This window comes from Capricornis sumatraensis, chromosome 1 (genome assembly GCF_032405125.1).
Source record: "Capricornis sumatraensis isolate serow.1 chromosome 1, serow.2, whole genome shotgun sequence".
NCBI classification, from domain to species: Eukaryota; Metazoa; Chordata; class Mammalia; order Artiodactyla; family Bovidae; genus Capricornis; species Capricornis sumatraensis.
The window spans coordinates 76,722,548-76,866,726 of NC_091069.1; the positions used below are offsets into that span (position 1 = coordinate 76,722,548).

Consider the following 144,179-nt stretch of genomic DNA (forward strand, 5'->3'; position numbering starts at 1 on the left):
TCTCCTTCCTTTCACCAGCATCATCCACGGGAATGCTTTTTGTTGTTAGCCAGGAACATCTGAGTCTTCTCAAACAAGATTTTTCTTTGTTGGTGGGGATTTTTTTTCTCAACCTTTTTTCCCCTTGTAGAGAGCCTGAGGGGTGCAGAGCACCCCCTCCAGCTGCCCCTCCCCTGCAGCAGGGCTCTGCTAGCTGCACTGGTGGGCACCAGGGCCTGCAGCCCTGGGAACCAAAGCAGCCACCCTGCAAAGTGACAGAGAACATGACTCCAGAGCCCGTGATGTGTTTGGGATACATCCCATTCTGAGCCCTGTTGGTCTCTCTGATACTCAGGTGAATGTGTTTTTTGTCCACACACACAGTCTGTATTGGAAGTAGAGGCAAACCGGAGGGAGAGAGCTGGTGGATGGAAGAAGCAGTTTTGGGATTCAAGTTTTGGTCTGGATAATCCTCAAGCTGAAGGACAGTTTCTCCTAGACTCACCCTCTGCCTCACAGGGAGTCATCCACCTGGAGGAAGGCCCAATGCCCAGTCTTCACTGAAGAGATGAAGGTCTCGGACTATGAAGGAACAATCCTCTATCCTCTGTGGGCCCATTTTCCCATCTAAAAAGATGACGATCCAAGGATAAATACCAGAGTCTAGCAGACACAGTGTGACCCACCAATATATATACAGCTTCTGACAGGAAGTCTTAGAAAAGCACCAGGACACCTCACACCCTCTGCCTGAGAGGCATCAAAAGCCGTGAAATCTCCCTTCTTGGAAATGAAGGAAGCATATGCGCCTGGAGCTCTCAAAACAACACACACAGCATTAAGAGTCCTGCTTGAATGTCAGCCTCCCCTCGCCCCTTCCAGTTCACGGCAGGAAGGAAAAGACATTCAGATCTGAGCGACTCTCTAGCTACTTTGGGATCATTTCTTTTTTGGGTGGTGAGGGGTCATTTCTAATTTGGATCTGAATTGACTTTTACACACAGACCCTAATCTGGGGGTGAAGCCAGTGAGGAGCGGGCCTGGACAGAAGTCAATCTTGCCAATTCCTGAAGGGTAGGCTTCCAGAGAGCCAACACTTCCAGGATGCACTGTGACATCAGTTAGGCTGGCTCCATGAGCCACCCTTCCCAACCCCACCACCCTTCCTCCATCTGAGCGACAGCTGCAGTCACACTGAAGGGACCACATGTTCAGAAAGGTACACATGTTTTCAGGGCAGAGTACTCTAACAGGACCTAGAAATAAGTTTCAGGTCTGTCCCTTTAAAAGAAGGAAAGATTAAAAGGCATCCAATTAGAGATGTCACCTAGGCAACGGGAAATAACTTGGGGATCTGAGCCATCCAGAGGGAAAGCAGACATCCCCGTGACAGAGATACCTAGACCACGAGGACTTAACAACAGGCCAAACAGCAGCCTACCCAGAAAGGTGAGCCCCAGGAACAGCACAGAAGAGTTAAGACACAGTCATCAAGGCTGCTTGAGCTAGGCAGGCTAGAAGAAGCGTCCAGCAATCCTCTGACCACAAACAGGACCGCACAGAATCCCATCCCCACAAGAGGGAACAGGATCTGCCTCCAGAGAAGAAAAGCTCGCCACCTTCCTTGGCAGTCTTCTCTGTCACCGCTGCTCCCTAACGTCTCTTCTGGGTTGCTCATGCTACAGCCTTAGCTGTTTTCACTTCTTTTTCTGTGCTTTGGCTTTGAAAGGAGGCAGCTGCAGACAGCTTGAGCATGCTTCTGAGGGAATTGAAAGCATCATTCAAGGGAGCCAGGAAAGGGACCTTTCCTCCTCAGCAACCTCCCAGGGAAACAGCGGTCCTCTAGTGCACAGTGGCAGATCAGGGCTTAGTGGTTTGCACGTACTTTTGCTCATGTTCCCTTAGGCTACTCCCCACTTCTCACTAAACATCGTCTTTCACCTCAGGCCAAAGGGCTCAGTGCCCCAGACGTCAGGGGCTGCTTCCCTTGGAAAAGCCAAACTCGCAAGGTCAGTGGGATTGTCAGAGCCTAGACCCAGAGCTAAAGGACTTGTTTGACATCCTGCTTGAGGGCGAGCATCGAGAACTAGACCTGCCTGACAAACTGGGATGGGGTCCTCCTGTCATTTCAGGGTTATAGACATTATTAGGGACCCCTTATTTGGTGCAGGTTTCTGAACCCCCGGCTAAGAAAGTGCTCCCCTCTCTTAGATGCTGTGGCCGCTCCCACCACCGGGGGGTCTGCGGTCTGACCCACACCTGGTAGCTCACAGTGCCCTCAGGCTCCAAGAGTTGCTTCCTAACCTGAGGCCCACACTCACTCCTCTGGTGCTGGGGCTGCGAGCCTCTGGTAAAGACAGCATGGGCTCTGAGAAGCCCTTGTCACCCAGCTGTGGCCAGGCAGAGGCCAGAATACTAGACAGGAGCCCGGCCTTCCCAGAGCTGAGCATGCAAGGGCATGCCTTGGTGCCGTGTTCACTGAGAAGATCAAGTAGTCTGGCCGGCCCTTGTGTTCTCTGTCTGAAGCTAGTGCTTCTGTCTGGGTCTGGCGGAGGAGGCAGAAGGCTCAGGCAGCCTCAGGCCCTCAGCTTGTGGAAAATGCCAGGCAATCCTGGGCTTTTGCCAGGAGTGTCACATATTGCAGCCTCATGCACACACACGCGCGCACACACACACGTGTCAGCTTTATAAAGAGCTACAAGCCCCTTTCCCCAAGGAGGGGAAAAAATCCCAGTCTGGGTTACTTTAAGAAGGAGGATTTTTGCATTTTTAGCTCCCTGGAAATCTGCAAGGGCCTGGAAAATTCCTCCCTGTCTTGGGGGAGTTTCCTGAACACTTTGCACAAATCTGTGTTTTACACAGAAGCCAGCGACCAAACCCAAGCCAAACCCTGGAAAACAGCTGCTGAATGTACTCAGGCTCCTCCATCCCTCAGACAGGCCTCCCAGCAGAGCCCTGCTTCCTGCGTGCCCCCTCCCAGGTGGGTGAGGAGCAGCCTGGCACAGCCGGAGCCATGGGCCAGACGGCTCCATCTTACTGTAACTTTTTACATTTTTCACAAACAAAAAGCACAATTGCACGTGCTCACTGTCTGGAAAGCACATTCAGACAGACTGCTTGAGGCACTTCCGAGTCCAGAAGAGGCACTGGCTGGGGCTCATTTCTTTGTTGGAACAGTTGTTAGAAAATGTGCTGCCTGGTGCTGCCAAAGCCTCCCTACTCTGTGGGGAGGGGCAGAGGAGGAGAGGGCTGCTGACAGCACTCCTGACCCCGAAGACAGGGCCATCAGCATGGACTCTGGCCCCTGGAGCAGCTCTGACACCTCCAGGCACCGTGCCCACCCAGCCAGTCTCCACACTGAAGTGGTGAGATTTCTGCACCAACCTGACCCAAGACCCTCCCCTTCCCCTTGCTGTCAGCCTCCTCCCCTTCCACCCCAACCCCGTCCCCCCTTCCACCCTCTCTTCCCTAGGGAAGCTCCCCCGTTGCTTTACAGATCATTTTTTATGCTCCCTGTTCTCTTAGGAGGGACTTAGAGCATGAGGGGCCAGTCTGCAGGATTTCTTAAACAATACATTTATTTTTTCGAGCAGCACTCCAAGAGAGGGTTTGAAGGGTGTTGAAATTAACGATGAATAAAATGCAGCCTGCCACCCCTTTGCGCTGTTTGCTTTCTGTCTGTCAGAGCCGACTGCCTCTCCACCTCCCTGATCACACCTCCTCTCAGGGGGCCCCAAGAGACCTGGCTCTGAGGACTGGGCCTGGGTGGCAGTGTCCTGGGGGAGTCACTCTGGAAAACAACAGTGACATTCATGTGAGCTAAGGGCACCAACAGACATCCTAGGCAGCTTGGCCAGATGGGCCAAGGCAGAACCTGATAGCCAGGCCCGGAAAGAAAGTAGGGGTGTGGAGGAACCAGCACTGGGGAAACAGTCCCAACTGTGCCCAAGGTTTCCAGTTCTGGCTGTGCACTAGGCTTTCCAAAGGGAGCTTTGAAAGATACTAATACCCCAGCCCCATGCCCCAATTCTGAGTTCAGTGGTTGCAGGAGGGAAGCAGGCAGGCCTTGGGATTTTTTGGCAGCTGCCCAGGTGATTCTGAAGGGCAACCAACGTCTTAAACCTTAAACCTTGTCTAAACAAAGTGCTCCCATTGTGGTGTGGTGGAAAGGCCACCCATTCAGAAGCTAGGAAGATTGGATTCTCATTCTGCATCTGGCAGTCAGCTTTCCCAGATCATCAGTCTCCCCATCTGCAAAATGGGATAATGATCTCACCCCTCCCCACACCTCCTAGGAGGCTTGGAACGCTGAACAGTGTAAATGCTCCACATATGCAATATCACTGTTACAGAAGCACTTCATGATAAGAGACCAGGGAGCTCCTATGGCTTCTGCAGCAGGCCCTCTGCGGTGCCAGCTGGGAGAGAAAGTGCGTTAGTTGCTCAGTCATGTCCGACCTTTTGCAACCCCGTGGAGTGTAGCCCGCCAGGCTCCTCCATCCTTGGGATTCTCCAGGCAAGAATACTGGAGTGAAGTCTTCAACCAAATGATTTCTTCTGCCCATGATGCCTTTGCAAACCTCTCCTTTTGACCCTTCTTTAATCACCATCTCCAATTCCACGGAGGCTTCCTCTCTCCTCCTCAGCCTCCTCCCCAGGTTATCTTTATCCTTCAGTTTGCTCTAGAGATGAGAAGTAGTTGATAGGTCACTCAACTACAGGCCCTGGCCGCCTCAATCTACAAAATCACTCCCTGGCTCCCCCAAACCCCAAAGTTCCCGTATAGCTGCAATGATACACAGTGTACTATTTTCCATTCTGGTTTGTTTTAATGCTATTAAATTGATTTCCTGATCTGCCTAGGAATCATACCCAACTTTGCAAAACTATAGCCTGTGGTGTATCTGGAAAGAGGCCTTCCCATTCCCCTGCTTCCAGCGGAGACCTACCAGCTAGCTGTTGCAGTGGAGGAGCCTGCCCTACGGTCACCCATCAGCCTTCCTCTGTCTTTGGGTCTCTTTCCCCAGCTGTAATAATCAGCTCAGGTGGGTGTTTCAGCTGCATGAAGTGGTCCTTACCTTCCTTTCAAGCTCTAAGGCCTAAGATTCCTATGACATTTGATCAATAGATCTCCACCCAGCCATCCTGGATGGATTGCCAACAATTCCCTTCTATGGTCAGTTACCTTTCTGTTTTCCTGATGAAAAGTGAGAGGCATTCAGTCATGTCAGACTCCTTGCGACCCCATGGACTATACAGTCCATGGAATTCTCCAGGCCAGAATACTGGAGTGGGTAGCTGTTCCCCCCTCTAGGGGATCTTCCCAACCCAGGGATCAAACCCAGATCTCCCACAATGCAAGTGGATTCTTTATCAGCTGAGCTACCAGGGAAGACTGATGAGAAGATAAGAAAATACCATATTTGCCAAGCCAGGCTCTTGGACAAGGGATTTATGTGTTTATCTCAATCTCCTACCAACCCGGCGAGTTTGGTACTTTCCCTGTTTTGGTCCCAGATTGGAGGGGATAGGTCATTGGTTTAGTTTGGGGCCAGCAACCTCTTGCCATGCTAGGGCCTGGAGAGACGGGCTGAGAGACAGCACAGCCCTTACTCCAGGCTTGTGGGAGGCCGACAGCAGAGCGCACCTGGCAGCTCTGCAGGATGAGCATTCCATGTCCGCGGGCCGTCTGGGCTGCCGGAGAGGCAGCCAGCCCACCAGGCAGTCAGGGGAGCCTCCCAGAGGCAGGCTGTCCAAGCTGAGTGCAAGAGGGGCCCAATGAGCTGGCTGCTGAGGGGTAGAGGTGTCCCAGGCAGAAGGACCCATGTGTAGGAAGACAGGGAAGGGACCTGTGTGCAGTCCCCTGGGCCTAGAGCCGGCACAGAGCTTTCTTGATTGTAACAAGTGGAGTTTTGGCAAAGAAAAGTACATTTGTTTCTCTTTCCAATTCCACTTTGAGAGAAACGTTCACAGAAGAGATGTTGGTGGAATCACTAAAGAAAGGTGTAACCATAAGACAAGGAATGCCTGGTGTGAGAGCTCACTTCTGCCTCTCTGGTTTCTGTCTCTCTGGCCTGTGGTGAACAGACCTCCCCTCCTTCCTATGGTTCCTTTTAATTGTCAGCAAAATGAGGGGCTGGCTTTCAGCCTGCAACTCCGAGGTTCAGGAGGAGAAATATCAAAGTGCCACAGGGATTCCTATCAAGAACCATCCTTAGCAAACCTCAGCTGTTTCCCCGACCCAGCTTGGACAGTTTGTCCCAGTTCTTCTTTGTCCATGGACTGGGCTGAGTGGGACCAGCCATCTGGATGCAGGAAAGAAGGAACTGTGCCCCACTGAGGATGGGCTGGCTTCCTGCTGAAAGCTGCAGGCTCAACACACCCCTAACCCTGTGAGAACCTCCATGAGTTCCGGGTCATCCTGTTGGTCTGTCCTCTTCTTTACAGCTGTGATGTCCAATGCAGTAGCCACCAGCCACACACAACTCTTTAATTGTAAATGAATTTAAATTAAATGGAATGAAAACTTCAGCTCTGCAGCTGCACACTCACTTGCAGGCAGAAAACAGCAGAAGCATGGGCTCTACCTCCAATCTGCCTCTCAAATCTGTGCAAGTGCATCTAACATACATTTTCCAGACTGGTAGCTGCAGGAGAGTCGGGGATGTGCCGTTTTCAGCCTTCTAGCCTCTGCAGTACAGGACAAGGTGGGTGGGTTAGATGCAAGGGCCTATCAGCCAGTGATCAAGCCCTTCCTCAGCCATGCGGAGGGTCTGCAAATTTCCAGCCATCCCGTTTTATTTCTAACAAATGCTCAGTCTCCTGTGTTGACTGAATGTTTATGTGACAGGGTCTCTGCCAGCCCAGCTTCTATTAAGCAAACACCCCAACATTCACAGGAGTCTCTCAATATGTCTCCCTCTTCCATGTTCCAACTTCCCCAGATTCTCTCCTGAGCATCCAGAGCTTGGGGCAAGAGGGTGGTGAGAGGGAGATTTCTCCTGGCTAGAGAGCCAGGGAGCATCTCTGTTCCAGAAATTTGGAAGGTCTGCCCCTCCCCAGTCCCTCTAGCCTCACCCCATTCTCCCTAACAAAGAATTTACCTTTTCACTGGTCAAAGAATCAAAATTGGGCTTCCCTGGTGGCTCAGTGATAAAGAATCCACCTGCCAATGCAGGAGACACGAGTTTGATCCCTGGTCTGGGAAGATCCCACATGCCACAGAGCAACTAAGCCTGTGCACCGCCACTACTGAGCCTGTGCTCTAGAAACCAGGAGCCACAACTGCTGAGCCCATGTGCTGCGATTACTGTAGCCCACATGCGCTGGAGCCCATGCTCTGCAACAGGAGAAGTCACTACAAGGAGAAGCCTGTGCACCACAACTAAAGAAGAGCCCCTGCTCACCGCGACAGAGAAGCCTGTGCAGCGACAAAGACCTACCCAGCACCATCAAAAACCAACCAATCAACAAAATGCTAGCCCATATCCCATACGGTTTTTGCAAGAATAAAAAAGAGACACAGCTTGGAAACAGCACAACTGTTAAGTATAAAATCTCTTTACTCCCCACGTCTCCGTCATCAATCCCCACCCCCATCTGCCCCAGTGGCCACGTCAGGGCCCAGCCCCACCAGTGCTTACCTGCTGCTCCCAGAGAATGAAGTGACCAGCACCCCACCTGAGACATTCAAGAAAACCTGCAACCCCCAGGCAAATTAGCAGCTGCCTCTGGGTTGAGATTTCAGGCATCTCTTCTCCAGTTTCACCAATGGTGCCACTTGAAGAAAAAACAATACTTCCCCCCACTCCCAGTTTCCTGATGCTGAAAGTTGGCAAGATCACGTGCTGTAGGATCTTTGAAACAAACATGAGGCTCAGGCCCAGGCACCTTTTGTCAGGGGTCCCCCAGAACAACCCTTAGGATCAATGACTTACTAGAAGAACTCAGAGAACTCAAACAAGCTCCTGTACTCACAGTTGTGGGTTAGTAAAGTGAAAGAATACAGATTACAATCAGCAAAGGACTAAGACTCTGCTCCCAATGCAAGGGACTCCAATTTGATCACTGGTCAGGGAACTAGATCCCATGCGCTGCAACTAAGACCCAGTGCAGCCAAATACATAAATAAATCAGTAAAGGACAAAAGCACATAGAACAGAGTCCAGGAAAAACCACGTACAAGCACCCAGGCATCCTTTCCCAGCAGAATCACAGAAACAGCACTTAACTCTCCCAGTAACAACATGTGACAACATGTAATGTATTGCCAACAAGGGCAACTCCCTCAAGCTTTGGTGTCCAGGGTTTTCATGGGGGTCAGTCACGCAGGCAGGGAGCACCCACAGATGGACCTCAGCTACTCAGTCTTCAGTCTCTCCAGAGAGCAAACCAACACAGCACTGCTCAGGGCCCAGGTGATCACTTTAACCACACTATTAGGTTAAACTATGCAGCATAGCTCAAGCTCCCAGGTGAACAAAGACACTGCTATCCAGCAGATCTTCCCAAGGCTCAGAGGTTATCTCCCAGGAGCAGCTCAAGGGCCAAGCCTTTGGAAAGTGCAGGTGTGAGCACCCCAGCCTGCTGAGTCCCCCCTTCACTGCACACACCTGCACCCAGGCCCCATTTTCTTCCCTGGAAAGCAGCCTCTCCTGCCTGGGTCATTCCAGCAGAGGCCAGTGGCCAAAAGGGAAAGGGGAGCTTGGGAAGGCTTCTCTGGTGGCTCAGTGGTAAAGAATCCACCTGCCAATGCAGGGGACACAGATTCCAATCCTGATGGAAGATCCCATACGCCACAGAGCAATGAAGCCTGTGTGCCACAACTACTGAGCCTGTCCTCAGAGCCCAGCAGCTGCAACTACTGAGGCCCATGCGCCCTAGGACCCGTGCTCGACGAGCAGCCCCTGCTCACCCCAACTAGAGAAAAACCTGTGCAGCAACAAGGACACAGCACAGCCAGAAATAAAATACCAAATAAACAGAACAGAAGTACAGCTGGGCTTGGCTTCATGCCCCCTCCCAGGAGAATCAGCTCCAGATCCCAGCCCCACAGACCCTCTCTTCCTCTATCAAGGCCCTAAGGGGACTGATGTGTTCTCTTTGGTGGCCGACCAGGCTTCTGGGAGGACAGGCCCACAACCAAGGTGAAGTAGGCTTCTGAGCCAAAACACAATCATGCTGGGCTGTCACCACCGATCAGTCTCCAGAACCAAATCCAGTCTGGGCTCCCAAACCCCTCTGCCCACTTGCTCCCTGCTGGCTCAACTCCTCTGAGCTCTGCTCCTCTGACACCAGCGAGCCCTGGCCTGGGGCTGTTCCCAGGCAGCCCTCAGCTCCTGCACCATTCACTCAACACCTGCTACTTTTACACCGTGGGATAAATACTGGGAAGGGGGTGGTCTGCTGCCTGGGGGAAGGCAGGGCTGGAGGACATGGGAGGGAAGGAACAAGCTAGGCAGGGTCAGGGGGCCCAGGCACCCCCTTTTCAGCAAACAGCATTCCAGGACATGCCTGTCAAGGCCACACCTATCCTCAGGCTCCTCTCAAACCAAGGAGGAACACAGTCTTCTGAGGCTGATGCAATATGACACCCAGGCCTTTGGGTGGGAGGGGGCAGCTCTTCCCTCAGCCCCTACTGCAGACCCTCAGTCAAGCCCGGGGCCTATTCCACTTTAAGCCACATCCTCATGCTTTCTGAGTCAATGCTCTGAGTAAACAACATCACAAAAGTCAGCTTTTGGTGTTTACTTGGTAATGGGTTGACTTTCGAGTGTGGTGACATTTTCTATTCAGACTGACCTAGATGAGGTTCCCATTAAGTGAATTCCTTAACCTCTCTTAGCATCAGTTTCAACATCTTGAAACAGAAAAACAAACCTACCTTACTGCATTGGTGTGAAATACTATAAAGTGCCAAACACAGTATTTAGCACAGCTACTCAGTTCCCTTACCACCCTTTATCAATCCACAAAACTTACTTTTCCTATTTCAACCTGTAACAGGCCATCCATCCAACCACTTATCCACTGATGCAGCCATCCACTGCTCCACCCATCTACCTATCCATCTACCCATCCAACTATTCATCTACTCATCCACCCACCCATCATCTACCCATCCACGAATCTATGTAACATCATTTTTTGAACACCTTCTAAGTACAAGCCACTGTGAGTTGTCCACTGATGTCGATACAGTAATATGCAATCTAGAAGCAAAAATTAAACATTATGACCAAGATATAAATAACTTGGCAGAAAGTGAAAAGTGTCTTCAGGGAAGGACAGAGAAAGTGTTGGGAGATTAAACACTCCCAGACCTCTTTTCAAGCTCCCATAGAAGGCAATTGCCAGGGTTACGCCTGATTTGATAAAACATTTCGCTTTCTCTAATGACTGGAGACGACCAGAACTTTTTCCTCCTGCACAAGGAAGATGCCTCAGATTCTCATTATCCTAACCTGGCTCTGGCTTTGTCTCAGCTTTCATTTTACTGTGTTCAGCTCTCAGTTGCTCCACTGAGGACAATGTACAGAGTCCAAATCCCTTCCAAGTTTTTAATTGGACTGTCCATGAGGGATTTTGAAACCAACAAAATAGGCTAAATGAGGAGATGATGGATACATTAAAGACAGCTGCCTCGGGCCAGGCATTCCCTACACAGCAGTCTGCCCGAGAGTCCATTAAGTGAGGGCTTTGCAGCATCAGCAGCCAGCCTCCACCTCCCTAAAACCCTCTCCCCACCTGAGTTCTGTCCAGACTTAAGTCAACCCCTGAAGAATTAGGGGAAAAGTATCTCCCTACGAAAGTGCCAGATAAACAGTATGGGGCCATATTTCTCAGCTGATGAAAAGAGGAAAATCTTACAAATTTTGTTGCTGCAGTGAGAAACAAGGACCCGTCAACGTGATGAATGAAACACCCCATAATCTCTGCAGGCCACTACCCACCAGAAGTTTGACTGGAAAATTCCTGCAAAGGGGGCTTCCCTGGTGGTCCAATGGTTAAGACTCCTTGCTCCCAAGGCAGGGGGCCTGGGTTTGTTCCCTGCTCAGGGAACTAGATGCCCACACGCAGCAACTAAGAGTCTGAATGCTGAAAGGAAGATGGAGGATCCTGAGGGCCACAAAGACCCAGCGCAGCCAAATAAATACACAAAGCTCTTTTTTAAATTCCTGCAAAGACACTGCTGAGCGAATGCTCCCAACGCGGACAGTGGGGCTGTTTGGTGTTGCAGATTTGAAGACAGAAGGCCCAGCTCTGTCACTCACCAGTCCTGCGAGTTTGAGCAAGGCCCTCCAACTCTCTGAATCTGTATTTACTAGCAGGTAAGTCGGGAGAGCATGGGCCTCACCAACCTCTGTCGGCCAGCTTGCTGGTGACGGTGCAGTCCTCTCCATGAGCTGGCTCACGGGGGAGGAGGCGTGGTGACAACCATCACTTGTGAGGTCAGTGGCTGGGACAACTAACGTCCCTTCCCCAAGCCTCCACTTTTGTGTCTGTGTAGGTTACACGTTTGCTGCAAGTTAAACGAGATGACGTGTGCAGAGTGCGGGGCTCACGCCAGGTGCTCACTGGCCTTTGTTCCCTTCCCTCCCCCCACCCTCATCTTTGCGGGCCACACTCAGCAGAGTCCCTGCGACCTAGGACAGGAGGCACAGGGCGCCCCAGACACCCAAGCTGAGGTCAACAGAGTGCTGTTTAGTGTCTTCTCTTAAGCTGACCTCCACTTGGAAACCAAGCCAGGCTCGGTGGCTTCTTGGTCCTTGAAAATGATTTTCTGAAACCTTTCCTCCTTTCATGCTCCGTGCAGCATCATTTACCAGACTTGAGAATTATTTTTCCCAACTCTGGCCATCCTGAGTTCAGGGATTTCAGTTCTGTCTCAGCACACAGATCCCCTCCTCCTCAGAGGCCAAGGCTCACTCATGGGGCTCTGAGGGTACCAGGCACCTCTCTGAGCAGATAAAAGGCCAGACCAGGGTGACTGGTGAAGACTGCAATGTTGCCCCTTCAGCCACAGGCTGGCCGCCCCCGTGCAACGTGCAGTCGCCACCTTGCTGCTCGTTTCTTCCGCTTTCTCCTCCTCTCCCTCCCTCCCCACTCTGCGGACGTTATAGCAGCAGCTGACTCTTACTGAGGGCTTGCTAGGAGCCAGAGGCTGTGCCATGTCTTTTTAAAAATTGGAATATAGTTGTGTTACAATGTTGTGTTAGTTTCTACTGTATAGCAAAGTGAATCAGTTGTGTGTACATATATTCCTCCCCCTTTTGGGGATTTCTTTCCTATTTAGGTCACCAGAGCATTGAGTCCAGTTCCCTGAGCTATACAGTCTGTTCTCTCTAGTTATCTATTATATACTTAGTATCAATAGTGCATATAAATCAATCCCAATCTCCCAGTTCACTCCTGCCGCCCTTTCCCCCTTGGCATCCATACACTGGTTCTCTCTATTTCTGCTTTGTAAATAAGATTGTCTATACTAATTTTATCAGATTCCATGTATGAGTTAATATATTTTTCTCTTTCTGACTTACTTCACTCTGTATGACGGTCTCCCGAGCCATGCGTCTTTTGGTCACACAAGTCTCTGTAAAGATGTGGACACATGCCACTTTCCTCAGCCCAGCATCCCTTCCTCACTTCCTTGCATCAGGGTACTGCCCCTCATTTCCTCTAGAAAACCCCTCCTCCATGCTGCATGGTTCTGGGGGGCTGCCCTGGTAGACTTTGCCTCAATCAAAGTGAGTGGAATCCTTCCTGGGACTTTACCTGGGGACCTGAAAGAGAGAGATGTTTCTCTGGACTGAGAGATGCAAGGAGATGACCCTGTTACTATTTGTTGGTGGCAGAGTCCTCCTGTCATATGAAGGAACCTGAGGATGAGATCAACACCCAAGCAGGCAGGGAGGAGGGAGGGAGGGAGGGTGGCCAGCCGGCACTGCTCCAGCTTCCAGCAGCTCCAACCTCAGATGACTCTTATTGTATAAGCTGGTATAGGTCGACTTTCTCTTATCTGAAAGCAAAAAAGTTCTGATTAGTAGTAGATACAGGTACATTAGCTAAACTCTCTTATTATTATCCTCAATTTTCAGATATGGAAGGTGAGGTTAAGATTCTGAGGTCCAGGGGCAGAGCAAACATGTTTGCATATTTCATTCTAAATGAGTGCCCAGTGCTGCCATGCGCTGGATACTGTGCAAATACAACAGTGGGGAAACGACTGCTCTCTCAGAAATTACAGCCTGGGAAAGAGGTGCAGTCATGTTACTGATCTAACCCCACTTTATTCAAATCCACACATGTAATGCCGTATTTATGTTCTTCAGGATGCTGCAAAACATCTCACATCAGAGTTGCCTTAAATAGTGGATGCCTGAATAATTCACAGAAGCACGAGTCTCCTATGTCTCTTTTGAGGCCCATTAGGAGTTGGTTGTCACGGGTTTTCATTTTGGCTCAGAACGAAATCTGTGCGTGAATCATCCAGGGACCCTTTGGTCACAAGCAACAGAAACTGCGAAGTAACTTAGCCAAAGGGAATTGGTTGGATTGGTGATGCAGAGCCCAGGGGTGAAGCTGGCCTCCAGGGAGAAGGGAGGCCAGGGACTCTAACAATCTGGTCAGCCTGGTTTTGCATCTTTCCCCCACCACCCTCTGAGCTCTCCTGTTGACTCAAATTTTCCAGCTACTGCTGGGCTCCATGTGATGATGGCTGGGTGGCAAGGGAAGATGAAAGGAGGGGAGAGGCATGTCCGTAAACAGTTCCAGGTGAGCAACACCCCAGTGTAAAATCTTGGAGGGAGAGCTGCTCATCTGTGGGAAGCGTGGCTCATTTGCTCACCGCTCTGGCCAGGACAGTGGGCCCTATGACCTGCAGCCCCTTCAGAACTGCATGGAGGGGCTTTGCCAAGAAAGATGCGGAGGGGATGGTCAACACGTATCAGGCATCATCTCACCACTGAAGTGGACCGGAGTTTGCAAAATGCTCACTGGAGGGCATCCAGTCCAGCCTCCTCCAGCACCTGGGGATGGGGACACACAGGTGGCTTATTAACATGCCCATTCCTGGCAATTCCACTCCTTACTGCCCATGCGGCCTTAATTTTCTCAGGTGCTTGAACTTAACTGAGCTGTCTAAAGATTCTCGCAGTCCTGATTATCTAAGGACAGTCCCAGCTATGTGAAATGAATTTCTCTTGGCAAAGCGACCCTTCCCACAGCCTAAGCCTCCACCTGTGCAGAAGTTGGTGAAGTAGCTGAAGCGGGGGCTGGCCACAGGCAGGGAAAGGGTCAAGGACAGGAGGAGGCCAGCCCTTGGGAAGCCAAGATCAGGAAACAGCGGAGCTTCACAATCTTCAAAGATCAAGAAGCTTGTGGGTAAGGAAGAACTGACATCAGACTGCTGAGAGTGGTGAAGGTGCTCCAGGAACTTGGCCCTTAGTCTTCCTGGACTATGGGGAGAACATGAGGCCAGGGTGGCAGGGATCTGGAAGTTCCAGGAAGGTACCACAGAGGGTGACAGAGCTCCAGGTATAGAAGCAGCAACTCAGCTGCAGGCCGAGGCTGGGCCTTTTCTTACTTGGCTGTTGTGCTGCCCGGGCCCAGGTGGGATGTATCAATACGAGAGCATCTTCAACCTAGTAGGAGTCCCCAGGTCTCCTAGGGGATGGCACCCTCTCTGAACTGTCACCTGTGACCTCTGGTGACCGCAGAATCTAGGCCGGAGTCACCCTGGGACTAGCTCCAGGGGAGATTATGAGGCCTCCACGTCCCTCACTAGGTAGACAGAATTGCTCACCAACCCGAGACTCGGAAAAAGGGTCTCCATTAAACCCTGTGAAGCCAGCTAAGAATAAATGAGTTGAGGATTCATTTGGAGGAAACAAGAGATATCTGTGGATTGATTTCAAGTGATCTGAAAGACAATGTCATTAACAGAGCCACAAAATCTACCGTGGGAAGTCCGAAGAAAGCAGAAATGGCCTCAAAACACCCTCAGAGGTGACCCTGGGGCCGCTGTCAGGCAAGACGGCTGGAAGAAAGGGGTCTGGCCCATGACTGCAGGTCCTGACCTGGCCTTGTTGCCCCTGGAACCTGTCCGCCAGTGACTGTCCTTCAAGCATGATTGCTTCCCCAGAGGGAAGAAGATGGCATTTCCAGCACTGTCCTTCAGAAAGAGGGCACAACTCCTAGAAAATTGAAACTATCTTTTTCTCCAGCTCACTTTTCTGGCTTGTCAGTTCATACTCCAAGGGAAAAACTGGGAGAGAGGAGAGAAAAGGATTATCTTAGTAAGTATTACAGTCTCTGAAAAGTCTGCAAACAAGGTACAAGTACAGTAATTACCCTTAGATCTGGTGCTCAAAAATCAGTTCAGGTTCATTATTTCCAATGAGTTAGTCAATCCCAAGAGGAGGGGAGGAGAGAAAAAATTTCTGAATACATAAAAATTTATCATCCATTTCCATTGTACTTACTGACCCAGTGCAAGGTGGCTGTCTGAAAATGTCTGAATGAGAAGCTCTATGTCAGAGGTGCCCGACAGTCAGGAGGCTCACCCTCCAGGCCAACTCTGCCACCAACCAGCCATGAGGTCAGTGCCCCCCGCCTCCTGTGGAGGATCATCTTGTTCCATCCGTGCCAATGTTCAAGTGCTCCCCTGGCCTTCACAATGACACAGAGAGAAGCAACCACACTGGGCCCCATTACAGTCCCTGCTCCATGGGTCAGTGACCCGTCTCCAGGGAGATCACAGTCTGCGCACAAGTCTTTCCTAAGAGGCTACGCCTGCTGTGCTGAGAACTGTGGGCAAGACAGACGAGGTCCTGAGTTTTTAGCTTAGTTGGATTCAAGTGGAAACAGGATTACAGAACAGAGTGGAGTCCAAAGAAGCTATTACTCAGGAAAGAGAAAGAACAGAAGCCAAGATATGCTTTGAGAAGAAATAAATCAAATAATAATAGGAGTGGGTTGCCATGCCCTCCTCCAGAGGATCTTCCTGACCCAGGGATCAAACTTGGGTCTCTTGCATCTCTTGCATTGGGAGGCGGGTTCTTTACCACTAACACCACCTGGGAAGCCCAGTAGTAGTATTAAATTAACATTTAGACAAGGTGGGGCTTTGAAGACGGTGGACAGAGGAAATATCATCATCCCAAAGCACCAAATTAAAAATCCCTTGCCATTCCCAAAACACACTTTTCAAGATGAGTTTGGTCCAAGCGCCCTTATGAGGTAGGGAGGACAGCCAAAAGACTCCATTTCCTGGCCTCAGTATGGACACATGACTCAATCTAGCCAAGAAGATGTAAGTGGAAGCAATCTGTAGAACAATCCAGGATTCCTTAAAGGAAGGAAGAGCATCCTTACACAGTCCTCCTTCCTGCTGACTGAAACGTGGGTGCATTGGCTGGAGCCCCAGCAGTCACCTTGGGCCATGAGGGGGTCTTGGCAAGAGAATTCGAGCACAGTGGAGAGACAAACTCGCTGAATCACGGTCCCTGATGCTTGTGGAGCCAACTTACCTAGTCTTCCTCCCTCCAGACTTCCTTTACATGAAAGAAAAATTTATATCCTAATCCACTCATGTTTGATGACCTTTGACAAGCCTCTTGTCTTCCCTACACCCCAGCTTCCTTGTCTCTAAAATGGAATAGTATTTACCTAATACTTTGTTGAGAGTAAACAGAGTAAACTAAGCCAGACACATAGCTATTATTACATCTTACTCAAGCTATTATTTTTTAACAGCTTTGAGAAAAAAACATACATACTACATACTTTGCCTAAAGTATACAATTCAGCATATTTATAGTGTTTTTATTATCACCATGATCTCATCTTAGAACACTTTTATCATCCCCCAAAGAAACCTTGTACCCATAATCAGTCACTGCCCATTTTCCCCTCTGCCTCCCCGGCCCTAGGTATGTTTTTTTTTCAATAGTAAACTCTCTTTAGTCACAATTTTAAGAGTGCTTGAAGATATTTTAGAATATTAGATAGTCCTTGATGTAAGATAAGACAGATTTCCCTGTCAACCTTACATTATAAAGCAATTTACTTAGGGCAAAAGTATGAGATTGTGTTTCCTGGGTTTTTCTTAAGTCAACGTACGAATTGAATAATATCATAATTTAAATATCCTCTTAGGCAGTTTTCTTCTTCTGTGTTCATTTTCAATTTAATATTGATTTTCTTATTGAAGCAATAAATATAGTTTAAAAAAAATCAAATCATGAGGTTTATAACATCATGAGGTTTGTAATAAAAAATGATAGTCCCTCCCCTCATTGCTGCCCTGGTCACTTTCAGCTCTCCTGGAATCCTCCAGCATTTATCTCCATGTTTTTAAACATGCTTATTCTGCTATTTCTTTATTTTCCAATTTTAGACATTATCTTACAGAAAGAGTGGTAGATTTATTCTCTTTAACACCCTTCATTCCAAACATAGGTTTTTTTTTTTTTTTAACTATTTTTCCTTAAATCACTTTTGGTATTTAACTTATTATAACTAAATGAGGTAAATTCACAGTTAAGGTAGGCAGTGTACTATCATGATAGTTTTGATATTTCTGGAGTTAATAATCCCACCCCTTTTCTTCCCAATTGTTTTCCTATCATTAACATTAGCTATTATTAATTCACCCCCACACTCCCATCATTGCACTCAAACACGACAGGTCCATTTCTTCCTTGCATCCATCCTTCTGGGGATTCCTGTCCTTGATCTGGTTGCTGTCTGGGTTTACTTCCATCCTGGAAGTTAGTTCAGTCATAGTGAATTCTGAAGGAAACAGCCTGCTTTCTCTCCTTAGCCCCACTGTCCATAAAACCTAGACTTTAACTCACAGAGCTCAGAGGCTTGGAAGCGCCACTTTGGCCTGACTACCTTGCCTTTCCCTTCTCAGATGACCTGACATCCTCACCCCACTCTCTCTGCTTGCAATTAATTGGGCCTTTTCTCTCCATGTCTGATTCGAGTTAAAGGACCACTAAGAAGGTTCAGGGAAAAGCATTATCAATGAATATTTCCAAGCCTCAACAAACTTGTATGCTAAGATCACAGCTAATATAAAATAAAGCAGAAAAGCGCTCTGTTGCTGATTAGAGAATGAGCTAGATTACTGACATGGCCCTCTGAGGAGAAAGGAGGGCAGGTACCACCTCAGGGTGGCTCTCTGGATGCTGGCTTAAACCAAGTGCAACCAAGGCTTATACCCTTTTACAGCACCTATGACACAAACTACTCATGTAATCAGGAAACATCAGTGGCCACCCAGAGTGCACCAACTGGCAGCCCTAGGACCACATCAGGCCTGCACACACATTTTCACGGCCTGTAGGGTTTTAAACTTCTCAATGTTTTTAGGTTGGGGCATTCTGTATTCTGCACCTGCCTGGCCCTGAAGGTATGGCCTTTGACACCTGTAACAACCCAACCCCATTAAATTACTGAAGAGGGGAAACCCACAGAGGGGCAGTTTCTAGTCACACAGCTCAGTGGCAAATAGGGGCTAATCCAGCACAAGCAAGCTTTCTGATGCGTCCCTTGTTCCTCAGTTTAATTCACCCAGATCCTGACCTGTGAAGGTCAGCCCTTCACCCACTTACCAACCCTTCACCCACTAAGCACGAATTCAGAGCACAGCAATGGAGCAAACTTTCAGGGTCATTCCCCACAAGCTGGATAAAACACTCCTGGCTCAACACAACATATACAACCTCCAAGTCAAGTGATCAAAATATCTGAGTGCACCAGATTGGTGTCCTGCTCCAAACCTGCTGACATTAATTCCATCTCCTCATTTTGCAAGCTTCTGGCTGTCTTTCTCATTTAAACCTAATCCTGTGTCCAAACAGGGTTCAATGCAACCCCTTGGCTGGATGTTGGCATTTGGTGACTGGTGAACTTGTGAAAGAATGCAGTTGCTGAACTGCTGTTTCCTTTGGGTGATCAAGCCCCAGAGAGCAGCCCAGTAATTTGCCATGAGCCAGACAGGCAGCAGTGCACTGGTGGATGCCGCTTGCTGTGTCCACATCACCGAGAGCAAAGCCTTCTGTAGGAGAACCAGCTTCCACAAGAGAACTAGAAATAGTACTTCCTAACATCTATACCACATCTCCTATTTTCCTTAACTCCTGCTACACTGCCTACATCACTCATTCTGACACCAAATATTTTCAGTTCAGTTCAATTGCTCAGTCGTGTCCAACTCTGCAACCCCATGGACTGCAGCACACCAGGCTTCCCTGTCCATCACCAACTTGAGGAGGACCAACTTGCTCGAACTCATGTCCATTGAGTCGGTGATGCCATCCAACCATCTCATCCTCTGTTGTCCCCTTCTCCTCCTGCCTTCAATCTTTCCCAGCATCAGAATCTTTTCCAGTGAGTCAGTTCTTCACATTAGGTGGCCCAAGTATTGGAGCTTTATCTTCAGCATCAGTCCTTCCAATGAATATTCAGGGTTGATTTCCTTTACGATTGACTGGTTTGATCTTGCAGCCCAAGGGACTCTCAAGAGTCTTCTCCAACACTACAGTTCAAAAGCATCACTTCTTTGGTGCTCAATTTTCTTAATGATCCAACTCTCACATGACTAGTAGAAAAACCATAGCTTTGACTAGACAGACCTTTGTCTGTGATGTCTCTGCTTTTTAATATGCTGTCTAGGTTGGTCATAGCTTTCCTTCCAAGGGGTAAGCAAGCGTCTTTTGATTTCATGGCTAGTCACCATCTGCAGTGATTTTAGAGCCCAAGAAAATAAAGTCTGTCACTATTTCCATTTTTTTCTCCATGAAGTGATGGGATTGGATGCCATGATCTTCATTTTTTGAATTTTGAATGTTGTTTTAAGCCAGCTTTTTCAGTCTCTTCTTTCACTTTCATCAAGAAGCTCTTTAGTTCCTCTTCACTTTCTGCCATAAGGGTGGTGTCATCTGCATATCTGAGGTTATCGATATTCCTCCCAGAAATCTTGATTCCAGCTTGTGCTTCATCCAGCCTGGCATTTTGCAAGCTGTATTCTGCATATAAGTTAAATAAGCAAGGTGACAATATATAGCCTTGACATATTCCTTTTCCTATTTGGAAGCAGTCCGTTGTTAAATTTATCACATGTGCACATCTCAGATTCCTAACACTATTTTAAGCCTTTAAAGGGAAAGAAAAACAGTACAGATTTTAGAGACACGCTCTTGGGGTTCAGATCCCAGTACTGCCACTGACTGTGTGGCTGAGGCAAGTCACTGAACCTGTGAGCCTCAGTGTTCTCACCTGTGAAAGCAGGTAATAGAAGCACCCACCTTTCAGTACTGCTAAAAAGGATGTCTTTTGAGGTACCCAGCACCATACTTTGCCTTCTTCAGATATCCACAAAGTATTTAACATTGCCCAATCATTCATCGATGGAAAGCCCTAGTGGCTCAGTGGTAAAGAATCTGCCTACAATGCAGAAAACTAAGGTTCGATCCCTGGGTTGGGAAGATCGCTGTAGCAGGAAATGGCAACCCACTCCAGTATTCTTACCGGGAAATCCCAAGGACAGAGGAGCCTGGCAGGTCACAGTTCATGGGGTCGCAAAAAGTCTGACACGACTTAGCGACTAAACAACATCAATCATTCACCTGTTTTGTAATATTAAGGATTCAATGTGAAACTCATTTTCATGGTGGATTTAGCCGAGTCAGACCATGTTTAGCAATAAAACATCACATTAGAATTGATAATAAAGTCCTGATCATTATGTGAAGAAAAAATTAATAAACCATGTCTTGCTAGATGGGCAGTGCACCATAAAATTTCAGATCAGTGGCTGAACTGAAAGTACTTAATTGTCTTAGATTTAACTAAATTTTGTTTGGTTTTAAACTATCTCCTTTCAAGATTATTCATAAAATTAAACTAATAATTATAACAGTTAAGTGTCAACAAAATTCTAGGAAATAAATGCAATAGTAATAGTGTGATAACACAGATGTTAATCCTTTGAGTTGGTTTCACTTACTGGTTGATTTTAAACACTGAAAAATTCACTGCCATTGTTCTTTTGTTAGAATAAAAAATTGTCCAGACAGAATTATCCTTCTTTCTAAATTTAACACTTTTAGGGAGTTTATCATTTCTCTTTACCTCTTTGAAGTAAAGCAAGGCAGCAGCAGTCTGGCCTTCTATTTACCAAGTCTAGAAATAGGATTGTGATGGTCCAGTGAAAGCCGCCTAACACCTTGTAGTGTTCATGCCACTGCTGAGTTGCCCACAAAGCTGGATCAAAGATGTGCGTGGGCACTTCTATTTGGGCAAACCACACGCTGAAGCAAAAATATGCTAACATACATTGAATTTGGATCATGTTCTGAATGTTGTCTGTCACATGACACACTGTTGCTTCCAGGACAGTGGGGAAACTGCTGTGTCAAAGGCAACACAAGGGCTCCCCATTTTCCTCCTCAAACAACAGGAGGCATTGTTACCTATAATGAGGTGCTCTGCTAAGGACTATTTCCTGTGGATACCCTGGCTCTCTACCACAATGCTCACAGATACCTGAACACTGGCCAAATAGGTAAATTCTAGAGCAGAATATAAGAGCAACCAGCAGCTCTACCAAGGGAAGGGGAGTGGGGAATGAACACATGAGGCAGAAAACTGTTTTAGGGACATCCCTGGTGGTCCAGTGGCTAAGACTCTGCACACAATGCACAAGACTGGGATTCCATCCCTGGTTAGGGAACTAGATCTTGCATGTTGCAATTAAAGATCCCACGTGCTGCAACCAAGACCAGGTGCAGCCAAAGAAATATGTGCAGTATTCTGGGTGCTTTCACCCACCTTCCCTGGCTACACCCTACTCCCTTATCCCAAACACACTGACCCTAGGAAGGTAATAATAGAAATTTTCTTTGTATATGAAAACTCTCTTTACTCATTTGTTCTTTCCCATAAGCTGATTAACATTAATTTATTTCAGACCAGGCACTGGTTTTCCTCTGACTATTCTGCACACCATCTTAATCAACAGAATATACCAAGCTTAAAGAGCCACTCAGTACTGAATCAGCAGCTCATACCATATGTTGTGGGTAAAAACATACTTCCCAAAAAAGCTAAATGCAGAAAGACCAAGGATAGAATATATATTTAATACTCATGAAGTCTAACAGGATGTGCTTAGTATGTGGAACACTGAGATTTTACAGGGAAAAAGTTAGTCTTTAAATATATCCTAAAACATCTTTCTTCTGTTCTGTTACAGTTTTTGCCCTCAAAAGAGTATTTTAAGGGAAAAAATCTAATTACAAAAACAACTGCATCTTGGATGGATTCTTAGTGCTAACTTTTTTAAAATGTAAAAAAGCCATGTATTTTCTCAGAAATGTGGTGATGTAGCCAACAGATTTCATGGTAACAGTATGGCTGAGTCCTAAATCTTGGGTAATATTTACAGGTTCAGCTTTATTCTGGCATTATCCAAGTTCACATTTGAGTGAAGAAAGAAAACCAAACCACACTGCAATTAGCATTTTAAAATGCAACTGTCTTTTCTCAGGTCAGAAATTAGTTTATCTTTTGTTTTACATCTACCATTCCAAAAGGAAGGAGACTGGCTGCTTCATTAGCATATTCATGTAATAAGCACAGCTTAAGTCTGAAACATCTTAAACTACAGGTCTATTATGAGCTTCTTCATTTTTCAAAAACATCTTAGAACTAAAACATTAAGTCTCTTTTAGAAAAATGAAAGCACCCTGATTTATCAGAGCTTGAGAGACTACGTTTTCTTAGAATCAACACCTCACCCCTCACCCCATTTCCTGTAGCCCTAACAACTAAAACCATAGGCTGATTTCCATTTTATACATGCTTTTTTGTGCACCAATCTAAAAACACCTGATCACAGCTAACCAAGGGATGAAATGTTTCACTGGAATTTAAAAACTGCCTTTTGAATTGTATCAAAAAGTCCTCCACTTATAAGTAGCCACAATATTTTGTAGACCAATAAAAATGTACACATCTAAAGTTCTTCTTTGTTAAGTCTGCCTTCTCTCCAAGCATTTGATAGCCATAAAGGAAAAACTGATGTCATTCACTCCAAATTATCAATGATGATGAGTAACAGCATGGTAAATTAAGATTAACATTTTAAAGGACTTATTGGTATTAAATTTTCATGTGTTCTCTCATATCAAACATAAAGTGCTTAAAACATAATTGCATAGCTTGGCAATAATCATAAAGTAAGCACCTGCATAGCCACCACTCAGGTCAAAAAACAGAACACTATAGCGCCTCAGAAGTCCTCTAGAAGTCCCTTCCCATCAGCATCCCCAACCACTCTCCTGACTTACACAGTCACATCCTTGCTCTTCTTCAGTCTCACCCCCTTAAGTGCACCATTAAACGGTATTCTATCTATCAACAGTTTTCAACTTCGTATGATTGGGAGAAAACCTGTATTACTTGTTATCTGTCATCTCTTTTGTGTACTGTTTTAAAGATTCCCTTTATTTTATTTTGTGTAGCTGTAGTTTGTTTCCACAGCTGGGTTATTTCCAGTTTGGGTCTATCACAAACATTCTTGTCTACGTATCACTGCACAATATGTACAAGCATCTCTTGTACACAGTATGCACCGAGGAACAGAACTGCTGGGTCACATGCAAATTTTCCACTTCACTAGATAATTATTCTCACTAGCGGTGTTGTGCCACACCCTTATTGATGGTTGGTATTGTTCACATTTTAAAGGATTATCAGTCTGGTGAGGAGAATGGAGTTGGGAGGGTGTAACCTGGAATAGTTTTCATCTTCATTTTTCTGACTAGTGATTGAAGATTTTTTTCGTGTATATGGATCATTTAGATTTCCTCTTGGGTAAAGTGCAAGAACTCTTAAAATGAGTGTTACTGGAGAAAAGGGTTGGTGGGAATGTAAACTGGTGCAGCCATTATGGAAAACAGTATGGATGTTCCTTGAAAAACTAAAAATAGATTTGCCATATGATCCAGCAATCCCACTCCTGGGCATATATCCAGAGAATACTGTAACTCGAAAACTTACATGTACCCAAATGTTCACTGAAGCACTATTTATAAGAACCAAGACATGGAGGCAACCTGCATCCACCAACAGATAAATAAATAAAGAAAATGTGATACATATATATACAGTGGAATATTATTCAGCCATAAAAAGAACGAAATAATGCCATTTGCAGCAACATGGATGGACCTAGAGATTATCATATTAAGTGAAGTCAAAGATAAATACCATGTATTTACATTTACATGTAAAATCTAAAATATAATACAAATAAACCTATTTATAAAACAGAAACAGACTCACAGACAGAAAACATGGTTATCAAAGGAGAAAGGGACGAGGGAGTGAAAATTACAAGCTACTATATGTAAAATTGACAAGATCCTACTGTATGTAACAGGGAAGTAAATTAAATACCCTGTAATAAGTCATAATGGAAAAGAATATGAAACAGAACCCATATATATGTATAATGAATCACTATGCTTACACTAGGAACAAACACAACACAGTAAATCAACTACACTTCAATACAAAATTTTAAACTTAAAAAAGGTTTTATTGAGATATAATTGACATCATACAATGCACCCATTTAAAGTATATGATTCAATAGTTTTTAGACATATTTACAGATATATGCAACCATCACCATTTAGAACATTTTCATCTCCAAAAGAAACCCCATATCTTTAAGCTGTCACCTCCCTAGCCATCCAGTCCCAGCCCCTCAGTTCTATGCTGCTGCTGCTGCTAAGTCGCATCAGTTGTGTCTGACTCTGTGCAACCCTGTAGACGGAAGCCCGCCTGGCCCCTCTGTCCCTGGGATTCTCCAGGCAATACTGGAGTGGGTTGCCATTGCCTTCTCCACCAGTTCTATACTAATCTATATTAATACCTGTTTCTATAGCTTTCCCTATTCCAGACTTTCACATGGACTGAATCACTTATTAAGTAGCCTCTTGAGACTGGCTTCTTCACTACTGTTTCCAAGGCGCATCCTAGCTTTAGCATGTTATCAGTCCTTCACTCCTTTTATTGTCAATTAATAGTCTACTGTATGGATACCCTATATTTTGTATATCCATCCATTAATCCACTGATGGACACTTGCGTACTTTCTACTTTTTAGCTATTATAAATAACTCTGCTATAAGCATTTGTGTACAAGTTTTTGTGCAGACATGTCTTAGATATATACCTAGAAATGGAAATCCTGGATCATCTGGTAACGCTTGTTTAACTGTTAGAGGAAAAACTGTTTTCCCAAAGTGACTACACCATTTTACCCTTTCACAGCAGTGCAGGAGAGTTCCAATCTCCCCACATCCTCAACACTGTTTATCTGGCTTGATTTTAGCTATCCTAGTGGTAGCTCACTGTGGTTTTAGTGTGTACTTCCCTGATAACATTTTGCATCTTTTCATGTGCTTATTGGCTATTTGCATATCTTCCTTGGAAAATTATCTATTCAGACCTTTGCCTTTTAACTGGGCTGTCTTTTTGTTAATGGGCGGTACTGAGTTGTGTCTGTTTAGTGATTTTTATAGTTCTTTATATATTCTGGATACATATTCTTTGATATTTTATGTGGTACCAATATGTTCTCCATTATGGATCTACAGCTGACCCTTGAACAACACTGATTTGAACTGTGTGGGTCTGTTTATACTTGGGTTTTTTTCAATACGTACTGCAATACCATATGATACACAGTTGGCTGAACCTATGGAGGGACTGTAAAGTCTTATGTGGATTTTTAATTGCACGGGAGGTGGGGAGAGGCAGTCACTGTCCCTAACCGCCCCCACTGTTCAATAGTCACCCGTAGTCTTTTCACTTTGTGATATCTTTTAATGAAAATAATTTCCCAATTTCAATATAGCTAAGTGTGTCAAACTTAAGATGGTATTTGACTTAAGAAATCCTTTCCAAAGCCATTTTCATATTTCCCAAATAGTCATAAAAATATTTCCCTATATCATTTTCAATAGAACTACAACATAAAAAACTTGGTAGTGTTGCTATATACATTTAGGTAGAAAATTCACTGGAGTTGATTTTTATATATGATATGGACTACAGATCCAATTTCATTTTGTTCCTATATGAATACCCTATCATCTTATCATCTTTTATTAAAAAGGCTGTCTGTCCTTCTCGCATTCAGCAGGACCAGCCATTAGACTCTTATTAACCTCTCCATTAAATCAGGGTTCAATCTGAAAGATTTTTAAAATCCAGGTTTCTAAGTCTTATCACAGACCGGGGGTGGGAGAATGCCAGATGGGATGGAGGATCACACCAGGACCTGGATTTCTAAGTTTCTCAGCTAATGTGCAAGCAGCTAACCTGGCTCCTACCAACAGATGGACACTGCAGAACCACTGGAAATGAGTTCCGTGAGTTCCTTCCAGCTTTAAGATCCCTCACTTTCTTACAAGTCTCCAGGCTACTTGTTTCTTACCATTCAGGAATATGGAAAAATGTGTAAAAGTCTTATTGCAAAGAAATACAACACATATCAAATTCTAAAAACTAACACATGATTTTATTTATGATATTCAACATTTTGCCTACTATTGCCGATGTCTATTTACGTATTCCTCAGTTACAACTTTCATTTTTCAAAATAAAGATTTTTGAAAATATACTCAGGGAGCACAAAGTATACTAAATATTTTACTAATGTGATACCCCACGGGCATCAATTGCCAACAGTATGGAAAAGGGGTTAATATAAAACAGTACAAAAGCGTTACAAACAATAGGTTATCAATATTATCTTCAATCCATTAGCAGAATTTACTCACGCAGTTACCTTTATTCGGGAAATGATTTCATTTACAAAACTATTATTCTTTGCGATCACCTCAGCTTTTAGCTGTTTTAACTTTCTTGTGATGCTTTCTTCTGACATTTCAGTAAAGGGCACTTGCTTTACCTTGGACAGAAATTCTTGAATAATTTTTTCACCTTGCTGAAAAATACATGTGAACATTTCATTAGTCTTTTAAAAATGACTTTTCTAAGTCACATTAAATAGTAATGACTTGTTTCATTACAATTTCAATCTAAACATACCACCCAATATTTAAACATTCTCTAAAGTGCACACCATTTAGAATTTATAGCAAAGCCCTCAGTTGACTGTATTTCATAGCAAGTCATTAAAAGGATATTTATAACTGTATTTTCAGCTGCTAATGAAAAAGGGACTGAATATTTTAGTAGTTTCCAAATCCCTCAGGTTTTGTAACTGATACATAACTTAGCCTTCTGGGGAAAAAAGAACTCAAGGTTTGCAAATACTGTGAGGCATAAACAGTCACTGAAAATTTAGTAATCATATACATACACATGGGATGTTTCTTCTTTATTTTACTGCCTGCTTATTGCCATTCTAAAGAACATGGTTGTTACTTGCTGTGTGAACCATGGGCAAATTCCTTAACACATATTCCTCATCCATAAAATAGGGACAATAATATTATGAACAATACAGGGCTGCTGTGAGAATTAGAGTTAGTATGTGCACAGTGCTAAGAACAGTGCCTGGCAAAAGGTATAATGTTTATCACTACATATGAAACAGAACTAAAGTCCGCTACCAGGGAGCCAGTTGGCCATACATACCTTATTAAAAGTTAAAGGTAGATAACCCAAATGAGAAGATAAAGAAGAACTACATCTCTGTTAAATAACAAGTGCCTTTCCCCCCAATAAATCTAGACTGAGTAACATTGATAATTCTGTGTTATATGTCTCCCTTAAGAATTTTTAAAAAATTCATTATAAGTAACGTTATCAAAAGTATATGATTTCTGTTCTAATTGGAACCAGTTACATAAAGGAGTCTACCTAATCCTGGATCATGGATAGCTGTGCTGCTGATACTAAGACCATTTCACATCCAGAATGGCAATCTTCCCTAGGTAAAACTATTAACAAGTTCTAATACATTTCTCCTGCTTGTACAGACACAACAGATAACATCTTCAAAAACCATACACATCATCTATTATTGTAACATCTATCCAAACAAGAACAAAAATTTCACTGGGTAAAAAAGCTAACAATGTGCCGAGAAGTTGTCACAATGCATTATCACAGTAAATGCTGCCAGAAGTAAATTAAAATTCTTTTATTTTTGTTATTATGGAAAACTATTAATAATAATCCTTTAATTTTTTAAAAATACACCAGGCAAATTAATGCTTATACCTTTCTGTGTGAACACCTCAATTTCACCCACCACTCAGAAGGTCCAACTTAAGATCCACTTCTCCCACAAGAACTGAAAAGCCTGCCCACAGAGAGCTTTCCTACGTAAACACCTGTCACGTTCTCTATGACATGTTCACTATTACTACATCCCCAACTAAACAACTGGAGGGCAGGAACTGTGTTTATATTTATCATCTTAACTAATAAGTATTTGAATAAATATGTAATTTAACTGGACTTGATCTATTTGTTTATAGGTAATCAAAGATGTGTGTGGACTTTTATAACTCCTCTGAATTACATATTTTAAACCTACAGTAATATTCCTATCCTCCTACTTTTGAAATCTGGTACTTGAAATGATATCTTTTGATTGTGCAGATGTGTGTAGTGGTGAAACCAAAATGATACAGACGGATTCTTTGCCATGCAAAGAAATGTTAGTAGAAACCAATAATGAAAAAAAAAAAGAAAGAAACCAATAATGAATGATCAATAATTAAATAGAATCATACAGAGGAAAAAATAACTACAAGAACAATCGGACAAACCTCTCTTTCCAGATAGCACCTCTTTGCTGCTGGTTCCATTTCATCACATTCCTGTGGTTTCCCAATATTCTGAAACTCCTCCAACTCCAGGGCTTTCTGTTTGGCACACTCTATTACATGCCGGGGGAAATTAGCAAGCTCAGCAACATGAATCCCAAAACTTTGATCACAGACACCTATAAGAAATTTGGGGAGTAGGAAGAGAGGGCAATGTATATAAATAGAATTTATTTTTCTCACTCTGTCATCAGGAAACTTAACGTTGCATTTTTCAAATGCATTAGCCAAATGTTTCAGAGTAACTTAAAGGAATTTTAATTAAGCCTCCAATGAAAAGTGATTATGACTTGGCAATACAGCCCTATATTTTATCCTTGACAAATGTAGTAGGAAAAATTATAAAAACAGAGAAAAGGCTTGATAGATAATCCTCAAAGGTCTAGACAAATAACTGAATCTGAAGAAAGATTAATCAACATAATATCTCTGAAGTTTTCTTATTTTGAAAGGGAGGAACTAAAGTACTATAAAAAAAAGAGATAAATATAAAGTGTCTCTAATTAGGAGCAATATTTAATTCAAAATGTACTTCATATGACAATGAAATTTTTGACCCAAATGTAGACTAGTAAGTTTACTGACTAGGCATGTTATCTTCACCCCTGTGGGTAGAAAATAAACTGACTTAAGATATTTCTTCCAAACATTTAGTATCAACAATGCTCACAGCGTTATCATAGAGCTCCCATTTTTGCCTCAACTGTAAATTTTCTTTTGGCCTAGTAGACATCCCAAGCATTCTGGAGCTGGATATTTTATACAACTTAGAGAAACAAAAATAAAATAGAAGCAAGTGTTTGACAAACATCCACAGTGAAGGCCAAACCTGTTCCTATCTTCACCTGATCTTTTTCAATATTTTGAACCCATTTCTTTATCACACAAAACACTTTTTAAAACCCAAACCTCAACTTCATGCTATATGCCAAGTCTAACCAAGGGTATCTATATTCTCTATCAACAATAATGATGCAAATAGTAACTCAAAAGGATACAAACATAAGCAAAACAGAATTTAAAATAGTACCTCATTTATGTGCAACCAACAGATAACAGAAAAAACATGTTCATGGGAAATAAAAAAGCCATCTAAAAAAGCTATTCTGATGTGTAATGAAATGTTAAAGCAATAAAACCTTTACAGTATGTCAATCTCATCAATGCGGTCATCTGATTAGCTGCCAGACCCACTAACAACAAACTTTTCCGAAAGGTTGAAATACCAACAAATAAGTCGTAACTACCAACAGTTTCAAGATCTCTGGAAACCCCAACTTTAAGCTGTTTATATAAAAAGGAGTAGGAAATGGCAACCCACTCCAGCATTCTTGCCTGGGAAATCCCATGGAGAGAGGAGCCTGTCGGGCTACAGGCCATGGGGTTGTAAAAGTTGGACACAGCTTAGTGATTAAGCCACCACCACAGCTAATTTGACAAGAAAACATGGTGACCTGAGAGGCAGTATAAAATCCATGATGATGTTCAGAGTGTAGATCATGCTTTTGGTGACTGTTTTAAAATGAATGGTTCTATTATGAGACATAGAAATGTAAATAACATACCCATGTCCCTGTCCCTACACTGTAAAGAGGTAAACATTTTACAGATAAAACATCAATAATTCATCCTACTGTAGAATAAGGCAATTACTGATGATTCCAAGGGTAGGAACACTGAATTTACAGCACACCAGTGGAATGTGCTCACCTTTCTTCACCTGATAAAGCATAGTTAAAGTCTCTTCAGTAGTTAGTGCTGTGACATGCAGATTATTAACAGTAGGTATTTGATTGGCCAAGGCTGTAAGTTCATGAAAATGGGTTGCAAACATGCAAAAAGCACCGATCTTCGTTGCAATGTACTCTGATATAGCCCACGCTAATCCAAATCCATCATAGGTAGAGGTTCCTCTTCCCAATTCATCTATGATTATTAAGGAATCTTTGGTTGCAGACCTGAAACACATAATTACATGAAAATTTCCCATGACGCAGCATGTGGTAATACAAGAAAAAAAATTAAGGCAATACATGAGAAAGTGTGCCACAAACATTAACAGATTATAAAAGGAAACAAATGGTGAATAAGTATTTTTTAAATTACCAACCCCACTAGCTCATCTAAAAATTTCCAGATAAAGTATTTCTTGACAATCAAATCAGTCAAGATTTAAAAAAGTAACGCTCAAAGAACATGGGACGAGGGTGTGGTGATACTCTCACATACACGGCTGATGGTCACATAAATCTATGTGCCTGCTACAGCCCTGCCAACACCACATATTAGCATTTTCTTTTCTCTTTAACCAAATGTAAGGGGAACTTTACCAATTACTATACTGAACGTCTGTACTGGTTTTTATAATTTTACATATAATTATGTATTGAATAATCAATACATAATTTATTAAGGATCTACTATATGCAGAGTACTTCAGAAGACTCCAAGAAACAGAAGGCATAGCCTCCCTGTCTGCAAGGAAGCTCCTAAAAATAAAATAAAGACAAGAGATTTCATAACCTCTAAAATAAACAGCTAATAAATTACAGGCATGTCAAAGAGTCTGAAAAAACACTTGTGACCTTAGGCACATGAGACAAAGAAAGTCATCAAAGAAGCAGAATTTCTGTTAAGGGCATATAAAGATTAGAAACTGAGTGAGTGAAGTGGCTCAGTCATGTCCGACTCTTTGCAATCCCATGGACTGTAGCCTACCAGATTCCTCTGTCCATGGGATTTTCCAGGCAATAGTCCTGGAGTGGACTGCCATTTCCTTCTCCAGGGGATCTTCCCAACCCAGGGATTGAATCTGGGTCTCCCGCATTGTAGACAGACGCTTTACTGTCTGAGCCACCAGGGAAGTCCTTAAAGATTAGAAAAGGACTTGGTAAACAGCACGGAAGGACCTGTTCAGGCAGTGTGACCAGTGTAAGCAAAAGCATGACAGTGGAGAGACTTATAAGGTGAACAACTACTAGAAACCTTAAGAAGACAACTTTAAAAATCAAAGATGGGCCTTCCGGGCGGTCTAGAGGTTAAGACTGTGCTTCTCCTGCAGGGGGTACGGGTTCAATCCTGGGCTGGGGAACAAAGATCCCGCATGCCACATGGTATAGCCAAAAAATAAAAAATAATAAAAGAAGCTTTCCACAACTAGCATGCCAGGAGCCAGCGTGGGGCATCCCGCCAATGGCAAGGTCATGAGGAAGAGGCCTGACGGGCAAAGGTGAGATCAGGCCTCGAGGGGCCCCCCTTCTCGAGCATCTACCCCCAAACCAGAATCTGTCTGTTTTATTATTTCATGACTTTCACCAACTCCTCTGACATTAACAGGGGGCTATCCTCGACCACCTTTCTTTTTTTTTTTTTTCCTCGACCACCTTTCTCTGGAGGAAATCAACTTAGGGCTCTAGCTAATAAGTCTCCAGGACATGAGAGGAATATTTCAATTCAAACCCCCTCTGTTAGCATTCTGGCTTGCTTGACAGGTTTATCCAGACTCTTGCAGCTACGCATATGATTGTTCACAGCCTCCCAACTGTGAGAGGTATGGGAAGCCTAAAACATAGAGCCTTTCAAAGAGTTAAAAGTTATTAGAGTAGCATTGGTGTAGGATTTCATTATTGGGCCAATGCTTGTTGCTAAGTTCCCGTATCTCTTATCCACTGTGCACCTGGGAGTGCATTAGTTAACATAGTTGGAATGTAAGAAAAACAAGTATAGCCTTGAAATTAACCACATCAGACTTTTGAGCTAATTGGTTCTTTCTTGTAACTCACTGCACCTTTGCTCCCCGAGAAATGTAACTTGTTTAATACTTTCTGAGGCTGACATAGATTAGAAATGTAAAGAAAAAACATTTCAAGGAAAAATAAGTTTTCTGGTTGAGCAGCCTTTGGTCATAAAATGTCCACAGGCCTCCAAGGCAAGAAGATAATGTACACAACACTGTCTATGGGAAAGGTTTGCAGAAAAAATCCTGGTTTCAATAAAGACAAAACAGATGTAATGTTTGGGCTGACTCTGTATGACTTTGCATCTTTCATTTCCCTCTATGTACAAGTAAAGGTATAAAAGACCCTTTTGAAAATAAAAATAGGGGGCCTCGCTCGAAGAAGCTTGGTCACTCCGTGTCTCTGTTTTTTTTTTCTTTTTCTTTCTTTTCTTTCTCTCTCTTACTCTCTTTTTCAGGCTGATCCCTTGGAGCAAAGAGGCTCCCTGCATTCACTTATCTGCCTGGGTTTCTAAGACCTGAATGGGGAAAACGTTCTGCGTCTTCATTTCCTCGGGAGACCGGGAGGGCACCTGTGGCCTCCGTGAACAGGGCAAACTCCTTGTCTCAGGGTTTTATTGGCTTTCTATGTAAACCAAGGAATATCAGCCTCTTTCTTTCCTCTATTCCTCTCTCATTCATTCGTCCGCCGACACCGTTTCTCCTTCAGGTTCCCCTGGATCCTGCGGGAGCTGGATGCCGGCACTAGCACCCTTTTATAATATAAAGTAGGACTTCCCTGGTTGCCCAGCAGTAAGGAATCCACCTTGCAATGCAGCGGACGCAGGTTTGATCCCTCATATAGGAAGATTCCTCATGCCTCAGGGAAACTAAGACCCAACATAGAAAAATAAATAAATCAAGAGTTTAAAAAAAAAAAAAAGACAATATAAAGTACATAGAGCTCACAAGAAAACTATTAAACTAAATAAAAGACTGCAAATGTTTCAAAGGACAGAGACATCCATTTCTACTTTCAGGAGACGGGGAACTGTACTCACCTGAGAATAGAAGCAGTTTCTAACATTTCAGCCATAAACGTGGAGACTCCTTTCAACTGACTGTCACCAGCCCCTACCCGGGCCAAGATGCAGTCCACAATGGACACTTCTGCCCACTCACATGGCACAAAACACCCAATCTGGGCCATGAGAACTACCACCCCAGTCTGGCGAATATATGTCGATTTCCCTCCCATGTTGGGACCTATAAAACAAATTATATCAAAAAGCAAAATTATTAACTTACTTTTGCTAATAATAATTGACTATTAGTCCTAAGTTGCACATTGATAACTCTCTTGTGATATAACATACGAAAAGCAGACCACAGGCTGCCCAAAGGCATGAACAAAGTTCCTCCCTTACACTAGTCCCTGAAACAATACCATTTTATGTTCAGACAAACCTATGCTGTGCCCTTCTTCAAAAGAACCCATGAAAAATATATCTTATCTATAATCTGACTATGATCTAGGAAGACCATATAGGTACTGCCCCACAGCTCACAAAGCTGCCTGCAGGATAACTTTATGACACTCAGGAAAGCAGTACCGGCCTAATTGATTAATTAACACTATTATGGATCTAGTAGAGAATGAATCGGTGATCAAATACCTCAAATCACATAAACTCCACACTAAAACCCAAGGACATGATCCACTTTTGGAAAACATGAAATTTACCAATTAACGGGTTAGACCATGGGTCCCCAACCTCCGGAAACTATTGCCTAATGAGCTGAGGTGGAGCTGATGTAACAACAGAAATAAAGTATAGCATAAATGTATTGGGCTTGAATCACCCCCAAACTATCCCTTCCCTCACCCTGGTCCGTGGAAAAACCATCTTCCATGAAACTGATCCCTGGTGCCAAAAAGGCTAGAGATGATGGGTTAAGTTATATGAACAACTCAAAAATCCAATTAGGGGAATAAAATATAATCACTGACTGTTTCCCAAATACATTTATCCAAAGGTTCCTACCACCCCTGCACTCTAACACTTTTGTTTTCTAGAATCTGGTTAAGATATCTCAAAATGCTTTAGTCTGAGACATGCTACATTGGTCTACACACAAGTCTACTTCTATTTAGTTTCACATGAATATAGTATTGTGTCTTTAAGAGAACTGCTATCCTAAGCTGAAGTCATTCTAGCAGCTAATTCTGCTTGACCTTCAATGACCTCACTACTGAAACGGTCTGGCCCAAAGGTGCACTTCGAGGATGAAGAGATGTTTATTTTGAACCCCTGGAATAGTAGTTTCATTCTTGTTCATTCATATATTCATTCACTCACATGTTATTAATATATTACTAACTATTATGAAAACACATTCTTTTTCTACCATCAAAGACTAGGATTTTCTACATCAACCTAAAATAACCATCTGCTCCAACATAAACAAGGGGAAACACTATTCCCCAAAAGCCCATAAATAAGGTTTCTACCAGTAATGATGTGGAACATTTGTTTATCTTTTTCAAAGTGAACATCATTAGGAATAAATGCGACTTCATCTTGAACTTCCACACAAGCATGTCTGGATGCTTTCAGTGTAATTCTCCCTCGTCCTTTTTCCAAAATGACTGGCCGTACATATGGAACAGGTGCTGCATTGGACACATGAGCAAAGCTGACAACAGCATCCAGCTGAGCTAACACGTCGTTGAATGTCTGCATTGGTTCTACATAGCCTGTGTAAAAACAGAGAGAGTGCACAGGAGGATGGAATAAGAAAAAACACAGATAAGCAGCTTTAAGAAAAAATTCAACCTGATTCCATCTGTGAATTCAAAATCTATTTCCTAATTTATATGCTTAAAAAAAATTAACAGAGGTTTTTGCTATAACTAAATGTGAAAGGAACACCTAAAATTCAACAAGAGGTTAAAATGTCTTGTCACATGTTTCTCCTTACTATCAAGGGATTTCAAAAATCTCTTATCAAAATCCATTAAAATATAAAAGCACATGGCTGGTTATATAAAGAAATGAGGCAGAGGTTTAAAAAAAAATAAGAGAAAGTTTCATGGGAGCACTTTCATGATATATTCCAAGTAAGAAAAGCAGGGCGAGGCAGAGTTCTAAATTTTAAGAGCCTGAAACCAGGATGGCATTTCACAATTATGCTAAGAAACCTGCAAACACCAGGTATAAGATATAATGTGACTGTCAAGATTGTTACTTGAGGTTGTTTCCTGCCATGCAATTAAATTTTAGCATAAATTTAGATCCATAATTGTCACTCAGAACACTTTCAACAAGATTCCACTCTGCTACAGCAATAAAACTAAAAGTTATTGCATACATTAAACAGTCCCTCACACATGCTAGGCAAAGCATGAATAGCCAATAAAAATGGTCCAAATTTCTAGAACAGATTTCAAAATTTTAACAGGTTGGAGGGGTTGGTATAACAGGCACCTGGGTTATGTGGAACTATCACATGGATATCAATGTGACCAAAGCCTTAAGAGACATTCAAGAGAACACCATCTCATTTTAGAAAAATACATTACAAGCTTAATCAAATAGCAGGAAATCTGATTCATCTTTGATTCCTTTAACCCCCATAAAAGTGAGAAAATAAAAATTCATGTATAAATGGCCAAATACAAATAATTCTTAATGTTTCACTTTAAAATTTATTCCTGTTTTACCTAACATATAAAACAGGGGGGAAGGGGAGAGTTCTCATTACCCTACCATACAGCAACAGGGACATTTGAGAATTACTTAAGTATTAGTGGAGTACTTACATAATTCTCACAAAACTTCTAACATACTAACATGAACAGATTTATAATAAAAGAAAACAAGCCTCTCAATCAAGAGTCTGTATTTGGTATCTCACATCAACTGGTTCTTAACAGCATCACCTTTTCTGGTTTAAGAGTAAGATAGAAAATTAGAAAAATGATCTATTATATTTTTAATAAAGATAGTTTACAATGTGCATATTAGACCAAGAAGAGATTTCATTTCAATTCAAGGTGACTCCAAATACAAAACCTTCTTTTCAAATGTTAACATCTAACAGCTTTAACATACTAAGTGCTTAACGAATATTAGTTAATATTATTTTGGGGGAAGACTTCCAATTTGAATTTACACAGTGTATTTTTAGGGTCCTTGCAGCGCCATCTAGGAAGGAACATAATTCAACTAGAAGATCTCCATGCTACAGTGATCTGATTAACACCAAACAAAAATGTAATCTTTACAGATCTCATTCATCTCAACACAAATATAAGATATAATAAAACCCTTTAAAAGTGTTATGCTTCTTTCTGATTTACTATAAAAATTCATAATAAAACAATTTACAAAATTATACATGCTTATACTTTTAAAATGACTTATTACTCCTAAATAATTCAGTACCCATATCCTGAGAACAAGTAGGAGGACATCCTCCTACTTAATCACAATACACACCCAAGAAGTAGGACACCAATACCTTATTATGTTATATTAAACTTTGCCAACTTGTCCTAATGGTGTCCTTCACAGCTAGTCCCCAGGTCCAACCCCTAGTCCCAGATTCAATCAAGGATCATCTTCATGTCTTTGACTGTCCTGTCACTTGAAGTCTCCTTTAATCTCGAACACAATCTTCCAATTTCTTCTTTGCTTCCATGAAACTGACATGCTTTTTGTTTGTTATGTTTTGGCCAAGCTGCATGGCACATGAGATCTTGGTTCCCTGACCAGGGATAGAAACCCTGCCTCCGGCACTGGAAGCTTGGAGCCTTAATCACTGGGGAAGTGCTGACACTGACATTTTTAAAGAGTGCAGGCCTTAAAAAGTTTGTCCCACGATCTAAATTTATCCAACATTTTCCTTCTTGTTACTATTCAGATTTTTTTTGGGGGGGGGGGGCGGTCAGGAACACTACAGGCCTATCCTGGAGATATTGCAGGTTCAGTTCCAGACTACCACAATAAAAGGAATATCACAATAAAGTGAGTCACACAAATGTTTTGGTTTCACAGTGCATATAGAAGTTATATTTACACTATACATTGCTAAAGAATGCTAACCATCATCTGACAAGGCAGAGTTGCCACAAACGTTCAATTTGTAAGACAAGACAAAAGAAGACAATACCTGTGAATACAACGAGGTATGCCTGTACACAGGTGCTGTATCTTTTCCTCGACATCACATCAGGAAGCACATACATATAATGTCATTTGTCACTGGCAATGTCAACCTTGATCACTTGGCTAAGGTAATTCTTTGGTGATTTTTTTTTAAGGCACAATAGAGGTTGTGCTCAATACACACACATGATGATAGGCAGAGACTTCCAGCTTAACACATCGCCACCTACCCCTGTGCTATATACATTCATTCCATGCTAAGGGTGTCACAGAGCCAAGTCAGGCTGTCGTTTCAATTATACAACAATCATCCTGGGAGCTCCCTGGCAGTCCAGTGGATGGGATTCAGTACTTCTAACTGCTGTGGCCTTGGTTCAATCCCTGTTCAGGGAATTAAGATGCCACAAGCCACACAACATGGCGAGGGGAAAAAAAAAGAATAATTTCTAACAGGTGTCCTCAAGAACAGACTCTGAAAATCTATGAAATGGCACGCAGAACTCAAAAAAGCTTGCTGCCTATATAATTTCTATTTGCTTTATTTATTTCCATAACCTAGAGCATGAGCTCCTAGATCTGAGGTATTTGTGCCTTATAGTCCCTAGTGTTTCTTTTCCTTGTTACAAGTTTTGTGCTTTTCTGTCTGTCTTTGTTTTACAGAATGTTACAGAATATTCCCATTCCTTAGCCTGCACTAGCTCATCTTTCTAGGTAGGAGAACAACCTCCAGTTAATTTTCCTAATGCAACACAGCATGCATTCCTTCAGAAGAAGCTTAACACAATAGTCACAGTGTGCAGCAGCTTTAAAAAAACAAAAACAAAAAACCCACTCTTCAAACAGCCCAATATTATTTGTTACCAAAATCCAGGTCATTTTCCGAACATCTAATGTATTGGTTCTGTTAAATTTACCTGAAGAAATATTGACAATTTCTTTCACAATGGCATTCTGGGCTTCCTCATATTCAGTTTTATTTTTGGTATACTCTTCATTGAGAGAAGTCAGTTTACTGCAAATCAAGATAATGGTATTATTAGAAATATTAAAACATCCACTGGAGGTAATGTGCACTACCTGTGAAATATATCCGGAGTATTATCCTATAAAGCATCAAAACAATAATTAAAATGGAAACATCAGGAGAAAATGGGCAACTCATTAGGGGTGGATGTGATTGGAATTCAGTGTATTAACATTTATGCTGTTTGGAATGGCCCACTGGCACAATTCTTGCTATAAAACTTATTCCCTTGCGTAAAATTCTGAGTAAGTCTCCATCCCAGGGACAGTGGAGCCTGGTGGGCTGCCGTCTATGGGGTCACAGAGTCGGACACAACTGAAGTGACTTAGCAGCAGCAGCAGCAGCAGTCTTCATCCCTATTAGGACAGAGGTCATCTTCTCTTTTAAAATACACACACAAGCAGCACTATTTACAACACCCAAGATATGGAAGCAAATCAACTGCTCATCAACATATGAATGGATAAAGGTGTGGTGTGTGTGTATATTACTGAGCCATTAAAAATAATGAACCACTTGCAGAAATGTGAATGGATCTAAAGAATATCATGCTTAGAGAAATAAGTCAGAGAAAGACAAATAATCAACTATACCCCAATTAAAAAACCACACACACACACACACACTCCACACAGTTTTTCTCATTACCATAGGAAACTGTCTTTTCATACTAAAAGTTGTCAAAGTAAGGAAAATGTTTTGAAAACAATTCTACTGAGTGGTTTAAAGAGAAAATAAAAATTATAGGTTAAAGCAAAAAATGAAGACGAAAAATGAGAATAGAGAAAAAATATTCACTGATATCAAAGGAAGTTAAAAACAAAAAAACAAGGTGAGGGGCTCACAGTAGATTCAAGAAAGAGGTGAAGTACTTACAAGGAGGAGGAAATATCAGTCAACCAAGGCAGTAACTGTGAACATGATGCAATCAGCCAGTGGCATAGCACACATATACAGCTCAAGAACAGCAGAGGGGCACTAACAGACTGCTGCGAAACAGGCAAGTGGGAAGGGTTAAAGGAAAAGAGAGAGAAGCAAAGATACTATAAAAGTGAGACTGCTGTGTGAAGGGAAGAGCTGCCAGAGAGAAGAGGTGTGGGCAGGAACCAGACTGTATGGGTTATGGTACAGATTTTAGATTTTTCCTGATGACAGGATTAGAGGTTCTTAAGAAGGACAATTACATGATCAGAAAGTCAGACCCACGGCAAGCATTCAATTTGCTGACACAAATCAATGAATGAACAAACAAATGAGCTTTTCACAACTTTTGGAACCACTGCTGCCATTCAGTTCAGCTTCTTATAGTTCTATTTTGGCTTAGGTAAGACAGAACTTTTGGGGTGTTATATCGTCTTCAAATCTCTTACTGGTCAGTTATAACGTATAAATTTCTTGAATCAGGGACGTTGTGTGATCAAGAAATAGCTACTAATAAATCTAGCAACAGAAGATCTAGGTCTGAGTATCTACTGTTACTAGTCATCCAGTCCTGGGGAACTGGAGTTTCAGTCTCTCCATCTAAAGGTGAGAACTATAACCTGTCCTATTTATTTCAGAGAGTTGTTACGAGAAACAAACTAAACAGATACACTGTTTTTCATTACTAGGTTGTCTGAACACCTAGAATAATGTCTGCATATAACAGACACTCAAAAACACTAAATAAATGGATAAAAGAGGGGCGTATATACAAAAGCTAACTGGAAATACTAAGAATATCCAAGAAGGGTGGGAATAAGGCTGGCCATAAGTTCTAAAATAATATAGACGAGAAAGGATAATGGCCTTACTCTCCCAGTTACTTCATTTTTAAATAATTCTTTTTCACTAGTAAGTAATTTGCCTTAGGGGCTTCCTATTCCTAACATAAGCAAGAGAAAACACATAAAAAACTACTAAGATTTTTTCCAACGTTGACATTATTTTTAAAAAAAAACTTACAGTCCAAATGAATGGCCTCATTAAAGTTGATAGCATCTCCCTAAATGACACATCAATTGATATATCAGAAGAATAACAAAATTTCCTTAGAAAAAAATAAACATGAAAATAACTAATAGAGATACAAAGGGAACTAACTCTAACAGATATGTAAACACCAAAAAAAATGTAATATAATCTATTTCATATTGATAAAAAGATAAGAGAGATACGTGAAAGAATAATCTTAAACTCAAAGTGCCACTTCAGTGAATGAGGAAAAGCTGAATTATTCAACAAGTAGCGTTAGGATACCTGACCAAACTCTCATAAGGAAAAAAACAAAAAGGCTTCAATCTTATTTTATGCCTTGTATCAAGAAATAAAACGTCCTTATCATGCAACATTCACATTTCATCAGAGAATAGTTTATGGAACTAGTAAAGACTTAATTTAACATAGGCTTACAAACCTGTTCGTAAATTTAACACCATTCTTCTGGATATCTACTGTACTGAAATTTTTATTATTACGAAGGACTTTTTCTTCCTTGCACGTTACTCGGAAATAATAGCCAAACTGTGTGCTGGAATCCAGTTTAATCTGTTTGCCAGGATCTAAGCCTTCAAGATCAGGAAAAAAAGAAAGAGTATGTCATAGATATGTACAGCCATTTTAAATATAAGTGTTTAGAATACTTAAATCTAAATAGTGAAAAATATTCTTTTATTATTTACATGACAGCATACTGGAAATTATTCATACTATCTGACTGGGAAAGATGCACATCCTATTTCACTCAAAAAACTACATGAATTAAGCATATCTATAAAATATTTAAATCCCTCTTTTAATGTTAGCCTGTGATGTGGAGCCTGTTCTGGGTAAACCCATCCAAGCTTGCAGGGCACCAGCAGTGGGGTAGCTCTGTGTTTCAGATGCTTTGGGCACGAGGGTGGGTAAGGTATGGTTGTTACCCTTGAGGAGTTCTGCTGAAGGTTCTTTAGTTAACCAAAGCCTTTCCCTGGAACTAATATAGAGCATAATTACAGGAAAAAAAATACACTCTCCAAAGAAAAGTGTGAGACTCTGAGATTGACAACGGAGCTCTAGAAAACACTAGGCCCTGTACTCTGTTAAGTGTAGGGAGCATCACAAAAAAGGCCATGATCAATCAGCTAGACTATGCACCTAAGATTTTTAAATTTTTACGCTTGTCCTCCCCTCATTCATTCATCAATGTCATCTTTAGACCCCAAACCAGAAGAGAGAGATAGTATCTTAAAACTTAAGATAAATAAATTTATTTGCTAAAGCATGACTATGGAGTACTAGAAACAGCAAACAACTAAAGACAGATCTCACTTGACCAGGGAGGAGACACATAAAGAGAACATGGAGAGATATATAAGAAGAGGAGGGTAAATTTCAATATCCTTCAAGTCAAAGATTAACTCTAGGATCAAGTTCATATATGAACTCTCCATGGAAACTATTTTTTATAATTTTTATATATGTTGGTATGGGCATATACAACAGGGGGCTTCCCGGGTGGCGCAGTGGTAAAGAATCTGCCTGCCAATGCAGGAGACTCAAGAGATGCAAGTTCGATCTGGAGAAGGAAATGGCAACCCCCTCCATTATTTCTGCCTGGAAAATTCCATGGACGGAGGAGCCTGGTGGACTATAGTCCATGGGGTCGCAAAGAGTCAGACATGACTGAGCACACACACGGGCATATACTAGAGTGATACTGCTCTGCAGGACCTTCTGATATGCTAAGATTTACTCATTTAACATAAAAGTCAAAGATGCTCATTACAAGAGGTTTATAAATTCAGAGCAAGACAGAACAAAACAGTGTGAGACAAATTAGGGAATAAGCTAGGGAGTTTAAAACAAGTAATTTTTAAAGTTGATATTAATGAAGTGCTTGGGAACCCCAAAGCCAAATCAATGAATTACTCCTAATAGAATTAGGCTTACAGAAAGAGTGTCATTTAAAACAGGTCTTACTTAAAAGATGTTGCAAGGGCAATATGGGGTGATTTGTTTGGCAGGAATGTGGGGTCATCCTGGGATTAGAGAAATTGGTTAAGAGATGAATCTGAAGGGGAGGCCAGGCCCCAGATGTAAAGAATCCTGTATGTAAACTTTATGTGACTGTAATTTTATTCAGTAGAAAACGGGGCTAGCATTTTAAACAAGGAGGTGGCATGATCAACTGTGTCTTCTAGCTCCAGTGTGGATACTGTGTAGACAAAAGAATTATTCAAACCTTCAAGGGCCCATTCTTACCTAGATCTCTAGCTGCACTTACTAATGTTGACTGCATCTTCTTTTCTAAGTCATCCATTATTTCTCTTAATTCACTCAAGTTAGGATCAAATGAAGGTTTTACAAGGAATTCATGGTTTTCCACCTAAAAACAGAACAAAGTGTAGCCAAATTTTATCAGTGATGGATAAAGATGGAAGTCATGTAATTCTTTGCTTATTTAAAATTCACTAATGTTTTGAGTTAAATGATTCACTATCTATAAGTTATTCAGTCACAACTGTAAAGGAGTTTTTACTGATTAACAGATGTAAAGAGTTCTATTTATTAGGAGCTGAGACCTCTAGATACACAAAAATTATTCATATGAAACAGTTTAGTGCTAATGATGCTTTTTACCACTAACAGTATATGTTATTTTTATTTATATTTTTCCCTAAACAATGTTTAAAGACTGTAACAGAATGGTTTTTGCCCAAACCAAGGATCTATCTTCGGAATTTCAGAAAGTTAGTTCTTGAAATCCTTTTTTGAAACAAAACAAAATGACTAAAACTTGAACAGACAAAATTATGAAAGACTATTTTTAAAAAAAAGAATGATGTCTATCCACACACATAATAAGAACTATTAAAAAGAGCTAATTTCATATAAAAGTATGAGTCAGTTTTCTAAAATGAGGAAATTAAAAAAAAAATCAGTATGTGAGATTGATATAACTTCCTAATTACTATCCACTTAATTAGAGCATACCTTCTCCACATACCAAACACAAGAGTGAGAAAGTAAAATATTACAGAAAACTATCATAAAAGAGAATAAAACATTTATCAAATAACTTTCTCAATTTAAACCAAAAAAAGACTTTATTATATACTAAAATTTTAAATTTCAAACAAAACTGCCTTTTTTTAAAGGCAGAAGATTTGTAAAAATAGCTTTGTAAAATATAAAAATGTAAAGGTTGACATTTTCTTTTTTTAAAAGGCACTCGTTTGCATGTATGAGAAAAACATCAAGTCATTAACTGGGGAAGTACAAAAATACACAACTCACAGATGAGAAAATAAGTAGTAAACTAAAGTCACAGAAAAATGCTAAAGCTCCATAATAATAACAGGCATGAATTTTTAAGCACCCTTAAGATATTATTCTACAGCTTTTTTTTTTTTTTTAAGAAAAAGAAATCTACTCCCAAATACTAATGAGGCTACAGTGAAATTAGTATACTCATTCATTTCTGGTGAGAATCTAAATTGCTATAACCTTAAAAAAACAAAAAAGCAATATGCGATAAGACTCAGAGATATTTGTTATACTCTCACATAGCAATTCTACTCCTGGAAATTCAGTCTAAGGAAATAATGCAACAGAAGCAAACACCACATGGATGAATAAGATCTCTACAGATTTATCTGTTATAAGGCCTGGAAATAACGCCGAACGTCACAATATTTGCACAATGGTACATCAACAGAATACTGTACAGTTATTTAAACAGACAATGAAGATGACTTAGAAACAAGGACCAAGACTCACGATAACTCCAAGGGAAAAATTAATGCTACAATGGTGGACTGACAGTGTTACAGAACTGCCTTCTTCCAACAAACTTAAGAGAAGTGATGCTGAGCCAGGCTAAATTCCTATCCTCATTCCCACCTTCCAGTAATCTACGGGTGAGTCAAAAAAACCCTGAGAAAGCTCACTTAATAATCCCAATCTGGCTTTTCCGGTAAGCGGCCTGAGGTGACCCCTAAAAATGGTACGCTATTCACTTGACGCAGAAAACCCCACAAAATCATGCAAATCAAGAGGTCCAAATCTTCGTGTTCACTTTAAGAACACTCGTCAAACTGCCCAGGCCATCAAGGGAATGCATATCTGAAAAGCCACCAATATCTGAAGGATGTCACTTTAAAGAAGCAATGTGTGCCATTCCGTCGTTACATCGGTGGAGTTGGTAGGTGTGCACAGGCCAAACAGTGGGGCTGGACACAGGGTCGGTGGCTCAAAGAGTGCTGAATTTTTACTACACATGCTCAAAAATGCAGAGAGTAATGCTGAACTTAAGGGCTTAGATGTAGATTCTCTGGTCATTGAGCACATCCAAGTGAACAAAGCCCCCAAGATGCGACGCAGGACTTACAGAGCTCACGGTCGGATCAACCCCTACATGAGCTCTCCCTGCCACACTGAGATGATCCTTACTGAAAAAGAACAGATTGTTCCTAAACCAGAAGAGGAGGTTGCACAGAAGAAAAAGATATCCCAGAAGAAACTGAAGAAACAAAAACTTATGGCCTGGGAATAAATGCCGCAAAAAATAAATGCAAATAAAAGTAAAAAAAAAGAAAAAAAATCCCAATCTGGAGAGAAGACCCAAATGAAGCAAGGGAAAGTAATGACTGAGCTCTAACTTACTAAACAGTCTTAGACTGCACCCCAAATGGAGTGTCCTTTGGTAATGCTGGACTGCTCCCAAACAATGGATAAGAAAATATACCACCCAACTAAGTGTTCTAACTTAGAACTGAAGTATTCCAACAAACATGACACAATGACTTCTACGAGTTGTTTTCATATCATCAGCCACTTAGCACCAGAAACACACACAGCTATTACCCTAGACTGGCACCACTGACTCAAAGGACCTGAGTCTGAACAAACTCTGGGAGATAGTGATGGAAAGGGTAGTCTGGCGTGCTGGAGTCCATGGAGTTGTAAAGAGTTGGACATGACTTAGGGACTTAACAACACATAAATACAACAGTGAAGAGATACTGTTGAATAGAATTACCTGTACTGACATAGAAGAAAAGACTTGATATAATCAGACATTGCACAAGACAGAGACTGAAGTAATTAGAGAGGAGAAAAAGAATATAAGGAAGATACTAGAAATCTTCAAAAACAAAAGCAAAAACTCCACTATCCTAGAAATACTAGATAAAATATTACAAGCATTTTTTTCAAATATGTTTATAGTTAAGAGAAAACTAGATACCTGAGCTCCTACAAAGCGGAATCAGTCCCCAGCATAAAGCAGGCCACAGGGCCATTTAAAAAATCTTACCTCATGAGAAATGGTAACAATTAGAGAAAGCTGCCTCCAGCAGCTTGGGCCCCGAGAAAGGGAAAGTCGGGGCAGAATCTTCTCTCTGACAATGTGTGACCAAAAGCCTGCCTTTACTATATATAGAATAGGTGAAGGGAAGTGGCTTAGTCATGTCCTACTCTTTGCGACCCCGTGGACTGTAGCCTGCCAGGTCTTCCGTCCATGGGGTTTTCCAGGCAATAGATAACTATTAACAGTAAGGATCTAGTGTACACAGCACGGGGAACTCTACTCAACGCTCTGTAATGGCCTACACGGGAAAAGAATCTAACGAGGAGTGGATACATGCATGAGGGGGAGTCAAAGTTGCTCAGTGGCGTCTGACTCTTTGTGAACCCACAGACTATACAGTCCATGGAGTTCTCCAGGCCAAAATACTGGAGTGGGTAGCCTTTCCCTTCTCCAGGGCATCTTCCCAAACCAGGGATCAAACTGGGTCTCCCGCACTGCACGTGGATCCTTGACCAGCTAAGCCACGAGGGAAGCCCAAGAATACTGGAGTGGTTAGCCTATCCCTTTCTCTGGGGGATCTTTCCGACCCAGGAATTGAACCAGGGTCTCCTGCATTCCAGGCAGACGCTTTAACCTCTGAGCTGCCAGGGAATATGTAGAACTAACTCACTTTGCTGCACAGCAGAAACTAACACAACACTGTAAATCAACTATACTCCAGTACAAACTAATTTAAAATAAACAAATAAATAAACGCCTTCACCTGGATTGGGATTTCAAATGTCTGCTACTTATCTTAGCAATGCAAAAGGCTGCTGGTTGTGGCCATTTCTATTATCCCCTCCTTCTACAGTGATAGAACTGACAATTTTTCAGAAGAAATGTTAACTACTAAGAACAAACACTACATTTTCCAGCTTCCCTTGCAGCTGGTGTGAGCATATAACCAAAAGACTGTGAGCAGAAATGATGTGTACCATTTCCAGAATGTGACCTCCTCTTCCTTCTTTGTCCTCTGCCATTGGCTGGAATAAAGTTAAGGAAGTAAGCTATCCTGGATCTTGAAGGAGAAGTAAAGGAGAAGACGGGCTACAGAGATAGTGAGCCTGCCCTGCCAGCCCTGTGTTGCTATGCCCACACAGTCATGATAGAAAATTAAACCCCTATCCTTTTTAAGCCATTGTTATTTATTTGCTCAATGGTGTCTGACTCTGGTTTCTTTCTCAGCAGCTAAGTCTTTGCCAGTAGCCTAATCTTTGCCCAAACAAATGTAGAAAGATCCAGACTGAGAAATTAACTTAAAAGTGTTCCTGGGTTAATTACATTTGTAGGGTATAAAGCAAAAGCAAATTTTAACTGAGGGGATATATGATTTGCCTGTATAACTTGCACAGGAAGAATGCAGATAAATGAGTATTATCTAAACATACATAACAGACAAGGAAACAAGACACCATGAGTAAGAGACTCAAAACAATAACAAAAGACAGCAGAAAGAAGACAAGGAGCAGATTTAAATCCAAGAAATTTTAAAGATGGAATATTAAATATATTTAAAACATTTAAAGAATGAGAATAGAACATGTGAGCAAAGAACAAGATATTACTTTAAAAAAAAAAGAGTAGACAGACTTAGAAGTGAACCAAACAACTTTTATAAATGAAAAATATAATGATTAATTTTTTTTAAAAAACGGGTTGTTAAACTACACATCAGAGTTGACAAATTAGACTATCTGAAGTAACCACAAAGAAAGCAGCAAAGACACATGCTGAAAAAGAACTTGAGAGGCCAACACACGTCTAATCATAGCATTAGAAAAAGAGAATGAAGAAATACAGTATTTGAGGAGATAATGACTAATAACTTTTCAGAACTGATAAAAGACAATAATTTTCTGATTAAGAAAATGCAGCAAATTCAAATAGGAAAAAAGAAAAAGAAACCCACTTTTGGACAGAGTAGTAAAAGGAGCCAACATCTGGAAACAAGATTTGTAAACAACAAAATAGTGCAAGCCAAAGGACCGTGCAACACAATTTCACAAGCACTGAAGAAAAGCAGCCGTCAGTGTGAAACTGCACACCCAGTAAAAACACACTTCACGAGCAACCTAGCCCTGGGCTTCACCCTTGTTCTTGCACAGTCCTTTGGCTTGCACCACTGTGCTGTTGACCCACCTTGTTTCCAGATATTGGCTCCTTTTCCTACTCTGTCCAACAGTGGGTTCCAACAAACAAAATCTGACTAACAGCCGCCCCCCCCACTCCCCCCCCCGCCCCCGCAACAAAGGAACACCTAAAGAACATCCAGGAAGAAGGAATGAATAGCAACAAAAATGATAAGCATACAGGTAAATCTAAACCGAACACTGACTATAAACAGTGGAAATCCAAGGGGCATAAAGACAGAAATAAAGGATCAGCCAATAATGAAGAAATGTTAGCTGATCTAAGGTATTCTAAGGTCCTGATATTTGAGGGGAGATGTAAAAACATGCTGACAGGTTTTTCACTTTCATGAGTTACGTATACACATTAAAAAAAAAAGTTTGTAAATAACTTCAAACCAGTGCGTGTTTGATAGGATGGAGGAGCATGAGGGGAAACAAATGGGAATTTTTAAAATCCAATCAATATAAAAGAAAGAAAGAGTGGGTAAGGGGAACCAGGAAGAATAGGAATCACAAAATAATTTGGTAGAAGTAAATCCAAACTGCCCCTTAAAAAAAAGATTATCAAATTACACTTTGAAATAAATAAAACGCATCTATAAGGTTTACCTAAACCAAAAAAACTCACAAAGGATTGAAAAAGATATACTATGTAAAAAACAAAAAATAAGGATTGGCATTGCTTTCTTATTATCAGACAAAATATATCTAAGGCAAAAAACATTACATAATAATAGGATGACTATTATGAAAGTGTCCCTGAAGACTCAATTCACTGCAGAAAAAAATAACAGCTCTGTGCCTTGAAAACATAAGAAGGAAAATTTCTTCACATTTCTCTTAGTAACTCAGCAGATTAAATGTTAGCAAGTATCCAGATAATGCGAACAAAACAACTAAAGTTTTACTTAATGGACATATAGAAAACTCTGCAACCAAAATTAGGGAGCACTTATAATCCACGAATACATGGAGAATTTTATGAAATTGACACATACCAAGCTTATAAATTTAAAAACTTTCTAAACAAATGACAAATCAAAGAACAAGTGATGATGGGAATAAATGACTCAAAACTGAGTAAGAAATAATACCTCTCAAAACATATGGGATGCATTCAGCTAAAACAACACATAGAAAACTATAACCTTAATTGCTTACTAAAAAAGGCTAGAAAAATAGAGGCTGAAAGACATCAAAAATAGATGAAATATATATATAAGACTGGAAATTAATGAAAAACAAAACAACCCAAAGGTACAGGGAGGATTTAAAAGTCAAAAGTTGATCCTCTAAAATAAACAGGCTATGCAAAGATAGAATATCAGAGGCACAAATTATATTAAAAATAAACAGGAACTCTGCCTGCAAATACAGCAGTGCTTTTAAAAATAATAAGCAATCACTATGAACAACTTTTGGCAACTGGAAAACTCAGAAACAAACTCTGTGTCCAAAAGTGGGTTCCAACTTGATCTCCTAGAAAAAGGGTTTAGTATTCAGAATATAAATAGAATTCATAACTCAATGAGCTTCCCTGGTGGCTCAGATGGTAAAGAGTCTGCCTGCAATGCAGGTCAATCCCTGGGTTGGGAAGATCCTCTGGAGAAGGAAATGGCACCCCACTCCAGTATTCTTGCCTGGAAAATCCCATGGACAGAGGAGCCTGGCAGGCTATAGTCCATGGGGTCACAAAGAGTTGGACACAACTGAGCGAACATGTCCCATCCATAATTCAAAGGCAAACAACCCAATTTAAAAGTGAGCAAAAAATCGGAATAAGACATTTCTCCAAACATACAAAATGGTCAACAAATATAAGAAAAGATGCTTACCTTCAGATACTAGGGAAATGCAAATCAAAACCACAGTGAAATATAACTTCATTACTAACTAGGATGGCTACTACGACAATGAAGAAAAAAACAAAAAAAAAACACCCACAAGTGTTAGCAAGAATGTGTAGAAACTGGAATCCTCATACATTGCCGGTAGGAATTTTAAGTGGTAAAGGGACCAGGGAGAACAGTGCAGTGATTCCTCAAAAAGTTAAACATAAAATTACCATATGACTCAGCAATTTCACTCCTAGCTATATATCTAAAAGAACAGAACAAATAGTTGTATACGACTGTTCCAATGCATACTATTCCTGCTAGCCAAAAAGTGGAAACAACCTACATGTCCATCTACAAGCGACTAGAGAAACAAAACATGGTATACCCATACAATGGTACATTACTGGTCATAAAAGAAGCCAGTCACAAAAGGCTACATATTGTATGATTCCGTTTATAAATGTCTAGAATTGGCAAGTCAGCAGAGATGAAAAGTAGGTCAGTGGTTGCAGCAACTAAGGAAACTGGTTTGGTAGTAATGGAAAATAGTTTAGAACTAAGTGGTAGTGGCTGCACAACAATGAAAACGTGCTAAATACCAATGAATAATACGCTTTTAAAATTTTTATGTAAATTACTCTCCAAAAATGTAATCACTGGAAAGAAAAAAAAGGGAAAAATATAATATTCATGGATAGAAAGACTCAATGTTGTAATGATGTTGATTCTCCCCTAAGTTAATCACTAAATTAAATGCAATTTCAATCAAAATATTGATAAGACAATATTATTTATAAAGTTTAGAAATTATAGTAATGAAATGGATGAAAATTATAACAAAAAACACCAGTTCCAGGATAGCACATAATTCTGTGGAGGGATGTATGAAATAGGACTTTGTAGTGAGCATACTATTAGTATACTAGACAAGTATTTCCTAATTAAATGTTAAGATTTTTAAACACCTCAAAAAGGAGGAAAGTGAATGGAAAAATTGACAGGAGAAAGGATGTGGACAGAAAGAGGGGGAAGGAAAGACAGGGGTTGGAAGAGAAAAGGAAGGAAACAGGGGTCGAGGCACGGGAGGCCAGACAAAGGAAAGGGGGGAGGTGGAAGCAGGGAAAGTTAAGGGGTGAAGAAAAGAGAATAGGAATGAGGAATTTTTCAGACATCCAGGCAGGAAGAGCAGATCACCTGAAATGTGGGGATGGAGAGGTGGGTGGGGAGGAGGGGGCAGTTGTAAATCAAAGTGGTAACAGACATTCACTATCTTCCGAATGTCAGAAAATAGTGATGCACCCTGGAAGTTTTAAGAAAGCACTAATTATAACATGGAACAACAGACTGGTTCCAAATACAAAAAGGTGTGCATCAAGGCTGTATATTGTCACCCTGCTTATTTAACTTCTATGCCGAGAACATCATGAGAAACGCTAGGCTGGAAGAAGCACAAGCTGGAATCAAGATTGCTGGGAGAAATATCAATAATCTCAGATATGCAGATGACACCACCCTTGTGGCAAAAAGTGAAGAAGAACTAAAAAGCCTCTTGATGAAAGTGAAAGAGGAGAGTGAAAAAGTTGGCTTAAAGCTCAACATTCAGAAAACGAAGATCATGGCATCCGGTCCCATCACTTCATGAGAAATAGATGGGGAAACAGTGGAAACAGTGGCAGACTTTATTTTGGGGGGCTCCAAAATCACTGCAGATGGTGATTGCAGCCATGAAATTAAAAGACGCTTACTCCTTGGAAGGAAAGTTATGACCAACCTAGATAGCATATTCAAAAGCAGAGACATTACTTTGCCGGCTAAGGTCTGTCTAGTCAAGGCTATGGTTTTTCTAGTGGTCATGTATGGATGTGAGAGTTGGACTATGAAGAAAGCTGAGCACCAAAGAATTGATGCTTTTGAACTGTGGTGTTGGAGAAGACTCTTGAGAGTCCCTTGGACTGCAAGGAGATCCAACCAGTCCATTCTAAAGGAGATCAGTCCTGGGTATTCATTGGAGGAATAATGCTAAAGCTCAAACTCCAAAACTTTGGGCACCTCGTGTGAAGAGTTGACTCACTGGAAAAGATTCTGATGCTGGGAGGAATTGGGGGCAGGAGGAGAAGGGGACGACAGAGGATGAGATGGCTGGATGGCATCACTGACTCAATGAACGTGAGTTTGGGTGAACTCCTGGAGTTGGTGAGGGACAGAGAGGCCTGGCGTGCTGCAATTCATGGGGTCGCAAAGAGTCAGACACGACTGAGCGAGTGAACTGAACTGAATTATAATAAAGATTTGTTTGAGAATAAAGCTAAAAGACAGATATGGTTATCAAGCATGAAGAAATTCAAGGCCTATAATAATATTCATCAACTTAAACAAAAAATACCTGAAAAACAAATCTGGCCAAATAAAAGTCAAATTAAGCATTTTAAAACACAGGAATGAAGAACCCATGGTAAAAGAACATGATGAGCACTGAAATCATTTACAAATAAAAATGAACATTAAAAAGCCTGGAAATTGGAATTAAGGCTGCAGACATATGCATATTTTAGACCTGGCCAGTGCAAAAATAAAACTATTAAAAACCAAGAGGTATAAAGGGAGTTCTGTAGAAGCATATATGAGTGAGTGGTTAATTGCTCAACTTTCAGGGCAGGTAATTAATACTCCAAAACTGAAGCATGTTTGTCAAAGAAACTTCAATCTTTTCATATTTTTCTAATTTAAGTTTCTTTAACCTATGTTTTAGATTATTTTCCCTCACTTATGGTGAAAAATCATTCAACTGAAGCTAAATAATTCCCTCCAGTAATTTTTTATTGTTATTACACTAAAAGCCATTAGGTTAGACCCTTTTAAAATTAAAAGTTACATTTACAGTATGAGTTTCCTGCTCTAATTTATCTATGCATCTGTCTGCACATAACCATAAAAAGACCATTAGCTATGTCTCAATGGGGGCACTACTAGGATATTGAATAGGACAGTACTTTATTGTAAGGGATTAAAATGCAAAATTTCAATGTCTATTCTCTAAACCTTCAATCCTGCTCATACTTGAGAACAGACTAATTTTAATAACAGTCATTTCTGGGTGATAGATGTGGGAGATATTTTAACTTCCATCTCTCTTCCTTTCTGCATTGTGTGAATGCTTTATATAGGTATCGGTTTTATAAAAACAGTGTTTTATTTTTATTTTTTGGCCATGAGGCATGAGGGATGTTAGTTTCCTGACCAGGAATCAAACCTGCGCCCCCAGCATTGGAAACAGGGAGTCTTAACCACTGGACCAAGAGGGACGTCCCCTGCTGCTGCTGCTGCTAAGTCACTTCAGTCGTGTCTGACTCTGTGTGACCCCATAGATGGCACCCCACCAGGCTCCGCCATCCCTGGGATTCTCCAAGCAAGAACACTGGAGTGGCTTGCCATTTCCTTCTCCAATTCATGAAAGTGAAGTCGCTCAGTCATGTCTGACTCTTAGCGACCCCATGGACTGCAGCCCACCAGGCTCCTCTGTCCATGGGATTTTCCAGGCAAGAGTACTGGAGTGGGTTGCCATTGCCTTCTCCAGGACATCCCCTAGTCCCGTGTTTTTTAAAGTAGAACTATAAGAAAAAATGCCAATAGGTTCTGACAGTTAATTCTAGGTGGGAGAATAGGAATACTTCCTTTTTTTATATTTCTTTTTCATTCTCAAGTATAAAACCTTTAAAGTATACTGCATATAAAATACAGTATCTTTAAAACTTCTATATACTCTACAATGATATAGTTATATCAGAGCTATTCAACTGTGGCTTATTAAAAACGATTTCAACTTTTTGTCCCAGTATTTTCAATAAAAATTTATCTAAAGTCATTACTTTTCCAAGATGAAATATCAGTAAGGAGTATATGTGAAAACTAAGATTCAAAGATAAAATGGTCCAAATACACACAGAAAGGTTTAAAAATTTCATACATTCCACTGAATCACCCAATAAACTAACATTGTTTACTTTTTGTGAAAAATCATTGTTATTTTTGAACCCTGCTTTATGGTAGTTTTGCTCTACAATTTACTTCAAAAACGGAAAATCATTCCATAAAATTTACGGAAAGCAGCCACAAAAACAACTGATGTATTTATGTAAAAAGCTAAGCCTAGGAAAAGATAAAAAGTAACCCAACCATTCACATAAACGACTGCTCCCCTCATCACATGAATTCCTAAGTGCACAGCTAGAAAATATGAAATCATACATAAAATGACTGATATTCTCTTGAGGTTTCTCTCAAAGTGGTTCTGAGTCATGTAATTGAAATGCCTAAACTCATCACAAATATCCACAATGACAGTGAAGGGTTGGAATCACCTTATAACCCAAGCTAAGTTTAAAAGTTTGTAACTGAGAATAAAGAAGATATTATAGTAAGTCACCTCCCTAGAGACTCTAGACAGGTTTTAACTAGGAATCTGCTTTATTTAAAAGACAGTATCATACTATAAAGCATGAAAGTCTACAGCTGCAGGGCAGAATCTTAGGAGACACTCCTGGTGGTCTCATGACAGTTACTCCCCTCCTTCCCCCGTCCCAGCAGCGCTCTTACTTTGTGTGCCTCCAGCTAGAGAAATAACGTACCCTTAGTTATCTTAGGCCCATCATCACATTCTCTGGCCACACTCACTGCTTAAATAGTCCCATCAAGGCAAACTGCAGGAATCTTTCTTGGAATATGGCATGAACTTCTACTGGTAGGTAGCCATCTTAGAGCCAAAAGAGAAACCAGCCTTAGGTTAAAATTTAAATCATAAAATAATAGAAAAGATCAAGAAATGAAGTTCTTTGATGAGCTCACAGAGCTTCTGAATAAAAGCAACCCTATGAGCCAAGATGTACTGAGTTCAGATTACCTGCAAAAAAATACGAGTCCTAACTGATACTAAGTTTAACCTCAAATAATCTACTCAGAAAAAAAAAAAAGGAAATCCACAACTCACATCTTACTGGCAAAGAACTTAATGTCGAAGGGGTCCACAATGTATCACTGTGGCATAAAAATTATACTGAGACAAAAGTATGAGAGTAGACTTTGTTTCTGAGCCCCGTTATTTCCATAACAGCAGAGCACCCCAAAAAACTCAACTGTCAAGTCCTCTCTCACAGAGTTTCACAACCAGGGAAGTCAAAACTATCATATCTTCCATCTGTTCTCCAAAGAGCTCACTCATCTGCCCTAAAAGCCATTTGCTTTCCAGTCAGTCAGTGCCCTTTCTCCCTCTCCCCCTTCCCTACTAAGATAGGATACAAGTCCCAAATTCTAACAGCTTCCTTAATTAATATTTTTCTGTGAACTCAAAATCTGTGCTCTTGCTCATCTGGTTTTGCAGTCCTTAGGTGCAATCTCAAAATGGACAGAATGATCTTGTTTCGCTTCTAAGGCACACCATTCAATACCACAGTAAGCCAAGTCTATGCCCCAAGCACTAATGCTGAAGAAGCTGAAGTTGAACAGTTCTATGAAGACCTGCAAGACCTTCTAGAAGTAACACCAAAAAATGATGTCCTTTTCATCACAGGGGACTGGAATGCAAAAGTAGGAAGTCAAGAGATACCTGGAGTAACAGACAAGTTTGGCCTTGGAGTACAAAATGAAGCAGGGCATAGGCTAACAGAATTTTGCCAGAGAACACACTGGTCATAGCAAACACCCTCTTCCAACAACACAAGAGAAGACTCTACACATGGACATGACCAAATGGTCAATACCGAAATCAGATTGATTCTTTGCAGCCAAAGATGGAGAAGCTCTATATAGTCAGGGGAGAAGGCAATGGCAATCCCCTCCAGTGTTCTTGCCTGGAGAATCCCAGGGATGGCGGAGCCTGGTGGGCTGCCGTCTATGGGGTCGCACAGAGTCAGACACAACTGAAGTGACTTAGCAGCAGCAGCAGCATACAGTCAGGAAAAACAAGACCGGGAGCTGACTGTGGCTCTGATCATGAACTCCTTATTGCAAAATTCAGACTTAAATTGAAGAAAGTAGGGAAAACCACCAGACCATTCAGGTATGACCGAAATCTAATCCTTTACAATTGATTATACAGTCTAAGTGACAAATAGATTCAAGGGACTAGATCTGATAGACAGAGTGCCTGAAGAATTATGGACAGAGGTTTGTAACACTGTACAGGAGATGGTGATCAAAACCATCCCAAAGAAAAAGAAATGCAAAAAGGCAAAATGGTTGTCTGAGAAGGCCTTACAAATAGCTGAGAAAAGAAGAGAAGTGAAAGGCAGAGGAGAAAAGGAAAGATATCCATCTGAATGCAGAGTTCCAAAGAACAGCAAATAGAGATAAGAAAGCCTTTCTAAGTGAACAATGCAAATAAATAGAGGAAAACAATAGAATGGGAAAGACTAGAGATTGTTTCAAGAAAATCAGAGATACCAAGGGAACATTTCATGCAAAGATGCACTCGATAAAGGACAGAAATGGTATGGACTTAGAAGCAGAAGATATTAAGAAGAGGTGGCAAGATACACAGAACTATACAAAAAAGATCTGAACGACCCAGATAACCACGATGGTGTGCTCACTCACTTGAGCCAGACATCCTGGAATACGAAGTCAGGTGGGCCTTAGAAAGAAGCATCACTACAAACAAAGCTAGTGGAGGTGATGAAATCCCAGCTATTTCAAATTATAAAACATGATGCTGTTAAAGTGCTTCATTCAATATGCCAAAAATTTGAAAAACTCAGCAGTGGCCACAGGACTGGAAAAGGACAGACTTTATTTTTTCTGGGCTCCAAAGTCCCTCAGATGGTGACTGCAGCCATGAAATTAAAAGATGCTTACTCCTTGGAAGGAAAGTTATGACCAACCTAGATAGCATATTGAAGAGCAGAGACATTACTTTGCCAACAAAGGTCCATCTAGTCAAGGCTATGGTTTTTCTAGTGGTCATGTATGGATGTGAGAGTTGGGCCGTGAAGAAAGCTGAGCGCCGAAGAATTGATGCTTTTGAACCATGGTGTTGGAGAAGACTCTTGAGAGTCCCTTGGACTGCAAGGAGATCCACCAGTTCATCCTAAAGGAAATCAGTCCCAAATATTCATTGGAAGCAGCACTTTGGCCACCTGATGCAAAGAACTGACTCATTAGCAAAGACCCTGATGCTGGGAAAGATTGAAAGCAGGAGGAGAGGGGGACGACAGAGCATGAGATGGTTAAATGGCATCACTGACTCAATGCACATGAGTTTGAGTAAATTCCAGGAGTTGGTGATGGACAGGGAGGCCTGGCATGCTGCAGCCCATGGGGTCGCAAAGAGTAGGACGCAACTGAGCGACTGAACTGAACTGAACCAAGAACTTCCAGATGTTTAAGCTGGATTTAGAAAAGGCAGAGGAACCAGAGATGAAATTGCCAATATCCGCTGGATCATAGAAAAAAGAATTTCAGAAAAACATCTTCTGCTTCACTGACTATGCTAAAGCTTCTGACAGTGTGGACCACAACAAACTGTGGAAAATTCTTAAAGAGATGGGAGTACCAGACCACCTTATCTGCCTCCTGCGAAACCTGTGTGCAGGTCAAGAAGCAACAGACAGAACCAGACATGGAACAATGGACTGGTTCAAAATTGGGAAAGGAGTATGTCAAGGCTGTATATTGTCATCTTGCTTATTTAACTTACATGTTAGAGTACATCATGCGAAATGCCAGGCTGGATGAAGCACAAGCTGGAATCAAGACTGCTGGGAGAAAAATCAATAACTTCAGACAGGCAGGTGACACCACCTTTATGACAGAAAGCGAAGAACTAAAGAGCCTCCTGATAAAAGTGAAAGAGGTGAGTGAAAAAGCTGGCTTAATACTCAACATTCAAAAAACTAAGATCATGGCATCCGGTCCCATCACTTCATGGCAAACAGATGGGGAGACAATGGAAACAATGACAGACTTTATTTTCTTGGGCTCCAAAATCACTGCAGATGGTGACTGCAGCCATGAAATTAAAAGACACTCGCTCCTTGGAAGAAAAGCTATGACAAACCTAGACAATGTGTTAAAAAGCAAAGACAATACTTTGCCAAGGTCCTATTACAGTCAAAGCTATGGTTTTACCAGTAGTCATGTATGGATGTGAAAGCTGAACCATAAAGAAGGCTGAGCGCTAAAGAATTGATGCTTTTCAATTTCTGAACTGTGGTGCTGGAGAAGACTCTTAGTCCCTTGGACTGCAAGGAGATCCAACCAGTCAATCCTAAAGGAAATCAATGCTGAGGCTGAAGTTTCAATACTTTGGCCACCTGATGTGAAGAGCCAACTCACTGGAAAAGCCCTTGATGCTGGGAAAGACTGAAGGCAGGAGGAGAAGGGGATGACAGAGGAGAAGATGGTGGGATGGCATCACCAACTCGATAGACATGAGTTTGAGCCAGCTCTGGGAAATGGTGAAGGACAGAAAAGCCCGGAGTACTGCAGTCCACGTTGTTGCAAAGAGTCAGACACGACGGAGAGACTGAACGGCAACACACAGTGAACCTAAAAGAAGACAAGTTTTTCTTCCCCGACAGTTAACTACTTAATATTCCATCTTCAGATCTAAAAACTGGGACTTCTTTGATAGCAATGAAATTAGGACAAATGATCTCTCTTTTTCCAGTCTATATCCAGTTATTGCACTGTTTTCCTTTCTGACTCACTCCTTCCAGACGTTTATAAAATCTTTAAATGCTCTTCCGGCAGCATCATTCAAGAACTGACACTGACTACTATTTTACAGTCACAGCAAATTCAAGTTTAACAGGTATGTGTCAAGTATTTCAGATCAAAGTGAAAAATCCTTAATCCACAATAAGGCAAATATAATGGAGCCGAAGAAAGAACACCAGCTATTAACACTGTTCATCTGAAAAGAGGGAAGGAGAAAGATCAAAGATGGTAATTTTTGCCTTTGTATTTCCCTGTATCATTTTGTTTCTCTTGTTCTAATATTATGTGTTCCATTTATAAGGAGGAAAACATCAAATAAAGAAAAGCATTTTACACATTTGTATCCTGGTACTTTAAATATCTTTCTGGAAAATTTCCTCAAGAACACTAACCCCCAAATAAATGGAAAAGATTGCCCTGTCACTAAGAAATCATTCCAGAAAAGAAGCATTGATGCCTACACAGACACATATACAAACACACACAGTCTCACACACTCACGTGTTCCTAAAATCCAAAGATTTTAGACATCTGGATACTGATGCCCCCTTCTCCCCCACAGCTAAGGATGTGGCCTCACCTATGACTGGGGAGAGTTGGATATTTGTAAACATTCCTTTAAATGAAAGAAAATAAATGTGTAGATCTTGATGATCAACAACACTCTGACTAAAACAGAGAGATGGGAAAGCAAGAATTGAACTTTTCCGTGTCATTATAGATGTTTCCACACTTGAAAAACCCTTGAGGTCAGGCAAAGCTCTGCTGAAATACTACAACTGATTCTGCCCTTTGTGGCCACCTTTACTAGAAACTTCTAAGCCACTACCTCCATGCATTAAAAATGTGGGCCTCAAACTTAAGCATGTATCAGAATCACCTGGTGGGCTTGTTAAAACATAAAACAGACTGCTAGGCTCCCAATGATCTAAAAATTGTGTACCTAAAATCATTCCACTAAAAGTGATATTACAGAAGAAACAAGAACTAAAACACAAGTCTTCCTGAACAATGGATGAAAATGATGCAAGTTTTCTAATTGTTTAACCTACAAGTAAATGGAAAAGACTGCCCTATTACTGACAAAATAGTACCAGAAAAGAAGCATTTATACCTATACACACACACACTCCTTCCCTTTCGCTTCTAAAATCTAAAAAGCATAGAGTAAATGTGGTTTAGTATTTTAAATCTCAGTTAATTATCCAACAAAAAATTAAATCAGCATCACATCTGTCACGTGTTAACTCCAGTTAATTTAGTTATTAAGAAGAATGCAAAGAATCTATCATTTAATAAGAATAATGTAAGCACATATTCTTTACCAACTGAGCTGTTCAATCTCCTTGCAGTTCCTTCGACTGCAAGCTGAAGCTCCAATACTTTGGCCACCTGATGCGAAGAACTGACTCATTTGAAAAAACCCTGATGCTGGGAAAGACTGAAGGCAGGAAGAGAAAGGGACGACAGAGGATGAGATGGTTGGATGGCATCACCAACTTGATGGACATGAGCTTGAGTAAGTTCCAGGAGTTGGTGATGGACAGGGAAGCCTGGCATGCTGCTGTCTATGGGGTTGCAGGGAGTCAGACAAGACTGAGAGACTGAACTGAACTGAAGCATGTATTCCTTGCATGATCACGTTTAACAGGAAATTCAGTGTAGAAAAATTTCACACTATTAGTATGCAGAGTCATGGTTAACTTTTCAGTATATAATGACTACTAGAGATACATTCACTCTTTACCTCCTCCCCCAAAGACCTTCCCTATGTGGAAATAAACAAGAGAAGCTGACATCTCTTATTTTCCATATTTACCTCTATACCCTGTCCCTTTTCAATGATTATAACTTTCCTTCTTTCTTGGAATTAAAACTCAGCTTGCAAATGTGAAATCTTTTATTTATCAAATTTCCTTTAAACAGGGCACTTATGCCCAATATTCACTTCCTCTGTTAACCTTTCTTAATTTTTATCCACTGAAATGATTTTTATTAAAAAATAAATTTTAAAAACCTTTTCTCATCACTCATTCTTACATCCACTGCCTCAAAAGTGCCCTGCAAGTGCTACAATTCAACACTAATAAGAGAAATCTGGAGAAGTTTTCTGATGTGTCTTTGCTTTTAAAAATTATTTTGGTGCCTGTTTTAAAGAGTATATTGCATACCTGATCCATATCTAAAGTTGTTTCTATCATTTCCTGAAACTTGGAGAAGTCAGAACGAAGATCAATAAGAGGAGTCACAAAAACTGCCAGCAACAATGCCTGATGTTTTCCTAAAAGAAAAAGAAAAGTAAATAAGTAGGTCCTATTTTTTAAAATGCAAAACTACAAATCATAAAAATCTGATTATAATGAGCAGCGTTTGATCCCAAAAAGCACAAACTGTGTAGCAGATCTCTGAAGTTACTACTTAGTAGGATACCTTAATTCAAACGTGTTTAGGACTTATATGGAAAGGGAGATGGTCTGGCACTCACAACTCTCTACTAATAAAACTGTGCCTCCCCCACAAGTCTGTGAGTGAGCGAGTCAAAGTCTCTCAGTCGTGTCCGACTCTGCGACTCCATGGACTGTAGAGTCCATGGGATTCTCTAGGCCAGAATACTAGAGTGGATAGCCTTTCCCTTCTCCAGGAAATCTTCCCAACCCAGGGACTGAGCCAAGGTCTCCTGCATTGGAGGTGGATTCTTTACCAACTGAGCCCCAAGGGAAGCCCCCACAAGTCTGTAATCTCCTTCATAAGCGGTGCTATATACAGAAACGAGACATTAATTACAACCAAATGAACTGTGTTTCCTTGCAGATTTAACAATCCCAAGTCAACGTTATTAAAATAAAGTATCTCTAACTTACCTTATAAATCCCTAATTTCCGTTAGTAATACAGTGTTCCAATTAACAGAGGCTAAATCAAGTCACGTATTTACACTGGAACTTTGCTTGATGTTGTTTAAGAGCACACGCTGGGGAACCATGTGAGGAGGAGTAAGTGAAGCAACAGGATCTACAGCTTGAAAGGCCTGAGTAGAGAGCTGGGAGCCAAGCCCTGCTCTCACACTTACTGGCTCTGTGACCTGAAGCCACCTTTTCCTTCTCTATTGCAACGGAAGTGGTAACAGCAGCTACCCAGGAGATGCAAGAGTAAGACCACCACACACAACACTTAGTATATACAGTACCTGAGACTTAATACTACATTTCACTCCAAAGCAGTAGTTACCAGCCTTCACAGAAGTAGGGGAAGCTCTTGGGAAGATGATGAAAAAGCTACGATGGCAGTCCAGCGATTATGAGAATTCATTTATTATTATTAACCACAACAGTCTCTAGACATATTTAGAAAATAGTACATATGTGTGAACCATTATTTAGACAGTCTATAAACAACACTTTGCCCACATAATGTCTGTTGTGCTACAATGTCTGGTTCTTCAGTCTGAATCAGCTCACATGCGATGGGTTAAGAGGGGAATGGTGGCAGCAAAACATGGTGCTAGCACAGATTCACAGATGATTTCTCCTCCAGACCACCAATGTTTTGAAGAGATCAAGGGCAAGCTTTCCCACAATTAAAGAGTAAGCTTGGCAACAGCTACGTGACCTCAGAGTAGCTGGCTTAACCATTATACTTTCTACTACATTAAGATATGTAGAAAGGCTGAATATAGATGAAGAGTACAGAAACATCTGCCAGTGTTTAAAACAAATTTTTTTTTCTAACTGAATTGTATATTCCCTGGTATAGATTTTTAACTTTGTTGAAACTGACCTTTATTTGAAGTAAATGCCCCTGAAGGGCATCTCAAAGGAGGGAAAAAAAAGAGTCCCAAACTTAAAAGCTTCAAGTCACTTAATGCTGATCCTGGGTACAAATGCAATGGAGATTTATGCAGGCTACTATTTTTACTCAATTTTTATTGGAGTATAGTTGTTTTACAATAGGCTTCTGTTTTTATTAAAGTTTGTTAACACTTTTGTTAGCAATCTTTTAAAATTTTTCATATATTTTGAGGTCTACCTTATCACTATTTTTTCTGTTAAGTTCTTTTCTACCACATGACTTTGAAGAAGGTTCAGGTTTCCCGAAAAAACACAAGCAGTATCACTGTAGCAACACCTGTACAAACTTCAGAATATGTCCTCTAGTCCCTCACACACAGGCCCACTTGCTGTAGCTCTTCTCAGAGTTAATGTCCCTTCTCTGCTCGCTTGCTCCCTATACTGCAAGCCCTAACTAGCATCTTTTTAAATAAATTAATTGACATCAGAGTATAATTGCTTTACAATGTTAAGTTAGTTTCTGTTGTACAGCAAAACGAATCAGTAACACACACGTATATATCCCCTCTTTTTTTGGATTTCCTCCCCATTTAGCTCATCCCAGAGCACCGAGTTCCCTGTGCTATATGATACATTCTCGTTAGTTATCTACTTTAAATGCAGTTGGGTATATATACCAATCCCAATCTACCAACTCATCCCACCCTGCCCTGTTCCTCCTTGATGACCATGAGTTTGTTTTCTACATTTGTGACTCTACTTCTGCTCTGCAAGTAAGTTCATCAGTACCACTTTTCTAGATTTCACATATAAGTGATATTATACAATACTTTTCTTTCTCTTTCTGACTTACTTCACTCTATATGACAATCTCTAGGTCCATCGATATCACTGCAAATGGAATTATTTTATTCCTTTTCATGGCTTAATACTCCACCGTGTCTCAGTTTTTCTATCTATTGGCTGCACCACATGGCTAGGGAGATATTAGTTCCCTGACCAGGGATCAAACCTGGGCCCTCAGCAGTAAAAAGCTCAGAATCCTAACCACTTGACCGCCAAGGAATTCCCTAGCATCCTGAATTCCTTTCCCTACTTGTAATTTGTACTGAGCCCTAGTTGCCAATTTCAGCTGGTTTCCCACCCCACCAACTGATTAAGGTTTTAACTAAAAAATAACAGCTCTATTGAGATATGATTCATATACCAAACAATTCTTCATTTTGATGTATACAATTCAATGGTTACCAGTATATTCACAGATTTATGCAATCACAACCACAATCAATTTTCAAACTGTCACTGCTCTCAAAAGAAACAAGGAACCCTGTACCCATTAGTATTAACTTACAATTTTCCTCCAAACCCCTGCCACCCCTTCAAGCCTAGGCAACCACTACTCCACGCTATGGATTTGTTTCTTCTGGTCTTTTCATATAAAAGGATATTACACTGTGACTGCCTTTTTTCACTTAGCATAATGCTTTCCAGGTTCACCCATGTTGTATCATGCATCAGTACTTCATTCCTTTTGACTGAGGAACAATATTCAATTGTATGGATAGGCCACATTTTATTTATTCATTCATCAACTGATGGGCACCATAAGTTTTTCGATATACTCCATTTTCAACTAGCTACCACAATCTGAAAAGCTCTACATGATCTATCCTAGAGTCTTAAACAAAGGTCCACAGATCCTTGAATTCAAGGTAGTACATAAACAAAGAGAAATTAATCTCATCTTCATTTTCTATAACCTCTAACTGGAATCAAGCATTTTCTTCCAATGTTAATGTAAGTAATAAATCACAGTAGTATTATCAGTACCTTCCAACGTTAACAGAAGTAATAAATCACATAGTATTATTGTCTTTGTAATCAACTAAAATTCCAAACATTTTCATATCAGTTTTTGGAGATAACTAGATAACTTTAAGTAACATTTAAACTAATTAGTTCAAAGTAGAACTTCACCCAAACCATGTTTTTTAATGCATTAATAAAAAGCACATATTTCTCAAGAATATTTTATATTTTGATAAGTGTGTTTCAATATAAGCGGCTTCCTATTTAACTCTACGTGTTTTATTTTATGCATTTAAAAACATTATTCTGAGAAGTGGTTCACAGGCTTTATTGGAAGTCAAAAGGGTCCAAGCATAAAAAATGTTAAGAACCTCAGAAAGGCCTCACCTTCTAACAATGTCCTTATTCTTCATCTCTATGGTTGACAACCCTAGCTTCTCTTCACTCCTTCAACAAGCCAAGCTGTAGGCACTTATACTAGCTACCCCCACTAGCCTCCCCTATATCTTAACAATCAGCTCTCTTGTCATCATTTGAGATTTACCTGAGACAGCAAATCCATGGAGAGGCCATCTTCAACCACCATATCTAGTGTCTTCCTGGCCTAGCCAAGTTATTCTATCACATGAAAATATTATGCTTTCTTTGTTGCACTTATTACTATCTGAAGTTCTTGCTCGTTTATTTATCTGTCTTTACTCTTCCACAATTACAGAACCTTCATTAAGAGAGACTTTATCTGTCATATCTACCACTGTACTTCCCAGAACAATGCCCAGCACAAAGCAGGCAACTGACAACCATCTGCTCAATCAATGATTTTATGAAGGGAGCAAAGGATGAAGAAGCAATCAGTCACTGGTCATTAGTTCTGATAGGAGAAGGCGATGGCACCCCACTCCAGTACTCTTGCCTGGAAAATCCCATGGATGGAGGAGCCTAGTAGGCTGCAGTCCATGGGGTCTCTAAGTTGGACATGACTGAGCAACTTCACTTTCACTTTTCACTTTCATGCATTGGAGAAGGAAATGGCAACCCACTCCAGTGTTCTTGCCTGGAGAATCCCAGGGACGGGGGAGCCTGGTGGGCTACCGTCTATGGGGACGCACGAAGTCGGACACGACTGAAGCCAACTTAGCAGCAGCAGCAGCAGCAGTTCTGATACATGCAATACTCATCTAGCAAGGATAACAAAGATCACACAGGGAAATAATTCTTAGCTTCTTAAATGTATCAAAATGTGGAATGTCTTAAGTAATCAAATTCAACGTTTCTAAGAACTCCAGTTTGTCAGTCCCTAAAGATTCATTCAAGTCATAACTCCTTGAAGATTTCATTTTCAAGAATGCAGCTACATATTCAATGGAGAAAAGACAGCCTTCAATAAACAGTCCTGGGGAGACTGGATATTCACAAGAATGAAACTAGACCCTTAAGTGCACCACTCACAAAAGTTAACTCAAAATAGATTAAACACTTAAACAGGATAAGACCTGAAAACACAAAACTTCTAAAAGAAAACATGGGGGGGAACCTCCTTGACATGGGTCTTGGCAATGATTTTTTGGATAGAACACCCAAAGCACAAGTAATAAAATTAAAAATAAGCAAGAGGGACTACATCAAACCAAAAAGCTCCTGCATAATAAAAGAAACAATCAACAAATGAAAAGGCAACCTATGGAAGGAGAGAAAATATCTGCAAACCATTTACTTGATAAGGCATTAATATCCAAAATAGATAAAGAACTAACACAACTCAACAGCAAAAAGAAAACCCAATTAATCCAATTTAAAAATGGGCAAAAGTCATGAACAGACATTTCACTAAAGTAGATACATGAATGGCCAACAGGTACATGAAGAGAAGCTCAAAATTAGGGAAATGAAAATTAAAACCACAATGAGATAACACTTCAGGCTCATTAATTAGAATGGCCATCATCAAAAAGACAAGAGATAACAAAGAACAAAGGTAAGGATGAGAGAAAAGGGAACATTTTGAGCACTCTTGGTTGAGATTGTAAACTGGTGCAGCCACTATGTAAAACAGTATGGAGGAGCCTCAAAAGTTAAAAACAGAACTACCGTGGAACTTCCCTCATGGTCCAGTGGCTAAGACTCCGAGCTCCTAATGCAGTGGGGCCCGGGTTCAATCCTTGGTCAGGAAACGAGATCCCACATGTCTCAAATAAGACACAGTGCAGCCAAATAAATAAAAATTAAATTAAAAAAAAAAACAAAACAGAACTACCATATGAGCTAGTAATTTCACTCCTGGGAATATAACCAAAGCAAACAAAAACACTGATCCGAAAAGATATGTGCACCTCCATGTTTGAAGCAGCATTATTCACAATAACCAATATATGGAAACAACCTAAGTATCTGCCAATGGACAAAGGGTTAAAGAAAATGTGATTACATATACACACACATACACAGAACGATTATTCTACCATTAAAAAACAAAACAAGGAAATACTGCCATTCAGTATGAATGGACCTTGACGGCATTATAGTAAGTGAGATGAGTCAGAAAAAGACAGACACTCAGTGACCTCACTTATCTGTGAAATCTTAAAACAACAAGAACAACAACAAAAATAATGCAAAGATAAAGGGATCAGATTTGTGGCTGGGAGGAGAGGAAAACTGGAGGAAGGAGGTCCAAAGGCACAAACTTCTAGATACAAGATAATTAAACAGTATGGATATAATGTACAGCACGATGACTATAGTTTACACTGCTATATGATGTATATGAAAACTATTAAGGAGTAGGTAAATCCTAAGAGTTCTCATCACAAGGAAAAATTTTAGAAGAGTGTGGTTGTGTGCCTCAGAAACTGCTGCAATGTTTAGGTCAATATGCCTAAGTACTTACATTTCTGTAACAACCCAAACAAAGCATAATTTAATCTCTATCAAACATTTCATCACCATTTACTATGATAAAAATTACAACAAATTTCAGGATACACTGAAAGCTCCTAAGTTTATCAAGAGAAAGTGGTTCATTAAGATGTACTCTGGAATCATCGGGCTTCCCTGGTGGCTCAGAGGCTAAAGCGTCTGCCTGCAATGCAGAAGACCTGGGTTCGATCCCTGGGTCGGGAAGATTCCCCTGGAGAAGGAAATGGCAACCCACTCCAGTATTCTTGCCTGGAGAATCCCATGGATGGAGGAACCTGATGGGCCATAGTCCACGGGGTCGCAAAGAGTCGGACATGACTGAGCGACTTCACTTTCACTTTCTAGAATCATACCCAAGTTCAGTTCAGTTCAGTTCAGTCACTCAGTCGTGTCCGAATCTTTGCGACCCCATGAATCACAGCACGCCAGGCCTCCCTGTCCATCACCAACTCCCGGAGTTCACTCAGACTCACGTCCATCGAGTCCGTGATGTCGTCCCCTTCTCCTCCTGCCCCCAATCCCTCCCAGCATCAGTCTTTTCCAATGAGTCAACTCTTTGCACGAGGTGGCCAAAGTACTGGAGTTTCAGCTTTAGCATCATTCCTTCCAAAGAAATCCCAGGGCTGATCTCCTTCAGAATGGACTGGTTGGATCTCCTTGCAGTCCAAGGGACCCTCAAGAGTCTTCTCCAACACCACAGTTCAAATGCATCAATTCTTCGGCACTCAGCCTTCTTCACAGTCCAACTCTCACATCCATACATGACCACTAGAAAAACCATAGCCTTGACTAGACGGACCTTAGTCGGCAAAGTAATGTCTCTGCTTTTGAATATGCTATCTAGGTTGGTCATAACTTTCCTTCCAAGGAGTAAGCGGCTTTTAATTTCATGGCTGCAGTCACCATCTGCAGTGATTTTGGAGCCCAAAAAATTAAAGTCTGACACTGTTTCCCCATCTATTTCCCATGAAGTGATGGGACCGGATGCCATGATCTTCATTTTCTGAATGTTGAGCTTTAAGCCAACTTTTTCACTCTCTTTCACTTTCATCAAGAGGCTTTTTAGTTCCTCTTCACTTTCTGCCATAAGGGTGGTGTCATCTGCATATCTGAGGTTATTGATATTTCTCCCAGCAATCGTGATTCCAGCTTGTGTTTCTTCCAGTCCAGCGTTTCTCATGATGTACTCTGCATATAAGTTAAAAAAGCAGGGTGACAATATACAGCCTTGACGTACTCCTTTTCCTATTTGGAACCAGTCTGTTGTTCCATGTCCAGTTCTAAGTGTTGTTTCCTGACCTGCATATAGGTTTCTCAAGAGGCAGGTCAGGTGGTCAGGTGGCTCTTTCAGAATTTTCCACAGTTTATTGTGATCCACACAAAGGCTTTGGCATAGTCAATAAAGCAGAAATAGATGTTTTTCTGGAACTCTCTTGCTTTTTCCATGATCCAGTGGATGTTGGCAATTTGATCTCTGGTTCCTCTGCCTTTTCTAAAACCAGCTTGAACATCAGGGAGTTCATGGTTCACGTACTGCTGAAGTCTGGCTTGGAGAATTTTGAGCATTACTTTACTAGCGTGTGAGATGAGTGCAATCGTGCGGTAGTTTGAGCATTCTTTGGCATTGCCTTTCTTTGGAATTGGAATGAAAACTGACCTTTTCCAGTCCTGTGGCCACTGCAGAGTTTTCCAAACTTGCTGGCATATTGAGTGCAGCACTTTCACAGCATCATCTTTCAGGATTTGAAACAGCTCAACTGGAATTCCATCACCTCCACTAGCTTTGTTTGTAGTGATGCTTTCTAAGGCTCCCTTGACTTCACATTCTAAGATGTCTGGCTCTAGGTTAGTGATCACATCATCGTGATTATCTGGGTCATGAAGATCTTTTTTGCACAGTTCTTCCGTGTATTCTTGCCACCTCTTCTTGATATCTTCTGCTTCTGTTAGGTCCATACCATTTCTGTCCTTTATCGAGCCCATCTTTGCATGAAATGTTCCCTTGGTATCTCTAATTTTCTTGAAGAGATCTCTAGTCTTTCCCATTCTGTTCTTTTCCTCTATTTCTTTGCATTGATCGCTGAAGAAGGCTTTCTTCATACCCAAGCCAGCTTCTAAATCTAAACCTTAACTGGTGTATTAACACCCGTTCTGGGACTTTTCTCCATCTCGCCTATGTTCACGCCACTGATTGAGAGAAATACTAAGGAGACAATCCTTAATGAATTTAGAGAAGTTAATTTTCAGGGGAAAATTAATTTCAGTTAATTTTCCCTGGCATTTCAGTGGTTAGGACTCAGGGCTTTCATTGAACCCAGGGCCTGGATCAATCCCTGTCCAGGAACAAGGATCTCATAAGTCAGATGGCATGGCCAAAACAAACAAAAGTTAATTTCCTATTGGGAAAAACACTAATGAAAACTACTTTGACATGTGCATTGCCCCAAAATAAAATGTTGGTACTTTTCTGATAAACTCATTACAAAGGATGACAAGCAAGGATAATAACAACAGGGAAATACAGGAAGGTTTTGGAAACAAAATCAGGACAGGAGAGTACCCAAAGGTAGGAACAAGGTTGGCTTACCCCAAGAAATGACTGTAAAGATGAAAATCCAAGATGAAGAGAACAGGGCTTCCCTGGTGGTTCAGTGATAAAAGAATCGACCTGCCAATGCCGGGTTCGATCCCTGATCTGGGAGGATCCCACATGACAGGGAGCAACTAAGCCTGTGTGCAACTACTGAGCCTGTGCTCTAGAGCCCAGGGAGCCGAAGCTACTGAAGCCCTCTCGCTCCAGAGTCCGTTCTCCACAAGAGAAGCCATGCACCAAAATGAAGAGTAAGCCCCCCTTGCCACAACTAGAGAAAAGACGCCACCACAGCAACAAAGACCTAGCACAGCCAAAAGCAAAAAAATTATTTTTAAAAAAGGTTGAAAGTACATTTGAAAAAAAAGATGGAGAGAACAAAGCCAAGTGAGACAAGAGGGGGAAGATGTCTGAATCTAAAGGAATAGTACAAAGGCTGATGACTGTGCACAGTGTATGTGAGGTCCAGAGGATGTTCAAGTTCACGTGAATAGACAAAAAACAAATGCAATTTGTGTTTTCAAACCGCAGACCTTTCTCCAACATAAAATTTAAAAATCTTAGCATTTTTCAAAGGAAAAAAAAGGTCAAAGTACACTCTATTTGTTTCAAGTTTTATTTATTACTTCAGTTAATACTATTTATTACATAATAATTTCAGTTTTTATAGACACTGCATACAGTGTCTATGTGTTGTTAAAAACAAGACAACGGGCCCCAAATGGAGTTGCTTATACTAAGTCGCAGGTCATCAAATCAAGGCTTCCTTAATTATAGTTTCGTCTCTCCCAGAAATGGAATTTTAAGCCAGTCAATCGGCAATCACCTGATCAGCACCAGTTACATAATGTGCTTGATAGGCCCCTACAATCCTCCTAAAGAAAATAAACCTTACCATAACCTGCTAGCTGTTTTGCCAAAATTAACTTGTTTCTGCTCCCTTCTGCCTATGCAAGTCTTTCATTTTGTACAGATGGAGGTCTTTTCTATCTCCTGCCTGGTTTTTGAATTGTTGAATAAAGCCAGTAAGCTCTTTAAAATTTACTCAGTTGAATTTTGTTTCTGAACAGTGCACAGAGACACCCATAGGAGTGCACTAAGTCAAATGAAAATGTGTATCTTACTGTGAAAAGTGGAAGTGTTAGTTGCTCAGTTGTGTCCAACTCTTTGCAACCCATGGACTATAGCCCACCAGGCTCCTCTGTCCATGGGATTTCCTAAGCAAGAATACTGGAGTGGGCTGCCATTTCCTTCTCCAACCTTACTTTGAGTCATAGTCAAAAAGTGTAAGAAACACTGGCAATGAGTACTAGCAGAGAAAGGAAAGACAGAGACAGGCAGAGCCAACAATCTATGAGGGCTCGGCTCATACTCCAATCCTATAGCCAGTGAAAAACCCCCGAAGGGCTAGTGACATTTATATTTTTACATATAAATATATTTACATATTAAGAAAGACAGCTGGCTGAAGCAGATAATGGATTAGAGAGTGCTAAGGCAAAAGACAGCAAAAACATTAGGAGGCTGACAGTAGTTCAGGGAAGAAAGGATTATAGCCTGGACTAGGGAGTGTCAGACTTTATTTTGGGGGGCTCCAAAATCACTGCAGATGGTGACTGCAGCCATGAAATTAAAAGCCGCTTACTCCTTGGAAGGAAAGTTATGACCAACTTAGATATCACAGTCAAAAGCAGAGACATTACTTTGCCAACAAAGGTCCGTCTAGTCAAGCCTATGGTTTTTCCAGTAGTCATGTATGGATGTGAAAGTTGGACTATGAAGAAAGCTGAGCGCCGAAGAATTGATGCTTTTGAACTGTGGTGTTGGAGAAGACTCTTGAGAGTCCCTTGGACTGAAAGGAGATCCAATCAGTCCGTTCTAAAGGAGATCAACCCTGGGATTTCTTTGGAAGGAATGATGCTAAAGCTGAAACTCCAGTACTTTGGCCACCTCATGCGAAGAGTTGACTCATTGGAAAAGACTCTGATGCTGGGAGGGATTGGGGGCAGGAGGAGGAGGGGATGACAGAGGATGAGATGGCTGGATGGCATCACCGACTCGATGGACGTGAGTTTGAATGAATTCTGGGAGATGGTGATGGACAGGGAGGCCTGGCGTGCTGCAATTCATGGGGTCACAAGAGTTGGACACAACTGAGTGACTGAACTGAACTGAACTGAGGGAGCTGGCAGTGGGATGGAGAGGTGTCTGAGGTGAAGAATACATATGATGTGATACCAACAGGACTTGGTAACTGAGTGAATGGAACGAGAGAGGGGCAAGAGGCAAGGCTGATTCCCAAGGCTTAGGCTGCTGGGCAGATGACTGGGGCCATTTTACAGAAAGAACACCAAAGAAAAGTTTAAAGAGAAGAATTCACAGTAGACACTGAAACATGGGCCCTTATGGGAAATCCTCAGTCAGAATTCCCATTCAGTGATAATCAGTGATCTGACTAGCAGCGGCCCACTTTAGTCAGACCATGACTTCCCCAGCTCATCAGCCCACCATTCTGCACTATTTATCTGTAACCTGCCAGGCCCCTTTAAGCACCTATGCTTGAATTGCCTGGTCTTATCCACCACAGGCAGATGCCAACCACCCCCACAGGCCCCCAGCTTCCCACCACAAGAAGACCTTCCTAGATCAGTGTGTGGCAAAGTTGAGGCTGCTAGGTAAACTGGCTGCAGTTGCACCAAAATTATTGGTAAACATCTTTTTCAAATCATTTACATCTTATTAAATGTAACTAAGAAATAACTGGAAATGGCTGGCAAAATGATTAAGAAAAAGACACTAAGATGTTCTAATCAAGTTAAATGAAAGTAACACTAAAATCAAAATGAACTATAGGGAAGTTCCAGATAACATATGAGGTGCTTCTTTACATGTGTCCTCCTGACATTAACTCAGGTCCAAGGCCTGCCACTGGTCATAGATCTACTCAGTCAGACTTTCCAAAATAGTTTAAGACCAGAAAAAGCAACCTAAAGTCTAAATTAATTATAAAGTTAGTATTAGGGACTTCCCTGGTGGTCCAGTGGATACCAATCTACCTGCCAACACAGGAACATGGGTTCAATCTCTGTTCCTGGAAGATGCCACATGCCGTGGAGCAACTAGGTCCATGTGCTGTAACTACGGAGCCCACGTGCTGCCACTGCTGAAGCCTGCACACCTAGAGCCTGTGCTCAGCGGCGAGAGAAGCCACTGCGTGAGAAGCCCGCTGCAAGGCAATGACGATCAGCCCCCTCTCGCAGCAACTAGAGAGAGCCCACGTAACAGAAACAAAGATCAGCCAAAAAACAAATTAAATAAAGAAAATTAATAATAAAGTTAGTATTAGCATTCTTGTTCCAGTAAATATTTTGGTATATGGTAATAAAAAGGCATGAGTTTCAACTAACAAAGATTTTAAAATTTATTCTATGCCCACCTTCCCATGACTAATTTAACATTATTTTCTCATCTTTTTAATTCCAGTCTAGAAGTTTTATTAAGTACAATAAACTTTATCTCACCCTTAAATATATTTATGAAATGGATTTAAAAATTCATGTAAGTGGAAAAAAGGTTGGCAAGATGCTGCTAATTAAAGTTTATAGTATTCACACAAATATGAGGTTGGAGTCAAAATATTACCAAATTAGTAAGGAAACCAAGAGTTGAAGTGCAGTGAATCACAGTAAACAAAATAATTCAATCACTGTGAGTAACAGCCTTCAGCACAAGGGCATCTCTGTTATTCCTTCACTGCCAACAGTCACCCTATTAGTTTTTTTTGTTTTATGAAGTATAGTTGATTTACAATGCTGTGTTAATTTCTGCTGAACAACAAAGTGACTCAGTCATACATATATATACTTTTCCTCATATTCTTTCCCATTACGGTTTATCACAAGACATTTTTGACCTCTCTTCCTCCCTCATCACCCTTGCCCTCTCCTACTTTTCAGGTCCTCTGGTCATGTCATCCCCTTTGCTAATCACAGCCACCTGTCCCCATTTCTTTATTTGCAAGTAATTCTTTCTCTGACAACATCCGTTGTTTCCCTTTATTACTACTGTCATTTTGACAAAATAGTAATTTTCTTTCCTACGCTGACTTTCTCTTCTGATTTCACTGATTAGTTATGAGTATCATTTTACACTGTGCTAGTCTCTGTAACAGAAAATATATGCTGGTCTGTGCCGCTGGTTCCTGGTAAAGTTCCTAAAACCCTTGTAATTTCCTAGTGAGAAGAGCAATAGGAGCATCTCATATTCTAATAAGGTGACCTGAGGTGGGCTGCTCACCAGGAAGACCAAGCCATGATTAGGAGTTTGGAATGTTTGGCTCTAACCCCAACTCCTGTCATCCAAGGAGGGGAGAGCAGCTGGGAATGGAGTTAATAATTGATCATGGCTACATGAGGAGGGCTTCCAAATGCAAAGGCCAGAGAACGTTCAGGTGGGCAAGTACATCTATACCAGAATGACATGCTCCCACCTCAAAGGACAAGCGCCTATGTTTAGGAACCTCCCAGACTTGTCATATCTCTTCATTTGGCTGTTCATCTTCATCCTTTATCAGTAAGTATAACCAAGTGTTTCCCTGAGTTCTGTGAGCTGCTCAAGCAAATTAACTCCCAAGGGAGGGGTGGTCATTGGGACCACTTGGTCAGAAGCACAGGTGATAACCTGGGTTTTAGACTGGGTGGAGAGGTTGGAGGCCATCTTGTGGGATTGAGCCCTTAACCTGTGGGATCTGATGCTATCTCTAGGGGATCATGTCAGGACTGAGTTAAATCGCAATTAATTGTAGTCAGTCAGTGTCACAGAAGTTACTTGGTGTGGGGGGGGAACCTCCACACATTTGGCCACCAGGGCGTCACTAATGAAGTTTCTGAGTGTTGCATCTTGACCTCTTTTATCTTGTAAACTGGTTTTAATTAAAGTTTTGCATAGGGATCCATATGTCACATTATAACACAACTGGCTATATGAGAAAGTGTAACAATATATTGGTGGGATAAAAATGTACTAACTGCACACTTAATTTAAAAAATAGTACCAATTTTACAATAGTAAAAATAGTACCAACTGTCAGTTGCTATAAGTTAACCTCTACTGTTTGATATTATATTTTAAATATTAAAAGTTATCTTTTAGTATTTTAAAATATTTATAACGTATAAATTATATTTAGCTAACACCTACTATATTTTAAAGTTCTAGGAAATTATTATGCATAAACTTAAAGGTTTGAGTACCTTTCTGGTATTCCCCCCACCCCAACTCTGGTGTTTTGTTTTTCTATTAGTAAATTCCTGAAACTATTTTTCACTAGGCTCTGCATTTTTTTTAATAATAAAAGTAATAATGTAAAAACGTCAACTTCCAATCTAACTCTAGAAGAAGAACCTGTTAATTTTTTTTAATCCCTCTAGACTTTTGCCCTCTTGTCTGCATTTGAATGGCAAATAATTATACTTTGACAAGTTATTTTCCCAGGAAGGCTTTACTGATTTATAGTTTTAGCCACAAGGTGCACAAGAAAATTTCTCTGCATCCTCACCAACACTGTTTGCTTTTTATTATGATGATCAGTTAGTGTATTTTGGTGACTGAAAGAATAGAAATGCAGAGATAATATGAATATTGACTCAAGAATGTGAAAGCTTTTATCATTGAAGATAAGACTGAAGATAGCCAAGGTAGTGATCTAAGTAGCAATGGGAAGACAAGAAAGAAGACATTTAAATTATACTCTAATAAAAGATAAGATGAGAAAACTGCTACAGGAATTGATGTGTGAGAGGAAGGAAAAAATAATCTTAAGGGGTTACGACTGCAAAGGAAAACCTCAGTTTCCCCCGTTTTCCTTCCCATCTGTGAGTCTTCCTCCTCTGTCTCCTTTACACACACTAGTTCATTTCTGGTCACCAACTGTGTGGAGGTTTCCGCCATACCAAGCGATTTTCTCTGACACTAACTGGGTAAGTCAACTATACTTCCATAAAGAAATAAAGAAAAAAATTATTAAAAATTTTTTCTTAATGATAAGAACAACTGCACAGTTTTGATAGGAACTATATAAACACTACAATAAAAAATGCATTTACCTCACAAAAGACAAAGTCTGCTTCTTGAGATGGACTTCCAAAAGGCTGCAGCTCGTGAGTTATTGTGAAATGGTGAGTCATCTAAACCGGAGCACAAAGTTGTAACACCAGACACGAGTAAGTGTGGCTCACGACACACACGTGAACTGAGATCACAGATGTCTGAGGGGTGGGAGTGTGTGTGAGTGTACGTTTTGTATATTCCTACACTGCTCAGTTCCGCTGGGTGCCAATCTTTTGCATTCACCTAGTGTTTCCCATAGACAAAAATGTACATAAGCAATGTAAAATTCACATTATGCTCAATTATTCCCTAATACAAGAACTACATTAGAACAAGTCTTCACTGTCAAAGCACGTATTAAACAGAACTAACCTTCTATAATTTTGTTTAAAGAATGAAACAACATATACCAAAATATTAATAATGATTACCTCTGGATGGTAGAATAATTACTACAGAGTTTACCTTGCTTTAAAAACTGATAAAAACCAAATTTAAAGAAAATATCTCCGAAACACAAAAACCAGCCAGATCTTAAACTATAGCTTTATATAAACCTAAGGTTTAAAAAGTGCTACATTAGTAAACCAGATTCCTTTTCAGAAATGCCAACTAAATTGCTTTCATATTCTTATCTCCCATTTAGAAGGAAGCTAAGCAATCGGGTTAAAAGGAGGGATTATTATTAAACTAACTTACTGTGCCTCCTGAAAAATCTGTATGCAGGTCAAGAAACACAGTTAGAACTGGACATGGAACAACAGACTGGTTCCAAATTGGGAAAGGATTATGTCAAGGCTGTATATTGTCACCCTGATTATTTAACTTACATGCAGAGTACATCATGAGGAATGCTGGACTGGATGAAGCACAAGCTGGAATCAAGATTGTTGGGAGAAATATCAATAACCTCAGATACACAGATGACACGACCTGTATGCCAGAAGGTGAAGAGGAACTAAAGGGCCTCTTGATGAAGGTTAAAAGAGGAGAGTGAAAAAGCTGGCTTAAAACTCAACATTCAGAAAACTAAGATCATGGAATTTGGTCCCATCACTTCATCGCAAATAGATGGGGAAAAAATGGAAACAGTGAGACTTTATTTTGTTGGGCTCCAAAATCACTGCAGATGGTGACTGCAGCCATGAAATTAAAGATGATTGCTTGCCGGGAGCCAGCATGGGCCATCCCATCCAGGACAAGGTCATGTGGAAGAGAACTGTTAAGCAAGGCTTCCAGACTCAAGGGGCTCCCTAGACCAGCTCGAGCATCTACCCCCAAACCAGAATCTGTCTGTCTTACTATTTTGTGCCTTTCACCAACTCTCCTGACATACAGGGGGCTCAACTTAGGGCTCTAGCTAATAAGTCTCCTGGACATGAGAGGAATATTTCAAATCAAACCCCCTCTGTTAGCATTCTGGCTTGCTTGGCAAATTTATCCAGACTCTTGCAGCTACGCATGTGATTATTCACAGCCTCCCAACTGTGACAGGCACGGGAAGCCTATAACATAGAGCCTTTCAAAAAGTTAAAAGTTATTAGAGTAGTGCTGGTGTAGGATTTCATTATTGGGCCAATGCTTGTTGCTAAGTTCCCATATCTCTTATCCACTGTGCACCTGGGAGTGCATTAGTTAACATAGTTGGAATGTAAGAAAAACAAGTGTAGCCTTGAATTTAAGCACATCAGACCTTTGAGCTAATTGGTTCTTTCTTGTAACTCACTGCACCTTTGCTCTGTGAGAAATGTAACTCTGTTTAGCATTTTCTGAGGCTGACATAGATTAGAAATATAAAGAAAAATACTTTGAGGGAAAATAAGTTTTCTGGTTGATAAAGCAGCCTTTATCAAAAGAGGGTCATAAAATGTCCACAGGCCTCCAAGGCCAGAAGATAATGTACACAACATCATTTGTGGGAAAGATGTGCAGAAAAAATCCTGGTTTCGATAAGGGCAAAATGGAATGCTGCAATGTTTGGGCTGACTCTGTATGACTTTGCATCTTTCATTTCCCTCTATGTACAAGTTAAGGCATAAAAGTCCCTTCTGAAAATAAAGTAACTGGGCTCGCTCGAAGAAGCTTGGTCACCCCGTGTCTTTCTTTTTTTTTTTCTTTCTCTTACTCTCTTTTTCAGGCTGATCCCTTGGAGCATAGAGGCTCCCTGCATTCACTTATCTGCCCAGGTTTCTAAGACCTGAACAGGAAGATGTTCTGCGTCTTCACTCCCTCGGGAGACTGGGAGGGCACCTGTGGCCTCCGTGAACAGGGCAAGCTTCCTTGTCTCGGGCTTTTATTGGCTTTCTATGTAAACCAAGGAATATCAGCCTCTTTATCTCCTCTATTCCTCTCTCATTCATTCATTCATTCATTTGCCAACGCCATTTCTCCTTCGGGTTCCCCTGGATCCTGCAGGGGCTGGACCCTAGCACTTGCTCCTTGGAAGAAAAGCTATGACCAACCTAGACAGCATAGTAAAACGCAGAGACATTACTTTGCCAACAAAGGTCCATCTAGTCAAAGCTATGGTTTGTCCAGCAGTCATGTATGGATGTGACAGTTGGTCTATAAAGAAAGCTGAGCACCAAAGAATTGATGCTTTTGAACTGTGGTGTTGGAGAAGATTCTTGAGAGTCCCATGGACAGCAATGAGATCAGTCATGAATATTCACTAGAAGGACTGATGCTGAAGCTGAAATTCTAATACTCTGGCCACCTGATGTGAAGAACTGATGCTGGGAAAGATTGCAGGTGGGAGAAGGGGATGACAGAGGATGAGATAGTTGGGTGGTATCACTGACTCAATGGACATGAGTTTGAGTAAACTCTGGGAGTTGGTGATGGACAGGGAGGCCTGGTGTGCTGCAGTCCATGGGGTGGCCAAGAGTCAGACACAAATGAACAACTGAATTGAACTATGTCATTTAGGGTTAAAAGCAATGGAGATAAGCAGAAGGTACTTTGGAAACCAGAATAATGAGGGCAGAGGAGGCTTCATAGAAAGAGTGAGGTTTGAGCTCAATCTTAAATATTAGTGGAGTCCATCACATAGACCAGGTAGTAAAGTGCAATAAAGACAAAGTAAAAACGTGCAGAAAAGCATGTGTCACCAGAGCAGTCTGGAGAAACTATCTAGTGAGCAGAGCGGTGCTGCGAGGGAGAATGAAGGAGCCTGACCGAGCAGCAGCAGCCAGGCCAGGCGCAGGAATGGGGCTGCTTCTGGAAGGCTACAGGAAGCAAAGCAACGTGTTCAGAACCAAAAGGGAAGAAATGACACTATCAGACATGCTAAGAAAAGATTACTACGGGTTCACTGAGGAGGAGGTACAGACCAGGGGAAGGAAAATAGCACATATAAGGCTTTTAATTTGGACGTGGATAGGGGGAAGGGTTACAAACGTCAGTATGACACTGTTACAATAAAGTTCATCAATAAAGTAATCTTGATACATACAGTTGTTTTAAGCACTGTCAGAAATTTGCTCCAAATGCAAAATACCATTGTTTTAGGTTGTGCCTCAGCTTTTTAAAAAAATTGTATTCAAGTTTAGTTGATTTACAGTATTGTGCTAATTTCTGTTGTACAACCAAATGGCTCAGTTATACATATTTTTTCACATTCCTCTGCATTATGGTTTACCACAAGATACTGAATATACTTCTCTGTACTGTACACTAGGATCTTGTTTTTTATCTATTCCATATATACTTTGCATCTGCTATCCCCAAATGCCCCATCCTTCCCTCCCCCTCCCCTTCCTCCCTCCTGGCAACCACAGGTCTGCTGTCTATGAGTCTGTTTCTGTTTCACAGCTATGATCATTTGTGTCGTACTTTACACTCCATATATAAATGATATCATAAGGTATTTGTCTTTCTCTTCTGACTTTATTTAGTATGATAATCTCTGGATCCATCCATGTTGTAAATGTGTGCCTCAACTTTTTAATTTTAAAAGATACGAGGAATAACAGAGGCCAAGTATACTTTTAAAATAGCCTTTTCTTTTTCAAAGAGGAGAAAGATAATTTAGAGTAGAGCTTTCATCACTCAATGCAAATCTACTTTCTAAACTGTTGCTGCCCTCTGCTGTCTCTGAGTTTATTTTCGTTTTTTCCAGGAATAACATTGAAATAACATTAAACCTAAAGTTAGTCAAAACTAAAATATCACACGATGGCAGAACTTACTCAATTTCTAGTAATATACAAATATATCTTTTTAAAACTTTTAATGAGTTTACTTTTAAAGACAGCATATTTGATTTTTCCTCATAAATTAGCCTGTTTTGGCTTTCTCCTTGAACTCAGTAGGCTAACAAGCTATACTGAACTCTGCAAAATGCCATTCTACTGTGTTTTTTAAGAAACTCATGAGAGGCACATAAAAAGATGCTCAACACTGCTAATCATCAGAAAAATGCAAATCAAAACCACAATGAGACATCACCTCACGCCTGTCAGAATGGCTATCATCAAAAAGACCACAAATAAATTGTTGGTGAGGCTGTAGAGAAAAGGGAACCCTTGTATTGTGGGAATGTAAACGGGTGTAACCATTGTGAAAAACAGTATGATCATAGAACTGAGAACCCACATGCCACCGAGCATCAAAAGACCCTCTTGACACAGCAAAGATCCCGTAGGCTGCAACCAAGACCTGATGCAGCCAAATAAGCATATTTAACAACAAAAGAAAGAAAGAAGCTAGAGAAAGCCAACTACTGTATGTTATCACTCATATGCAGAATCTAAAAAACAGAACAAATATAACGAAACAGAAGCAGACTCAGACACAGAGAACACTGTTCCCCATATGCTCTTGTTCAGTCGCTCAACCGGCAGGGAGAAAGAATGAGGAGAGGCAACTGAAGGACAGGGTTTAAGAGGCACAGACTACAATGGGTAAAACAAGCAAGCTACACGGATAATTTGCACAGCACAGGAATATAGCCAATATTTTATAATAATTTAAATGGAGCATAATCTATAAAAATACTGAATCACTATGTTGTACATCTGAAACTAACACAATATTGTAAATCAAGTATACTTCAATTAAAATAAACTCCAGACAGGTCAGTTAGTCTCTCAGTGCCTAGGATACACCTCAATTCTCCAACATTCCATATTATAGAAAGAGAAAAGTGTAGCTCTTAGCATCACAAAACTTGGAACCATCTTCCTCCTCTAATACTTTCTATGCTGGGTGATTTCAAATATTTTAACTGGACATCAGTTAACAAACTGACAATACGAAGCATTAAATTTTCATAATGTTATGATCTCATAACTGACTTGTTGAAAACCCTCAAGCACATTTTATTGTTGTTGCTCAGCCACATTAAGCCACATATATGCAGGAAGGTTGTTAAAGAGTGCCACTTTCAAGTCAAATTTCTAACTTCTGTGCACATACCAAGGAATGAGGAACGAGTCCCCAAATAATGTGCAAATCAGTATTTCTTACATTTTTTGGGGGGGGAGGTTACATACGCTTTTGAATATCTGATGAAAATTACAGATTGTCCCTCCCGCTCAAAATATATATACACAAAATTTTGCATGAAATATCAAGATACTGTCAAGAATGCATGCAAGAATCCCAGCTTTAAAGTTTCAGGTGCTGAGTGAAAAGAGGGTCAAAAATAGAACTGGGTTGGCGGCTGGCTATACTTAAGGGGAAGGCAAGGAAAACTGAATCATTATCTTTAAGAAATATCTGCACTCCCACGTGCACTGCAGCATTAATTTACAAGAGCCAAGACATGGAAACAACCTGAGTGTCCACCGAGGAAGGAACAGATAAAGAAAATGTGACACACACACACAGTGGAGTATCATCCAACCGTAAAGAAAGACATCCTGCCATCTGCAACAGCATGGGTGGAACTGGAGAGCATATGTCAAGGGAAAAGGGACAGGAAAGTTAAATGCTGTATGATCTCACCTACATGTGAAATCTAATGAGACCAAACTCATAAAAACAGAACAGAGTTCACGGTTGCCAGAGACAGCTGGGGGAGGAAACGGGTGAAGGTAGTCAAAAGGTACAAATTTCAAGCTGTAAGATTTAAAAGTCCTGGCAATGTAATGTACAGCATGGTGATTGTAGTTAAAAAAAAAACAAAGCAAAACTGTATTGTATATTTGAAAGTGGCTAAGAGATTACATCTTAAAAGTTCTCATCACAAGAAAAAAAGTAACTCCGTGAGGTGAGGTGACATGTTAACTAAACGTATTGTGGTTATTTACACAGTATATATACATATCAAATCATTGTGTTGTAGACCTAAACTTGTACAATGGTATGTGTCAATTACATCTAAATAAAACTGGGAGGAAAAAAAAAACTATCACACACACCAGTGAAACGTGGTTAGGTAAGACTAGACCTTGTTCACTGAATTTAGCAACAAGAAAGTTTCAACAAATGCCATTTCAGTACTATGGGTAGGGCTGAAGCCAGTGCAATCAATGGAAGAAGAAAATGTAGGCTTTCAGAAACTTCACTGGGTACAGGTATAAGAAGGGGACGCAGGGACAAGGAAACCTTTTTTACCTTATGAAGGAAGAGATGAGAAGAGGAATGTTTAAAACAGCTGATATTAAGTGGTAAGAGTGAATTGTTTAGACAGCCTATCTCCGTGACCACACCTCGATTACACCCCTAACACTAATCAATCCCCTGGCACTTCCAGCTGATCCTGCAGAAATGAAGCCAGAGGAGACGCAATCAGGAAATCAAAACAGTAGAAGATATTCATTTATAGGGTGAGGAAATAGAGGCACAAGAAAACACAGAAAAGACCAGTCTCCTCTAATTTCACTTTGGTGGCACTAAATACAAGAGCATTTAAGTCTCACTGGTCTAATGAGAAGCCCTGACTAGAACAGGATTACTTTATATACAATGGTACTCTGAAAACACAAGCAGTTAGCTATTCTTTAACATTCTGCTAGATAAATAAGAGAGGTTATCACAAAATTTAAGTTAAATCTATACTTATTTCGTACCAGTCATCATTGTTCTAAGTCTATCTCCAAAAAAGTTCATCAAGTTTTCACGTAATATTGAAGTTTTGTTTTTAATAGTTCTAAGAGATATTGATTTTTAACTCTGAAACTTAAAATGCTTTATATATTAGACATATACCTTTGTACTTCCTATTCATCGTAGAAACTTATGTCCACTTTAAAAACTATGCTCATACGAGCAATCTGATTTTATCCACTAATATTATATTGATTAACTATTATATGACTCTGCTTACTTTATTCTAGTAGCTTCCCTCTGACTTCAACTGTTACCACCAAGACTTTCTGTCTTAACTCTCTTTCACAGGTGTATTGGAAAGGTTAATTCCAACAGATCTGGAATTAGCCTGCAGTGTTTTCTTAAAGTTCCTACATGGCAGCCCCCTGGTCAAGGCATGAAACATACGAATTGTGTTATTTTGTAATTACTAGTCCAAGGAGATTTAAGGTAGTTCATTCAGCTTAGTAGCATTATGATTGATGATTTGTATCCGGTCTCAGTGAGGCCCCAAGAGGGCTCTGCTGTGGAAGCTAGTTACAGAACAGGAAACCGTCCACAAGACCAGCAAAATATTAAAAAGTCCAACAAAACTGTTTAAAGCTCCCTGGTTGCAGGACGTTCTCCTTACATTAGTGGTCCTTGATCTGAGAAGGTGCACCTCATCAAGGACCTTTCCACGGGTACCAGAACCTAAGCTCCCTGGCCCCACTGCTCTGACACATTATCCTTACTCTAGTGTGGCTGCCAGACTGCATCCTTGCCCTGTAAGAAGCCAAACATTCATAAGCACTGTCATTTCCGGTCTTGTTCATCTTCTTCATCAATCAATCTTGTTTAGCCTCCCCTGTTAGTGCAAGAGACCTATTAATAAACCTCATAATCCTAATATTCATTTCTAAAAAACAAGAATTCTAAACTGTCTCACAACTTCTGGCTTCTGCAATGTAGGCAGAGGGTAACACAAACCTGTTATTAGGAAAACTTAAAGATGAGTTACCAGAACCAACTTTAAAAAGGACAGCACATTTGCTAAGTAAATCTGGAGTGAAGGAAAACAAAAACAAAATAATTTTTTACCTTCATATTTTTCCAAAGCCTGAATAACATTAGGGAGTTGATTTATACCCTGATAGAGTCGGTAACAATCTTGTAAATTTGCCGCTTGTCTTTGAAATTTCTTGGCAAGTCGGTTAAGATCTGGAAATCGACGAAGTAAATCTTCTTGTAAACTCTGCCTCAATTCTGCATCTTCTACAAAAGCTTCTACCAAATTTAATCTAAAATAAATATTAGAATTAATCTTTTAATATTTTGGTTTAGTTGTATATTACTTAATCTTTAATAATTTATTTAATTCTAACAAATTACATTTGAATTAATCTTTAATATTTTAATCTTCAGAATTAATCTTTAATATGAAATTAAAATTTGTCAACTAGGTGCATGTCTCAACTCAAAAACTCTATGTAAGAAGTTTGAATTTATTCTGAAATGTTAGCTTTTTGTAGACAATGGAAAAGTTCCATAACACTGTGATGTAAGCAGTTTCTAATCAGTTAATATCCAAATCTCATTATTGGGACTCCATTGATATTGATACATTACTGCACATGTAAACAATGATCTTTAATGAAACAAAATTACAATTCAAGAATGCTGCCAAACCCAGTATTTATCAGAAAATCTTATAAATTCAAAACGCACTCTAAAATTACCACATGACAGTACAAAGCCAAAATTTTCTAATTAAAAACTGAACTAAGTTTTCTGCTTCCCAAAATCAATAAATTAAATCTTACTTTCCAGAACTATAAAACATGCAGCTTATATTGCTTTTATAATTAATTGGAGTTAGTGGTTTTCCATTTTTTCCCTGTAAGCCACAGCAAGAAATATACTTTTACATCATGACCCAGAACACCCATGCACAGATGCTGTAGTGGGCAAAATACGCTACCTCAAAACATGCCATGCTAGTGTCTGTAAGGACTACTTTGGTCCTTGAGGACTATTTAAAGTTAAGAAAAACTGAGAAGAAGCAAAAACAAAGAAAGCTCTTTGCCTGTCCTTATACGCCCAAAAGCAGGACATGAATTTACACAGGTACCCCTCCCCCACACTTTTTCTTTGCCAGGAAGGACAACAATTAAACTCAAATTTAGACCCTAATCACCCTGGAGATGGCACCAGAGGAACCACGTAACCCTACCAACTATCTTTTATTGACCATTAGCTTCCCATACATTTACCTTCCCAGTTTGTAGCCCTAGAAACTCAAAGTCCTTCCCCTTTGTCTTGTCACTTTGAAAATTTATTGTTTCTTTGCTAAGATGCTATGTAAGCCCAAGTTCTAGCTAACCCTAGAGTTACTCATCACTGAGTGCTGCCACGTGTAAGCATAAACTTCTGTTTGTTTTCTTATTAATCTGTCTTTTGTCAGTCTAATTCATAGGGTCACAGCCAAAGAATTAGAAGAGTAGGAAATTAGCAAAGAGAATAATTATTTAGGAAGAATTAGGAAAAAGGAATTTTCCTCCTTGACGATATATAATTAAAATAGGTTTCACAAGACAAAACCTACTCTTACTAGATGTGGTGCACGCTTTTATTTTAACTTTTCAAAAATGCTGGTTATCACCTGCTACACTAATTTCACAACCTACCAGTGGGTCACAACATGCAGTTTGAAAAACTATATTGTAGATAGTACTGAAGTATTAATAACAGCTGAAAGGTAAGCTTCAAAAGACAGGCCGTGGGCACAGCCAATGATCCTAGGTTTAGAACACTATCAGATGAACAATCATTTTCCTTTAATCCTCAAATTACACAGAAACAGGGAAAGGAACCAAATGAGTTCTCTAAATTTCTTTTCTCTGATCTGTCCATCAACACTTACAATTCCTGCATCATCATCATGTTCATCTAGCATGTCACATAAAGGGGAAACTACACTGCTCCTGGAGTAGCCGTATAATGACAACAGATGTTAAAGCAACGCTTCACAACCTTGGTGATGTTGGCATTTAAGCTGGATAACCCCTCTGTTGTGAGCTATTGTTATTCTGTGCAGTTTAAGAGCATCCCTGAATTTTACCCACTACACTCTTCCCAGACTAGCAATTCAAAAACGTCTCCAGACACTGCTAAAAATGTCCCAGAGGCGGCAGGGTGGGAGAGGGGGATAGCCCCTAGCTAAGAGTCACAGGATTAAAAGATCTTGAAGTAAAAAAAAAAAAAAAATCAGCTTTTAAAAGATGAAAATAAAGAGAAAAACAACAAACTCTATAGAATGTCAAGATAGTGGAGAGGGAGTTGGTAGTAGATATATTCGTTGTAGCAAATGCCAAATTAGTGGGAACATGACTGCTACCAAACTTGAATTGTGAACCAGTCACAGCCTATATGTACAAACAGAATAATTCAGGCACTTACTGCTCCAGAAAAGATTTCTCTGGCTTGTTTGTACTCTAGATTTTAACAAATAAACAAAACTGAGTAAGGGATGCAACCAGATCACACAGTCCAATAAGGCAAACTTGGGCCTTCCTAGCTAGTTCTCTGGCTCTAGCTGGGCTTCTGAGTTTGGTCCAAGATCACACACATCAAAATCACTTGGAGGTGGGCCCAAAGTGGGACCCACCTGTGACTCGGCGATGAATGAGTTTCTCAGGTGATTCTTCTGCAGGCAACTGTTTGAAAAAAAAGTCTTGAGTCCTAAAAGTCACAAGAAATTTCTGAGTTCTCATGATAAAGCAGGAAGAGAAGTTCCAGGGGGTCAGGAAAAGGATGAAAGTAACCTGATGCTGGATGACCTATCTCATGTCTCTTTTTCTCTTTTCTTTCTAAAACTTGTGCATCCTTAGGCTACTCTCCGTAAATGATAAGAACACTCCTGGAGAAGATATTTCCTTTTTTTTTTTAATTTTTTTTTTTTTTTGCCACACCACACAGCATGTGGGATCTTACTTCCCCAACCAGGGATCCCCAATCTACACCCCCTGAAGTGGAAGCATGGAGTTTTAACCCCTAGATTACCAGGAAAAGTCCTATATAGAGAAGGTATTTCTGATCAAGACTCTCCCTACGATTCTTTCCTGTTCCATGAAATATCTTATCACTGTTTCCTCTAAACCTGATCACAGAATCTTCAGTAACCAACACTGCTCAAGAGCATAAAACCCCACAGAATAGAGAGCCCAGAAATAAACCCACACACATGCAGTCAATTAATCTTCAACAAAGGAAGCAAGAATATACAATGGGAAAAAGAAAGTCTCCTAAGCAAGTGGTGCTGGGCAAGTTGGACAGCTGCATGTAAATCAATGAAATTAAAACACACTGTCACACCATACACAAAAATAAACTCAAAATAGCTTAAAGACTAAAATATATTACATGAACCATTAAACTCCTACAGGAGACTGTAAGCAATAACATTTTCTGACACAAATCCTACCAATGTTTTCTTAGGTCAGTCTCCCAAGGCAGCAAAAATAAAAATTAACAAATAGGACCTAATCAATCTTACAAACTTTTGCGTGGCAAAGGAAACCATAAACAAAATGAAAAAATAACCACAGACTGGGTGAAAACTTTGCAAACAATGTGACCAACAAGTGCTTAATTTTCCAAATTTACAAACAGCTCATATACAACTAAGTAACAAAAACCCAAACAACTCAATTGAAAAATGAGCAGAAGACCTAAGTAGACATTTCTCCAAAGAAGACACATAGGTAGATGGCCAACAGGGACATGAAAAGATGCTCAACATCACCAATTATTAGAGAAATGCAAATCAAAACTAGTGAGGTACTACCTCACACACTGGTCAGAATGTCCATCACTAAAAGGTCTACAAACAAATGCTGGAGAGAAAAGGGAACCCTTCTACACCGTTGGTGGGGATACAAGTCGGTGCAGCAACTTGGAAAACAGTATGAAGGTTCCCCAGAAAACAAAAAATAGAATTACCATATGATTCAGCAATCCCATTCCTGGGCATATACCCAGACAGAACTAAATAATTCAAAAAGACCCAGGCACCCTTATGTTCACAGCCGCACTATTCTCAATAGCCAAGACATGGAAGCAACCTAAAGACGAATGCATAAAGATGTGGCGTGTACGTACATGTGTACACACACACATACACACACTGGAATACTACTCAGGCATTACACACACACACACACACACACACACACACAATGGAATACTTCTCAGGCATTTTACACACACACACACACACACACACACACACACACACACACACACAATGGAATACTACTCAGGCATTAAAAAAGAACAAAATAATGCCATTTGCAGCAACACGGATACAACTAGAAATTAACATACTAAGTCAGAAAGAGAAAGACAAATACCATATGATATCACTTATATGTAGAGTCTAAAATATAACACAAACGAACCTATCTACCAAACACTAACAGACTCAGGGACATAGAGAACTGACTTGTGGTGGCCAAGGGGAAGAGGTGTTAGCAGATGTAAGCTGTTACATATAAAACAAGGTCCTATTGTATAGCAAAGGGAACTGTATTCACTGATAATAAACCATAATGGAAAAGAATATGAAGAAATATAAAACTGAAGCACCCTGTTGTACAGTAGAAATGAACACATCATAAATCAACTGTACTACAATAAAACAAACAAACAAAAAAAGGAGCATAAAGTTCCAGTAAGAGTATTAAGAAGTAAAACAGCAAGAGAATGAAGAAGCTTCTAAAAACACATAGGACAAGGCAAGATACACAGTCCCCTCAGTCTTTGGTCTGGGTATCATTAAAAGTCTAATAAACTGCTAGTTTCACAAGTCTATTCAATAAGCCATTTCAGAAATAATTACAGTATTAGTTTATGTTCTGGCTAACAGAGGTTTTTTTTTAAAAAAAAAGACTGCTCTACTGTTTCCATGACAATGCCATTTTCAAATCACAATTTCAGAAGTAACAAAGTTACTGTTGGCAAAACAAGGTATACCTATCAATCCTACTCAAAATTACTCCGCTGTCACAATTTGATACATTAATTTTCAAGCTGACTAGAATATAAGATCATTTTGGGGGTCAGTTTCTCTCTAAAATTTCAAAAGAATTATAAAATTAGTCGTGAAATTTTTGATATTTTAAATTCACCATTCTTTCCATTCTTTAAAACCACTATTTCTGATCTCACTGTATGAATAATCGGCTGAAATTTCACAACAGTATATTTATATGGCTGAGAATAAATTTGGTACCTAAAGAACTACAAGATTTTGTTCTTCACATGGTTTAATACAGACAGCACCACTCATCTGATACATTAAATAGATAATCTGCGAGGTAGGGTTGAGAAAATTAAAAAAGAAAAAAAAATGGCCAAACATATAAGAGAGGAATATGCTTTCAAAGAACACTGAATCTAGTGAAGAAGGACATGTCTGTTCTTATAGTCAGTGCTGAATAACAAATGAGATATAAAATGCAACAAAATGTGATGCAAGAAAGCAGGGAACTCCCATGGGAGCTTGGGAACCACGTGTTGATCTCCACTATCTCCCGGAGTTTGCTCAAACTCATGTCCATTGCGGTAGTGAAGCTGTCTTATCTCATCCTCTGCTGCCCCCTTCTCCTTGTGCCTTAAATCTTTCCCAGCATCAGGGTCTTTTCCAATATTCTGAACACTCAGGATTTAAAGAGATAGGATTTTGAGGAAAATACTTGGGAAGGAATGGCGGAGCAGCAACAGCAGAGACTTGGCGGGAGAAGAATACAGGACTCAACAGAAGAAAACTGAAGGAGAGAACAGGGAAAGAAGAAAACTGTAACCAGAAGCAAAATGAAAATGCTGCCTTTGGAAAGGAAAGAGTACAATTTCCTCTTGTGAGACAGAACCAGGGAATAGAAAACTGAAAACTGAAAATATAGGCACATTTTGAGACTGCAAGAATCAGGGAGGAGACCATCTGTTTAAGTACAGGAGAAGTTGAATGAAAAATACAAAATGCTGCACTGGTCACTGTAATAAGTCATATAACAAAAGTAACACCAGGAAGCAGTGAAAGCTAGATAGCTTGAAAAGTACAGTGGATTCAATTTGCATTGTGTGACCTCTCCAGCAGCTTTTAATAGAGAAAGAGGGGCCAGTTTGACAAAGGGCTAATGGGGTAAGAAATTCTATGTCCCCCATGAATGCACTGGAAAAAGGGTTGCCTTCGTGGTACAGGCTGGATAGGAAGGCAAATAAAATTCAAAGGGACTAGCAGATCAGTCCAGAAACCAGAATAAGGGGTTTCACTAAACTTGATCTGGAAACAGAGAATACAGTGGTGGGAAGGCAGTGGAGTCACAGCCCTCCTGTTTGTCCTCTGAGGCCAGAGCAAAGCTCTGCTGTTTCAAAGAAACTGCACTCACTGTATGACCTCCAGACGTCTGTTTCCGCACAACACTCACTACCAACTAAAGACATCCTTGCACAGAAGGATACTTAACACAACCTGGAAAGAAATGTAGGTCTAATCTGAATACAGCCCCGGAAGTACACTGCCTCAAGCAAGAAGCATGATATACTATCACATGAGCACCACCACCATTTCTACATTTATAGGAACTACTTTTATTTGGAGACATATTTCAAATAAAACTGCCATTAAATGTCATATAAAAATAATTTTAAACTAGAAGGCAATAAGAATACCAAATTCAACATGTGCAAATGGTATCATCAGCAACTTCAAGAGTGAACTATGTCCTATGCTAACATATATTCAATGTTCTTTAAAGAAGTCTAACAATAACAACAAAAAAGGAGAATTCATTAAGGCTTCACATAAATCTATGGAAAGGCAAAAAGCAAAAAAAGTCCTAAAAAATTAAAACTAATGGTAACAGCCCTAGTGCCATGTGCAAATCTGAGGATTCTTAATAGTAATACGGACAGAATTCTTGTTATAATTCCTAATTTGACTGTTAGGAAGAAATACCCAGAAACTCACTTCTTGAAGGTAGTAACATAGCAAGTCTCACTGGAGATTAAAGTACTTAAGCCAACAGCTAGCTATAAAGTATTGCCAGTGCAAACAGGTTTTAATGAATGGAAAAATGAGCATTACCACACATAAAGCTATTCCACAGGTATAACTTAAAAGCCAAAATAGTACATTTCATTTCTGATGTTAAAATTCAACTTGGATCAAATTAAACACAATTGGTAGAAACAAGAAATAAGAGCCTGACAATGACTGAAAAGCAATCCTATTTTCACTGTTATTTCTGAACCTATCACTGGATGGCTGGATGGCATCACGGACTCGATGGACCTGAGTCTGAGTGAACTCCGGGAGATGGTGATAGACAAGGGAGGCCCGGCGTGCTGCGATTCATGGGGTCGCAAAGAGTCGGACACGACTGAGCAACTGAACTGAACTGATAGCTCTGGAATAGATGTATCCATCAAACTCAAAGATCTAGTCACAACTGTTCCTCTGTCTGTTCTAGTAAAAACAGAAAAGAGAGAAATCTTTGCTTTCCTTAACAGAATTCCCTGCAGAGCCACACATATTAACTCCTCACGTAAGTTTCAGAAGGGTGGAGTGGAGATTTCCACCACCTCTCTGCTAGAAAATCACCGCAAAACAGTGACAGTAAGAACAAAAGCTTGATTCGATATGCAGCTCTGAAGAATAATCCATCTAAATCTTAAATGCTCACAGAGGGAGACAATGAGAACCCCAGCAAGGCATAAACCAGAAGCATGATGTATCACAGCAGGCGGAACTGAGAAAGGGTATTTTAAATAAGGAGACTGGCCCAAGAGAAGTCTGCTTTAAGGAGTATAGCTTTGTCTTCCCGCTCTGGAATTTCAGCACTGGGCCTTGAAAACCACAGACCTTCCTAATTGCTGGTTAAAAAAAAAAAATTCTCCCCAAGATAGAAAGGAGAAAATATTTCCTCATCCTACAGGTGCAGAAAAACAGATCATGATCTGACTCAGAAAGCCATTCTCACAAATCGTATTCCTAATTAGTCAGTCTTGCAAGGGTATCAGATTTTGGAAATTATTGCTATGTCCTATGAAAATAACCTTTAATTATAGCCAAAAAATTAATTTTGGTATCTTGCCTTCTAAATAACTTGTTACTCTGGTAACAGTAAGTGATGTCTCAGGTTTTTGAAGGGTCCAAATACAAGCACGCTCTAGCTGTTAAACCAGAAGAGGACCACTGACATGTGCTCTGTCCCTACAAGCCCAAAGTTAAAAATGCAACCAATGACCTAGAGCATGGGAATTTAACTACCTATCCTTTCAGAAACAACAGAGATGAGGGAGAATGGATATACACTTCTACTTGTGCAGGCACAGACTTTCCATGGAAGGACACTTGAGAATCTGATTAAGACCGGTTGGTTGCTTCCAGGGCAAGTGTTGGCAATTCACACAGAGTACAATAAGGAATGTGTCCCTGCTGCTGTGCAGAGGCCCTGAGGAAGGGAGTCCTGGGAAACCGGGAAATAAGAGCAAGAAACTCAGCACTGTATCTCCTTCTGTTCCATTTCACATTTGACTCATGTAAATGTAGTCAGTCACAAATAATTAAAACAAAAACCTGTAAACTGCCTTAATTACTTGCAAATATCCAATCCTTCCTATTTCTTATTTTGTTACTAAATCCCACTCTTCTCCAGCAAACCTGGCTTCAGGAAGTTACCTTAGCATTTCAACTTCCATATTTTCAACGATATGTCAACTTACCCACAATTTGCTGACTTCATGAGTTATTTTTATTGTAAGACCCTTTAGAATCTACAGGATCAATGCTTAGCTTGGTAATTATCTGCCGTGTCTTATGATACTGATCAACTATTTTATGTTTGCCTGGCATATATATAGTCCCAAATAGTCAAGGGATCATCATGCTTTTTGTATACCATCAGAATTCAGTAGGTAGTCAACAAATTCTTGAACAATTTGACAAGATCAAATCCATAAAATTACTGACTTTCTTTTACCTATTCTGGCAATATATCTTAATTTACCAAACTGAAAATGTTAGGTATACAATAAGGTCATTGAAATAACCTAATTATTGAAAAAGGTAAAGTATATCCAGTCAATAAAATATTATAAATTTATAAAAAGTACTGAATATGAACATAAAACAGAAACACTAAAAAATGCTTATGTAATAAAAGCACAAGTGGGAAAATACTAGGATACAAAACTATATTAGGATTACAACTGTGTTTTTAAAAACTATCAAACATTAAGAGTGAACTATAGAAAATTATTTTACTTATATGCAGTTCAAAAACAGGTACAACTAATTAATCTATGAGGCTAGAAAGACACAGTTATTACCCTTGAAGTGAGGAGAGGCAGTAACTCTAAGGATAACTGATAAGGGTTTTGGGGATGCTAGTTATGTTGTTTCCTGACTTGTATGTTATTACCAAGATATTAATTTTGTGAAAATCCATCAAACTGCACCTTTAGGATTTGTGCTTTTATGTGTATTACACGTCATTTAAGTTTTAAAACTTATATCTAAAACAAAAGATAAAAATAAAACATACTCCAATGCTACTCACATTATATGCAGCAGCATTATATCATTTTTTATTTCCTCAATTTTAAAGATTTTCTGAAATATGTTTAGGCTGCCTTAAATTTTTTCTAGAATACTCAAGAGTTAGTGCTTCCTTTGTACCAGACATTGTTCAAAGTACTTTAAATACATGAAATCATCTAATCCTCATTGCAACCCTAAGAAGGAGGTGTGTTACCACTGTCATTTTAAAAGGGAAGAAACTGCCACCCAGAGGCTCAATAATACCCAATATAACACAGCACCCAAGTGGAAGAGCTCAATATGAACCAAGGTAAACTAGCTCCAAAGCTCAAATGCTGAGACATTATACCTACACCACCTCTCTAATAAAAGTTTACCTTTTTACAGTGAAGGGTAAAAAAACATAATGAAGAAAATAAGTTAATCAATCTAAATCACCACTACTCCACTACTTTATTAACTTTCTGTGCAGTTAGATGCTAAAATACAGGTGCCAAATTGCATGTTGTAATAAGTGGTATAAGCATAAGGAGTGACTGGAAGTTACTTAAGAGTTTACAAAAGTGTACACTATTTTTTTTAAATATACCTCTCTTCTATTCTGTTCTTGTCCATAAGAGGCTGCTTAATCCACTGGTTAACCAGCCTTTGTCCTTGAGGGGTTTTGCATTTATTCAGCAATGCGGCCAGAGACTGAGAGCCAGAAGTATCTTCAACAGAACCCTAGTAAACAAAAATAAAACAGGAAAGTGGCAGGCTCATTAGTGACCTTGCTATGCCATGAAAAAGGATTACTTAATTTTGGAACAAGAACACTAACATTGGATACTCTCTGATAGTCCAGTGATTACAAATCTAAGCTCTCAGTGCCAAAGGCCTGGGTTCAATCCTTGCTTGGGGAATTAAAATCCCACAAGACTCATGGGAAAAAAAACAAACCAAAAAACCCTTTACTCCCCAAACTTGTAACAACACAAAACTTAACATTCTTCAAATATTAAACTGAAATGTACACAGAAGCTCCTTATCTGAAAATCAGACTTTTACCATATTAATCTGATTTTTTGCTGTATATTTTCCCCCAAAACAACAACACTTTATAATTACTGCAGTTTTAGACATAAAACTTCTTAAAATATAAGTTTTTAAAATTGCTGTTAATACACAATTTACTCATAAAGTCAGGACAAATTATATTTATATAGTTTGCAATTAGAAAAATATAGTAATTCAAAACTATTTAAGTATAATAATATTTCAAAATATTTAAGCTCCTTATTAAAAGTCTTATATTCTATATATAAAAGCAAATATTTTTAACGGATGTATTTTTTTTACCTGGAAAAGGTTAAGGGCTCTCACTGCTGCAATATCCAATTTCATGTACTGGCTGAAGTCAAAAGTAGTCAGTTCAAACTGTCCAAAGTTTGAGTCATCTGATAAGAGTTCTAAAAATTTGATTACTGCAGACAAGGAAGAAACTGCAACCTAAGATTAAGAATTTAAAACAAAAGATGGCTATCACTAGATTTCTAGAGATTTAAAAAAGAAAAACAAATGGGAATATGAAAATAAATTTCAAACATTATCATTTTTCCTGGTATTTTTTTCCCAATTCAAACCAAGAAAATCAGACAAAGTTTAAATAAACCTTCTTAAGCCTAGAAAATGATTTTAAGGAAGTGAAAACTTACTGTAATAGCAACACTATTTATAATAGCCAAAAGGAGAAATTATGCTGCTGTCCACCAAGAGTGAAAAGGGTAAAGCCTGGCATATTCACACTGCGGAATACTACATACAACAATAATAGATATAAGCACAAACAATCCACAACACGTGACAGTACAGATTATCTCACAAACATGATACTGAATAAAGGAAATCACAAGAGCACAATCTTTATGAGTCCATTTATATAAACTACAAAAATAGATCAAACTAATTCATACTGTCAGAGGTACTAATGGAGGTTAACCACTGGAAGAAAACATAAAGAGGGTCTTATGATCCCAGTACTATTCTGTTTCATGGGTGCTGGTTATGTGGGTGTTTATAATTCATAAAAATTTAGTTATACACTTATGATACATATACTTCCTTGTATATATATTTAAATAAGAAATAACCGTCTATATTACTACTATAACATAACATAAAGAAGCTAAGGACATTAAACTGATAGTCCAATGAAAATTCTACTTATATTCGGTACCAAATTCATTGTGAAGGTGCATATGTTTCCTAATTGACAACACAGTCATCTATCTGCCTCTGCCAAATATACAAGAATCCCCTGTTATGTCACCGTCAGGGACAGATGGTAACAATTTTTAGTGGCCCTAAGACGCTTGTGTGCATGGTCAGGTGCTTAGTCATGTCTGACTCTTTGCGACCCCACAGACTGTAGCCCACCAGGCTCCTCTGGCCATGGGATTATCCTGGCAAGAATATTGGAGTGGGTTGCCCTTTCCTCCTCCAGGGGCTCTTCCCACTCAGGGATCAAACCTGAGTCTCCTGCACTGGCAAATAGATTCTTTATCACTGAGCCACCTGGGAAACCCTCAGTAGCGTCTTCCAATTTTCCACACTACAGTAATTTTCTCTAATACAGCTCTTCCTTGACTTACGAGGTTACATGCCAATAAGCCTATCATAAATGGAAAATGCATTTAACACTGTTAACCTACTGAACATCATAGCTTAGCCTCATCTGCCTTAAATGTGCTCAGAACACATTAGCCTATAGTTGGGCAAAATCATCTAACACAAAGCCTACTTTATAATATAGTTTAATAACTCAAAATTTATTGAACACTGTACTGAAAGCAGAAAACAGAATGGTTCTATGGGTACCGCATGGCTGTAAGTGTATCAGCTATTAAACCCTGTGATCCCACGGCTGACTGAGCTGCTGCTCGCTGCCCAGCAGCACAAGAAAGCTGCACCAAATACTGCTAGTCCAGGAAAAGGTCAAGATTCAAAGTATAGTTTCTACTGAATAAATATCACTTTTGCACCATTGTAAAGTCAAAAAAAAAATCGTTAGTTAAACCATAAGTCAGGGAATGTCTGTACTGGGATTATTACTCATACACAATGCCTTTTCATTCTGTCACACAAAGAAAGTAAAACAGATAAACTTAGTTTATAAGGACCAAACTATTATGTGATAAGTAATGACTGTAAAATCATGATAGTAATAATAGTCTCAGTTTATTCTGGTTTGAAGTCAATTTTGAAAATTATAAGTAGCTATAACTCACTCTTATTTAAATATACAAATTTTTATTTTAACTTGTCAGTGATCCACTGATATAACCATTTGAAATAACCATTCAAAGAGGTTTCTAATATTTTACATAAAAATATAACTCCCAAACCATACTTTCCTCAAAGATTTGAAAAATTGAAAATAAACTTCAACCATTGTTTGCATGTTCATATCTAACACTGAATACAATCAGTGCCAATTTTTGAGCCAAACTGTTTAAATGTAACATTTATTTTGCAATTATTATGCACTGCGTATATTTCCATCCTTATTACTTTCTAATCTCCCCAACAATCCTTTAAGACATAATGAAGCTGAAGTAATTTATTTAAAACCTCACAGCTCCTATATTATAAAACTTTAATAGTACCAACTATGCTATCTCACCTACTTAGCGGACAGTAATCAGGCTTTCTGGTGAAACCAGTAAAACAATAATCTCTTTCTCACCCCAAGGATATATGTTGTGTAAATATAATGAAGTTATATTTAAGATTATGTTTGAATTTTTCTAGTCATTTTCACAAATTTCATCACAGATTAAAATAAGCTTAAAAATCAGTGATCCATTTTAGGCTTTGAAATATAGATGACAGAAGCACCACCGTTCTAAAACATCACTATTTAAGGGTAAATTCACATGTGTAATCCACATACCTGGTTCTCCATTTCTGGCAAGACAGCACTATTCATCTGTTCTCCCTTCTTGCCTTTCAACAACCGGTTGAGGTCCTGATAAATATCTTTCGTGGAAAAGTCAGCTCTTTTTCTTTCTGTAATCAAAATTCCTCCTCTCTGAATAACCTATTTTACAGGAAATATTTTAAATTACTAGGAGAAAAGCAATACAGAAAGTTGTGCCACTGACAAATATACAGTAACAACAGTTTAATAAACAGCTTATTAACCCACATTATATTGTTATACAACAATATATGCAAGAAAATGTTGGTAACATGTATTTTAAAAATCTATAAATAAAATTTTCGTGGAAATTCAAAATTAGGCTTACATGAAGCTTTCAAAAAATAGTCTCAGTAGTAAAAACTATTAACAGAATAATACTTGGGGAAAGTTACCTAGATATATTTATGCTAAAAATGCCCATCACAGATTTGCTAACTCTCAAGTAGTTCTTAGCATATTTGAGGCTCACAAGAAGAAAAGAATCCTTAAAAATCTAAAATAAAAAACCAGATACGTATACGAACAACAAAAATCAGAACTTTGTTAAAATAAAAGAATCAGAAAAATAAAAGAGGCTAACGATCTACTCAAACTATTAAGAAATAAATAATCCTGAAGAACTGGATCTTATTTGTTACATCCATGCTAAATATGGGCATAGTTTTTTACTTTTAAAGGCCCGACATCACCTCTTCCCACCCTGCATCCCTCAACTGTGAAAGCACTTCTTTTATAAATTGTGATCCCTTTAAGACGACATTCAGTTCAGAAGGAAAGAGAGGAAGAGGGGAGGGGGAAATGACCTGAGGGAGAACAAGTCCTAATAAAGACACAAAGTTTCTGTCAAAATATTGAAATGGTTCGACTTTTAAAATTTTTCTTAAATAAAACAGCATCATGTTACTTTAGAGGCATTCCCAGCCTTGGACTCTCTATCATAGACTCCACTCCCTTACCTGCCTCAGTTTCCCCATGTCTCCAGCAGTCTCCCCTCCTGGTATAACACACTCCTTTGGTCCAATCTGAATCAGGAGAGCCTCCAGATTGGAGAACTGATCGTTATCGGGGAACTCACACAGTCCCAGCTTCCTCTGTGTGGCGTCAACATACCCAACTCCGACCTGTCTTTGACCATCAACTGTAGACATTTTAACGCCCACAACACCAATGGAAGCAGACATATCGTTGTTACCAAAGAGAATATCTTCAAACTGAGAAAGATTACCTGGAGAGGCCTAAGCAAAAATAAAGAGAAACTGTAAGAAACTGTTCAATGTACTTTAGTATTTCACTAACAAACAAAAATTACCCAACCTAGATGGATTTTATTAACAAAACATTTTCTTACCAAACAGAAAATTACTTATAACCATGTATTCCAATTAATATTACCATATTTTCTATAAACTATCCTCCCTAATTTTCCATAAGAACACTTGGGCACATCTCAAAACATCAGTATCAAAAGTGATTTTCAAAAAAAAAAGTGATTTTCAGTTTGAAATGTGGCAGCTAGGTTTACACTCACTCATTCATCAAGGAACCCAAAGGGATAACCCTCTCAATGGTATGCTTACATTTCTACACTCTGCCATACTACCTATTGGTTACACGTATCGGAATTTTCACTGAGTAGTTATACACATATTGCATTATTAGCTTAAAATATTAACCCTGGATAGTCATCTCTCTATATCAATATATCCGTAAAATGCAGATTGTTCTAGAACAGTGATTTCCAAATAAAGGGTCTTTGACCTATTTTCAATATTTCAAAAAGATTACAAATCTAAGAATATACAAGGTAACTAAAGGGCTTTTTTCTTTGCTTTTGGCTCTACTTGTGTCAAGTCGGTGGGTTACAGCAGTTCAACATGATCAGAAGCTGACAGCTGCCTGTTAACATGAGGCATTTCCGGGGCAACTGACGGACCACAGTATGAAAACTGACATAGTAAGAAACAGTACAAATGAGCAGTGACAACCAAACTTAGGCAACCCGTAACCATCAATAGGTCTTGGATGTCTTTAGCATCATAACAGTATCTTTTCACAATATGGTTCTGAATATACTGTAACTGTATGAATCGATTAAAATCTGGATCAAAAATGAAACGGAGGGACTTCCCTGGTAGTCCAGTGGTTAAGACTCTGAGCTTCCAGCACAGGAAGCTTGGGTTCAATCCCTAGCCAGGGATCCTGAATGCCTCACAGCCCAGCCCCAAAGAAGAAAACGTTATGGAAAACTGTTATCTGATACTTAAATTTAAGAGCACTGATTCACTCACAAACATAAACACCATATTTTCACATACATGCTTCAGATTTACACACAGGTTATGAAGGATATCTTTAAAAAACCTTCAAAAGTGAACCAGTAGCTAATAAAAATTGAGTTTTGGACAGTACTAGATGGTACCAAGGCCCCTTCCTGCTCTGAACATACTACTGAGAACATGGGGAAAAAGTCATTCACATGGACTTCCCCGATGATCCAGAGGTTAAGACTCCAAGCTTCCACTGCGGGTGACACCAGTCTGATCCCTAGTCAGGGAAATAAGGTCACACACGCCACTTGGTGTGGACAGAAGTTAAAAAAGTCACAGAAGTCAACTACCCTAAATATCACTAATACTTTACAACAAAATCAATAAGCTAAAAATTAAGATATATCAACTTTAGCAGCTTGTAAATCTGAACTTCTTAAAATGTCAGAATGAAGATACTACATTTTAACCTGATCAAGATACATACTTAATGCCCCGCCCGCCCCGCCCCAATCTAAAAGCTAGGAGTTAAAAACAATTCATCTAAAAGAATTCTGATGACACAAAGGAGTGAGGCGTGATGAGCTGATAAAACAGTTAATCACCTAAATTCATGATTCCACATTTTGGTGTTGTTACTAACTGAGCTCTGTGAAGAGTGAGATAGAAAAACATGTTTTAGTACCCTCAATTTTCTATTAAAATCTTTCAAGATGTAGGATAATACTTTAAGTCCCACTTTTCTCAGTAAAGTAGCAATGAAAATTCTAAGGAAACTCCATCATAACATGTGTGTGTGTGTGTGCACTCACGCTCAGTCATGCTCAACTCTTGGTGACACTATGGATTCTAGCCCACCAGGCTCCTCATCCATGGGATTTTCCAGGCAAGAATACAGGACTAGGTTGCAATTTCCTCCTCCAGGGGACCATCCTGACCCAGGGATCAAACCCGATTCTCCCGCATTGGCAGCGGATTCTTAATGCTGAGCCATTGAGGATAATACTCTCAGTCCCACTTTTCTCAGTAAAGTATCACTGAAAATTCTGAGGAAACTCCATAACACAGGATGCTAAATTCTCTCAGATGTAATCTTCAGGAAATGTCTACATTTTCAAAGGCAGGGCGGGGGCGGTGGTGGTGGGAGGCAACATGGAAGGGATATTGAAGAATATTATACTTGGGGCAGCACCAACATCACATGTTTAAATATTGCACACACAAAAACTTTCATAGACCTTTCAGGTCAGAAAACATCTTGAAAACCTTCTAATTTTACATTTATAAAGAAACAGATATAGGAGAAGGCTGGGAAATTTGCCAAGATCACCCAGAGGAGAAAAGAAATGAGATGCACCAACTGCAAGCCCAGTGCACTGTCCCCCACTTACCACATGTTTATTCCCCTGCAAGGATAAATCTCAATTCCCCAACATTTTAACCTTTATCCAGTATTAATGTGCATGTATTGGTTTAGTCAATAAGTTGTGTCCTACTCTTGCAACCTCAGGGACTGAAGCCCAAACGCCTCCTCTGTCCATGGAATTCTCCAGGCAAGAACACTGGAGTGGGTTGCCATTTCCTTCTCCAGGGGCTCTTCCTGACCCAGGGATTGAACCAGGGTCTCCTGCACTACAGGCAGATTCTTTACTGACTGAGCTACGAGAGAATGTACTGTGTGTGAAGAAAAATACGACTTTACAGACTAAAAATACAGTCCTTAAATAAAACAAGCTAGCACAATCATCTCCATGAAGGCATCAAAAGCACAAGCCCTTCTAGACACACCTAGGAATATGATCAGCATTAAACAAAGTTCCAGACTTTAAAAAAATTACGGTCAAATGAAAGAGAAAGGAATACACAAAGAGCCAAATACATTACAAATGTGTATAAATGAATTTCCCAGAACATGTTAATTTGTGTGATATTACTTCAAAACCAGTAAAAATCAAATTTTCTTTAATGCTGGCATTCAACTTTACGTAAAAGCTATTAATTACTTGAGTTTCAGTGACAGTGACAAAGCTCAGAGTACTCATACTCATAAGGAGTTACTGCATTTCTGAATTTCTATTAAACTGTGATTTTAAAGACCACATGCTAAAGAATACTGAAGTCTCCCAAAGGATTTTACCATCACAACACCTGGGTAAAATATTAAAGCAACATAGAATCCTCTTGCGTTTTTATTTTTTCTATTCTTAAAAACACAACTAAATTTAAAAGGAAGAGAATTACCTTAAATGCCAAATACCAATCATTCTCCTTGGAGGCCTTATTTCCAGCTCTGTTCTTATAAACTTCAACTCTGTACTGACGAACTAGAAGAAGATCTTTTACAAAAGACTCAAAATTCATTTTACTAAGCACAACACTCTCCAGAGTCTTTGCTCCTAAAGAAAAATATTAAAAATACAGGTTACAGATTTCAGGATTTAAAGTCAGAAGTGTTCAAGACCTAAGACAATGCCTCCCCTCAAGCTATGTTGTTTTCCCAGTAATTCATTCACTCAATAACGTATCAAGCACCTATTTCATGTCCCAGAGATTCTAGTACGTGAAGGGTATAATACGGTGGATAAATATAGCCAACTACATATCAAAATAAGAAATTAAGATAAAAAAATGAATAAATATATATACAGCTGATGCTACTTATCTTTTTTCATCATCTGTTTTTAACAAGTTTGGATAAAAGTCTTATATAATAACTACTACAATAGTTATATACATAATAATAACATAATAGTATTTATATAATTTTTTCAGAAGGTCCATAAAATAAATTACTAATTATGATAAAATGTTCTAGGTAACATAGTTCAAAAATTGAAGGTTCAAAAGGTACATCAAAAAGGAGACTTTCCTTTTCACCACTGTCCCCTACACATTCAGTTTACCACCCAAGTGTTACCAGTTCATAGAATATATTCCCAAACACATTCTATGCACGCACACACAGACAAATATAAAGCACTGCTTTTTTTTTCTTAACTCCACACTATACATACTGTTCTATATCTTTTTTAACTTTGATATAGTATTCTAAAAGATTGTTCACTAATACATAATCAGATTCCTTCTGTTACAGCTGCAACATTTCAATGACCCTCAGGAAGTTCTATAATTAATATCTAAGTGATAGACATATAGATTTTTCCAATTTTTGTTATTACAACAGGTTACAGAAATAATCTTGCATGTGCTTCATTCTCTAAACATTAGAGTGTAACTCTGAGATAAAGTCCTAAAACTGGATTTTTTCAAAGGATGATACGTGTGATTTTTATAAATATTGCCAGACTATCCCCCTTGGTTGGCTATACCAATTAACACCACCATCTGTAAAGTATTAATGCCATTTATTTTCACTATCCAGTCAACAGAGTTTTAAAACTTACTGGTCTTCATCTCATATCACTGGTTCTCAGTTGGGGAAGATCTTGCTCCCCTAGTGGCCACTATCACAGTCTGGGGGCATCTAAGTTGTCACAACTGGGGCAAGGGAATAATCTAGGAAATGGCAACCCAGTCCAGTGTTCTTGCCTGGAGAATCCCAGGGACGAGGGAGCCTGGTGGGCTGCCGTCTCTGGGGTTGCACAGAGTCGGACACAACTGAAGCGACTTAGCAGCAGCAGTAGCAGTAGGTAGAGGAGGGGACGCTGTTAACCATGCACAGGCTAGCCCCTCACAGCAACAGATTAACTCTTTGGTCAAAAATATCAATAGTGCCAAAGTGAAGTGAAAGTGAAAATTGCTCAGTCGTGTCTGACTCTTTGTGACCCCATGGACTGTATTTCCATGGAATTCTCCAGGCCAGAATACTGGAGTGGGTAGCTGTTCCCTTCTCCAGGGGATCTTGCCAACCCAGGGATCGAACCCAGGTCTCTCACATTGCAGGCAGATTCTTTATCAGCTGAGCCACATATTACCTGATAGTCTTAGATGTATAATCTTAGATGGACTACAGAATCTCATCTTAGTTTTGATTCATAAATAACAATTTCTTTACAAAATAAATAAAATCACTTATACCATCAAATGGAATTATAACTCAACTTTCAAATAATACAGGTAATAGCAATTATTCACTTAAAGGTAATTCAGAATATACTTGTAGGGACTTCCCTGGTGATCCGGTGGCTAAAACTCCATGTTCGCAATGCAGGGGGCCCGAGTTCACTCCCTGGTCAGGTAATTAGATCCCACATGCTGCAACTAAATAAATCCCACATGCTGCAATAAAAATCACCATTAAGACCCAGTACAGTCAAATAAATTTCAGAAATAAAACTACAGAATATACGTGCAGATTATTCTGACAAGTCTGGATCTTATGAGAGACTTAAATTTAACAGTAGATTGTATCAAGCACAAATATTAAATACAAATACAAATTAAATGACACAATACAATTATTTTGTACAGCAAGACACAGCTGATACTTTCAATATCATTTTACTAGTTACATAAGCAGTGGACAAGCACCCCCGCTGTCATGGACACCCTGAAAACAGGCTCAAATCTTGCCTCTCTAACGTTATTAGATCATTTCTTATGATCTAATCCAGGACCAGGTACAGGGACCAGGCAGGTATCAAATGAGCAGAGAAAGCCAAAGGAAGAACACAACTGACAGATGACAAATGACTTCAAATGTGGGAACTGTGACAAAATGAGGAAAGTACAAGGTAAAAGAAAAAGCTAGACTCACTAGGTCAGAGGGAGCAGCCACTGGACTCAAGTTACTGCTAATCTGCCCAGTTTCCAACTATGCAGACTTTCCAAAAGAAGCTCAAAATCTGCATGTTTTCATGAAACCACCCAATCTTTAAAATAGGCAATTAACTCAAACTTTTAAGAAAACATTATTTAGGTTGCCAGTTTTCAACTCAGCAAGTAAAACACAGCCACAGGCTTCAACAGACTACCTTTCTTTACCTTGCATTTAGAAAAGCAAGCTGCATGAAAATTATGTCTACTCTGAATGTTACTCCTTCAGCAAAGTCTCTACTCACATTCTCAAGAAGCGTATGAGAGATCTAAGGTCTATCCAGGTTGCAATAGTCTCATTTCTCCCAATTAAGACTCACTCAGGACCAGAACCTCAATGGAATGGTAGGCCCCATTTAAACTATTTCCTGTTTTTGCCTAGCACATAGGGTGACTACCTAATCCCACTTTGCCCAAGACTCTCCAACTTTCAGCACTGAAAGTCCAGCACCCCAGGAGCCCTCTTAGTCCCCATGCAAACCAGAACTATTGGACAACCTATTAGCTCATCCAGTTGGATACATAAGAAACATTATTTCTGGTAGCTCAGACGATAAAGAATCCGCCTGCAAAGCGGGAGACATGGGTTTGATGCCTGGGTCAGGAAGATTCCCCTGGAGAAGGGAATGGGTAACCACTCCAGTACTCCTGCCTGAAGAATTCCATGGACAGAGGAGCCTGGTGGGTTACAGTCCATGGGGTGGCAAAGAGTGGGATATGACTGAGCAACTAACACTACACTGAATATTACTCATATGACGAAATATTATCATAAAAAAATTTCCTCGTGGAAAGCACTGAACCACAGTCAATACAAAATTAGAGAGGAATTTCTCCCAGAGATGTTTATAAATGCCACTGTAATTATCGGTCAACAACTTCTAATAAATAAAGCAATGAGCTTCAAAACAGTTATATCATCCTTTAATTTAGAAGGCAAAACATAAAGTCCAACTCAGCAAAAACACGTCTGGGGAGAGAGGAAAAAAACACTGGTCTGGCACGTAATTCAGAAACAATTCTTAAATAAGCCTAGTAGGATGTGCCAGCATACTTGTCTGGCCAGCACTGATTTGGAATTTGAATGCTCAGCACACATGAACAAGCACTCTCAGATCCACAAGCCCCAACACTCTATTATTACATCTATTTGCACATCAAAGTTATCTGCCTGGCCAAGGGCGGAGGGATCCCGAGTAATCCTGTCTTTCTATAGACACACTCAACAGGAAAACACATTAACAGCACTGCCTTATTTTGGCTGTATCAAGCAGCATGAGGGATCTTAGTTCCCTGACCAGGAATCAAACCTGTGTCCTCTGCAGTGGAAGCACAGAGTTCTAACCACTGGACCACCAGGAAAGTCCCCAGTGCAGATTTCTTTAAAGTGGTGGGTGAAGAGGCAAATGAGGTGATTCCCCTCCCCCCAAGGCCTCTCACACTTCCTCCATTACTAATCTCCAGCTCCGTTGTCAAACCATCTCCAAAGATACTGTTATCCTCCAAAGATACTATTTCTCTCAAACAAGTGACACACTGATGTGGCAATGCATTTGAAGTCTTGTTTACAGATAAGCACCAGATGTATAGTTACTCTATGTTTCTGGTGAAGAGTTTGGCTGTATGCTTTAGGTCTGAAAGCCAGGAAGAAAAACTGAAGGGGAGCTGGAAGAGAAAGCTACCCAGCCTCCATCTGGCACAGAAGAAAAACCTCAGGTTGGTACAAGATTCTCCACCTCAGGAATAACTTGGAACCCCCATCTTCATTTAGCTGATGGTGTGTCTGCTACTGCCTGCAATGTGGGAGACCTGGGTTCAATCCCTGGGTTAGGAAGATCCCCGGAGAAGGGAAAGGCTACCCAATCCAGTATTCTGGCTTGGAGAATTCCATGGACTGTATAGTCCATGGGGTCAAAAAGAGTCAGACATGACTGAGCGACTTTGACTCACACGTGGGCACTGTACGAGGGGCTGGGATTCAGAGGCAGAGACTGGTAAGGAGAAGGTCCTAAGGCAGGGAACACCTAAGAGGGGCAGCTAACCAGGCAGCCTTAAGATGGGAGTCAAGAAAGGTTTCCAGGAGGAGATGCCTTCTAAGCTGAGTTCTGACAGCCAAAGAGACAAAGGATAAGGAACTTTGTTTTCTAAGGACTCAGATTTCTCATCAATAAATTGAAGCTGGGTACTAACACAACCAGCAGGGCTTTATAATAATAATGTATCACTAGTTGTTTTAGAGTCGGAGAAAAGCAGACAAAAGGATATGAAGAAGACTAAATGCCAACAGAATGAACCAGACAAAGAGAAGAAATGATCAACAGAAAGCCATCTGTGAGAAGAGGAGATGGGCTCCAGACCACAGCAAAAGCCTCCTCTCTTCACTGGCACAACAGGGAAGGAGAGAATGGATACAGATGACATTAAAAATATAGGTTCAAAAAATATTCCAAATATGGCTCAACTAACAAGGGGATTAAATCAAGTATGGTACATCCATACAACTGGAATATTTGGCAATAAAAAGTAATGAAGGATTGTTAACACAGATGAAACTTGAAAATGTTAAGTGAAAGAAGTCACTGAACACCAATGTTTCGAATGAGAGAGAAAGCAGATTTGTGGCTGCCTGTGTCTGGGAGGACTGAGGGGAAAGGGAAAGTTCCTGCTGACAGGTACAGGGTTTCTCAAGACTCCAGTGAAATTTAGCCTCTCTTATAATGCCTCTTCCGCCGACTACAGTCTTTGGCAACCCTGTCTCCGCCTCTTCTGTAACTTGTTCCGCAGCATCTTCCACAGGTCTTCAACTGGAATGAGATTTCTACCTTGCTCTCCACTAAAGGGGGGCTTCCCTGGTAGCTCAGAGGAAACCGCCTGCAATGAGGGAGACCTGGGTTCCATCCCTGGATTGGGAAGATCCCCTGGGAGGGCATGGCAACCCACTCCAGTACTCTTGCCTGGACAATCCCCATAGACAGAGGAGACTGACGGGCTTCAGTCCATGGGGTCGCAAAGAGTCCCCAGCAGGACTGAGCGACAAAGCCTAGCACATCCAGAGACTAAGCACACAGACATGCACTAGAGGGAGCTCTGTGAAGGTGGGGATACTGCCTTTTCATCCATGTACTCCCAGTGTCCAGAACCCTGCCTGACAAGGTAGCTTTCAATTGTCTGTCTGCTGAATTAAACATCTTTCCTCAGTAACATCCCATCTGCACATGGCAAAGGCAGGTCTAAAGCCTGCAACTCCTTACTCCTCCCAGAATGTTCATTCACAAAAGAGTCAGGGATAAAAGATTAAAATAAAACAAGATGTTTAGAACACCTAACTCACAAGAGGGTGAGAAGTTTGTAGTAGCTTTCCAGGGAGAGATAATGCTATAGAGAAATGGAGATAGGTTACCGAGGGCGCTGAATGCCGAGCGGAGTCACAGACATCCATGACTAACTCAAGGACAAACAGCTAGTAAGAGGAGGGGCTAAGACTTGGATCCAGGCAATCTGACTCCAGAGTTCAAGGTCCCGACCACCAATACTTTGCCTAGCAACTGTAGACACTGTAAGTCCCTGCGCTGAACAGCGATATAAATGGCGTTCTGCCAATAAGTAAACGGTCTCCCTAAACCCCTTCTATTCTAAATTTCAATCCTGGACTGGCGTTTGTGATAACGAGGATTGGCAGCGTTTGTGATGAGATCCACAGCGCCAAGGCGGGGGCTGAGAAGCAGACACCCACGCGGACTGCAAAAAAAAAAGAACAATGTGTTCAAACGCCTCGCATGAAGCCAGGCACATAGCGATTGCTATTAGTTCTGATCCGGGGCAACTGCCGAGGGACAGAGTTAGGGCGGAGGCAGGGCAGGGGGCGGGTGGCGCCCCTCTCGGCCAGGCAGGGACCGGAGCACGCGCAGTACCCCTACGAGACACCAGCGTCCCCGCCCCCGGGCCTCCCGGCCCGACACCCTACCACTTCCTGAGAGGAGCCACTCTGCGGGGTACCCCCCCGCCCCGAGCCCGCGCCGTCCCCGCCCTCACCTGTCGGCCCCATATACTTGACCACCCCCTGGGTCTTGAACACTTCGCGGGCGGCCAGCAGAGCGTCCTCCTGGTGCGCGGTGTAGAAGTCACCTCGGTCAAAAAGGCGCACTGTGGTGGTCGGCTTCTCCGGCATGCCTTGGAAGAAGCGCACAAAGCCGACCTCGGCCGCGCTCTCCAGCTGCAGCGTGTCCTTCGGCTGCACCGCCATTTCAAAACCTCTCCGCCAGCCGCCCGAGAGAACTGCACGACCCCGCACCCACCAAGATGTTTCCCGCCTCCCCTCCCTCGCCCCCCAAGCGCGTCTGGCCTCTGCGGAGACACCCAATCAGCATCCAGTACTGCGACTCGGTGGGTGGGAGTGCACCCCAACAACCAATCATAATCGGACGCGGCCCAGCTTCCCGCGCACGCTGGTGACTCTGTATAATGCGCATGCGTGAGCCTAGGTCGCGCGCCGACCCTGGCAGACGCCCATCGTTGAAAGAGTTAGTTCTCCGGGTTTTCTCGGCTGCACAGGCGTGGGCACCAGGTGGAGGAATAGCTAGATTAAGAGGTCAGGTGGGAGGTTCCGGCTGGTTTTGAGTTTATTATGTACCCGTAAGCAAGAGAATGAAATCAAAAAGAAACTTGAAAGCAAGGAAAAACTAGCCTTCCTATCACAGTATTTTTTTTTTAACCTATGCCCCTCTCCTTCCAGCTGCCTCCGTTTTCTTTTTTAAGCAAACTCCATCCTAGCCAAGACTTCACCCCTTGATTGATTCATTCTTTCAAAAACAGAAAACTTGCTTTGCGCCAGACATAGGATCTGAGGATTAGTAAAGATAAGAGAAAAATCACAGTCTTTGTTGAGCTTACATTCTAGTGAATGGATTCAGATAATATACTAAGTAAACTTATAGTTTGACTTCCCTGGTGGCTCAGATGGTAAAGCGTCTGCCTGCAATACGGGGGACCCAGGTTCCATCCCTGGGTTGGGAAGATCTCCTGGGGAAGGAAATGGCAACCCACTCCAGTATTCCTGCCTGGAGAATCTCAGGGATGGGGGAGCCTGGTAGGCTACAGTCCATGGGGTCGCAAAGAGTCAGACAGGACTGAGCGACTTCACAAACTTACAGTAGGGCTTCCCTGGTGGCCCAGTGGTAAAAGAATCCGCCTGGTGATGTAGGAGACGTTGGTTCAATCCGTGGGTGGGGAAGATCCCTTGGAGAAGAAAATCGCAACACACTCCGGTATTCTTGCTTGGGAAATCCAGTGACAGAGGATCCTTGGGGTCGGAAAAGAGTTGCACACGACTTAGCAACTAAAACAGCACCAAACTTATAGTAAGTAAACTGTTAGAAGTGTTTAGGTGTAAAGGACAGGGTGGGGAGGGTTGGATTTTTTTTTTTTTTTTAATATTGAGCAAAGACTTGAAGGAAGGAGGTCAGGATACATCCTGCACAGTTACCTGCCTAACAAAAGGTATTGCACTCTCCTGTTTGATCACCCTTCCCCCATGAAAGCTGCCCCAAACCCTGTTTCAAAGCTGCACAATTCCCCCCGGGGGCTTTTCGAAGGTGTTCCTGGGCCCCACCCCCACCTAATGGGTTGGAATTTCTGAAGCTATGTTACTGGAATCTTTTAAGAAAGCTCCCTGGAAATTCTTGACAATCAGCCCGGTTTAGAAACCACTGACCTACATGTTAAAATTCAAATAGTTTCAGAAGAAGAGAAAGTTTGAGCTATCAGACTGCTGACTACATCTTCTACTTGGTGTAGTGTTCCCTCCTTTCACACCAGCTCTTCCAGCTGCAGAAATAAACTTCCTCTTACTTTTCAATACCTAACACAAACTTGTACCTCTGCTCTGGAAAGGTCCTTCCCTGCCCTTTGTGTAGCAAACTACTGGTCATTCTTCAGTGCCCAAACCTGAAAGAAGCCCATTCTGTCCAGCTGTAATTAGTTGAGTTATCTTCTGAAGTATCATCTTATTCATCAGTTCAGTTCAGTCCCTCAGTCTTGTCCTACTCTTTGCAACCCAATGGACTGCAGCATGCCAGGCTTCCCTATCCATCACCAACTCCCGGAGCTTGCTCAAACTCATGTCCATCCTGCCATCCAGCCATCTCATCTGTCGTCCCCTCCTCCTGCCTTCAGTCTTTCCCTTATTCATATTCATATCCATATTATATTTGCTGCATTGTTTTAGAAATATCTGTTTACCTGTCTCTTACCAAACACTTGGAAAGAACACAGATGAGTATTATATTTATTTATAGTTAATGATAATGGCCAATGTTATCAGCATCTTATTAACTTTTCTTTACTTTTACATTTTAATTTTTGCAACTCTCAGTGTTAAGAACTATGGTTATTCTTATTTTACAATGAGGAAACTGAAACTAGGAAATGTGAAGTAGCTTACCCCAAAATCCAGAACTAATAGTAAGTGATTGAGCTAGAGTTCAGTCTCCAGATTTTGTAAGTTTAACTATGTGCCAGAGAGCCTGGCACATATGAGGAACACAGGAAATGTCTGTAAATGAATGAACTGTATATCACAACAACCACTGCTTTTTGATAACCTTAGCCTAAGTGCCATCCATCTCTCCCCTTTCCCCATACACATTATAAATAGTGAGTGCAGAGGAAGGCAACATGATAATAATAACCTCCAAGGGTGATGTCAGGATTAAATGAGGTAATAGCTTGGAAAATATTTTATGTTTTTTTTTAAAAGCCTTTACACTGTTTATCATCACATTTCCCCCACCCAGACGGTGTCTTTCACTTATTCATTGAATTATGTATTTGTTTATTAATTGAGGGCTTCCCTTGTAGCTCAGTCAGTAAAGAATCTGTCTGCAGTGCAGGAGATCGTTTGATCCCTGGGTTGGGAAGATCTGGAGAAGGAAATGGCAACCCATTCCAGTATCCTTGCCTGGAAAATCTCACGGACAGAGGAGCCTGGTGGGCTGCAGTCCATGGGGTTGCAAAGAGTTGGGCACGACTGACCGACTGACACTTACTTACTGGTTGATTTTAATGGGCATAAAGTCTAGAAATTCATCTACAAGGCTATCAGCCTTGGCCGAGGATGATAACCTTTTACCAGACTTTAAAGATAGCTAATGATTTCAGAGACTCTTTGTACCCAGACTAATAACAATGATCCAGAGGACTTTTTTCCCTCTAAAATGTCTGCAAGAGGGACCTTTAAATTACCCTGCCTAGAGACAAGCTTGAAGTAATACTTTGAAATGTGTTTGTAATCAATTTGCCTAATAAGTTGGGTTTTCTTCTTTTGGTTTGTTGGGGTTTTTTGGTTTGTTTTTTATGGCATACCATGTGGCTTGCAGGATCTCAGTTCCCTGACTAGGGACTAAACCCCAGGCCATGGCAGTGAAAGCCCAGAATTCTAACCATTAGGCCACCAGTAAACTCTCTTAAGAAATTGTTTTAACAGCATCTTTTCTTTAAAGCCTTGTGCACAGATTAAACATTTATGATAATTTTGAAAAGTGAAAGTCGCTCAGTCGTGTCCGACTCTTTGCAACCCCATGGATTATACAGTCCGTGGAATTCTCCAGGCCAGAATACTAGAGTGAGTAGCCTTTCCCTTCTCCAGGGGATCTTCCCAACTCAGGGATCGAACCCAGGTCTCCTGCATTGCAGGCCGATTCTTTACCAACTGAGCTATGAGGGAAGCTGATAATTTTGAAAGTTATATGAAATAGTGTATCTTACAGAAATTTTATATATTTTCTAGCCCCACTTAGGAAACTATGAGTTTCTGGAAATAAAAGATGAGGGATTTTGCCAAAGTATAGCTGGAAGACATCATATGCTTGATAGGGTGCAGTACTGGTGGCTCAGAGGGTAAAGAATCTGTCTGTAATGCAGGAGACCTGGATTTGATCCCTGGGTCGAGAAGATCCCCTGGAGAAGGAAATGGCAACACACTCCAGTATTTTTGCCTGGAAAATTGCATGGATAGATGAGCCGGCAGGCCACAGTCCATGGGGTCACAAAGTGTCGGACACGACTAAGCAACTAACATACACAATAAAACCATTACCCCCAAATGGTTTTTACTTTTCTCATATTTATCAAATTTATAATAACTATTACTTATTTATAATCAGAATAAGTGTTGGGCAAAAAAGCACATACACCTAACAAACAAACAGGCTCTTCAAAGTAGTAAGATTTTTAAACAACCAAAAATAGAGAAATGTTTAGTAAATTTTGATGCGTTTAACTTAATGTTGAAAGTAAATTATTGTCAGTTCAGTTTTCTATGATAATATGCCCATGAGAAATTCAACACCAATTTTGCCACCACTCTAGTTTCTAAAATTTTTGTAATTTGGTTGTATTATCCCATTATTAAAAAGAGACAGTAAGTGAAGTGCTGTCAACCAGTTCACTGCAGTTTCAGAGAAAGGAGGATTTAAAAGGGCCCTTGTAGCTGAGTATTAAGACATCTTTTTCTTTTTTAAACAGCTTTATGAAAGCATAATTTACATACTGCACGATTCATCCATTTAAAGTAATGAAAGTGTTAGTCATTCAGTTGTGTTCGACTCTTTGCAACTCCATGGACTATAGCCCTTGAGGCTTCTCTGTCCATGTAATTCTCAAGCCAAGAATACTAGAGTGGGTCATCATTCCCTTCTCCAGGGGATGATCCTGACCCAGGGATTGAACCAGGGTCTCCTACATTGCAGGCAGATTCTTTACCATCCGAGCCACCAGGAAAGGCCTGCCCTGGTGACTCAGTGATTTGGGGTTTACTAACAGGGTTAGTCCAGTTTACTAACTGGACTTCCCAGGTGGTGCTAGTGGTAAAGAACCCGCCTGCCAATTCAGGAGACACAGGAAATGTGGGTTCTATCCCTGGGTAGAGAAGATCCCTTGGAGGAGAGCATGGCAACCAACTCCAGGATTCTTGTCTGGAGAACTCCATAGACAGAGGAGCCGGATGGGCTGTAGTCCATAAGGTCACAAAGAGTCAGACACAACTGAAGCAGCTTAGCACACAGGCAGGCATAACCATAATTACAATCTAATTTTAGAATATTTTGTCCCTCCAAAAAGGAACTGCATACCAATTAGCAGTCACTCCCTATTGCCCTTTCTAGCTCCTGGCAACCTCAGATCAACTTTCTGTCCCTATAATTTTGCCTTTTCTGGGCATTGCATGTAAATGGAATCATACAAGACAGGATGTTTAGTAACGGGCTCCTTTCACTAAGCATAATGTTTGAAGTTCTTTCACATCATATGTGTCACTCCTTTTTATTACCAAATAATATATCATTCGGAGAAGGCGATGGCTCCCCACTCCAGTACTCTTGCCTAGAAAATCCCATGGACGGAGGAGCCTGGTAGGCTGCAGTCCATGGGGTCGTGAAGAGTCGGACGTGACTGAGCGACTTCTCTTTCACTTTTCACTTTCATGCATTGGAGAAGGAAATGGCAACCTACTCCAGTGTTCTTGCCTGGAGAATTCCAGGGACGGGGGACCTGGTGGGCTAACGTCTATGGGGTCACACAGAGTCAGAAAAGACTGAAGTGACTTAGCAGCAGTATATCATTGTATGACTATACCACGTTTTTTCTATTTATTCATCAGTCAGTGGACATTTGGGTTATTTCCACATTTTGGCCATCATGAATAATGCTGCTATGAATGTTCATTTATAAGTTCCTATGTGTACATATGTCCATTTTTATTTCTAGTGGATATATACCTAAAAGTGGGATTGCTGGATCACACTTTTTAATGTATGTTTAATTGTAGTCCTCATGCCTTGTCTAACTCAATGAAACTAAGCCATGCCGGTGGGGTAACCCAACACGGGCGGATCATAGTGGAGAGGTCTGACAGAATGTGGTCCACTGGAGAAGGGAATAGCAAACCACTTCAGTATTCTTGCCTTGAGAACCCCATGAACAGTATGAAAAGGCAAAATGACAGGATACTGAAAGAGGAACTCCCTAGGTCAGTAGGTGCCCAATATGCTACTGGAGATCAGTGGAGAAATAACTCCAGAAAGAATGAAGGGATGGAGGAAAGCAAAAACAATACCCAGCTGTGGATGTGACTGGTGATAGAAGCAAGGTCCGATGCTGTAAAGAGCAATATTGCATAGGAACCTGAAATGTCAGGTCCATGAATCAAGGCAAATTGGAAGTGGTCAAACAGGAGATGGCAAGAGTGAACGTCAACATTCTAGGAATCAGCGAACTAAAATGGACTGGAATGGGTGAATTTAACTCAGATGACCATTATATCTACTACTGAGGGCAGGAATCCCTCAGAAATAATGGAGTAGCCATCATGATCAACAGGAGTCCGAAATGCAGTACTTGGATGCAACCTCAGAAACGACAGAATGATCTCTGTTCGTCTCCAAGGCAAACCATTCAATATCATGGTAATCCAAGTCTATGCCCCAACCAGTAACGCTGAAGAAGCTGAAGTTGAACGGTTCTATGAAGACCTACAAGACCTTTTAGAACTAACACCCAAAAAAGATGTCCTTTTCATTACAGGGGACTGGAATGCAAAAGTAGGAAGTCAAGAAACACCTGGAGTAACAGGCAAATTTGGCCTTGGAATGTAGAATGAAGCAGGGCAAAGACTAATAGAGTTTTGCCAAGAAAATGCACTGGTCATAGCAAACACCCTCTTCCAACAACACAAGAGAAGACTCTACACATGGACATCACCAGATGGTCAACACTGAAATCAGACTGATTATATTCTTTGCAGCCAAAGATGGAGAAACTCTACACAGTCAACAAAAACAAGACCAGGAACTGACTGTGGCTCAGATCATGAACTCCTTATTACCAAATTCAGACTCAAATTGAAGAAAATAGGGAAAACCGCTAGACCATTCAGGTATGACCTAAATCATATCCCTTATGATTATACAGTGGAAGTGAGAAATAGATTTAAGGGCCTAGATCTGATAGATAGAGTGCCTGATGAACTATGGAATGAGGTTCATGACATTGTAGAGGAGACAGGGATCAAGACCATCCCCATGGATAAGAAATGCAAAAAAGCAAAATGGCTGTCTGGGGAGGCCTTACAAATAGCTGTGAAAAGAAGAGAAGCAAAAAGCAAAGGAGAAAAGGAAAGATACAAGCATCTGAATGCAGAGTTCCAAAGAATAGCAAGAAGAGATAAGAAAGCCTTCTTCAGCAATCAATGGAAAGAAATAGAGGAAAAGAACAGAATGGGAAAGACTAGAGATCTCTTCAAGAAAATTAGAGATACCAAGGAAACATTTCATGCAAAGATGGGCTCGATAAAGGACAGAAATGGTCTGGACCTAACAGAAGCAGAAGATATCAAGAAGAGGTGGCAAGAATACACGGAAGAACTGTACAAAAAAGATCTTCATGACCCAGATAATCATGATGGTGTGATCACTCATCTAGAGCCAGACATCCTGGAATGTGAAGTCAAGTGGGCCTTAGAAAGCATCACTACGACAAAGCTAGTGGAGGTGATGGAATTCCAGTTGAGCTATTTCAAATCCTGAAAGATGATGCTGTGAAAGTGCTGCACTCAATATGCCAGCAAGTTTGGAAAACTCTGCAGTGGCCACAGGACTGGAAAAGGTCAGTTTTCATTCCAATCCCAAAGAAAGGCAATGCCAAAGAATGCTCAAACTACCACACAATTGCACTCATCTCACATGCTAGTAAAGTAATGCTCAAAATTCTCCAAGCCTGGCTTCAGCAATACGTGAACCATGAACTTCCTGATGTTCAAGCTGGTTTTAGAAAAGGCAGAGGAACCAGAGATCAAATTGCCAACATCCGCTGGATCATGGAAAAAGCAAGAGAGTTCCAGAAAAACATCTGCTTTATTGACTATGCCAAAGTCTTTGACTGTGTGGATCACAATAAACTGTGGACAATTCTGAAAGAGATGGGAATACCAGACCACCTGACCTGCCTCTTGAGAAACCTGTATGCAGGTCAGGAAGCAACAGTTAGAACTGGACATGGAACAACAGACTGGTTCCAAATAGGAAAAGGAGTACATCAAGGCTGTATATTATCACCCTGCTTATTTAACTTCTATGCAGAGTACATCATGAGAAACGCTGGACTGGAAGAAACACAAGCTGGAATCAAGATTGCCGGGAGAAATATCAATAACCTCAGATATGCAGATGACACCACCCTTATGGCAGAAAGTGAAAAGGAACTAAAAAGCCTCTTGATGAAAGTGAAAGAGGAGAGTGAAAAAGTTGGCCTAAAGCTCAACATTCAGAAAACGAAGATCATGGCATCTGGTCCCATCACTTCATGGGAAATAGATGGGGAAACAGTGTCAGACTTTATTTTTGGGGGCTCCAAAATCACTGCAGATGGTGACTGCAGCCATGAAATTAAAAGATGCTTACTCCTTGGAAGGAAAGTTATGACAAACCTAGATAGCATATTCAAAAGCAGAGACATTACTTTGCCGACTAAGGTCCGTCTAGTCAAGGCTGTGGTTTTTCCTGTGGTCATGTATGGATGTGAGAGTTGGACTGTGAAGAAGGCTGAGCACCGAAGAATTGATGCTTTTGAACTGTGGTGTTGGAGAAGACTCTTGAGGGTCCCTTGGACTGCAAGGAGATCCAACCAGTCCATTCTGAAGGAGATTGGCCCTGGGATTTCTTTGGAAGGAATGATGCTAAAGCTGAAACTCCAGTACTTTGGCCACCTCGTGCAAAGAGCTGACTCATTGGAAAATACTTTAATGCTGGGAGGGATTGGGAGCAGGAGGAGAAGGGGACGACAGAGGATGAGATGGCTAGATGGCATCACTGACTCGATGGGCGTGAATCTGAGTGAACTCCAGGAGTTGGTGATGGACAGGGAGGCCTGGCGTGCTGCAATTCATGGGTTCGCAAAGAGTCAGACACAACTGAGCGACTGAACTGAGCTGAACTGAACTGGTAAACTATAACCTGTATGTTTAACCTGCTATGTTTAACATCTTGAGGAATTGCAAAACTGCTTTCCAAAATGCCTGAAACATTTTACATTCTCTTCAGCAATGTATAAGGGTTCTAACTTTACCACATCTTCACCCACACTTGTTCCTGTGTGTCTTTTTGATTCTAGCCATCTAATGGGCATGAATGGTATCTTATCGTGGATTTGATTTTCATTTCCTTAATGACTAATGATATTGAGGATCTTTTCATGTGCTCTGTATCTTCTTCTGAAAAAATGTTTGGAAATTATATATATGACAAAGGATTTGTATCCAGAATATATAGAGAAATCTTACAACTCAATAATAGATAAATAACCCAATGTAAAGGTAGGCAAAGAATCTAAAGAAGTCTGTTTTTCAGAAAGGTCTTTGGTAGGTTGATATAGGCAACAGATACTCTGTGGTTTGAAAACACAATGTACTATTTCTATTTATGAAGCTTGATAAAAGGAAAAGAGATAGGAATGGCAGCTTCAGGGTCAGTGGGAATTGTTAGCAGGCGGGGGCATGTTTTAGGATGATCGGAAATAATTGAAATTATGTTATATCTACAGAATGTGTTGTGTTTATTGAGGAGGGAAAACTGTCTCTTCACTCTCAAGTTCAGTGACTGGGAGAATGTGAGTTTGAGTTAAACTAACAATAGACAGATTAATGGGGGAAAAGGCACAATTTTTATGAATATATACATGGCATCCGGTCCCATCACTTCATGGGAAATAGATGGGGAAACAGTGGAAACACTGTCAGACTTTATTTTTTTGGGGCTCCAAAATCACTGCAGACAGTGACTGCAGCCATGAAATTAAAAGACGCTTACTCCTTGGAAGGAAAGTTATGACCAACCTAGATAGCATATTCAAAAGCAGAGACATTACTTTGCCGACTAAGGTCTGTCTAGTCAAGGCTATGGTTTTTCCAGTAGTCATGTATGGATGTGAGAGCTGGACTGTGAAGAAAGCTGAGCACCGAAGAATTGATGCTTTTGAACTGTGGTGTTGGAGAAGACTCTTGAGGGTCCCTTGGACTGCAAGGAGATCCAACCAGTCCATTCTGAAGGAGACTGGCCCTGGGATTTCTTTGGAAGGAATGATGCTAAAGCTGAAACTCCAGTACTTTGGCCACCTCATGCGAAGAGCTGACTCATTGGAAAAGACCCTGATGCTGGGAGGGATTGGGGGCAGGAGGAGAAGGGGACGACAGAGGATGAGATGGCTGGATGGCATCACTGACTCGATGGGCGTGAATCTGAGTGAACTCCAGGAGTTGGTGATGGACAGGGAGGCCTGGCGTGCTGCAATTCATGGGTTCGCAAAGAGTCAGACACGACTGAGTGACTAAACTGAACTGATCCATGCACAGCAGTTCACAGAAATGCAAATATCAAATAATCAGTTGTGTGTGTGTATATATATATATATATATATATATATATATATATATCCTCAAGGTCTTATATATTCTTTTAACAAAGGAGAGAGGATTTGTCCTTCCAGAGATGATAACGTTTTCAGGAAGTAACCACGAAATATATAGGAGAACTAGTAGAGGATAGGGTTACTGTATCAGGGCCTGGTTATGCAAACTCATCTCAGTGTCAACTCTCCATCTCTGGTTCAAAGAATGATTCAAGGGGAAGCACCTTCACAAAGGGAAATTTATGTCCTGATTTCAGGCACATAAGAGGTCGGTGAAGAATTTTTTCTGCATCTGTTGTCATTTGCCTTTGGCAAAAAGAACTCTTACACCAGAAGTGGCATATTTGGGGGTAGCATATCCTAACCTTTGTGTTGAAAGAAGTAGAAAGAGTTGAGGCTACAGTGTTAAGAAAGCCGTCATGAAAGGGGATCTTAAGCTGGGCCTTGACTAAGTAGAGGATACTGCAGATGTAAGAAACAACGTAAGACTATGACCTTTAAAAATTGTGAATCACTGTGGTACACCCGAAACTTAGGTAACATTGTACATCAGCTATACCTCAATTAAAAAACAAAAGAGAAAAGATATGGTCGAGCCCAAGCAAAGTATAAAAGGACCTAGGAACAGGAACATTTGAGGAATGGAAAGAAAAATTTTGCATATAGCAAAGTTGGATATATTGGAGTATAATGGGAAATAAAATATATTTTGACTGTTTGTGTTGTTCTGGGAATAATACACAGGAAAGACTGGGAGTGAAGAGAGCTTTATATTAAGTAAAATTACACCTAGGCAAGTGGTAAAGTTGTGAAATGGAGACAAAGGAGGGACCAAGGGAGGCCAGGCAGAGAGACCGTAGCTAGAGGACTGGATGCCATTCAGAGACCACTCCTGTGTATGCCATTGGTCTCACCCCACCACTGCCCATGAGAGTTTTCTCAACTGTGTTCCCTTTTTGTCACAAGATTTCAAGTCCTAGGTAGGGATGCCTGTGCCCTAGATGCTCAGGGCAGAGGGAACATCACTGCTCTTTAACTTCTGCAGAGGGAGGTGAAGAATTGGCTCCCACCAATACCATACACAGAATTCTCCCCAAATGGAAGAGGGGATGGGATGCTGGGCAGCCAAAAGGGGAAGGAGCACCCAGTGCAAGGACAGACTGGAGGAGGAAGGGGTAGAAAAATGCTGTGATCAACTTTAGGCAAATTGTTCTGGGAGCAATGTAGCATTTAGGCTAGAAAGGGAATAGATTGGTGGCAAAGTGTTAGTCACTGTCATGTCTGACTCTTTGTGACCCCATGGATTGGGGCCTGTCAGGCTCCTCCATGTATGTGATCTTCCAGACAAGAATACTGGAGTGGGTTGCCATTCCATTCTCCAGGGGGTATTCCTGACCCAGGGATCAAATCTGGGTCTCCCGCATTGCAGGCAGACTCTTCACCATCTGAGCCACTGATCTGGGCTAGAGAGGGAATAGGCTGGTGGCGAAGAGTTCAGTATAAATGTGTTAAGGGAAGGTAGATTGGAGGTAGACTTATTCCTGAGGGAGAATCTCGGGGACTGATGACCAAAACGATGGAGAAGGTAAGAGAGAAAAAAGAATTTAGGACTTGTTACATGGTGACAATGTCACTAACTGATTCTGAGGATATAAGTGATGCACTAGGTTTTTGTAGGAAGGTGATGAGGTCATTGGGCACTCCAAGTGGCACAAGTGGAAAAGAATCTGCCTGCCAATGCAGGTGATACAAGAGACCTGGGATCCATCCCTGAGTCGGGAAGATCCCCTGGAGAAGGAAATGGCAACCCACTCCAGCATTCTTGCCTGGGAAATCCCATGGACAGAGGAGCTGGGTGGGCTACAGTCCATGGGGTTGCAAAAGAGTTGGACATGACTTAGCAACTGAACAAGCTCAATTCGCCTTTTGTGCCTGCTCTGAAGCTTTGTCAGAAGAGGGCGCTGGAGCAACACTGCAAAAGGAAAGGGTATTGTTTCCCTTGTGGCACCCGCCACTTCCCCCCAGTGCCCAGCTGTGGCAGCACCCAGGGATTCTGCAGCCCTGGGCAGCTGATGGCAGCTTCCCTGAGCACCACCCCAACTGTAAAAGACAGCTTTGTACAGTGCCTTAGGTGTCAGATCTTTCCCTTAGCACCCTAGAACAGGGGTCAACAAACTTCTGTAAAGGGCCGGAGTAGTGAGGCTTTACTTCCCATTAGGTCAGTCTGTCACAATTAGCTGCCCTTGTAGTGAAAAACAGCCACACTCAACACATGAACAAGTGAGTGTAGCAGTGCTCCAGTAACTTTGTGGACACTGAAATTTTTATTCCGTGTAATATTTTACATATAGTGAAATATCCTTTCCATTTTTCTTCAACCAGTTAAAACTGCAAAAACCTTCTAGCTCCCAGTTTTGAAAACAAGTGATAGACCAGGCTGCAGGCTGTAGTTTGATGACTCCTGTTCTTGAGGGCAAATTTTTCCAGTAAATTCCAAAAGATTTTCGACAAGTTCTGCCAGTGCAGCACCACAGGGACTTCTCTGCTCTTGATCGAGCCACAGGTCTCTTCATCAGCCCTCTCCCAGGTCTGAACTCCAGCCCAGGGTGTATACGGTTTCTTCTCTGGGTGCTGTCTCAGAGCTAGGGTAATGGCTGTTCCTTTTATCTACCATTTTCATATTTGTCTATTTGTCTTTAAAGTTCTCATTACTTTCGAGGACTGATTTTTGTTGCTGCATAACAAATTATGACAAATTTAGCATCTTAATAAACATTTATCACTTCACTTTCTGAGAAAGGAGTCCAAGCATAGTGTGTTTTCATCAGGGTCTCAAGACTGCAGTGAAAATGTCACCAGGGTGCAATCTCATCAAGAGCCGTAGTCCTCTTCTGAGCTCATTTGAGAATTCACTTCCATGGTTGAGCGACTGAGGCCCTCAGCAGCCACGGTTGCCCAGCCATTTCCTGATACGCAACTCTCTCCAAAACATGGCAGTCTGCTTTACAGTTAACAAGAAAGTACATCTACTTCCGCTTTTTGTCTCCTACTTTCAGGCACTCTTTTGTAATCTCCCTTTTGAGTCAAGTGAAGAGGGATCATAACTGCATCTGGAAAATCCCTTTGCCTTTGCCATGTAACTGAATCTCGGGAGTTATCACCTTATCATATCACAGATCCTGCCCACACTCCAAGGGAAGGAATTCTATAGAGCATATATATCATGGGTAAGAAATCTTAGGGGCCATCCTAGAATTCTGCCTACTACGGAAGGGATAAAAATCGTAGGTAAATGCTTAAATACAGCTTTTAAAATTTTCATAGTATTTTCAAAAGTTTCTTATCAAAAAGCAAAATATTTCAGGATACTTTAACTTCATATAAAATGTGTTTGTACCATAATTATTCCATTGAAAAACTGGTGCTTCTAATACAACCAAACATGGAATTCACGTTCCACAACACTGTCCATCAATGCAGCCTTAAGGTATTAGTCTGCCAAAATGCCACTTTGTCTGAAATAGAATCTTAGATGGATTCAGAATAAAATTGCTTGTTTTTTCTGTGTAGAAGTTATACATTACATTATAAATTTTATATTGAGTATACATGATTATCTGGAGGAGGAAATGCCAACCCACTTAGCACACATATAAGCATACATCCGTGATTATAAGGACTCATGCAAATTCTAATTTGTAGCTAGCATTGAGAGCATTTCTTAACCTATTATCTTATGTGTATACTATGAAATTTGATTCAGTGTGATTCAAAAGTTAAGAAACTTTTTAATGTTTATTTCATAGTTCATAAAAAAAGTTATATGTACAAGACTCAAAGTAAGTAGGAAAGCAGCTATTTAATCACAAATGGACAAGACAGTAGTCATTCATACTACTGTGGAAGCATATTTAATGCATGCCCTTCAATGTTAGGCATAAATAATTCAAACTATCAGTCCAAATTCTGGGTTTTAGATCTGTATCTATAGGACACTTGTAGTCAAATTTTAAGATTGGTAAAGTCAATTTCAAACTGTTTATATTTTGAGTACAGGTTTAACTAGTACAAACATATGAGGTTAACTAACAACACAACAGTGGTCTTCAAAGATCTTCTCTTTGCCCCATGCGCATGTTTATAATCTGAGTCTGTTTACTAATTTCCCTTCTTGTAGTTATTCTTCAAACTAGTGTTATGCATTGAGTTCCCTATGCATCTCACCCATCTCCTTTATCTGAAATAAGAGGGGAAAAGAGAAAAAAAAATTTTAATAATTTAATTTTTTGTTCATTCTGAAAATAGCTTAAAAAACAAAAAGCAAGAAAATTCTCTTCCACATTTATGACATTAAAATTTTTTTAAAAGTGTACTACAAGGAAATATACATTGAATACATGATCCAAATTGCTTTTTTTTTTTTTTTTTTAAAGAACTTTAGTTATTTATGTATTTTTGGCTGTGCCGGGTCTTTCTCTGGTTGTGGAGAACAGGGCTTACTCTCTAGTTTCAGTGCCCGAGCTTCTCACTGCAGTGGCTTCTCTTGCTGCAGAGTACAAGCTCTAGGGCTCCAGGGCTTCAGTAGTTGGGGTCCCCAGGCTCCAGGGCACAGGCTTAAAAGTTGAGGCACATGGGCTTAGTTGCTCTGCGGCATGTGGGATCTTTCTGGATCAGGGATTGAACTCATGTATCCTGCATTGGCAGGCAGATTCTTTACCACTGAGCCATCAAGGAAGTCCCCAAATTGCTTTTTAGTGATAAGATGGCCAGTCAGACAGAAGTAGAAGGTAAGCTAAAAATTTAAGGAAGAACCATTTTCTATTATCAGTCTTTTTTATGGGTGAGGGAATTGAACTTTAAAATTAAATGATTTTTGTCTCAGGTTGCAAAATTAATTGTAGACAGAACCAAGACAAGGTAATGACAACTACTCCAGATGGCAAACATCTCGCTGTGTGGCAAGCGTGGGATTGACACTTTATACAGATCACTCTATTTAATCCTTACAAAGGGTCTGTACTATCATCCCATCTTACAGATAAAGGAAACATGGAGGCTTAAAGGAAGTTAAACAACTCACCCAGGTATTAAGTGGTCAGAATTCAATATAATCTGGTCTGTACTGTGAGACTCTCCCTAAGATCCTAAGGTCTACACTGTAGGGACTCAAGTGTAGTTGAGATCCATTAGTGTCTAGAAGGTATAGTGATTATGAGGAATAAGAAATTAAACAAGGGCCTTTTAATTAAATAACCCACTTACCTCAGCTTTCTCATACTTTGTCATGCTTTTCTTTCTGGACACAACCTAAGTGGAAGAAAAATGATTACTATTTGAGGACTGCTACCCAAACAAAAAGTTAGTCTAAATTGACATACATACTTTTAATGAACACAATTCTGATCTGAACAAATTTAATTTTAAAATCCATAGATATTGGTTTTAAATGCATCAAGAAAACAATGAACAATCTTCAGTGAAATTTAACAGCCTACTGTTCATTCTTCCACATCTTGTTCCGTCCTAATACAAATATAACATGTATGCATGTAAGTTTTGGGGGTCTAAAAATGGGACCATGCAATATAATTTCCCTCTTTACAAAGCCTGTATCCACATCACAGGAACTCTTCCAGATCAAAAGCTATGGATAGAACTCTTTCTCTTTAGTAGCCATTTTATTCCACAGCATGGATGCCCCAGAGTTTACTTATCCATTCTCCCCTGGATGTATACTGAGGCTGTTTCCAGATTCATCCTTACTAGCAACAAAATACATGACCATGACCATGCTTCCTTATTACTTGTGCTTTTATTTCTGTAGGACAATTAGATTCCTATGATCAACCTTTCATGTATTTATTTGCCGTCTGGAATTCCTTTTCTGTAAATTGTCTACTCACACCTATTACCATTTCTTTCTTTAGTTTCATCAGTTTGTAAGAACTCTTTATATATTATGCATAATAACCTTTGTTTGTTTTATTCATAGTGAATATTTTCCCTGAGCCTATCATTGATATACATTTTTTTTTTTCACTTTACAGCATCTCTGCCATATAAAATACTTAATTTCAATGAAGTCAAATATATGACTTCCTTCATGGACTCCAGATTTCCCACCTTACTTGGTTTCTTTTACTACAAGGTTGTACAAACATTTCATAAATTAATTTTGAGACTTATTTTACTCTTTAACATTTTGAACTATAACCCATCCAGAATTTGTGTTTGAACACGAGTGAACTGGCCCACTCCTTTTGTGCTGCTGTGCTTCAGAAGGTGCTATTCACACACAGCTGAGCAATGTGGCCAGCTCTGGTGGGGTGAAATAGGAATCCATCTTTTGTTTTCTTCCAGATGGATACCAAAAAACTGTAAGCTGTCATATACCCTCAAATCTATGTCTTTATTCTGTCACGTTGGTAAGATTTCCTTACGTATCTACAACAAACCCTGCTTCCTCAGGTGATATGGTCTTCTTCTGAAGCACTGCTAAGTTCAATTTACTGTTTTATTTAAACTGTGGCTTCATGTTTATCTCTTTTAACTCTTTTTTATGCTAACACTGTGTTTCAGTGTTAACATGTGTCCACAGTGTGTTCAGTGAAATGCAGTTTCATCTTACTGAGTGGTTTGGAAATTCAGACTATTTGGCACTTAACCTGGCAAGAGTGTTAAATTGTACTCCTGTGTGCAGTGAGGACACCTAAAGGCCACTGGATACTCACTGGCAACATAACCGACCTGTGAAGGGCTCAGCTATAAGCTTTTCTCAGATCAGCATCCTTTCTTGCTTCATAAGGCAGACTATTTTACCAAAAGGGGCCAGAAATTCATTCAGCATAAAGGAGTACACAAATGAAGATTTTGTTTCATTAACTTATTTTGAACATGGTTGAGGCTCTTTCATATTATCACCATTTCTTGAAAGAAAAGATCCTTAAATGAAATTTTACTTGTTCCAAACTCACCAGCACAATGATTCCAGCAATAACTGCTACTACCACAACCACAATGACGGCAATAATACCAGCTTGTAGACCCTGCATGGAAAATTCAGGTGGTTTTTCATCAACATAGTAAATTGAAGTTCGACCAGGATCCAGATCCAGTAGTTCCCCATTTACTTTCAGGTCCATCCCTTTGGAATGGAACAAGGATTCATCTTTAACCTATATTGAGGAGAAAAGCAATTTAAAATAGTTAAGAAAAACCTACCACAGCCATGAATTATGTGCCAATTATGTACCAAAAGAACTGCTGCCAAGAATCTTTATGGTTTTGGTGATAACAGTCTCACCCATTGAAATTAAAAAAAAAAAAAAAAAAATTTATGACAGGAAATTTCCAAACATATATAAAAGTAAAAATTATAGTATAATGAGGTCCATATACCTATTACGCAGTTTCAATAATATATAAACAGGGCCAATTTTATCTATTCTTCCTTCTCTCCCAACCCCCTAGCCTCCCCTTGGCCTGGGTACTTTTTTGGTTTTCTTGGCTACACTGGACAGTTTATGAGATCTTAGCTCCATGACCAGAGATTGAACTTGGGCCCTTGGCAGTGAAAGCACAGAGTCCTAACCACTGGATGGCCAGGTAATTCCCTAGCCTGGTTATTTTAAAGTGAATCCCAAATTTCATCAGAAAATAGCTCACTTTAGTATATTAAAGTTTAAACACACATTTTAATCCCACCAGTTAAACAGCAATTTTTACAGAATCTCTTGTTCATAGAAATTATAATAGGGAAGACGACTCACAAGCTATATAACTGCCAAAGAGGTAACAAGAATCGTAAGAGAGAAGATATTCTAGGCATAACAGTTTGATAAAAAGGCATAAATATACGAACAAGTAAAAAAGTGTATAAGAAAGGTGCATGTGAACGAAAAGGAGGACAAAGTTAATTGCCACATGAGAACCACTTGGAGAAGATTTATTCATAATGGTTGATCTAAAAGTAGAGAAATAGATGAAAGACATTTCTAAAACGGGGATAAAATAAAGATTATACTCACATCTTTTTCAAAATAATAAGCCACATCAGCAATATCCACATCATTCTGAGTTTTCTGAGAAGAATTTTGTACCAGATCAATAGTGATAACATCATTCTCATACTGGCGGGGCGGGGAGTAAAAAATACAAATTAATCTTACTATAACAAAAACTATGAATATATCATTGTTCAACAATCAGAATATTCAGTGTTTGACTGTCTGTAACCTGCATACGCTGGTGTTTCTTGTCATTAGTGGATAATTTGGTTTATCATTAACAATAACATCAAAATCTTTGGAAGGTTTTAAATCAATCCAAGGGATAGAATAAAATAGCAATGCAAACAAAGATAATTATAGTTTTTTTTCAAAAGAGAATTTTCTTTTCCTGAAAAGATTTTGAACAAGATATTAAAGTACCTCATTTACTAAAATGCTAAAGAAATGCAATCCAAAAGCATTTACCATGTTCTGCTTTTAGGAAGGAAAAAAACATATCCCTACCAAAAAGTCTTTTAAAAAATGATATCAATTTTTTGCCTTGAAAGAATTCCATCACACTATTCGAGCATTTTTCAAGTAGAGTTGAAAGAATTAAGGAAGGGCTAACTGGTTAAAGACTAGCTCCTGAAACCAAAGACAATAGGACTAAGTAGCATCCTAAAGTAAGTAGTCAATCCTAAAGCAACTAGTCACTCCTAAAGGAAATCAGCCCTGAATATTCACTGGAAGGACTGATGCTGAAGCTGACGCTCCAATACTTTGGCTACCTGATGTGAAGAGCGACTCACTAGAGAAGACCCTGATGCTAGGAAAGACTGAGGGCAGAAACGGGTGACAGAGGATGAGATGGCTGGATGGCATCACTGACTCAGCAGACATGAATGTGAGCAGACTCCAGTCAATAATGAAGGACAGGGAAGCCTGGCCTGCTGCAATCCATGGGGTCGCAGAGAATCAGACACAACTGAGCAATTGAACAACAATAACAACAAAAATAAATATTGCCAAAAGCAACGAGAGAGAGAGATTTTCCAAGGTAAAAAGACTGGCATGTGCTGGGGAAACTTAAGAGACACTACCTTTTCTGTAAGGGTAAACTGAGGTTTTACAAGAGTATGGAAGAAAAGCAATAACAGGGGATTCTTTAGATAAGAGCCCAGGGCTTACAGTGTTATTCAAATACAGTTCAACCACTATCAAAAATCATACCCTAACCAGACTGTCCAACCAACTCTCTGTTAAAGCCCATCTGCTTCAAAACAAAAAAAATCTCACCAGAATATTTGTGATATATTTTGGATCCAGTTGATAACGATTTGTGATTACCTCCTTGAGTGCACTGTAAATAGAAAAAAAATTATGCCATTTTGCAACTATCATCAAAATAATCCATATTCCAAAAATAATAATTCACAATGATGCAAAAACTGTTGAGTTCTAGTTTTAATAGAAACAGGACATTTACACAGTATCCAAGTACCTGCTCACAGATTACATTAATTACAAAGAGAAAAATGGTAACTCCACAGAGGAGAAACCTCATGGACCCCGACCACAGTTAACATCACTAGTGAAGGCACAAGCTGACCTTGTGTGCCTCCCAGTGTGAAGTACTGAGAGGGACACAAGATCATTGTAAGTAGTTTTTTTGTCAAAAATGCATTACTTGTATTTAATTATGAGGAAACATGAGACCAATCCAAAATTGAAGGACAGTCTATAAAATAATTTGGCCATACTCTTCAAAAATATCAATGTCATGGTTTATAATTTGAATATTAAAATTTTCAGTTTTACTGGAAACACAAAGGCCAAAGCAGTGTTCCATATTTAAAGAGACTGAACGATCCTAACAACTAAATGCATGATCATAGACTGGGTTCTGAGTTAGAAGGGAAAAATTTGCCACAAAAAATATTGGGAAAACTGGAACAATGTGGTTTAATGTTAAATTTCCTGAATTTGATAACTGTACAGTGATTATGTCAGAGAATGCCTTTTTTTTCTAGGAAAAGATACACTATAGTATTTAGGGACCAGGATGCATGTTATCTAGAATTTGCTCTCAAATGGTTCTGCAGAAATAATATTTATACACAGATCGACACAGAAAGTACACACACACATGCATACTCATAAAATATGGCAAAATCTTCACTGGTGAATCTGAGCAAAGGTTACTGTGTAAGAATCTGTACAATTCTTATACCTCTATCTTTTAAAGTTAAAAAATACTATTTATATTATCCTGTGTTTCAGAAATATGAAAAAGTAATGAGACTTTATCTAACGGTGTAAGATGGAAGATCTGAGTATCAACTGTACAAATATAATGCATTTAATAGCACTTACGACTGCAAACTTTGAAGATCATAAGGTTTTTCCCTTGTTTTGTGTTTTAGTTCAATGATGATCCAGCTATAAAGAGACAGAATTGATTAAACATAACAACTCTGCCTTTTATATTATTTTCTTAATAAGCTAATACCAAAATTCCCACATGGAATTACAAGGAAATTAACAGAAAAAGGATCTATACTATAGATATGCCCTTCATTTCTTCCCTGGCCCTCAGACATTGTCAGCCATTCTAACATAGACCTTCTGGCCACCACAGTCAAGATCACGTAAAGCCAAGGCTTAGCTGATCATGTTGGGCCACATTCAAGTGAAAAGACAAAAAGGCACTGAGAGAAAACAGAACAGTGACCACAGGCCTCCAGAAGACAGAAGTGGAGAGAGTGCCTGCCTTGGCTAGGGTAACTTTCCAGTCTCAGTCTCTCCCAATAAAATCTTTTTGGCTTAAACTAGCTGGAGTGTGTTTCCATTCCTCTTCATTACATAATCCCTAAAACAACCATATCTCACTTTAAAATACAATAAATAAGCAAATATATGAGTAGCTTAAATTGTTCATGTACACTGAACACCAATCCGACTTTAAAATACTGAACAGTGTTAAGTAAAAATATATAAGCAAAAGGAAAAACATTTAAAAATAAGATATAATACATTGCTAGTAAATTCACAGAAGATCTCTGGAAGGTTATGGCATGTGACATGAATTCTACAGAAGTAAACTGAGCAACTAGGGGGTTGAGATGGGATAGGATTGAGATGGGATTGTCACTGTCCACTCTTTTCTATCTTTTGAATTCTAAATCACAAAATCACATTACATATTCAAAAGTACATTTAATTAAATGAATTCAAAAAGCATGAAAACAAGTAATATAGAGGCAGCCCAACTCACTAGGTCCTCACTGGCTCGGAGCAGGAGATTTCACTGTCCTTATCAGTTCTTCTGACCCCAGCAGTGTTCACACACCAGCACGTGGAGGTGCCATTGCACTGCTTGGCTTTAAAGAGCCCTTTGTCGTCACACTCGGGATCATAGAGCCCGTCATTATTCTGGATGGCGCCCTCTGGTTTCCCTCTTCTCCCGGACTTTGAGCGACTCATTTCTGCCTTCATCACCAAGCATTTAGTAGCCACTGAAAGGAAAGTATCATCCCAAACTGAAAAATAACTGCAGTTTTGTGTTTAAAGAAAAAATTTAATTCACTCCAAATTCCTAGGGCCAAAGATTATTACAGATTTTTATAAGTTTTCATGTTCACTTTCTAAATTGTAAGAAACTTCAAAGATGAGACAATGTTGACAAAATAGCATGATTCAGATTTGAGCCAATTAAACACTTCCACCTCAAGACATACCAATTAAAGAAGTATAAATCAAATAAAACTTAAAGGCAATGAGGATATTCTACTCACATTTTGTGCAAATGACGGAATGGTGAGTACCAACTGAAGTACACTGGCACTGACCGAGCGTGTTCACAGAGCAGTTTGTAGTCAGTTTGTAGTTTTCACACACACATCCTGGTGGGGGGAAAAAATCCACTTTAAAAATGAGGATGCAACTATCAACTCTGATGTTGAATCAGCTAAGTTATGTTCTGACAATAATCCCCAAGTTACAGGACACAGCCTGAAGAGTGGTCCTGAATGTTTAACATTTCAGCTACAATTGAAGTGGCTGACACAATGCTAAATAGGCAGTCTAATTTGCATGCTTTCCTACTTTTCTTTTTTAAACCAAGAACAAACCCTCCAAACACCAGATTCGGCTTTGCCTTCATGATACTCCCAGACTCAGCTTCTTCCCTCCTGTCCTGCTAAACACTCGCCTGCTGGTCATGACTCTTCCTCAAAATCAACAACACACTACTATATTTAAAATAATCAATAAGGGCCTACTGTATAGCACAGGAACTCTACTCAGTATTTTTTGATAACCTATATGGGAAAAGAATCTGAAAAAATGGATATATGTACCTGTATAACTGAACCACTTTGCTATATACCTGAAACTAGTATGTTATAAATCAACTAGATCCCAATATAAAGTAAAAATTAAGTTTAAAATGCCAATTCTAGGATCTATGAATAACTCACATTACTTCCCTCTTCTCACCCTTTAATTAATAAAAGATACTTCTTCTGAGACTTAATGGAAAAGTACTCAGTCCCTGGACAATTTTGTGTCTTGGAAAAATTATATTTTCAATTGAATTGGGAGGTACCTCTTTCCTAACTAAATTAAATCCTAGTATCTGATTTTGAAAGTGCTATTAAGCAGCCCATCCTGGATGTCAGTTTAATATTTATATTTTTGACTATCTCAAAAGCTCATTTTAACTTCAAACTGACAAGGCCATTTAATTTCTTTTATTAGTCTAGATAAGAGAGTGTGAGATTATAAGCAAACACTAACTTTAACAGGCTGAAGAACTGATATATTGAAACTTCATATCTCAAGTTGTCTTTAATTTTCCCTGTTTAAATTATAATCAATATGAACCACCTATACAATCTGTCCATCACTAAACTCAGTATTGGGGTCACAAAAAGAAAGTCTAGTGGCTGTCCTCAAGGAGTTAAAAATCTTACACTGCACTATGCTATATACCTGCTCAGAGAACAAAGTTATGCCTCAGTTCAGTTCCATTCAGTCGCTCAGTTGTGTCCGACTCTGCGACCCCATGAATTGTAGCACGCCAGAAAAAGGAGAGTGAAAAAGTTGGCTTAAAGCTCAATATTCAGAAAGTTATGCCTAAACATCGTGAAATTTTAAAACGACAATCAGGCACACACTTTCTGAACATACTCCTACAGCAGCTGTTATCACTTTAAAGCAATTTGTTTTGGTCCTGCCGCAGGGCATGCGGAATCTTAGTTCCCCAACCTAGAGGTCCTACCCAGAGCCTTCTGCAGTGGAAGCATTGAGTCTTAATCGCTGGACCGCCAGAGAATTCCCACTATAAAGCAATTTAAAATCAAGTATTCAGTCTCAGACTGAACTTGAAATAACATGAGTTGATTAAACTGCATTATTTTGAAAGTATAATGAATTAGGCCGAACCCTGTTGGTGAGACTATAAAAATAAAAGCCTCTCCAGAAATCTGGTTAAACGACACCTCACTGCTAGCCACCACCTTACAAATAAATCAAGAGATGGCGGCCAAGATGTTTATTCCAGAGTAAGAAAACCTGGAATCAAATTACACGTCCAAGATTAGGATAATGATGCGACCTTCCCGGCTATAGATTGTTTTATATCATTTTAATCGTGTTTTTCAAGACTAAAGGAGAGGGAAAATTGAATACAATGTGGGGGGTGAGGACGGAGGGGATCAAGACCTAAAACAATGTGTTTAGGTTTAGGGTAATGTTTAGAGCAAAGTCTGAAAGAAAAATATATCTAATTATTAATTACAGGATTCTTTTAAAATGGTGGCATTATTGTTTTAACTCTTTACGATTACCGATATAGCTGGATTTGCTACAATAAACTTGGCATTACTGACAGAATCCTTAAAGAGAAAATACCCATACACCGGGTAGTCAGGGCCCGGCAGGACGCCCCGTCCCCCGCCTCCCCTCCTCCCGCCCCGCACAGGTGCATAGCGGCCCCTGAGGCCTCGCCGCAGTCACCGGCCCCCGCCTGAGACACATCCGGGGCCCGCCGCAGGTGCCCGGGGAGGGGCGGGGCCGAAGGCCGCCGTGGCAGAGTCCCCTCCCGGCCCGGGCAGGTTTCCGCCTCGACAAAACCTCAAGTGCGCAGGGGCCGGAGGAGGTGGGCGCGCCGAGGCGGCGGCGAACGCGGCCGCTGTTCCCTACCGGTCCCTCCGACCCGGCCCTGGGCCATTTTCCCAGAGAGGCGAGCAGAGCGCCAAGCGAGGCTGCTCCCTCCCGCCGCGCGAGTGGGCGCCTTCCCGCCACCTCCCACCCCCAGGGGGCCTGGGCAGCCCCGCGCCGTCCATCTCCAGGCGGGAAAGCGCGGCCCCTTCCCCGCAGTCTCCATCTAGGGCACCGAGGACCGCCACCACCACCGCCCCCGCCCCGACCCCCGGTCCTCCTATCCCCACGACTCCGCTCCTCACCTTCCTGGGCAGCGGCCACCGCCGCCGTCGCCGCGGCGACCAGGAGCCCGAAAGCGAGGACCTGGCGGGGCGCCATGCTGCGCGCGCCGAGGACCAGGGCGCTAGAGCGCGAGGGCGCCAGGCGGGTCGAGGGCTGCCGCGAGGACGAGCGGACAGAGTAGGTCGTCGCAAGCCACTGGCCGGCCGGACGGCGTGAGGCGTGGGACGCGCGGGTCCGCGTCGAGAGGACTGCAGCGAGGTGTTCGGGGGTCAGACGACCGTGCTAGCTGGCCGACGGACTGCGCGATTTGGGCGCGCGGTAGAGCGGAGCAGACCTGCTCGACCTGGCAGCCCCGCCCCCGGCCCCGCCCCGGTCTCTGCCCGCGGCGGCTCACCTCCGCCGGCCGGTTCCCCGCGCTGTCACCGCCGGGGGGCGGGGGCAGGGAACAGGATCCCCTCCCCTCCCCCACCCGGGACGCGGCCGTTGGGATACCACCCTCTTCCCACGTGTGCGCCCGGTCCGCCCGGTCCTCCTCCCGCGGCGGCCGGTGAGGTGGGAAGGGTGGGACCCTGGGGAAAGTTGGAAAATCTTGACCCTTCTTTTTCACCAGTGAGAGCACCACTCTGAAAGCTCGAAGAAATGGGGTCTGGAGGAAAGAGTGAGGGGGCAGGGAGGAGGAAGGTGGAGGGCAAAATGGAATACAAAGAGAAGCGGGAGAGCTCTCCCAACCTCCCTAAAAAGACCTCTGACTTTACCTGGCGGTTCAGTTATAGGCCTGGGAAACGAAAAAAAGAAAAACAAATCTCCCTAGCTCTCAGGATGACAAACTCGTGTTCCTCATAATTATTCTCAATGTCTTTTCCATTTCTTATAAGCCTTTTTTAGCATTTGAAGTTTTAAGAGAAGGTGTTCCCATAGAGGGGAATGCTGGAAACTGAAATTATCTGAGTTGATTAATATTAGAGAACAATGCTGGTAAGTATTGCAAAAATATAGAGAAGTAGAAACAAAGGACAATTATTTCAGCCCTAATGAATTCAAATTACAACAAGCTCTTGTTACACTCAAAATAGTTGTTGTGACGTGAAACTTTTAATAACTATTAAAGTATTAAGTGTATTTAATGTTATTTTTGTTAGCTGCAATATCATTATGACCTATTTTTAAGTCTTTTTTTCCATCTTAAATTATCGAAGAGTTCAAAAGAGGAAAAGTGAAAAGGCAATTTAAAGAGTCCACTAATTTTGATTAATTTTTACAAATATATATATAATCATGGATTATGCTTTTATTGAGCAATAATTTGAGTGTGTTGTGAACCTGGTGGGCTACACTCCTTAGGGTCACAAAAGAGTTGGACAAGGCTTAGGGACTAAACAACAACTCTCCTAACTTTCCTAATGTAAATAATTACATTGTTGAAGTAAATACCAATATAATGTGAATTTTACTGGGACATTAAGTTATTTAATTATTTGATCATTGCCATCCTAAGGAAATCCTATCAGTGTTTTAAATCTGAAAATCTGAACTAGACCTGAGTTCTGGAACTTTGTGATCTTTTCAAAAATTTCTACAAATGAAAAGACTATTACTATCAAATCAGGAACAACTATCAACCAGATTTTTGTTTTCTTCTGCATTTGGGCTGTTTCAGGAAGTTACACACCGCCAGCCTCCAAACTACACACACTTTTCCCAAGAATAACTGGTTATTGTGGCTTTGTTTGCAAAATATTCCATTGCCAAGTCTGAATCTGTTATCTACCTAATCCAGAAAAAATCAAATCTTTTAAAAGCTTGACAGCTCTTTGTTAAATGTTCATTTCATTAAAGTGAATTGAGTATACATGACTATTAAATAAATGACAAAATACTGCAGTAATCTGACTTGTAGTATTTGAATATACATCCAAGATATTGTTTCTTTTTATGGCTCTTAACTCATTCTCAGTTTGTCACTGCTCAAAATTGCTCTCATTTTATACTTTGTGAATCTTTTGTAGCTTCAGTGCTGTATTTAAGAACATTTCTTAATAGTTTAATACACAAGTATACTCTTTAAATTATTCTTAAGTTTTACAGGTGTTGCTTTTTAATTTTCACAATAGTCAGTTTGATATCTAATATTTGACTAAGAAAAATATGACTTAAAATTTGTATCTAAACTTTTCTGACAAAACTCACAGCCCATCAGTTAAGAATCCAAGTAAAAAACCAAAGTCAAAGACAATGGATAGAAAAAGAAACTGGTTAAGAAAGATATAATGGGTAGTGCAAAATATTGCCATGATAGGGATTTGGGTTGTGACTTTCCCTTGAAATAAAAAAGAACAATAAATATAGTTTTGGAGAAAAGTCAGTATCCTGTTCTTTAAAAACAAGGGTGCTGTTTAAGAGAATTACTCATTTTATACTCAATATTCTATAGTACAGTTTCTTCGCAGAGATTTTAGAGTGTGTGTGTGTGTGTGTGTAAAATTTAATGAAACCTAAAATGGGATGAATGTTTTCCTTGTAGATGGCTAGTGCAGGGGTCTCCAAGCTCCAGGATCTCATGCCAGGTAATCTAAGGTGGAGCTGATATAATAATAATAGAAATAAAGTGCAAAATAAATGTAACGCACTTGAATCATCGCAAAACTACACCCCCACCCCTCTCGGTGGAAAAGTTGTCTTTCATGAAACCAGTGTCTGGTGCCAAAGAGGCTGAGGACTGCTGAGCTAGAGGAAAGTGTAATGTGTAGATATTTGCTATAAAGGGCTATTAATTCTTAAAATTTTAGTTATTTCATGAGCAATACATTAGTAGAAAGCAAAAATACATGACATAGAATGAAGAATGAAAGCTCTTTCTGACCACTCATCAGCGAATCGCTCTCCTAGATAATACTCATTAACAGTCTGGTAGTCATACAACTGAACACAGCAATTCATGCAACTGTATTCTTCATACATTACCTCTCACATATACTAAAGAACCTGGTCTCATAGAATGCACTCTGCAGAATGGAGGATATTACTTAGTTTGGTTTAGGTTTATAAAAATAGTCTGCATAATTCAGAGTCCACTTTAATACATATACACAATTATTTGTGTATAATTTTGATCAAGCATCATTATATTTGTCATTTAAAAAGTTGACTTTGTCTCCAAAGCAGAACGCTTGACCCTTAGTCGTAAAGCCCTTTCCATATCTTTCTACCCTTGAAACCATTTTATAAAATATAAAACACTACATAATAAGTACTTAGTACACTATTTAGTGGGCTATCCAGGTGGTGCAGAGGTAAAGAATCTGTCTGCCAATGCAGGAGACAAGGGTTTGATCCTTGGGTCAGGAAGATACCCTGGAGAAGGAGATAGCAACCCACTCCAGTATTCTTGTCTGGGAAATCCTGTGGACAGAGGAGCCTGGCTGGCTACAGCCCAGGGAGTTGCAAAGAGTTGGACGTAACTGAATATACATGCCCACTATTGAGTACATTCATATGCTGCTGCTGCTGCTGCTAAGTCGCTTCAGTCGTGTCCGACTCTGTGCGACCCCATAGACAGCAGCGCACCAGGCTGTAGTAGATGCTTATTAAGTGGTATGTGACTTCAACCAGGAGTTCACTGGCTGTCCAGTGTTTATGACACCATGCTTCCACTGCAGAGGGCACAGGTTCAGTCCCTGGTCGGAGAACTAAGATTCCACAAGCTGCATGGCACAGCCCCAAAATATAAAATACAATGAAATAAAATACAACCCCTGCTCCCTAAAGGAGATCCCAACTCTGACTTTTTCTAGCATAAATTAGTTTGCCTAGTCTAGCACTCAAGGCCAGTTTCATGGACATGCAACCTTCACAGTTGCATAGGACCCCATGCTTACTTAGAAGGGCCCTACACTTGGTATAGTGCTCTACCATTACAGTCTTGAAATTCTTAATATTTTAACAAGGCATCCATATTTTCATTTTGTACTGGGCCCTGGAAGTTATACAGCCAAGACATGTGAGAAATAGGGTAGTAAGATGATAGACATGAGGGCTCAAGGAAAGATCTTACAAATGTGAAGGATAATACAACATATTTATGTGGTGATGGAAATGATCCAGAAGAAGGGAAGATCGATGAAGCAAAGGAGATGAGAAATTAACTGGAGGAGGGACAACGTTGAGAAAGGGAGAGTGGATGACGGCACCCAGAGTGGAGGGTGAGCCCTTGAGACCAGCCGGGACAGGTTTCCTACTGTAACAGAAGGGTAGAAGCAGATGCTAATGAGGCGGTGGAGAATGAAACAGTTCTGACACTTTTATGTTATCAAAGAGGTATGAAATGAGGTCACCAGCTGCAAGAAGAGTGTGAGGATGAGGAAATATGAGTTATTTTTTTAAATATTTATTTATTTAGCTGGGTCAGGCTGCAGCACAGCAGATCTTTGATCTTCCTTGTGGCATGAAGGATCTGCATGTGGGATCTAGTTCCCTGACCAGGGGTCCAACTTGAGCCCTCTGCATTGAGAGTGTGGAGTCTCAGCCACTGGGCCACCAGGAAGGTCCCCCAAGAGTTATTATTTTAAATTTTATTTTGAAACTTTAGATTTTACAGAAGAGTTGAAAATATGATATAAAGTTCTCATATGTCCTTTACCCAGTATCCCCTAGTGTTAGCATCTAACGTAACCATATGAACTTAATGGTAATACAACATATTGACTAAGCTGTTGACTTTACTGGGAATTTCCCAGTTTTCCCACTAGTGATCTTTCACTGTTCCAGGATTCAATCCAAGATCCAGTATTGCATTTAGGCATCATATCTCCTTTAGTTCAGTTCAGTTCAGTCGCTCAGTCGTGTCCGACTCTTTGAGACCCCATCAATCACAGCATGCCAGGCCTCCCTGTCGATCACCAACTCCTGGAGTTCACTCAGACTCACATCCATCGAGTCAGTGATGCCATCCAGCCATCTCATCCTCTATCGTCCCCTTCTCCTCCTGCCCCCAATCCCTCCCAGCATCAGAGTCTTTTCCAGTGAGTTAACTCTTCACATGAGGTGACCAAAGTACTGGAGTTGCAGCTTCAGCATCAGTCCTTACAATGAACACCCAGGACTGATCTCCTTTAGGATAGACTGGCTGGATGTCCTTGCAGTCCAAGGGACTCTCAAGAGTCTTCTCCAACACCACAGTTCAAAAGCATCAATTCTTTGGCGCTCAGCTTTCTTCACAGTCCAACTCTCACATCTATACATGACCACTGGAAAAACCATAACCTTGACTAGATGGACCTTTGTTGGCAAGGTAATGTCTCTGCTTTTGAATATGCTATCTAGTTTGGTCTTAACTTTCCTTCCAAGGAGTAAGCGTCTTTTAATTTCATGGCTGCAGTCACCATATCTCCTTAGTGTCCACCAATCTGTGAAAATTTCTCAGTCTTCCCTTTTCACTCATGACCTTGACACTTTTGAAAAGTATTTTGTACAGTTTAGTTTTGGTGGAATGTCCCTCAGTTGGGGTTTGTCGGATGTTTTCTTGTGAGTGGACAGAGTTATGCATTCGGGAAGGTAAAATGTCACAAAAGTGTTACACCCTTCTCATTGAATCACGTCAGAGGGTACATGATATCAATATGATTTATCACTTGGATACTTTATTACTTGAATTCATTGTATCACTTGTATATGGTGGTGTTGCCAGGTTTTCCCACTGTGAAGTTGTTATATTTCCATTTTCATAATCTTCATTTGAGTATGTCCCTATATTCAGCCAACACTCAAGGGGAGGGAAGTTAAGTATCACCTCTTGAATAATGAAATATAAAAAGAAACTGTGGGATTTCCCTTGTGGTCCAGTGGTTTACAATCTGCCTGCCGATGCAGGAGACATGATTTGATCCCTGGCCGGGGAAGATCCCACATGCCTCAAAGCAACTAAGCCTGTGCACAACTACGGAGCCCACACTCTGGAGCCCATGAGCCGCAACTACTGAAGCCCGAGGGCCCTACAGCCTGTGCTCTACAAGTTAAGCCACTGCAGTGAGAAACTCTCGAACCACTGGAGAGTAGCCCCTGCTCTTGGCAACTAGAGGAAAGTGCAAAGCAACAAAGACTGAGCACAGCCAAAAAATAAGCAAAATTTTAAAAATAAATGGAACTGTGGATATATGTTAAAACCATCAGAGTTTTAATAAATATTCTGGGGGAGATACTTTGAGGTTATGTAAACATTCTATTTCTTCTTAAAGCTTTGCAGATTTTGAGGATAAAAAAAAGAAAAATGGAAGAAGTCATTTTAGAATGGACAGAAAACATGATAGTATTTGCTGGGCAATATGCAGTGTTCATTTGAGGTTCAGGATCACCAATTCAAAGTGAAATCCATCAACTACATTGTGTGATTTACTCCAACAACAACAGCTGTTTGGGTGCAAGCTGAGGTAGGCAGTTGGGTTCAACCAGAATGGTTTATTTTAGGCCAATATGACAGAAGAGAGAAGGACAAGATTGTTAGGGAAGATACTTGGAAAAGTGGGATGAAAATGCTGGGCCATGAGACATAAGCAGGGTCTGAAAGTAAAGAATAGAGAGGAGAGAGAAGCAGCTGCTGAACAAGGTTGAAGATCTGTGACAGTGTGAGTTCTTGAGTAAGGGAGCTGGAAGGACAGAAGATGATAGCAGGGACTTCAAAGGAGCTGAATGTTTAGATGGAGAAAAGGAAAGTGGTTGGAAATGGCAAGCGGCACATATACTATCCTGCCAGGCCCTCAGGTGCTCAGGATGTGAGTGCCTTCTACCTGAGTGGGCTTCTTAGGAGATGGGATGATCAGGGACCGCCGGGTTCACTTACTGTCACAAGATTGAGGGACCATTCAAACGAGAGGTGGCTAGCCGGATGTTTGATGGTGACGGCCTGGAGTTTCAGAAGGCACAGTTTGGGTGGAAGAGTTTGGGGAGAGCAGAGAATGGGTTGTATCAGATTAGGTGATGAACTCAGGAATTCTGGGATGAGTGTCCAGTGTTTTGGTTTTTTTTTTTTTAATGTTTTTATTTATTTGGCTTCCCCGGGTCTTAGTTGTGGCAGTCGGTATATTTAGTTGTAGTATATGGGATCTGGGTTTCCCTGGTGGCTCAGCTGGTAAGGAATCTGCCAGGAGACCTGGGTTCGATCCCTTGGTTGGGAGGATCCCCTGGAGAAGGACATGGCAACCCACACCAGTATTCTTGCATGGAGAATCGCTACAAACAGAGGAACCTAGTGAGCTACAGTCCATGGGGTCACAAAGAGTTGGACACGACTGAGCAACTAAGCACAGCACAGCATATGGGGTCTCACCCCCCAAGTAGGGATCGAACTGGAGCCCCTTGCATTGAATGAGGAATCTTAGCCACTGAACTACCAGGGAAGTCCCAAGTGTCCAGTGCTGGGTCACCTAGAGAGCTTGTTTTCCTGGCAGTGACTGAGGCAAATGAGATATAAAACATTACAGGATTAGCCTGACAAGCTCTTGGAGAGAGATGGGAAATCAGCCTGAGCTTGTGGATTTTGAATAGTTAGTGGAAGGTCCAGGAGCTTCAGGATGACTGCTCACACCCGCAGAGGGTAGTGGTGGTGGCAGTCTTGTGGGGTGCAGTGGCCTTGGTCTCTCTGAGAGGTATGGTAATGTAGGGGCTATGGGGTGGTCATCTTAGTGAATAGCCGCCTGAATGATTGAGTCGTGACCATTAATAAATACTGGGCATCTATTTTGTGTATGAGTTAATTCAACAGTGTAAAAAGAATAGTGTTCTTTTTAAAGACAGCTGAGAGAGGAATTAGGTGGTTCTAGAAATTGTATTCTGGCCTAGACAGAAGGAAACAAGTGTAGCAAACACAGATGGACCTTAACCTTAGCCTTATCGGGATCAGAGAGGGGTGAGGTCTTTATGATGGCTCATTTATCGTGTTGGCAACCATCCTGATGCAACCTGAGAGCTCTTTTCTCAAACAGTATTCATGTTTAATGGCATCTCTGAAGCCACCAAGTATACATACACAATTGTGAGGAACTTCTTTATCCTGGTAACTACTGGACAAGGTCCAACAGGACTGTGGCCTTGGGTTCTCATGCGGCTGGTTGAGAACGAATGCACTGGCAGCTCGCAAGGCATGATAAGGAAACAACAAAGGAAAAGAAAAATTCACACCTAGATTTGCTATCCTTTCTGGAATTATCTTTATCTCCCAATAGGGACTTGAGATGTCCCTAGAAAATCAAAATGTGTGATAAGAATGAACTAAATGTCACAAACTTAATTTCACTGGTACTCCTACTCAGGATGAATGAATTATCAAGTGTCATAGTCCAGATGAACTATACACAGTACACATCAATACATTCAGTACTGACTCAGAATGTACTCGGTTTGATAATGTTCCAGGAAGTCTGGGCTGTCTTGTATCTTAGTGCTAAGGATCAGTAGTCACTGAGGACTGAGTGAGGAAGGCGGAGGGAGAATGATTGCCTTGAATTGGTGGAAGGAAGTGAAAGAAGGAAATAACAAATGTGGATAGAGGAGGAGGGAGGGAGGACATGATGCATCTTCATTGGTTCCCTGTTTGTAAAAGGAAAAAAAAAAAAGAAAGAGAACTTCCAGGAGTTTGTAGGGAGATTTCGTGACAAAGTAATGATCACATTTCCGTTTGCACACAGGATTTATTAAGTGATCTAGTAGCAGGTTGCAATAGGAGTGGTATCGATGATGATGATGATACAAAGTCCTGTAGAGAGCAGATCTAGGGTTAGCATTTTCCCCCATGGTTAGCAACTGACAGAACCTGCCAGAATATAGCTAGGAGCTGATGTGTGGTGACTTAAGTCACTTAACACCGTTGGAGCACTGTTAGGGACAAATTTCTATCTCCTCTTTGGTCAAAAAGACAGCCCAGAAAAAAACAGCTTGTGGGTCTAAATGCTGCAAGTTCAAAGACTATCTCAGACTCATGAAGGGTTAGTAAGCCATCTGGACATGAAGGACATCACACTTTGCTTCTATCCTGAGGAACAGCAGGCTTTGAGGGGAGAAAGTTGCAGGTGCGTGGGATGGAGATTGCTAACCAGTGGAATTTCACAAGTATAGATAAGTAGCTCTATTTCACAAGTAGCTCAGTTTGTATGTCACCCCAGCTAGTTCACCCCAGTAGAAACAATCTGTCTGAAAGCAGAGGTAATTCACTCAGGGGCTTAAAATAGGGGCAAAGAAGGTGAAAGTTGGCCTATGAGTAAGCCTTCAGTTCAGTTCAGTTGCTCAGTCGTGTCGGGACTCTTTGAGACCCCATGAATCACTACATGCCAGGCCTTCCTGTCCATCACCACCTCCTGGAGTTTACCCAAACTCATGTCCATCGAGTCAGTGATGCCATCCAGCCATCTTATCCTGTGTCGTCCCCTTCTCCTCCTGCCCCCAATCCCTCCCAGCATCAGGGTCTTTTCCAGTAAGTCAACTCTTCGCATGAGGTGGCCAAAGTATTGGAGTTTCAGCTTCAACATCAGTCCTTACAATGAGTATTCAGGACTGATTTCCTTTAGGATGGACTGGTTGGATCTCCTTTCAGTCCAAGGGACTCTCAAGAGTCTTCTCCAACACCACAGTTCAAAAGCATCAATTCTTCGGCGCTCAGCCTTCTTCACAGTCCAACTCTCATGCATACATGACCACTGGAAAAACCATAGCCTTGACTAGATGGACCTTTGTTGGCAAAGTAATGTCTCTACTTTTCAATATGCTATCTAGGTTGGTCATAATTTTCCTTCCAAGGAGTAAGCATCTTTTAATTTCATGGCTGCAATCACCATCTGCAGTGATTTTGGAGCCCCTAAAAACAAAGTCTGACACTGTTTCCACTGTTTCCCCATCTATTTCCCATGAAGTGATGGGACCAGATTTCATGATCTTAGTTTTCTGAATGTTGAGCTTTAAGCCAACCTTTTCACTCTCCTCTTTCACTTTCATCAAGAGGCTCTTTAGTTCCTCTTCACTTTCTGCCATAAGGGTGGTATCATCTGCATATCTGAGATTATTGATATTTCTCCTGGCAATCTTGATTTCAGCTTGTGCTTCTTCCAGCCCGGCATTTCTCATGATGTACTCTGCACATAAGTTAAATAAGCAGGGTGACAGTATACAGCCTTGACGTACTCCTTTTCCTATTTGGAACCAGTCTGTTGTTCCATGTCCAGTTCTAATTGTTGCTTCCTGACCTGCATATAGGCTTACTCAAGCCTTAAGAGGACCCAAAATTATAATATTTCAGGATCAATTGGAGTGTAGAGGAGATAAAATGATTCTGTTTTAATCAATAGTCACACCGTGGGGCTCCATTCTGGTTCTGTGGAGACTCAGTCTCAATAAGTCAGAATTCTTAAGGTTCTCAGCTGATGAGCTTCCAGCTTCAGCAGCAAGATAGATACTGACACAAAAACTCTAGTGTGTAGAATTAATAGGATCAGGGTTGGGCTGGCCTCTATGTAATTCTACATTATTGTAAATGTTGATGAAACAAGCTGCTTTCTCTTTTTCAGCTTTTTTGTTTGTTTGTTTTTTGATTCTTCTTACCCTCAAAGGTTTTCAGAGCCTTATTTGGCTACTGACAAGAAATCTTCCTTAGTGGTTTGTTAATTCAGCTGACCATTTAGAAAAGAAGAGAAGAGAAAATGAACATTTGGTA

General features: G+C 40.6%; 2 protein-coding genes across 4 annotated transcripts; both read right to left on the reverse strand.

The window, feature by feature from the left end:
- Window positions 1-26,748: 26,748 nt before the first annotated feature.
- Window positions 26,749-108,843, reverse strand: MSH2 (mutS homolog 2). Of its 3 annotated transcripts, XM_068987930.1 has the most exons (18): window positions 108,633-108,843; window positions 102,066-102,220; window positions 98,514-98,792; window positions 97,528-97,674; window positions 94,935-95,084; window positions 94,186-94,319; window positions 84,095-84,294; window positions 60,941-61,050; window positions 54,159-54,179; window positions 48,999-49,016; window positions 43,000-43,123; window positions 41,174-41,324; window positions 38,669-38,766; window positions 35,096-35,341; window positions 33,645-33,849; window positions 30,579-30,826; window positions 28,812-28,987; window positions 26,749-27,013 (listed from the first exon to the last, which is right to left on the reverse strand). In XM_068987930.1, exons 1-18 carry the CDS (start codon window positions 108,841-108,843, stop codon window positions 26,843-26,845), a joined length of 2,844 nt encoding a protein of 947 aa, XP_068844031.1. In that variant the 3' UTR covers window positions 26,749-26,842. The 3 variants fall into 3 exon arrangements, with proteins under 3 accessions (XP_068844031.1, XP_068844028.1, XP_068844032.1); XM_068987927.1 differs by lacking the exons at window positions 48,999-49,016; window positions 54,159-54,179; XM_068987931.1 differs by lacking the exons at window positions 48,999-49,016; window positions 54,159-54,179; window positions 94,935-95,084.
- Window positions 108,844-121,429: 12,586 nt separating this feature from the next.
- On the reverse strand, window positions 121,430-133,622 carry EPCAM (epithelial cell adhesion molecule). Its single transcript, XM_068973641.1, has 9 exons — window positions 133,510-133,622; window positions 130,837-130,944; window positions 130,317-130,557; window positions 129,416-129,481; window positions 128,339-128,402; window positions 127,079-127,180; window positions 126,026-126,226; window positions 124,314-124,358; window positions 121,430-123,288 (listed from the first exon to the last, which is right to left on the reverse strand). The coding sequence occupies exons 1-9, from the start codon at window positions 133,583-133,585 to the stop codon at window positions 123,247-123,249; spliced, it is 945 nt and encodes a 314-aa protein (XP_068829742.1). The 5' UTR covers window positions 133,586-133,622; the 3' UTR covers window positions 121,430-123,246.
- Between the last annotated feature and the right edge of the window lie 10,557 nt (window positions 133,623-144,179).

Bases quoted from the DNA above. Each gene is read 5' to 3' on its own strand.
- MSH2 (XM_068987930.1), bottom strand. From the start codon at position 108,843: ATGGCGGTGCAGCCGAAGGACACGCTGCAGCTGGAGAGCGCGGCCGAG. The intron at 35,342-38,668 runs GTAAATTTAACA...GTTTTTACACAG, and splicing joins AATTGTCAATATTTCTTCAG to GCTATGTAGAACCAATGCAG. The intron at 28,988-30,578 runs GTGAGCACATTC...AATTTCTTATAG, and splicing joins GCTTTATCAGGTGAAGAAAG to GTGTCTGTGATCAAAGTTTT.
- EPCAM (XM_068973641.1), bottom strand. From the start codon at position 133,585: ATGGCGCCCCGCCAGGTCCTCGCTTTCGGGCTCCTGGTCGCCGCGGCG. The intron at 127,181-128,338 runs GTGAGATTTTTT...CCGCCCCGCCAG, and splicing joins AATATATCACAAATATTCTG to TATGAGAATGATGTTATCAC. The intron at 123,289-124,313 runs GTAAGTGGGTTA...CTCTTATTTCAG, and splicing joins CAAAGTATGAGAAAGCTGAG to ATAAAGGAGATGGGTGAGAT.